This window comes from Semicossyphus pulcher, unplaced genomic scaffold, assembly GCF_022749685.1.
Source record: "Semicossyphus pulcher isolate SPU_LCO1_2020_fin unplaced genomic scaffold, fSemPul1.0.p SCAF_16, whole genome shotgun sequence".
NCBI lineage: Eukaryota > Metazoa > Chordata > Actinopteri > Labriformes > Labridae > Semicossyphus > Semicossyphus pulcher.
Window position 1 is genome coordinate 15,057,729 of NW_027211670.1, and position 120,872 is coordinate 15,178,600.

The window sequence follows — 120,872 nt, forward strand, 5'->3', positions numbered from 1 at the left end:
TAAGCTAAAAACTTGATCTAAGAAAATGGAACATTACTTTACAATGTCATCCAATATCAGTGCGAACTAACGTCCACTAAGCTGCTACTTTTGCAGCAGTCAGTGCTGAGAGTATCGTCATCTATGGAGTTGGAGTTCTGCTGGACAAAGTACGTATTGACACCATTTCTTAGACATCTTAAACTGATAATCTGGAAGTTTTCAGTTTCATTCTCTTTGGCGGCACCTTATGGCGATAAAAGGAAATTGCGGGTGCATACGTCCCAGATAACCAGACGTCAAAGGTTGGCTCCCTTTGTTACGGTTGTAACTCTTGATTTTCCTCGCTGATGGTCTCTTTCCTTTTTAGACGGTTTGCCTTCATCTGAGCGTCAAGTTTGTTTCTTTTTCTTTGGATTTGCACTTATTTTTGAAGTTGTATCTGTAGTCATCGATCTTTTCTTTGTTTGTTCAGCCATAGTAGATTACTGTTTACTCGCAACACTTGCAGAGACCAGAAAAGCAGCCGCTTAACACCCAGTCTGTAATACTGCAATACTGCAAATGCAAAGGCTTTCATCAGTGGGCCATAGGCTCAATCACCATTGTGTTACCTTATTCAACACGTATCCAAAAACATAAACAACGATACTGATATATCTGTGATAGATCCATATCGGCAAATAATATCTACCCCATCAATATATCGGCGAAATTACAGTAGACGTATAATGCGGTCATTATAACTTTATGCATTATTTCAAAGGTTATGGATTATTCATTGTTAGAAACTTCAATTAAAATCTTCTAAAAACTCTACATGATAAATAAAACACAAGTGTGCTGCTTCTGTTACTTTCTGGTTCATCTTTACACATGAGGAAGTCAACAGCGGTGCTGCTCGGGGGCAGCAGAGTGGCCTAAGGTGAACTAAAGAGATTTAGAGGATAATAAATAAATGAAAGGTGTGTTTTGCACTGCAAGGGCTAAGGTCTGTAAATTTCAGCCGAGAATGACATGGTCGTATCATCTAGTTTATAATGGGTGGGGCAAAAAAAACTTTGCTTTTCTTGCTTTTGTTGGATGTTTTATTTCTTTAGACGATAGCGAAAGGTGGATTTTCTACAGGAGTGGCTGCCAAATTCCACTATTTCACTGTGTGAAACCAAGCAGAGGTGCGTTCAAGCATGGCATTACTTATTTCAGCTGTCCTGCATGCTGTATATCAGTGTTCAAAAGGTATATGGCATCTGTAACAAGCGACATTTGGTCCAGTACAGATGGAATCGAACAGAATCTAGCAGAAGTAGAGAAAGAAAAGTATAAATTGGTGATGTGTTGCAGTAATGCCTTTTTATTGTTTCTATCTTACTGTTAGCGGACAAAATACTGATGTATTGCAAGTCTTTACTTAAAGGTTTAAGGGGCACGAGTGGAGGTGTTCCAACACCGGTACACACCAGAATCAAAAACGCCTCTGATACCGTCAAAAGTGCGGCGTCAGAAATACAGCAAGTACACCAGTTTATGCACCAACACTGCAAATAAACAGGAGCCACACAGCAAGTTGCCATAGTTGCCATCCGAGTAAACAATGCAACATTCGTCAGAGTTAGCAAAAAGGATAGTAGCGCAACGTCACAGCTGTTAAATTATATATATATATATTTTTTTTTTTACTTGTACTGGAATTGTATTGGTACTTGTATTGGGTGATACAAACAGTGGAAACAAAGAACAATCTCCCAAAGTGAGCCATTTAACCTATATATAAGCTTACATATCAAAACAGAACATTTGTACTGTCTTATGTAGCAATCCAATCCAATATATTCTTTGAAGTGAATGGGAGATTGTTTATATTGGAGCCAGTTGTGCAGAATCTCTGCACAGCAAAGCTCAAGGTCCCAGAATGTACACACCTTAATGGATTGAGTGCTGCTGTCTCATTTCTGCCTCATTCTCTAAATCACATTGCAGGAAAACAAACTTTGATGGAAAAAGTTCTGTCAACAGTTATCACCATTTATATGCAATTTCAGATAACGAAGCAATATGATTTTTTTTTCTTTCCAATTCCACTTTTGCTATTCAATTTGAGGGATTGAATTACCTTGAAACTTCCTATAACGTTACAGGTGACCCACTCCCTCAAATTCAAGTGCTGCGAGCTAGTTTGTATACACACTGAGAGCTAAGCTGAGAGGAGGGGGACTTAAAGAGCCTTTAGTGAGCAACTGAGACACTTAAAAATTGCTGCAATTTAGCTGTTAGTTCGGAGATGGATTTAAAATGTTAGCTTCTCATGTTATACAGGGCCTGCAGGTTACATAAATATATAATGAGCTATAATAAATGTGGATTTTACACAGAGTTAATGAGTGAACTCTATCCGGCTAAAATGTCCCTACAGATGTTACCTGCCAGCCGCTGGGAATCAATTTGTCCTGTCTGTCTGGGCAGTTTGGCTGTTAATAGCTTTATTAAGGTTATTGTGCGCGCGGCCGCATGACGTCACGCCCTCGCGCGCTGCATCCCGAGCCGCTCAGTGTTTGATCAGACAGGAGAGCGGTCCGGATCAAACGGCGTTGTTTTTTGTCTTTGCACCTGCGAAACTGGATATATTTTCACAGCTTCGGGGATGACTGATTTTAAAAAAACGTTCTCAGTCTTTTCGGGGCTTTGATGGACAATTTGAGCTAAATTAATTATTGATTAAGTTGGTTTAAAGAGTTTTAATGCGCCTGTAAAGTTTGGGATCAGACACACCCGGCGCTGTCTGCGTGACGGAGCAGAGGACAGACACAGGAGTGGAAATGTGTCTCACTTGTGTTTTTTAATCGTCCAAAACTACGGCTGGAGGCTGGCACGGTGTGGTTCTTAGCTGCTGGACTCAGGTTGGACTCATTGTTGGATCTACAATATGCCTCATCACTTGAACACACATTGGAAAGCGGATCTGTCTGAGAAGTTCGCTTGACATTTTCTTTTAAACGCAACGTTAAATCTTACGCACGGAATCTCCTTAAAGCGCAATGATTTTAGCAACTTTTGTTATTATATTGTCCTTTCTGGGTAAGTGACGCCTTCATCTGTTGAATTTCTGTGTTAAAGCTTTAATGTTTGTTTATAAAAGTGCACCTGTTTCTGCACCAGACAGCGGCAGGATGAAAAAAGGCGCATTCCTTTACAAACAGACCTTAATTTAAAAACACGTTTTTTTGATGATTTGTTCTGATAGTTGAGTCGAGACTGCGAACAAGAGGGTTCAGAAAGTTTGTCTAATGCTCAATGAATCCCTATGCATTAATTTACAACAGTACAATTAATCGTTCTCCAATCAAATTATGCTAATCGGCTCATCGGTTAGCCTGTTGTGTGCAAACAATGTCGACAAATTAGTTTCCATCGTGAACACAAATGTCTCTGACTTCCTCCTTGTACCTCCCAGACTCCGTGTTCACCTTGAGGGGTGACAGCACCTCTCCCTCCCGCTCGTCCCGCATGGACTGCGTGAAGGCCAGTGAACAATGTCTGAAGGAGTACAGCTGCAGCACCAAGTACCGGACCATGAGGCAGTGCGTGGCCGGGAGGGAGAGCAACTTCAGCGCGGTGACCGGTCCCGAGGCGCAGGGCGAGTGCCGCAGCGCGATAGACGCCATGAAGCAGAGCCCGCTGTACGACTGCAGGTGTAGGAGAGGCATGAAGAAGGAGAAGAACTGCCTCAGGATCTTTTGGAGCATATTTCAGAGTTTACAGGGTATGCACTGAGTCACTTTGATTTACTAACACGCAAAAGTATGTATTCATGGTAGTATATGAAGTATCAAAAGCCCTTTACTCTGTAAAAAGAACCCCTCACAGGTGCTTCAGGCAAATGTATACAATCTCAAAGTGTGCCAAACGTTCAGTGTTACATGTTATAATGCAACCTGTTAGGTTATGTGTGAGACAAATTAAACCCAAGGTTCCCCTTTCTTTACAAGTTTTAATGTAATTACGGATGCACGATATTATCGGCACGTTATCGGTATCTGCCGATTATGGCTTGAAAAAGACATAAATGTCATTTTTGTGCCGATATTTTCTGCCGATAAAACGCTTTAATTCTGCCTAAATGCTCGATGAATCTCATATTGCCCAGTGAATGTGTACATTTTAAAAAGCAATGTATTATGTTATTTCTGCATCTGCTAGTGAGACTTGATGTTCTCTACAATTAGGTAGAAAAAAGGGTGCCATATATATCGGTATTGAAATCGGCAAAAAGAGTTGGAAAATATCGGCAAATATTGGCAAAAAATCCAATATCGTGCATCCCTAAATGTAATTACATGAAAAATATTAATATTGACAAAACAGGAACTCATATGCATCAATATAAGCAATTCACAGTGATACCTATCCTTAATACCCTTAATGTAATGTAAAGGCAACTTCCAATACCGATATCAGTCAGTATCGGCCTCAGTACTGCCATAATGCATTATCGGTTATCAGTAATTTGCCACTGCACTGATATGACACCATGACAAATTAGTCCCAAAAACGTAACTGGTTTCAGGTAAGTTATTGTGTGACAATATCAAGTATCAACAGTGCAGTGCTAGCAGAGTGTATAATGTTAGACAAAGCTGCCAAAATGTCAGCAATCAGTGGTTTTTCGTCAGTAATATGCTAATCGCACTAGTTTCAGAGGTGTACTCTGTATCGGCCAAGTCTAGGTATATGAATCTGTATCAGGAAGAAAGAAACATCATAACATCCACCCATCCCATATAGATATGTTTACACTGTCCTGTCTCCCCATGCAGCTAATGATCTGCTGGAATACTCTCCGTATGAACCTGTCAATAGCCGCCTCTCAGATATCTTCCGTCTGGCCCCCATCATAGCCGGTAAGTTTCTCCTTTGTCATCCCTCAGTTGAAGTTTGGCCATTGTGCAAAGTTCAGTCGGTGTATTCACAGAGCCATTATTTCTCTGTTTGAGCCCTAAACCTAGCTTAAGTCACCACATCGCTGCTGCATATCTGTCACTATTTGACAACCGCTCTTTTTCTATCGCTGTCTGGTTTCAGGCTGCAGCTTTCAACGCCCATTATCCATCACAAAAGCTTTTATCTGCCACTGTGACCCAAGCGTACACAAAGCAGAGTCATTTAGTGCGTTTCACTTTCAGCTCTCGGAGCAGTGATGAGAGGTCTGCATGTTTTTTTGCACACAGTCACATGTTGCAGGTAGTATTTACGTGCTAGATTTGAATGCATCGTCCTTTTTAAAGTAGAGTGTGTGTTGTTTGAGCTTGACGCCCTAAATACCTGGATTTAAACTGTAGAAAAGTAGAACAGAAACGTTGCTTGCTGCTTGTTTTTCATGTCCTCAAATGTCAATGGAGTGCAGGTGGACTTCTTCACCTATCTGCTGGGATCAAACACACACACACACACACACGTGCACAGAGGGGCAATTAACCATCTGTCTACATTCAATAGCACTGATAGAACAAGAGCTGTGTGTGTGTGTGACAAGTGCAGCTCTCTCTGGCACTCAATGTTGGGCTTTCTGGGCGTCTGCCGCACCGGTGCCCAGCGACCATTTCAGTGGAAAAACGGTCATTTGATTCCCTCTCTCCTTCTCTCTCTCCCTCCCTCTCTCCTTGGCTCTCGCTGTGATTGAATCCACTTAGCGTATCACAGTGGCTCCGCTCCACATACGATGACATAATGCTTAGTTGTATTTCAAATGGAGAGTACAGAAGAATTTATTGAGATTGGGATGTCTCCCCTGAGCGGGAATTGTGGAAATGTAGTGCAGAGGTAGGTGTAGCAATGCAAGACTAAGAAGAATTGGAGGATTTAAATTCAAATTTGAAAAGTGGTGACGGATTAATGTGGATTTCAAATAATTGAACAACCAGTAAAACAAAAGAGGAATTACTTAAACTGTCATTTTTTAACTCTAAACTCTTCTGCTTGGTGTAGCTGAATGAATGTGAAATATTTCAACCTTGATACAGATATATTTAAGTTGTATCTGCTGCTAATGCGCTCTTTTATCAAAGTCAGTGACCTACTATACTGAAGACACGCCACATCATTATTACATGATGCTATATTACAAGAAATCCTCCAATGTGTATGTGATCATTTGGATGCAGAGATGGAGCTAGCGCTAAGTGTCCAGTTAAATGTATAGCAGTGTGTAAACAGCCAAAGGGGCTCTAAGAGAAGTAAATCCCTTAATGGGTTAGATATCAAGAATCCATTTGCCATAAGTGACCTCATTCCTGTCTGCAACTAAACCAGGCCTGAGGCCATCCGCAGTGTAAAGTAACGTACATGTGAGCCAGTATAGCGTCATCCATACTGTATCCCATGGGTTGACTTCTAAGACATGATGCCACAGATCGGAACGGCTAAAAATCAATGTTTCCTTTTTTATACATTTTCATATCCAATTAGTGTCATCAAATTACATTTTATGATAGATGAAATGAGCAGTGCACTTACAAACGGGCTTATTTTAACCCTTCCTCCCATATCGTTTTTGATTAGATTGATTAGATTTTGTGTAAGAGCTTATTATGTCCAAAGCTCGTTGTCTTATCTCAAACGACATGACCGAACATAGATGTCTAGCTACAAGACAACACTAAAACACTAAATGTCTAACAGCTAAATTCCACAGGATCCGTGTCCGACGCGTTCAGTGTGCGCCGCGACCTCCGGAGTTGATCGCTCCCACTCTAGTCAATGCTCGTGTTTCCACAGCAAGCGCCCGTGTTCTGTCTCTGACGCGTCCCAGAAGCATCTCCCCGCTCTGCTCCGCTAAAAATACGCACCGCTTCAAGCACGCGCCAAGAGCAGATCGTTCCAAACAGGAAGTCAGACATGAAAACAGCTTAGAGCATCCAGTCATTCCAAAATCAAACACCATGTACAGACTCCCGTTTTTATATCGTATCAGCATATCAACATTATGTCATAACCGGTGGCTCGAGGCTAGGAGTCAATCAATCGGTCAGAGGGTCCCAGAGGTTATTTTACGCCATGGACGACGAGAAGTTTATCTCGTTACTGTTATTGCGTAATTTTGCAACCCCCGCGTGATAATGTAGTTCTCCCGTAATCTTGTGATCTCACGAATCCAGCTCCAGAAACACCTCCTGTAGGGTTTGGGGCACGCCGTCTGACGGACCAAACGCACACTGAACGCGGCGGACACAGATCCTGTGGAATTTAGGTGTAAGGCCATGGCTGCTTGTTGATCTGTGAGGCACAGCTGTGTCTTGAGTATTAAGCTAACAGAAGCATGCTAACATGCTTACAATAACGATGCTAAAGTATGAGGCAACTATATTCACCTTCTTCCCAATCTGATATTTAACAGGCTAACTTACCATTTAGTACCATTTACAACTGAGGCTGAAGAGTGTCATGTCTGCCAAAGAACTGGCCATACCCAAATTTTTGAAGACAACACTGCTTTAAAAACTCAGGGGCTCATCAAAGTGATAACAGTTCATCCTCAGGGGGGAATGAATGGCTGTACCAAATTTCACAGTAATCCATCCAACAGTTGTTGAGACATTTGACTCAAAAACCACACTACAACCTCATGAAAGCACTTCAGTCCGGTATCACATCTCTGAACCAAAATGTGTGCCAATCTAAGTAAACGTTGAGACATTTGACGAGGTAGTAATTTGAATTCATCGCCCCAAGACGATGCATATCTCTACCAAATTCCATGTCAATTCATCACATAGCTGTCAAATCATGTTACTCGAAGCCAAAAGTATCAACCTCTTAGTAGTACTAGAAATACATTCAGGAGAATGCCAAACTTAGTAGGATTTATCCTCTGGGAGGGACATGAATTTCTTCGCAAAAATGAATGTCCATCAATCCAGTGGCTGTTGAGATTCTCCGTTTTCAGACAAACTGAAAATGCCATCAAAACAGAGTCACAATGATTTGCCTTCCACTCTTTATGCTAGCTAATAATATTCGAATGACTCCTCTCTATTTGAGTACGACCTTCGCTAATTCATTTTCTTGATTTATGGCTTCTACAAAAAGCTTCACATAAGATGTATTTATAACACTATTAATTATAACTGAAAGGCGTGACAGCCAAGCCAATAAGTGCCAGAATATAGTCTCCAGGAACAGCTGAAATTAAATGCTGCGTCATTTATAAATCAATGAACAAGTGCCTTTCAGAGATGTAACACAATGCTGGTGTGCAGACTGAGGGACTGATGGGATTACTGAACTGCATTGAACAAAGGAAAAAGGCACCAAAGAACAGTGCTAGAACCTTAAACAGGGCCTTATACAATCCGTTTTTATTCCTCCTTGTTTTGTTTTGTGTTTTTCACACATTTTGCCGTCAGACAGAAGTTCTGGCCCTGCGGTGGATGCGTAAAATTTCAACAGTTCAATAAGAAAATATTGAAAATGTTATGAATATATATGAATTTGATGCAAGACAACATTGCACTTTTCTTTGCTCCAATAGATATAACACAAAACAATCCATCATTTTTCTCCCGACTCACAGCACTTGTTTGGATATTCCTCTGCTGAAAATGTAGCCTTAAGTGTTGAATTACAAAATTTGTCAGTGAAATGCAAAAATGGACACACTTCTAAGTTTTCAACAAGCCCTCAAGCAACTCCTTAAATTTCTATTTAAGCAGCCACTCTCACAGAGGAAATATTACTCGCACTAGCTCCGCCACTGAGCCCAGTATCATCGCTCCTTCCTCCCAGTCTGTCCCCGTAGCTCATCAGTAGTCCCGCGCAGAATCGAGTGAGTGAACATGAGATGAAGCTTGGCATGATGATTTTCCATCGCTAAAACCTCAAGAATAATTCAGTAGGTCTCGTTGCCTGAAGCAACAGATTCATCCTCTGTACTCTTTGTCCTCTGCCCCCGGCCCCACTGAGCTGTGAACTCTGCATTTATGAGCAAACTGCTCCAGACGAACATCAGAGCCGCCGTCAGTAGAAGAAACACGTTTAATCTGCTGATCCTTTTTACACTAGACTGCTTTCAGCCCTATCAGCGAATCATCTGAGGGCCTTTTCTTTCACACACTTCCTTTGTTTTTCCTCCTGCCCCTCTGTAACCGCAGAATAACGCAATTTATTCCAACTGAGTTAACCGGAGGGAGCCCCAAACCTAATAACACACACAAGTTGTGGATTAGAAGTTTGAGATTCACTTAGCTGCTGAGTAATCATATAAAGAAACTAAAAAGTGAAACAAACAAAGCTTTATCCTATTTATTAGCAGGCATATTGTTTTTTCTTCTTCATAAGAGTAACAATAATAGGTTTGTTTTATATAGGCTAACAAGATAACTGAACATAGCAGGAAGCACTTGTAAATGTGTGCAGAGGAAAAACTACAGTGGGTGGCACAACAATACCAATATCTGTAAGGCATACAGCATTTACCTCTTGAAGAGGTATTGCATTATAATGTATGCATGTGCAAATATCATGGCTACCCCTTTAAATGCAAAAAGCCTTTAAATGACTGTAGAGATTAAATGAGTTGTAGAATTGCAGGGTCAAGGCAAGAGAGTGTTTAAAGCTCCTGTGAGGAGTTTTTCGCTGGTTATGAAACAGACTGAAATTAATTCTGATGCCTCTTTATGAGCTACAAAAGCAAACCAGACCATCAGCGACAACATTGATTATTTCTATATAGGTATTTTTAATGCCTAAAACTGCTGGTGGGGGGGTAGGTGTCAGATGAAGTGATTAACTGCACACTGCCTTTGTTTACATTTTCCAGGGAAACATTTTAAAGTGAGCGGTACATATGATTGTTAAAGAAAGCAGGATAAGATTTTTTGTTAAAAAAACACCACTTAAGCATGTACAGGACAAAATCAGCAAAGAGATGAGAGGTACGGCTTTGTCCACAGGGGGCGCCAAAATCAACACAAACCGAATGTTCCTCACAGGAGCTTTAAAGGAGGCATATTGGAAACCGCTTCCGATAAAAGACCTACATAAATGCAACGCAACTTAATAGTATGTCAAAACATTTTTTTTTAAATCCTGGTTTTATTAAAGCAGTAGTTGGTTAACAAGTCCAGCCCCATTTTCAGCATGTACTAAGAGCTAACTGTGAAAAGAACGCTCACAAACTCTAGCGTCAGTTTGGCACACGCAGGGCTCAGGTTAGCATACTGTCGCAAAATGGTCGTGTTCAGGCGCAAAAACTACTACTTTTCTGGGTTTAGGAAACACATCACGGTTCGTGTTTAAATAAGTACGTTGGTCCTACGTTACTAACGTGTGTTACATTGAAGTCCACTTTCTCAAAGAAGCCAAAAATGGCTTTTTGTTCCACGTGGGAATCGAACCCCAAGTCTCCTGGAAAAAAGTCCCATGTTTGTTTGACCCATGCATCCTACCACCACCCCAAATTGTGCTCTTCAATCATCACCTGATGTCAAGGTCAAATCAAAACAACAAGCAAGAGTACAGCGTCCAGAAAAAAAAATCTAAAGGGCTACCTAGAGATAATTATTTTGACGCGTTGGGCTACTGACCAAGTTGCCATATTTAAAGAATAGGGAGTGAGAACAGGCTGGAGAAGACATAACATGGTGAATTTGTGTTGTGCTTTTCAGGTAGTCTATTGGATATGCGACCATGAGTGTATGTCACCGAGCCCATAGTATCAGGTTATTAGTCCAGTCACTCACATGTTGACTAACCCACTCCCAGCACTCTCCCTGACACATATGAATCTTAGCGGAAAATGGAGGCGCAGTAAAGCGGCTTGGAGAGCAGAAATTCCTCATAAAGATGAGTGTACCTGACATCTGAGCCATGACAAGCCGTGTGCAGGGAGCCCAGTGGATATGCGACCATGAGTGACGGAGGCAACGGCTAATCATGGCTTTGAGATACGAAAATAAAACACTGCAGGCTGCAGGTGACACGGGATAATGTTGTCAGTCAGGCGTGGAAATATTTCATGTGAGCGCATCCTGCACGCACACATACAGGTATGCAGACGCACACATAATCATTCATACTGTGTGCGTAGCTGCTGCATAGATCCACTGACAAAACTGCATCCCATGCTTTGACAGTGACAGAAGCAGCCTTAAAATTAAAACATTTGTCAGTGCATTAGACTTTTAATACATCTCTCAGATTGATGTACAGGTTGATGAATAAATAGTTTTATAGTTTAACGACAAATGCTTAAAAGTAGGATACTGGAGGGGGAAGAAATAAAGCCCCCTGTTTAGTAGTTATAAGCATATTGCTTATGGAAATGTAGACAATACATAAGTTAAATTTTTATAATCTCAAAGATTTTCATTTAAATAAATGTCTGTTAAGTGATCACAGAATCTATCACGGAATGAGGTAACACAATGGTGATAAAAGTCTTTGCATTTGCAGTAGTATAGACTGGGTGTCTGGTTCGACTTTTGCAGGAAAAAAATCACAAGCGGCGCCCAGTTAGTGACGCGTTTTCTGCCAGAGAGGATAGGCCGAGCTAAGCGGCTGCTTTTCCGCAAGTGTTGCGAGTTAACAGTAATCTACTATGTCTGAACAAACAAAGAAAAGATCGACGACTACAGATACAACCTCAAAAAGAAGTGAAAATCCACTAAGATGAAGGCAGTTTAAAAAGGAAAGCATGGACAAAGTGTGATCCCGCAATTACCATTTCCTGCCATAGGTGTTAAAATCTTTTGCCTTTAATGAATGTCTACTGAAGCCTAAGCGGACATGCGTCTATACATTTTATATAATCGGTTTTCCTGTGATAATGAGTTGTTTCCAGTTGTTTTCTCGAGATCTCGACTTATTTAACTCTCAAAATAACAACGCTGGGGCCAGATTCACAAACATATTCCTAAGATAAAACTTTGGAAGATTCATAAGAAAAAAATGAAGGAAGTTCTTGAGAATGTTTTTAAGTGCAATTCACTATTATTTTCTTATTGTCTTATTTCGTACAAACGTCTTTATTTTCTTACTTACAAACTTCTTAGATGACATAACCTATGTATGTGAATTAGGCCTGCCATTATTGACTTTAAAGGACCGAAATGTTATTTCAGTTTATTAAAATAAACATGGGAGCTATGATCGTCTGACGTTACGGAGTGCAGCGTTGGTATCACGAGATAATGAGATAAACAAGATGAGATCTCGGGCAACAGGAAATGACTCGTTAGCACAGCAAAACAGACTAATTAAAATGTATGGATGCATGTCCACTTGGGGCTTCCGTACAATTCTACAGATTCATGGACTTCTTCTACACGTGCAACCAAAGTGATTTCCTCCCTCCCTTTCATAACCCTCAATGACGGTGGGTGCCATATGTTAGCAGACTAAACCGGTTTCTTTATAACAAGTGATTTAAATCTGAAGGTGACGTAATCTCATAACATGGTGTGACGAACATTAAAGTGTAGTTTCAGTTTCAATGGAAGCTGTTTGCTTGTCACTTTCTGGATAATGGGTTAAACCATGAACACTTGAGCAACTTCCTAAGGCGGCCATCACTCAATATTGTAATTGTTGACTGGTCTGAAGGGATTTTCAAAATCACACTGAGTATGGCAGACGTCAGCAATGCAGAGAATTCTGTTCTAATGAATACAGGATGAATGGCTGACTGGAGGATTAAATAAAGGGAAGGAATCGCTGGTGCGTTTGGAACTAAGTGAGATTTTGCTAATTACATGGGTGCACTTAATAAATGGGTCCTGGGTCTGGTCATAAATACCGAGACGCGGGCGTGGATTTAGTGAGGCTGGCACGAAGCCCGATAGAAGGCCCAGTGCCAGAAAAGGAGCGGGCAGTGACCACGGCTGTTTTCTTTCCATTATGAGATGACAAAGAGGGCACTCAGTGGAAGGATGACTGAGGAGGGATTAAGTAAAGCAGTGATACGATGTGAAGGAGCATTTTGGACAATCATCTGCGGTATACAGAGACTGTACAATGTAGGGTTTTTGTGGTTTTACGCATTTTGGGATTGTGAATTTAGCTGGAAATGAAAACTAGACTGCTTAATAAGGATAAACTCACAACACGGTTTGCCACATAAAATTGAACATCATCTGCATAAGGGGATAGCTGATTGATAACTGGATCCAATGTTACAAAATGGTAAAATACCAATTCGGAACTCTGTTTCTAGCTTCACTCGACTTTCTTACGACAGTTACCATCACAAAAAATATGTCTTTATTAAACAAACCCAAGTTTGCACTTTTCATATGTATTTTGTTGAACTAATTAAGATCAAATTGTCTGAAACTCCGATAACCCATTAGTGTCTACTAAGCTAACACACAGTCTTTCCATGTGGCTTTGTTCTCACTGGCATGGTGCAAAAATATAGATCTAGATATTTTCATTGAGTTTTATGTTGCCTCGAGATCTTCATGCACACAGCTGGCTCTTGAGGTTTTCTTATGCATGTTTCTCCTTGGATATAGGAGGGTTTTTATGCAAGACACATATAATAATAGGGCAATGTCATGACTACATGTTCCGCTCCGTACATCGGCTTACGTTTAGTGAAAAAGGAAAAAGTAGGCTTGAACAAAAGCTCTGCAGAACATCATTGTGACCACCTGCTACCCTGGAATTATAACACCCAATAGCTCCACTGCTTCTGAACTCACTACCTTGATGTTTAATGGTGCCAGCAGTCCAGGAAAGTGCTCTTCATTTAAGTGATTACGGCAGATTGCCTGCTTTTGGTCTCCTCATGGACAGTTTTTCTGTCATACGCTGCAGCCTGCTGATACGTGATTGGTCGGTAATACTCGGACTACAAGCGTACTACAAACGGAAAACAGAACACTTGCCTTCCCTACAATCCACGTCCCTCCTTACAGATTCTACATTTCTACTATGTAGAATCTGTAGAGATTAATACACTACGAAACCCTCACTGGCCTTTTATAAGTGACATTTTAACACATTTTAATCTGTGCTTTTTAGTTATGGCGTTACAAATACTTAAACTATTGGTAGGTATACATTAGAGAAAATCTCAGAATCACTGTAATAGTGAAGAGAGCCCCAAGGACGCAATAATTAACACCTTTTTTGACAGTCATATTTAACCCTTACCTGGCTGGCGGGCTTTCTAAAGGTCTTTTGTATCAACCTATTGGAGGTCAAAGGGTCAGATTCCAGTGTTTCCTAGACTGTCTACATCAATGGCATCACGGTGGCCTTGCTCAGGGCTTGCAACGTAAGAAGGCTTAGTAAAGATTCTTAAGCCTGAAGGTCTTTTAACACAATGCGTTATATTATAAGTGGACATATAGGATTGCAGTTCTTGTTAGGCACCAATGCGTCAAAAGACTAATGCCATATAAGGATGTTTAGTTCGATTAGAGAACATATAATATATCTGAGGAGTATTAGAGATTATTAGAGACACAGAAAATGGTTGGGACTTAAAATAACTCCTGAAACAGAGAAAATTTGACCCTTAAATGAGCTTATTAAATACAGAAAAGGTTACTTCCTGCCGTTGGGTGTTGGGTCTATAAAAAGTCACGCTTTGACCTACAGCTTCAACTTTCTTACTCACACTTGGCTCTTGAAGTCTGCTGCGTGCACACACAACTAAAGTATACCACTGTGTTTTAGATCAAGTCTTCAAAGTAAGAACTTTATAGATGTTGTAAGAAAAAAAATGAAGATAAGCATCCTCCTTTGGGTAACAGTAATTGAGGTAAAACTGTCCCACCTTCAGCCCGAGAAGCTCTGAAGGATCACAGCCCACATCTCCAGGCACTTGTCAGATGTAAGTAATGGGTTTTGTAATATGTGATTAACCCGAGGTTCAAGAATGTATTCAGATTTAATCACGGCTCATTCTGCGGTGCATGAAAAGAGAGCAGCGAGCTTCAATTCCACCTCAAAAGGCAGAATTACCGAATTCAGTCGTCCGTGCCGAGGCTGAGGATACAGTTTGTGTTACCGTGCAGGAGTCAGTCGAGCAGGAAGGACTTTGAGTACAACAAATGAGAAAACGGAGATGTGAGAGGCATTGTGTTGGCCGTACAGCGCCTTTAGCTGTGATGGAAGGAGGAAGGCCTAATGTGGAGAGAGAAGCAAAGATGGGTGAGGTTGTTTACGTAACACCAAGCAGGAAAAAAGCACTGATTCTGATTGCTTCTTAAGCTGTACATTTCTGTGCTTTGTGTGAAGGCTGAAGAAATCACCTTCGAATTAAAAGTATTAAAAAGTGAAATGAGAAGTAGGGCTGTACGATAAATTGCAATTTCATTGTCACCGCGCGAACATTTGGGAGCCCTGGATACATGGACCATGCATTCACACCATTGTAGCACCAGCACATAGCTTCACATTGGTGTCAACTATGAGGTTAGCTAGCACAAAGGCAAAACAAAATCACTAAAGCTATTTGGAAAACATTTAGGTTCAAAAGGGACATCTTGTTAGACATGCTGAACAGCAGAAAGAGATTTACTTTTTCACAACTGTCTGTTTTATTTCGCTACCAAATGACTGTGCATAGTTGTTGTGCCTTTGGCACATTTAAATCTTTTTAAATCGTTTAAAAATCACAGTTATCAGCTAAAGTAACCTTGCTGTCTGAGCACTGCTGTTTCACCCCTCTGCGCATCTACTCTGTCTCGCAACATGCTAGTTTAGGCGCTACAACAACTAGCCTGTCAGATGTCTTTTCAATGAATAAGGATACGAACTTAGAAATGATAATAAACTTTCGTTTCCACCACAAACATACTTTGGCAGCGGGCTGAGGCGGCGGTTGAAAAACCGAAAGGGGGCGTTAGTGTTTCACCACGGTTAGAAAAATTCACTACCATCACAGCCCTAGTGGTAACAGACATAGGAACTGTAAGGTATAGCTAAAGTGCTAATTGTATTAGTCGCATGTTGTGTGTGTGTCGAAATATTGATCAATGTTATTGTACATTGCAGATTTTCCTCATATCTTCCAGGCGTAATGACAAAAAGGCGCATGCTCTACTTATTGGTAATGCTCTGAATATTTACACCACATCATATAAGTATTCAGGTTTGATCATTTATCACAACTTATCATTTGAAACCTTGTTTAGGAGCGTAAACGTGAAACTTTTGCGACTTTTGTACCGTTATTGGACTATATTGATCTTCTCTTTGTGAACGCACCTGACCAGTGCCTAAAGAAGCACTTGTGTACCACTGTATGCTGCTGCTGCAGTCCCGCAGACTTTCACATTAGCTGACTCTTATATTTTAACCTCTCCTTGGGCTGTATGTGTGTTAATAAATGTGTACAAACCAAAACTAGTATGGCGTGCGCTCTCACGATGTTCTACAGATGTTTGTATCTGGAGTTAGAAGAGAACTGTGGAGAAAAGCGTGTAAATATGCCGCCTGTTATTCCTTGATTTATGGTGGAATTCAAGTCAAGTTAACAGGTAGATGGGTTCACCAAGATGCAGCATGTGATACTTATAATTGTCTCTTTTATTGTGTTTTTGCTGTGACAAGAAAAAGATCTAAATGAGGCATTAACCTGGTCGAAAAAAGGATTTATATTTTAAGGGTTGAGATTGTGTCTAATTGGGACAGAGGTCAGTGCCGTGTATTTGTGTCTTTCTGTCGGAGGTTTAATGATAAATGCGAGAGCTAATGAGGTCTAAGAGGAGGATCTGAGTATAACCTGAAGTGCACTCTTCAGCCAGAGAATAAAAGAGTTCACACGTGCCACAAAGCAACTGCAACTAATGGAGCAACTGGAGCAACTAATTGGTGAAATACTAATAAACCTCCCTGCGAAAGAAAAGTCTATATCCACATGGTTTATATAATGTTTTGTTTGCAAATAAAAGCAAGTTCAGCAGGGTTCAGTGCTCTCGTACAGCGGCTCCTTTTTTAGGTTAATGATGCAATTCTAGTTTGAACTGAAGAACTGGGTTTATTACATGAAAAAGGTATCTAATAGCTTTATTTTATCTTGCTCAATTACATTACATAACAGAGAGATACTGAGGACTGTGGATAGATATGGAGACGTGCAATTTCTGTAACTGACAGACAAAGATGCTAAATAATCCAATGATGTGTCCCTCCTGTCTTTTAGCCGAGCCTGCATCCACAAAGGAGAACAACTGTCTGAACGCTGCCAAGGCGTGTAACCTGAACGACACATGTAAGAAGTACCGCTCGGCGTACATCAACCCCTGCACCAGCAGGGTGTCTGCTTCTGAGGTCTGCAACAAGCGCAAGTGCCACAAAGCCCTGCGACAGTTCTTTGACAAGGTAATAGTTTATTTAGAGCTGCTATTTGCAGCTTTTATTTTGAAGCTGCTGCTTGAACCAGAATTAAAACCAGGTGTCAAATGTCAAAGTAAATATTTTATCCTGTCTCTCCATGAAAGTCTCGGTTACTTATTATAACACTTATATCCACTCAAAGCTACCATTTATATTGGGAGGCAGCCAAAACCATTAAATGGACAGCTAGTGAGAAAACGGATGGTTTTGACTGCTAACAACCTGCATCTGTGTGTTTGTCTCTCTATCCAAATAAAGGTTCCAAGTAAATACAGCTATGGGATGCTGTTTTGCTCCTGTCCAACGGGGGATCAGACGGCGTGTGCAGAACGCCGACGACAAACAATCGTTCCCATCTGCTCCTATGAGGATAAAGACAAACCTAACTGTCTGTCACTTCAGAACACCTGCAAGACCAACTACATCTGCAGGTAAAGAGGCACTTCAGGATCTCATTTACTAGTGTTTGGTTTTTATTGCCACAGAAATAATTACACATTTTAGATTTTTGTTTTTCTAGTCCAGTGGTTCTCAGCTGGTGTCACCTCAGGACCCAGCACCACCTCCTTAATGACAACACAAATTTCAGATTTTTTCAACCACTCAAATATATTTGATAACAAATGGTGCAGTTTGGACCTGAGATGGAACGAAACATCACAGTATGTCAGCATCACAAAAAGACAACAGTATACTAGTCAACCAACATGGTGGCAGTGCATAAGAGGAAAATATTCCCTTTTGAGAAGTATGCTAAAAACTGCTAAATAAATGCAACCACTGTAGGGCTCAACAAGTTTCAACAATGTAAATGTAACTGGGACTGGGTGTGACTAAACTACACTACTACTGCACGCACATCAAAAGATACCCATGTCCTTCAAAATAAAAGCGCAGCATCAATTTTTTGCCATAACTGTGTTTTTTTCCAAGCACACATCTGCGACCCACTGAAAACAGCTCCACGGGCCACTTTTGGATCCCGACCCACCAGTTGAGAACCACTGTTCTGGTCTTTAGTTGCTCAAAGTGCAACGCGACAATACCTTCTCTTCCTCTTATGTCTATGCAATGAGAAACACAGTCTAAAAGGCACTTGTCACCTGCAGAGAGCTTCAGCAGTAATTCACATGGTGTATTTAAAGAGACAGTAACCGTTCAAACTCAACAGTCATTATCTTAAGTGAGAGAAAATTACAGGTCTGACTTTAAGTGAGTCCATGATCATTTCGGAGTTACTAACAATAACATGAAGACATAGTGTTTACAGTAGGTTATTGTAGTATAATAGTCTGTTTCCTGCGATTTTGACTCACCCCGTCACGCTTAATGACTCCTCACGGTGGCGCTCATGACATGACGTGAACGAAATTAATTGGCCAAAGAAGAAGTGAATTGCATATTGTGATGTATCATTATGTCAATGATTCTACCTTCAAACCTCAGAATTGAACACATATTTTCTAAAAGAGAGAGCAGAAACTACAACAAATGATAAACTGATCTTTTTATGCTGGCCTAGCATAAACTTTAATCCAAACAGATCAGGAGATTAGCATCTTTCATTTGTATCTCTGTTGTTTTTAGGTCAAGACTAGCAGACTTCATCAGCACCTGCCAGCCTGAAGCTCGCTCCATATCGGGCTGTCTGAGGGAGAACTACGCCGACTGTCTGCTGTCTTATTCAGGTCTAATTGGTAAGTTATTAAAATTGGCTCCAGAACTTGCCAAATGGAAAATTTAACTAGCCTAGTAACTGGATCCAAAGCTGGATTTCTAATTGCATCTGGTTTAATTTGCTGTGTGCCTGTTGCGCAACAATCTATGAAATCTAATCAAATGAACTTGCATCAGAAAATGTCTGACTGTGACAGAAGAAGCTCACAAGGAATGAGTAGAATATTATTCGTGGCAGTTTTTTAAATCAGAAAAATTCAGTCAGTCAGTCGCTCTTTAAACCATCACATTAGTTTTTCTAATCTTGATGTTTCATCCTCTTCATCAGAGGTGTGAAGCTTTTGTTGGATTGATTAGAAGTGTTAGAAAGCTTTAATCAGGTTTCTGTTTTACCAAACCAAAAGATAACAGAAACTAATTTAAAAAGTGTGGAAAGGTGATTCTTTTTCCCACACAGCTGCAAAATAGGAGCCTGTTGTTTTTTTTAACACAAAGCAGTCACTCTACAGCCATGGTGCTCCTGAGTAACACAGATAGGGTTTAAAACATAAAGAAGTGAAACACAAATCTACAAGTCATGGCAGTTTTTTGTCAAGTAGTGCCTAAAATATATGAGAAAAGTATGTAAATATTGCGAAAATAGTACTTAAACCATAAACACACAATGGTCAAATGAACACATGGTTAAACAGGCGATGCTTGCACACATGTATGCTAGCTGTATAACCAAACCTACGTTTTTAAATCAACAACTGTTTCCATTCTGATTTCTGAAGTACTCTTACGGATTATTTTGTGTTACCCCAACACTGCTTATGACGTTGTGGTGACAATGTCTTTGCTGTCTCGATTATGTTCTGAGACAACATTAAGAGTAAAAAATCGGGATGCACGATATTGGATTTTTTGCCGATATCCGATATGCCAATATTTTACAACTCATTTAGCCGATTACCGATACCGATATTTTTTTCCCGCACTCCTAATTGCAGAGATCATCAACTCTCTTCTGTATTGGAATCAGCGTACAGTATAATGGTGATACTCTTATCACATTTGTTACAACGGTCGGGGTGACGGGTCTTGAGATGGTTAATCAAGTTTGTAGTGTTGAAAGACTTTGCCTTGGCTCCTCTTCGCATCACCGAATCAAGTATGCAGCAGCCCATTATTTTATCGCTTAATTATATCGGCAGATATCGGCGTGTTGGCCGATATCCGATAGTTCATTTTTAAGCCAATATCGGCCGATACCGATAACGTGCCGATAATATCGTGCATCCCTAGTAAAAAAACTGTGCTAGAGTCATAAGGAGGCCCAGGATACATGTCAACACTTAAGTTTGTGGTTGGGTTTTAGGCAACAAAAGCAACCTTTTTTTAAGGTAAAGGCAATTATGATTTTGGTTGGATGATGATACAAATCTTAGTTAATTGATTGCAGAAACAAACTAATTACATCATCATCCACCATTTTATTTGGATGTATGTAGACGTATTTGCTGTTACAAATAAGTTGTATATAAATGTAATTTTTAAAGAGACAGACTTGCATTCGTTAATGTACAGATGTACACTAGCAAGCCAAGTACCTTGATCTCTCCGCAGCAGAGATTAAAGCCCCGGATCCACTAGACAGCTACACAGATGGGTACGCAGTCAACATATTGTTATTCTGTCAGGTGTACATGACATCACAGTTAATACATCATAGCTCTGTGCTCTAGTGCTCGTTTCCTTTTGTTCACTGTCTCTTCCATTAGCAGGTTTCATTATGTAGAGAGAAAAATGATGTCCCGCTGAGTTTTAGTAACGAGCTTTGCATGCAGGGCAACAGTGACCGATCGCAAACTCAACAGGCAGACGTTTTAATCTGCAGCGGCACGCAGGTTACAACCTCTAATGGGCCCCCTCTGGTTTAAACACTCACCTCTGTCTGCAAGCACAGACGAAGTTTCACAGCTTATAAGTAGAAGCCGACTCAACCACATGCAGCCAAAGGAAAGGGAACCGTTATATCAAGATGAGAAGTGACGCACAAAAGAGTCCCGTTAATTGGTTTCTACTGTGATAATGGGACCACAGTTGCAATGACTAAAAATAGTGTTCTTGTCTTCTGTTGCAGGTACTGTGATGACACCGAACTATGCGCGATCACAGGGTATCAGTCTGTCACCGTGGTGCGACTGCAGCAGCAGCGGAAACAGCAAGCCAGACTGTGAAAGATTCTCAGAGTTTTTCACCAGCAATCGATGCCTACGTGAGTGATCGCACTTACAGACATGCAGTGGATAAGGGCAGTAGAGTTGTGTTGAAACCAATACCTGTATCAGATATGATCATCATTGCACTGATCTGACACCATCATTTATCAGCTCCCCAAATATTGACTTCTTCTCCAGAACAGTAGCCACTACAGCAAAGATATATTATTAGCTACCACTAGTCCCTTCCGTTTGGGGTTGGGCAATATGACAATATGTATATTTAAAACAATATGAAAATGTCTATCGTAAGTGTTTTTCTATGTCGTCTCTATCGTGATGTCACAAAACCAGCGGTTTAACTGCTTTACGGGAATTTGACAACGCTTTAGGTTCTGATCCTTTCATGTGTGAGTGAACCTGGAGCGAACCACAGAGGGAGGCGCTGTTTATTTAAGTGTAACTGCACCCACAGGTCTGACCATAACTCCACCCACTGCACACTTTTGAAAAGTGCTCAAAGTGGGCAAGGGGCTGAGAGTGACGTCCCCTCCCCTGGCCAGTGAAAAATGGAGAGCGACAGAGAGTCACAAGGCACATATGGCACAGAGGGCTCTTTTAAGGTGGAGGACTTTTCCCCTCCAGAGTCCCCTGAAGAGCACTTTAGTGTGGTGGAGGCCAGTGGTGGTCCCGAGCCCTGTCAGTTTGAGCCGTTGGCTCCAGCCTCACTAATGCCTGAAGCCGGAGTTTCAGAGCCGAGGCAATGCAAGTGCGCATGCGCCGACCGTGCATGCAGCCTGTTACAGATATTGAATATATATCTGAATGGTAACACAACGTTAGCTAGAAGGCTAATGTACAATGTGCTAGCAAAAATAGTGTAAAATCTAGTGAACGATGTGTCTGGATCAGGATATATTTGAAAATGAGCGCGGTTTCACAGACTCCCTCTCAAAGACGGGGCCGGGGGGGTGTGCCGCCTACTTCTGATTGACAGCCGTTAACATTCTTTTTTCTATACATTTAATCACGTAGTTTTGTCCCAAACGGTGAACTCTACGTCACCATCGGCTGGCAAGGTTCAGGGCTGATTTGAAAAAGTAGACGGCATGTTGAGCCATTTCCAACCCATGAAATGAATGAATTTATAAATTCGGTGAGAATTGTTAACATTAACACCAGCATTGATGTGTTTCATCACAGTGCAGCACTATAATTTGGACTACAGCTCAAAAAACATGTTTAAGTGTGCAGTTACTCTTTAAGATGGACATTAACGTGCAAAAAAGGACTCAAGTGCGCAAGTGAAAACAAAAACTCAGTACTTTTTATTTGTCAAGTGTTTAATTCACACAGGATTCTCCGAAAAATAGACCACTTTAACATGTGCTTATTTCATATAGACTAACTATTTGTTTAACTACCAGAAAATAACTGGTTGGCCAGCTCTCCGAAGCCTGCTGAGGCTGCACTTTGTGACGTCACAAAGTGCTGCGTGTAGAAAAAACTGCGTAAAACCTGGCGTTCACAGCAGCCTGCAGACTGAGCTGAGAAGCCTGGGGATTACTCCAACATACTTTTACCTACAGATTTGAAACTTCACCCATGTTTAGTCTGGACATCCAACATTTGAACATTATATATATGTGTGTTAAAATCTGAAACAGCATAATACCCCCTCTTTTCGTGGACACCGGAAGTCAGGATCTGGATCAATCCAAAAATGAGTTCCAGCCCACGTTCTATTATGTTCATGAAAATATGTCTTGGATTAAATGTCAAATAAAAAATGAGAAAATTACATGACAGGAAGTATTTTTCAAGTTTTCCTCAGTCAGGTAGTTCATTTCTGTACGGCTTTGTGAATCATAGTGATTATCAGCAGACACTGCTTTTAAACAGCTCTTCAGAAAGGTCAAGTAATTTCTTTTCCCGGCCAATTATCTAAAGTATCAATTAGAAGCAGCTTTTAGTCGGACTCTAACAAATGTTTTGGGACATGCCTCTTGCACTTATTTCTAAAAGGAAAGGACAGGAGACATCTGCTACCTTGTTAAATGTGAAGCCGATATTTTTAAAAACAGGACTTCAAGGGCATTCTGCTGGATAATGCTCATCACATGAAAGCATAGCATTCTAAAACTGAAAAACAACTCTGCAGCCATATTTTCTCATATAACTGCACAGTTTTCTCCTCTCTGCTTTCTTTCTTTCATATTGTACAAGAGAACTTTTTTCTTCTCGGCTTTCTGAATGCACGCTAATACACTTTATTGCTGCAGGTAACGCCATCCAGGCATTTGGCAATGGTACCGATGTTGGAGTGTGGCAACCCCAACCCCCGATTCAGCCGACTGTACTGGAGCCCAGCATCACTCGCAGGGGTAAAGACCGAACCAGTAACGCACTGGATTCTCTGACAGACGTGACCAAACTGGACCTTCATGGAGACTCTTTATACCAAGTCTGTGGGACCTTACAGGTGAAGTTTCAAAATACTTCAAAGTAATAATCTTGAAGAATTTCATGTAAATAAATGTCTGTTAAGTCACTTTCTATCGCTGAATGAGGTAAGACAATGGTGATTGAGCCTATGGCCCACTGATGAAAGCCTTTGCATTTGCAGTATTACAGACGGGGTGTTTGTGGCGACTTTCGCAGAAAAAAAATCACAAGCGGTGCCAAGTTAGAGAAGCGTTTTCCATCACCCAGCAGTGGTTGGTCTGCCAGAGAGGGTAGGCGGAGCTAAGCGGCTGCTTTTCTGGTCTCTGCAAGCGTCGCGAGTAAACAGTAATCTACTATGGCTGAACAAACAAAGAAAAGATCGATGACTACAGATACAACTTCAAAAATAAGTGAAAATCCAAAGAAAAAGAAACAAATTCGACACTCAGATGAAGCAAACAGTCTAAAAAGGAAAGCGACCGTCAGCGAGGAAAATCGAGAGTTACAACCGGAGCCAACCGTAGACGACACATGCAACACTGTCTGGATATCTGGGAAGTGTGCTCCCACAATTACTGTTTATCGCCATAGGTGCCGCCAAAGAGAACGAAACTGAGATCTTCAAGATTACAACTTACTAAATATATTTTGTTACTCACACAGATTCATATTTCAAAATAAAATTGCGTGCACTCACAAAAAATAAGTGAAAGTAAAGAGATGTTTTTGGTCATATAAAAAAGATCAGCAATTAAATGTGTCTCTGAGATCTGAGAGTGAGGTGTTAAAAAATAAACTTATTTTAATTGATTGATTTTTCATTTTACTCTATAATGGCTTAAAACAGTAACTAATCTTAATAAATAAGCGACAGAAACATGCCGCAATCTACTCCCCACAGTACATTTTGACCAATTGACTGCAAAGTGAGAAATGGTTACAACTTCTTCAGTGCATTAGTTCTCCAAATAATGGCGCTATGTTCGTTATCTCAACCAACTTATACTTCCAGTGATCACATAAACATAAACAGAGAGTGGAGACTTTATTGGTCTTATAATGAATTCATTGTTAATGTAAAAGGACTTGACTGAGATTTAATTTTCACAATAAGTACTCATCTCAAAGCAGCAGTTTGTGTTTAGCTTTGGCTCTTGACACACTAAAAAACATTTCTACCAATCTTTCCACACGATAACATATCTTTCGTTAAAATGAAAAGCTTTTTGTCCAAAGTTTTACAGCCATCAAAACGAGCGGAAAACAGTACAAAGTTCAAAGTGCTAAAAAAAACAGGTAGAGATCTTTTCCGAGGTTCTGTCTGAGTGTCACAAGTCTGCCTCTGTCACCTTGAGGGATCAGGGATGGTTTTATGACGGCATGCACAGAATCCCCCCTCCTGGGCAGAAAGATGAGACGTCAGTGTGGAGTCAGAGGCTCCAAAGCTGTCATGTCAAAGCTAATTGGTTGCCACAGTGACATCAGAAATGGCCCACAGGGGTAGAGTGTCTGAGTCTGTGTGTGTGTGTGTGTGTGTGTGTTTCTGTGTGTGTGCAGGGACACAGTATCTTTGTAAGGAGGTAACACATATTTGGTCCAACAGATTGAGGTTTAGCTTCTTGCCACGGTTAAAAAATAAAGATGTCGATGCTGTTTACTGGAATTAGACTCAAACTTCATGCGACTGAAGATGTCCGATGTGACGGGGCTTCTTTTAAACCACCTCTTAAATAGAATTTTAAGCCAATTTACGCTGGAGTGCTTAGAAATATTCAAATTTTAAACAGTGTCTGCTCAGGAAGTCTGATGAAAGCTTCAAAATAAAAGTACTAAGTTGACCTTGCGGCGACCTTGTTACGTCAGTGGCCGTAGGCCGACATTTCTCTTCGATCTGACTCACTAAATCCAACTTGTGTCCACGTCAGAGAAATCTGGAAGACTTAATTTGCAAAAATCTCCAACACGACTTGAAAGTGTGCCACCCGAAAAGTTCAGAGCAGTCGCAGATAATGACATGCGAATAAATATCAGTTATGAAATATCAAATATAAAAAAATAAATTGTGCTGATTTTGACATTTAAATCATAAACGGCTTGTTTTTCTTAAACAGATATTTGAGGTATCATGAAACTTTTAGCTTCACTAACACACCTCAGACCTCTATTACTCTCCTCAGATAAATAATATAGGGCTGTACTGTATTTTTAAATGAGATAATATCACATAGACTAAGCGAGACAATCTATCATATTGCCTTTAAATAGCGATAATATGATATATCACCGGAATAAACATCCTCCAGGAGAAAAGACCTCCTATAGAGCAATTAATCATTCTTCTCCACAATCCTGCTTCATACGATTCTTTCTCCTTACGAAGCAACGCGTGGAGTGTTTATTATGTTCCCAAACCACCGTAGAGTCACTTTATCATTCTCCCTGCTCCATCTCTGCATCTGCGCGTGTGTATTTGTTTGTGTGTGTGCGTGTGTGTGGCTGAAAGGGTTCAGAGCGGTCTGAGAAAAAAGTTTTAATGTATTAAAAGTGTCATAACCTTGAGCTGGATCTCGCACGGACAAACTTTTACACTCGAACCGAGCACATCTCGCTCGAGGAGAACGATTATACAAAGAGGTCCGTGCAGGTCTAATCTTTGGGAATTGGAGAGCACTGAAAGTATTACCATAAATCTTACTGTATTTGTATTTTGCGGCACTACCGGGGCAGAGAGTAGTTTGGTTTGATGCAGTAATGATTTAGCTCGACCTTGTTTTACTTGGAAGACTTTGCCCTTCCTTTAGCCGCAATTTTACTCCCAGACCAAGACGATTTCTTTAAACCACTATACTGAGACGGGCGAAGTGAATGATGATGTCGATGTAGCAGTCTGTGTGTATTTCATGGCAGGTTTGCACTAGCATCAGCCAGTTAATATGTGCGGATTTATTTCTCATTTTCTCCCTTCCAGGCTCAAAAACTGGTGTCAAATGTAACAGTGGACACTTCTCTATGTGTGGTAAGAACTGTGTTATTCTGTTCATTTCAATCAAGGTTCCTATTTTATATTACTCCAAACATTCAGCATCTTATAGCCTTTCTGTACAGCTGGCAGGTACAGCAACTACAAGAGTTTCCATCCAAATATTATTATTATATTTAAACATTTAAAGCTGCTGTGAGGAACTTTCAGTTTGTGTTGATTTTGGCGCCCCCTGTGGACAAAGCAGTACCTCTCATCTCTTTGCTGATTTTGTCCTGTGCATGCTTAAGTAGATCTCATCCTGCTTTCTTTAACAGTCATATGTATCACTCTCTTTAAATGTTTGCGCTGGAAAATGTAAACAAATGCGGCATGCAGTTAATCGATACATCTGACACCTACCCCCCCGCCAGCGGTTTCAGGCATTAAAAATAACGATATAGAAATAATCAATCTTGTCGCTGATGGTCTGGTTTGCTTTTATAGCTCAAACAGAGTCATCAGAATTAATTTCAGTCTGTTTCATAACCAGCGAAAAATTCCTCGCAGGAGCTTTAAATTTTAACCAAGTTAACAGAAAAGAGTCAAAATAGAAGGCAAGTCAGTGGGTATTTCCATCCACTACTGCCTGTTGACAACACGTTGTCACTCCCAGCTAGTCCATTATGGCAGCTTGGTGACCCTACACTTTCAAATATGATGATATAGGTACTAGGGGTGGGAATCGCAGGGTAACTCATGATAGGATACACGATACGTGGCCCGCGATAACATTTATATCACGATACAGCGATTTTGCGATAATTGATATATTGCAAGACAATCATTCAGTATACTGATACATCACGATAACGGATTAACTGAAGAATACAAAATGCCCCTAAAAAGGTAAAAAGCAGCATTAATGTGTTTATTCACTGCAATTTGGTGTCAGTTTCAACAAAAACTGAGATGGAACAATGTTTGTGTTTTCAGTCTAAATTAAATGTACAGAACTGTAAAAACAAATTAGGACTTTGGATTTGTAAGCGGTAGGAGCATCTCTTAACTTCTTTTCACAGCTGTCCGACGTCAACCTGCTGTGTTTTTTTTCTTCTTCGGCCAATTAATGTCCGTTCACGTTACCCTCATTGAAGTCATAAGTGCCACCACAAGAGTAATGACGTAGTGACAGGATGAGTCAAAATCGCAGGGAGATCTGTTAGGACTGCCATATATTTGTATTCAAATATTGATATTTGGCCGCAGCATGTTGATAGTTGTGTCGCACGAGTCAGGACGACAATATATTGCCATATTGATATTTTGGTTCTCTTGGTTGTACATAGGGGTCAAACCCTGGTTTCCCCAATAAAAGTCCTGTGTTAGTTTAACCCCTCCATTGCCACCTACTTTCACCCCAATTTAAGGCATGTTCCTTTAAATCCAAGTGTAACGCAAATTAAATGTGGCCGCAATGCGAAGAAGAATATTTGTCTGTCTTTAGTTTACCCTCAATGTAACACTAACAATCTGGTATTTTCCTTTAGAACCATCAACTGGATGAGTCCATAGACTCAAACGCCATCGCTCGGAGCTCAGCAGCCGACTTCACCTGCTTTCACCCCACCCCAAGCATCCTCGCCCTGGCCTTTGCCTTAACACCAATACTATCACAGCTCGAAGGTTTCCAGCTCTTGTAGGATCTGAGGACTACGGATCAACACTCTAATCTCCAGAAGTGATTAAACTCATTTTAATTTCCATATTTGCCAAAGTGTGACATTCTTCTTGAAATGGAAATGAGAATCGGAGCACGATGAGAGAGCCCTGAAATCATAGACAACAGTGGATTTTATCTGTGGAGTCCATGTTGACTGAAAAACAGACCTGCTGAAGCTGCTCCTGAGATATCAGCTCATTTGCCTTCCATGCCTCGTGGGGGCAATTTGGTGACTTAACGAAACAGATTCACACTCGGGAACAATCTTGGAGTTAAACCCTGCGATCTGATAACCATCCGCATAAATTCACTTCTTTGGAATGAGTGCGAGGAGTGCTTATGTCAATGAATGGACTGCCAACGTGCTGAACAGTGTTTGGAAGATAAAGTAGATCATCGTCTGCATAACTGTGCTGCCAAAAAACCTGCTTTAGTCCAACAAACGGAAAACTAAGTGTTGATATAAAAGTGTTGCTCTACAATATGTCACAACTTTCACACTGTATGATGTAGGATTCATTTAGCATCATTTAAAAGCTGCTGAGGACAAAGAGACGTCAGTCACAACAAAGTAACAGTAAAAATGTTCGGTACTAGGTATAGATCGGTTTTGTAGATTTGATTGTTACGGTGGTTTGTGGTTTTATCACATCGCCTCTAAGAGAACATTTTGTACATATGATACATAAAGTGACACTACAGTGTGCTGCTGCTAGCTTGTAACATATTGTCTGTAATGTTTTTGAGAGTCTATGTTAGTATCCGGCGACTGAGGCCTCTCGGTTTTACTCGGCGTAGCTTTGATTTGTAAAATGTGACGGGGTATGGTTCTTTACTCCTGTGGTTAAAGGTATGACTTTATTGTGTGGTTATATTTTAATTGCAAAGTGGATAAAGCTAACTTAAAGCAGTATTTTTCTTGAGGAGCTATCTGTAACAGCAACAAGAACATAAAGAATTTAGAGACGTGTATTTCATGGCTAAAATAAAGCTATGCTAGTCTTCTGTTCTACTGAAAGTTGACATGTTTTGATGGTTTAATGCAGACTGCCCAACTTGATTTCATTTTATCACTCCTTTTTGTCTCGATAGAAAGCAAAATGACATGTTTAATAATTAAAGAATGTGTACATACCCACAAGGAGAGCAAAAGACAAAAGCCAGTAGACGTTAATTGCTAGCAATTACTGCTGATGCAAATGGGGGGAAAGATGAAAACACTTATTATAAAATGAATAACGCCATTATTGTCAAAGAGCTTAAAAGAATGTTCATCATAATGACAATGGACACTGAAAACTTGTTTTGAAACATCAATGCCATTTTTCTAAAGAAGTGTGGCGTGTCTGTTGAAGTCAGTCCGTGTACGATCCCTGTAGACGTCTAAACTAAAGCCTGTTATGACGCTCTTCTTTGTGTATTTTTGAAAGGGGCAAAAAAGTTTTGGGCGGAAAAATACTACACAACTGTTAATTGAAACATAACTGGCATAAACTTGAAGACATCTCAAACAGGAAACAACATTTACATGACATGAAAAACACATTTAAATTGGGTTATTTGTTCAGTGTTTGCCAAACAGCTCAAATAAAAACAATGAACAGTGACTGGTGCTGGTTTCTACAATCAACAGCTAACGCTACATCCCGTATTTATCCACTATCATTCCTGTTCCCCAATGCTACATCATCTGTTGTTTTAGCAAATAGCAGGGATTAGAAAATAGCACCTGGCAGACAGAATGCATTGTCAGTCAGATCACATCAGTCCCCGTGCGGAGTGACACAGGAGGACAAGGACGCAGCTTATAAAAAGGACAGACTGCTCAGTGGACAGGAGGGGGGGGGACACGTCTCACACAAGAATATGGCCCACCTGTTTTGGCACAGTGATGGAATGCTTGACCTAGCGCGAGAGGCGGAGATTTATTAGATGTGTCACAGGACCCAAAGAGCCAAAATATCCTCCTCATGCTATGCATGAGATGTAAATGACAAGTGTCCGTTCTAACTGATAAAAAAGGATTTGAAAATTGTAACTCACTTTACCTCCAATAAACCCTTAAAAATGTGCGTTAAAATGTGCCCTTGAAATAGAAACTGATTAACATTTTGGGATCTTTTTTGCAGAGATTAAGGCAAAGGATTGACACAACCCTCCTCTCTGTCTGTTATATATTAGAGCTTTGACAGAACCTCATTTGTTAGACCAATACCAATCCATTTGAAATTAGCCGATTACCGATATCACAACCGATATAGTGAATTTTTGAGCTGTCGTTGAAACCTTTCTTCGTAGATTCTGCGCTGATATGATATGTGATTTACTCAAAACTGATTTCTAAATAATTAAATCAAAGAATGTTGATTCTGGTGCTAAAACAGATATATCTGTTATAGTACAACATCGGCCGATAATTTTGGCACACCAATATATCGGTCAAACTCAATTAAATAGTGAAGATTCTGCTAACAGCTTGTTAGCTAGGCTTAGCAGAAAGTCTGCAAATGGGGGAAAACGTTTTATTGGTTGTGTAATAGACAACTTCCTTGGTAGGACCACTTGCCAGGTAAACAGCAAAGACTCCACAAAGCTACTTTCTTTGTGTTTGTGAGCTGGCTTTTCACCTTTGCTGTAAGTCTTTGTGCTAAGCTAAGCTCACACCTTTCCTGGAAATAAGTTAAAAATAGCAGAAAAATGCTGGAAAAACTATGTGATGACACCATTTCTACCACAAGCATTGTTTTTTTGGCATTATATGTTCTTTGGGTGCATATTGGGAAACAGATACCAATACATCTGTTATAGGCCAATATCGGCCAAACGGTATATCGGTCGACCTCAGATCCTGCTAATAACTACTAGTTTGTTTTTTGGGGGAGGGTTTGTGTGACCACTTGCCATGTAAACAGCAATGACTGCACAAAGCTACTGGTCCCTTTAGTTATCTTGTGAGCTGTTTTGTCTTTGTGCTAAGCTAAGCTCACACCTTCCCTGGATGCAAGTTAAAATCAGCAGACTGACACGAGTATGGAAAAGTTCTTCTTATCTACCTCTCCACCAGAAAGCTTATAAGCCCAAAAAGTCCTCATTAGTGTTCATCTTGTTCCACTTTAGAAATATTGATATTTTGTAAAGACAGACTTTCTCAACCTCAGCACTGTTTACTCAAATGTCCGATCTCTTGTGCCTTTTCATTTTATCGTGGCAGTTAAACATTCAGAGGTAACCAACATAACAATTTAAGTGTTTGGGTATTAAAAATGCATCTCACATAATAGTCGGCTGAAACCTCCAGACAAAATAGTCATCATTAAACCTATGATAAATATTATTGCTCTCCAGGTTTACTGTTCCCCTGCCATAAAGCCCAGAGGACGGGGAGATAATGTGTTGAGACTCCCCCTCCCACGACTATAAAACCACTGCAGGTCTACTCAATCCAAATGTTCACCCTCGGCATAGATTAAAGAGCACACTGATAAAACAGTTCAATCATTGCCGCACTGCCTGGTAGGAATCACATCTAATTACATCAGCAACTCTGACCTCTCCAGCAACATTGTTTCAGCACCTCGATACTACTCCGTGGATTTCACCTTTTCCATTAACCAGGATAGCGGCTGCAATTTCACTTTATTACTTTTCCTTTTTTTGTGGAGCCCAGATGTCAGGGTGTGCCTGACTTTTCACAGTAAACACTCGACGGCATCTGTTATTTTGAGATGCTCCCCCTCGCATCTTTTCCAGGGGCGGCGTGGGGGCAAAGATAAGAGATAATAAAGCTATTTGTTGATTGCTATAAGCTCTACTTGACTGGAAAGATAGAAGCAGCTGAAAAAACTTTTAAAACTCTTGGATGGATTGAAAAATAGAGCAGAGTAAATAAGCTTTAGAAGATGACCTTTTAATGTAGAGGCTGTCCAGAGAAACATTAACTTGTGTTGACCTTTGGTCAGTCCATCTTATTGTTTATGAAATGTATAAAATAATTTTTTGTGCGATGTGACATTATAAGCCCTAAATATGGCCAATAAACTGTAGACTATGCAGCAGAGCTTATACTAAAATTAACATTATTTCCATTACTGATTCTTCTGTGAAAATCAAAGGTCAAATGATTTAAAACAATTAGATGATATCATAACTATAGCTGATTAGTCATTCAGCTCTACTATACAATAAGCCTGTATAAATTAGAGTGAAAAGGATTTAGGCTAAAAGTATTAATTATTCATGGTATTTTGTACGGTAAATGTCCTGAAAATAAAGTAATATAATCAACTGTTTTTACTGTAATTTAAGTTATCATAGTTATTAAAGGAGCCCTACTTATTTCCAGTCAATATTATAAGCTAAGCTAACCGGTGTATGGCTCGCGGGGGTTAAAATCAGCAGAATGGTATCAATATTCTTATCAAACTCTTGGCCAGAAAATCAATAAACGTAATCCCCCAAATGTCAAACTCAAAAAGAAAAGTCAACCTTAAAAACAACGTGTGCTTGAAATGTTGAAGGATGGTTTATCACCAATTGCTTCTTACCAACAAGATAAAGGTTTAGTTCAAGATGCTTAGAAATGCCCCCCCAAAAAAAGCCCTATAATCAAGAGTTACATAATAATCCATACTGTTGATGAAAATAAATACAAACGTCACAAAATTAAAGCCCTTATTGTAGAAACCTGGGATATTCTTAAGAGTAATACTGAGCACAACACTGAGGACTGTCATGTCTCTTAGCCTGTAGTTCAGCACCATGGAGAGCACCATTTCCACAAAGGGCACCATGGTGAATCTGACACCAGCTGTTCTCAATCAAAGTAATTACTCTCCACATGAGAATTCACTGCAGCTTCCTTTTAAATAGCTGATGGCCGTTTGTTTTCTAACCTTCTATCTGTGCAGCGGCGTTCTTAACTTGTCACAAACGGCTGCTTTTGAGCGTTCAACCACTTAAACACTTATCAGCTTTCTTGCTGCATAACGTCACATTTCTGTTCTGTTCTGTCCAGCGCTGGTTTAATTCTGAAGGGCAGTATTGCTTATAGAAGCTACAACTGAGACCTTGACACAGTGGCTATGTCCTTCATGGAGGGGTGTACACGCAGCTGGTGGCTAATCGTTACACACACGATACCTTAAGTGATTCTGGAGTGGATCTTCCGTTTTAAGGCTATTTGATACCAGCAAGCAGACAACTTATATTAAACAGATTTATGTGTCTAAACAAAATAGGTACAGAGTTTATGTTTAGAAACTTCACACCAAACCTGTAAGTTAAAGTCCTAGTAAATAAGGCACGAAGCAGAGTATAGGCCACTGTTTAGTAATCTTTCCAGCAATGTATTAAAGGGGGCATATTTAGGTTATTTTGTTTTATTTTGTTTGGAGTGACCGCATAGGCCGTCCCCCACGTGGGGGAGCGGCCACACTGCACTGTCACTCCAAAGTTGTAGAATACATTGCTGCTCGAGGATCGGTTATTCGGCCTTATTTCTACGAGCCAAAATCGCCAGGAGGTATGGGAATGGTAAGTTAAAATCCTGACAATGACTTCACTACAAGCGAGTGCAAAAAGGCCACCTGAGGTGAATGACGGTGAAAGACGATTGGTCAATTTCAGCGAAAGCAAGCTGTTCTGAATGGCCCATTTCAGAGGCTACCTTTTAAAAAACGTAATTCTGGAAAAACACGGAATTTTTGCAGTTTTCACTTTTTCACTTTGAACAATAAACACCCAAAAGTGAAACCCATGCAAACAATGAGAATATCCATTCAAAATATATGGCACCTTTAATGCAGCTGAGAATACAAAAATGTAAAATATACAGTTGATAATAATAATTATGGGTAAAATATTCAACAACAAATCAGTGTTGTTTAGGTAGCCTGTGTGAAAGATCAATTGCTTTGCATCCTGAAGCTAATATACAATAATACCAAAAGAAACCACAACACGACAAGACAAGCAGAGGGGAGTAATATTCTGCAATTCAGCCACCAACACATCATAATACTTACATATGAGTACCTACTCATATTTCACTATTAAATACATCAATATACCACATTGCACCTGCCAAACAACCAAAGATGAATGAGCCCAGCCTTAAAAATGTATCAAGCAAAAGTTGCAAACGTTGTAGGTAGGCAGCAGAGTCAAAGAACAAATTAGAAACCAGCAGATGTAGAAGTGTCTGAGAGACATGAAGAACAGCTACATGCTATGGTCCACGCACGCAAACACAAGCTGAACAGGAACAAACATCAACAAACTTTAGGCAAACACATGCGCAGTAAAGTCTTACCTTGCTGAAGAGAGGCAGCTCTTCCCAAAACCACAGCAGAGTAGTCCCACGGTTTATTCCAACACAAAGCTGTCCAAAAGCGACAGTAGAGTATAACTGACAAGTAAAGTTAGCTTAAAATGCTGCATGCACGCGGCAGACTGGCAGAAGAGCTTGTAAACAAACGCCGCAACAGCTCGTGTGGTGTTCACGTAACATTATAACGTTATGTAAAGATAAACCGTCATTATGACAGCAGTTCGGGAAGAAATATCCACTTTAAACCGACAGGATATGGAAAGTTTCTGACGGAAGAGATGCCACTGACTTGGCGAATAGTAGTACACAGGTGTCTACTACCTGGCGCCAAAAAGGCTGCAGCCATTTTGCGGAAGTTAGGTAGCCTACGATTTTACAGTCAACGTAGCAGCTTTTTAAAATTTGGACATATGGCCACCGTAGTTTGTTTACATCTTATTTATCAAACGTATACTCTTTAAATGTAGCCCTATTTAAAAAATATTTAGGTTAATGTATTGGTGTAGTTACGGGAAACGTGATGTATCCTGTTCTACCCATTCTGTGAACATAAAGTGAATGCAGCATGAATACAATAGATTGATTTGACATTTTGAGCTGTATAGCAGAATATGATAGAAAAGCAGCTGAAGACTTAGGCAAGAGCACATGTAGATCCTGAAATATAGGAGCTTCCATGGTTAGACAAGGTGTGAGTGGCAGTCATGATCCACAACAAAGATATAGAGTACCTCACAGATATTCTTGACTTTATTAGTTTTACCATCTCCATTATACATAAAGCACACTGACGTTAATATCTCCTGAAGTTAAGGCCCGGACAGTTTGATTTACGATGTGCTCTGGCATCCAAATTCTTCCAGCAGGGGAAAGAAATTCCCACTGGATTATATTGAAAGGTTTGGCAGAGTTGTCTTCTGACACACACACCCATGAATTACACTTCTGAAAGAGACAGATTAATCACCGGCTCTTGGTAATACTGGAGACAAACCAAGACAAACAGAAAATCCATACTTTCCCATCAGAAGTGAAACTGCAATCTCGGGGGCCTTCACTTCTGCACTGACCAACGGACTCTGCCCATTTCTAAGCCATTTTTGAATTTGTATTGTGTTTTATTTCTCATATGACATTTTCCAAGTGCATAGAAAACTTGTAAAAACAAGGTCAAGGTGTCCTAGACTACATCCGAGTAAGCTCTGAGACATTTTAAAATCTGGACAACAAAAAATGAAACAGGACAGAACACACACTGACAAGGACACAGTGATTTGACTTTGGCACCGAAAAGAAAAAAACATCTGGATCAAGCAGCACCTTTTCGGGAAGAAGCTGTATCATACGATACGAAATGGTATGATACAACACAAAACAATACGATTAGTATGATATGATACAATACAGCACGATACTTTGCGATACAGTAAGGTATGGTGTGGTACAATATGATACCACATTCTGTATGGTACATTACTTTGCGATACGATACAGTACAATTAGATACGATACGATGCAATACACTTTAATGTAAAGAGAAGAATTTACAGTTCAGCTTTGCGTTACAAGTTCATGTTAATTCAGGACCTTTTGGCTAGGAGAGTGAATCAGTCCATGAGCCAGACCTCCAGAATTTGGCCATCGTGCCAGTTTGGAGGGACCATGTCTCATAGTGATTTTTATAAAGGTTTATGTCCCGAGTGTTGGAAAATGTATGATAAACAAATTGCACAAAGTTCAGTTTATTCGGATAAGAAATGTTGTAATTGTTATTCATGCAACATATCATTTTAAAGCTCTTTTTATGATGGAGCTATCCATGCGCACATTACATCAATATGAAGGTAGTTATAAGGGCATTTACGGAGCCATGCAGAATTTGCCCTATTACAGCGTTAGAGGTCAAAGGTCAAATTCTGTTGTCCTCAGTGTCATGAAAATGTGACTGGTTGATAGAATATAATCTAAGCTTTAAAAATGATAAATGACTTCATGATATTCTATGTAGGTTAACCTCTTTTATATTGGCTCTGTGTCAAAAATGGCAAAAAAAACATGAAAAAATTGCGATAACATTTAGAAAGCTACCATTGCTGCAATGCTCTCATACATTTTACAACACTAGGGACATAGACCTTTATAAAAATCACAATGAGACATGGTCCCTCCAAGTTAGCACGACCAACCCCCTGGCTCACGGACTAAATATGATAAATTGGCAAATAATGAAACTATTCCAACAAAAATAATGGGCACTTTGAAGACATTGCTGTAACTGAGGTTGTGTTTTCTTCCTTTTGTTTTCCAGCAGGATGACAGAATGACAACTGTTTAGATTCCCATGAAAATTTGTGATAGAATGAAGAACCCATTAACTGTGGACCAGATCCAAATCTGACTCAAGAACAACTAAAAATGTCTTCCTTGTGAACAGGTTTTTTTTGGTCATGATGCTATTTAAGTCAGACATTGGATATTTGTGATCATGGAGGGAGACCATCAAATAGCACGGCGAGTTGAAGAGAAATATGGTTTGCAAAAAAGCCACACCATACGATAATCAGGGTTGGACCAGACTAGGCGTCAGTTTGCCAACAGTGATCGAGGTTCAGCACAGTCACTGAATATTTTCAGCACATCCCTCTGCAGTACTTAGCAGTGACCTCTGTTGACTTTACTGTCAATTTGAAATATAACAGCCAGACACACCTTAGAGCAGACACAGATGTTTGGTCAAAAACCTTCAAACTTTCTAAGACTAAATGGAACTTTTTCAGCTTCATATTATAAGTTTACTTTATATCGACTTTGATCTGCTCAGTAATGTGTGAATATGAAATTAAATGCTAACAAGAAATGTCTATATTATACAAATGTATGCGTATAATGGGGTGTTGAGGTCTTTACACCTCGTGGAGAAACATCTGCTGAGTTACTGTAGCATGTGAAATGACACACCTATACCCTACAGTAAGTGATAAGGGACAAATATAGCCACATTTGTCGTGTGGAAAACTTCTCAACAACTCAATCAGTCTTTGCTTGCATAAACGAATAAATAACTGTAACTTTCTAACTGTTGATTTTTAGAGTTTAAGGTCGTCTGTTCTGCATCCTTTCCAATTTTGGATCATTCTCAAGAATCAAAATAAACCTCCATTATCAAACTAATTCAATTTTGCTGGATGATGAATGGACGCCAAAAATCGAACACCATAACAGCAAAAAAGCACTAATGCACACTTTTTTTGAAGGCAGTTTTATCATGTATATTGTCACCATTACTAAAAACTGCAGGGGTGGACTTCTCAGAGTCAAAGCGCACTTGACATGTATGACTAGCAGTTACCTGCGGTGCAAAATTGCGAGGCACGATGAAGCCTTAAGACCACCCGTCACCTCCATTCAAAGTGCACACAGATTGCCTTTTTAACACACAAACAGTCCATGTGTCAGACACTCTATTCAGATCTGTGATACATGTTCCCGTCATCTTTATAGTGGAAATAAAAAGGTTTATTGTCACAGTTTTCTCTTGCCATTAGCAGCATTATAATAAACCCACGTGGTGAGCACTCCTTTATGCTTCTGTAGTGGCTTTTTTCCAAGAGTGCAGCGTGTAAGTGTACTTGATTATAAATGAGGATTATCCAGAGTAGCTCTTTGGCACACTGCATCCCTTTTCTTTACGTCCTCGTTCAAATGCTGACGATGGAGAGGAGCACTCTGTAAGGTGTCGGCACACTGAAGGGAAAACCTCTTCATATCAGGTTCAGCTTTAAAAGGGGATAATGCTGCAGATTTTTTTTGCGATGTTGCATGTGAAGATATCAGTAAGTGTAAGTTATATGTGTAAGTTATCAGTGTTTGTTTTGAAGGTTGTATCAATCAGATAAACATTTTAGTCATGCATTTTGTCCATAATTCAACCAGTTTCGCTCTATTGCTGCTCGAGCAGTCAGCTGCCTTTGACAGAGTGAACCACCAAATCCTCATCTCCACACTCTCCGAGTTCAGCATCAGGATCTGCCCTCCACTTGTTTGCATCCTACCTGTCAGGGAGATCTTTAAGAGTAGTCCAAACTGCATGGTTTATCCACAGGGGTGCCTCAGGGCTCAGTGCTCGGTCCCCTTCTCTTCTCAATATACACCACCTCACTTGGTGCAATCATTTCTCATTCCATTGCTATGCGGATGATGCCCAACTCTTCCTGTCATTCTCACCAAATGACACTACAGTCTCGGCACGGATCTTGTCCACTGCACTGCCCGTTAGCAGTTTTGACTGACCGCACTTGAAGCTGTTTGTTGGCACGTGCTGACGTTGTTCCCTCCTGTCCCAGTCTTTGTACATTTGTTTGGTTGTTCTGCTTTTAAAGAGGGTTCATTGATAAGTCTATGTCTCAGCGGTATAGATAATGGATGGATGGATTCCAAATGTTCAGGGGACTGTTATACTCTTAACCACATTATTCCTTCTCCCTGTCAATCGCTGGCGTCTATCTGTGTTCAAGCACAAAACACACTTACCTTCAGGCATGCATTTGTGTTCTTTCTCCGTCACACTTGCAGATGGAATAATTATCTTTAGCTGAGGCAATCAGGCAGCGTTCAACATCAGGCACCAGATTACAATCACAAGTTGTCAGTTTTTCTCAGAGAGACACTTAACTGTACAATTTAAGACCTGTATAATAAGCAGTGCATGTGAAAAGAGTCCCGTTCGCAGATGATTTCCAGGTCTGTTTTTTATTTTCTGGCATGTTGTCCATCTTTAAAATACACTGAAGATTACTGATATGCAGTTTATCATCTTTTTTTCACGGTACAGTGAGACCCTGATTCCTGTGTAATGACACTGTTATAGGATTACTCTACAAACACAAAATAAAAACACATTAGCTGGCATACTTACTTATGAAATGCATCATATATTGAACACTTTGCAACAAAAGAGACAATGCCCATACAGTCCTTAAAGATGCACGACTTCAAAAAAAGAGAGCCGACGTTTAAATCTGATTCACGTCCACGATAAAATCAAGTTAAATGCGCTATTACACAGGAATCTGTTAAATATCAAAACAAAATATTAACAGAAATGCTCTTTTCACAAGTGTAGCAAAAGACTTACAATTCATAGATATAATAGGAACAGGTGACAAGGCCGAAAATAAAAAGAGAATCTCTTGCCATTCTGTCGTAAAAACCTGACAAACACGTGAAATCTCAAGAGATAAACAGTGACAAAGAATCACATTTTGTTCCAACAAGACACTGTACAGCTCAGGGGGCGGGGGCGGGGCTAAAAATGGTCGACAGCTTTTCAAAAATTCTGCACATCAACATGCCCCCCCCTTCCCCCCCCCCCCCTCCCTCTTAGGAGTTCATGGAAAGCCAAGGCGTTGTAAAAAAAGGTAACGGAACTCCTTGTACTCAAAGGATGGAAATAAAGTCGTAGCTTTAGAGGACGCTTACAAAAAAAACGTACAAAACAAACGAGTAAACAGCCAGAGGAGCAACATGTCCATGATGTCTTTCTCTTCACCACTCCAATGCGAGGGTGAGCTTAATGTCCACAGCAAAACTACATCAAAGAAGTCACCAGAACATCAGTGTCTCTCCGCGTCGTGTAACTTCTTTCTTCTTCTTTAATAGCGAGCAAAACAAACGTAACAAAGGAAACTTCCAGTTTGTTAATAAAATGCTTCAATTTTTCCTTAACTTGTGGAGTTCTCCATGCTTGTGTTCGATGATTTGTTCAAGGCTCCTCCTCTCTGCAGTCCTCTCCCTCTGTAGTGATCGCAGCCTCGCGTCCGTGCGGCGTTCGCGTCACCACAGAAAATACAGACTTTAGCTTCAGCTGGGTGGATGATACATATGTACAGTAAATGCTAAAAACCGATCGCTAAATGCTAAGTGGCAGAAGTGGTGCGACTTTAATACTCTGTAAGTTTTCAAAACACTATCAGGGGGTGTTAAATAAAAAAGTCCCGGCCTGGCGTAGCTTTCCCACAAAAAGGCAGAATGAATTTAGGCCGTACAGCGAAGGCTTGTCTGAAAAATTAAATGCTTTAGCACCGTAGAATACCACGTCATGGCAAGCAAAAAACAAGAACAAAAACCTATAGGCAGCATGTTTTCTTAAATCTGTTATACTTCCAAAACAACCTTACTTTTCCCTCCAATAGGTGCAAAATACAGACAACTGAAGCGAATCAGTCTGTCTCTGATGTCACCGATCAGGCACACTCCCTCCTTGCACAAGCAGAAGGGAAGTGATCTGAGCCCAGAAGGTGGAAGGAAAAGTAGTTCCAGGAGCAGGAGATGGATGTCCGATCAGACCAGAGCAAACGGGCAGAAAAGGTTACACATGTTGTGCTCTTGGGACAAGTTTCTGTGTGTGTGTTAGCAGCTGAATGAAAGCCATGTGTGTCTCTCCAAGAAGGCCTCCAACTGGGACCGTCAGCAATGTTGGAACAAATTGACCTCAGGCGGTGTTTAAAAAAAAAAAAAATAGGGATCGGATTGACTCAGACGCAGGTGCCTTGGTGTGCAGGCGGAAGGGCCTTTCGGTTCTTTAAAGCCTGCGACTTGTCCTTGAAGTCTGTCGGCTTCTGCTGGGAAATGTCGATCAGCGCACTGGCCACGATGATTCCTGAGGAGGGAGGAAAGAAAAAGTGTAAGAGGTGAAGGGAAAAGGCACTTTCAACAAATTGCTTTACTCGGTTAGAAAAACAAATTGTTATTACCGGCGTGTGTGTAACATTTTAAACGGAAAAACATCCAATTTTATGTTGAATATTTTGCAGTTTCCAAGAGCTGAAATTTGATTTTGTCCTGAGGGGAATTGGAGCCGCATTTTTCAGCGGTAACATCAGTAATAAAAGAAGATTTATTCAATTTGGACAAATATTTGGTTTGATTCGGCGTGGGCTGCTGAGATATTCTGTGTTTATTGGTGTTCTTTTTAACCACGGACCAAACATGCTCTAACTAGGCTCAACAAAAGGTTTACAAAGTTGTTTTTTCCATAAAGGTGAGGGGGCAGAAGTTGAAATTCCTCATAATTATATTTGCTGAAGTAATTAATTATGATGCAGCTGTCAACTGAATCCAATCCTCTAAAAAGAAATCCCTTAAATATGAATAAGTCAAATAAAAATCTAAAATTCTTTGGGCTAATTTGCTGGATTTTAAGTTGATAATGCAACATGCGTAAAAGATGCTAAATGTGGTCCGATTGGCAATCGCAGCATGTTGCAAAGTTGATACATTTACATATTAAAAATGACTGACAATTACTGTGCTCTGTGTGTGTGTGTTACCTGACTGTCCAGGTGGAGGTAAGCCTGAGGGCCCAGAAGGCAGATGCATGAGGACGGTCAACACGGCGGCTTTCCCTCCTGAACACGGCTCCATGGCAACGGGTTTGGGTGCACCCTGAGAAAAGAAACACAGTTTGAGGATAATGCAAATTTTTTTGGGGCCGTTTTTGCCTTTAATGATCGGACAGCGGGCGTGTGCACGGTGGTGCAGTGGTTAGCTGTCGCCTCACAGCTAGAAGGTTTCTAGTTTGAATCCCCGTTTGGACAAAGTGGGCCTTTCTGTGAGGAGTTTGCATGTTCTCCCCGTGCATGAGTGGGTTCTCTCCGGGTACTCCGGCTTCCTCCCACAGCACAAAGACATGCTCGTTAGGATCATTGGTGAAAGGTTGTCTCTATAGCCGCTTTCCCACTGGTCAAATAACCCACGAACACCTGGCTTTTTTGCTAAGTGGGAAAGTCTACAATCGGCATTCAGACCCGGGTCATAGACTCTGCAGTAGACCCGGGTAATTATCTCCTCGGCTCCGATCAACGTTGATGGGAACACAAAACCCGGGTTCGACACGCTGATCTCTGCTCCGTCTGTAACTTCTGCGGCTCCTCGTCATCTCAGCTACAAATTCTGGCCGTCTCGGTCCGAGCAGCACTCGAACATCGCTGCAAATTTGTCTGTCTGAGTTTGATAAACAGACTGAATGAGTAATACCTAACCACTGTAACATCTTCACTGTTTACTAACCCTGTCTCCGGCGTGTTGGTGACGTCAGACGGTGACGCAGCAAAGAGTATACTTCACTGGCAATGGGAAAAGAGACAACACAGGGGGACCTAGTGAATGACCTGCAGAGAGCTGGGACCAAAGTAACAAAGGCTACCATCAGTAACACACTACGCCGCCAGGGACTCAAATCCTGCAGTGCCAGACGTGTCCCCCTGCTTAAGCCAGTACATGTCCAGGCCCGTCTGAAGTTTGCTAGAGAGCATTTGGATGATCCAGAAGAGGATTGGGAGAATGTCATATGGTCAGATGAAACCAAAATAGAACTTTTTGGTAAAAACTCAACTCGTCGTGTTTGGAGGAGAAAGAATGCCGAGTTGCATCCAAAGAACACCATACCTACTGTGAAGCATGGGGGTGGAAACATCATGCAAGGGGACCTAACGACTGATCCGTGTAAAGGAAAGAATGAATGGGGCCATGTATCGTGAGATTTTGAGTGAAAACCTCCTTCCATCAGCAAGGGCATTGAAGATGAAACGTGGCTGGGTCTTTCAGCATAACAATGATCCCAAACACACCGCCCGGGCAACGAAGGAGTGGCTTCGTAAGAAGCATTTCAAGGTCCTGGAGTGGCCTAGCCAGTCTCCAGATCTCAACCCCATAGAATATCTGTGGAGGGAGTTGAAAGTCCATGTTGCCCAGCGACAGGCCCAAAACATCACTGCTCTAGAGGAGATCTGCATGGAGGAATGGGCCAAAATACCAGCAACAGTGTGTGAAAACCTTGTGAAGACTTACAGAAAACGTTTGACCTCTGTCATTGCCAACAAAGGGTATATAACAAAGTATTGAGATGAACTTTTGTTATTGACCAAATACTTATTTTCCACCATAATTTGCAAATAAATTCTTTAAAAATCAGACAATGTGATTTTCTGGATTTTTTTTTCTCGTTTTGTCTCTCATAGTTGAGGTGTACCTATGATGAAAATTACAGGCCTCTCTCATCTTTTTAAGTGGGAGAACTTGCACAATTGGTGGCTGACTAAATACTTTTTTGCCCCACTGTATGTGTCAGCCCTGTGATTGACTGGCGGTCAGTCCAGGGTGTATGCCGCCTCTCGCCCAATGACAGCTGGGATAAGCTCCAGCCGCCCCTGAACAGGATAAGTGGTATAGATGATGGATGGATGGATGGATAGAACAGCTTGAGACAACACCACCAAGCTCAAACCAAAGTGATGCGACAGTCACACTCGAGTTGTTTTCTCCGATGGCACATGTGTTGAATGTTTCTTTCTTTTGGGGACCAGCAGAGCAACAGTCACTGATGTTAACTCCTGGAGCTGCAACATTTAAGACGCCCTCCTCCTGAGACGTCCGCTTTGATTGGTCCAAAAACAAAACCACTTGTGTGTGCGTGTCCCTGTCAGGCGGCCGGTGTGTCGAGGCAGTGACCTGCCCTCTGAGTTAATGGCCAAAACTGCTTGTCTGAAGCGTGAAAAACATGTCATCCTGATAATGAATGTCAAGGGTTTCACAGCATGTTTTGGATGAGGGGATAGAAATTGGGGAATAATAACATGTCTGAATAGAATTGTTTTTTGTTTTTCTTTGTGTCTGGCTGGATTTAAAATGGAGATGAGAGTGACAGCAGAGGGAAAATGCTAGAAAAACAGGGATGCAGGAACAAATGCATTAAAATTTGAGGCACTCAGCTCTGCGGTGAACTAATTTCTACTCGAATTTGTTTGTTTGAATGAGCGTTGACTCCAACAGCTTTGATATATAGAATATCCACACATTTAAATGTTAAGTGTAAACGAAACAGTGATTTGTTTAAGCTGTTAAGAAGCACGATTCTCTTTAACTTAATGTGAAAGCACTGTTTCACGCTCTCCTCGCACTGCGGAGTCTTTTAATCAGAATAAGTGCCATCTTGTTCCCTGTGAGGCATAAAGTGTAATTTCCAATTCAACTGCCAATTAAATTTGCCATTTCAAATGCCACCGGTCAAAACTACAGTGTGTGTGTCTTACTATGTGACTGGAAGGGGCGTTAAAAAGCCATTTAACACGAGGAACTTCATCAAACACAGAGGACAGCGGAAAAGAAAAGAACAATTAAGGAAATGTCAAATATCTGGAGAATTTTTAATAAAAGATCACGTGAAGGCAACAAATATGGCCGGCAACGCAATAGTGTAACATTTAGGGGGGTTAGCATTAGCAGAGATGCTAATGGTAGCTTGCTAGCACAGCAGTGTTTGGCGAAATCCTTTGCAAATACATGTAGCAAATGTTTGGGGTTTTTTGTATTTAAACAAAGCATGCATTAGCTAAAGTATTAGCATGTCTTGCTAGCATGAACGTCTTGCTAGCAGAACCTGTTTGGGATCTTTAGCTCACTGGGATTTTAGTTTTTACTTGGGAATTGGGAAAATCTGTAAAAGGACAAAAAGTATGAATGGAATTTTTTGGGGGGGGTTATTCAGCTTATGATTACTTAGCTTAAGATTCAACCTGCTCTGCAGTTAAATAGGTAAATGGTTTAACCCAATATGTAAAGCCTTTAAGTGTTCAACCTAGCTCAAATATACTCCTGGATGTTAATTACATTTGCCTTCTTCCTTTTTGCAGAATTCCAATAATTTGCAGAGGTTTTGAATGGCGTCTACATCGGCCTGGGTTGTTGCCGTACCATAAATCAGCTGGAACTAACTCGGAGGGACAGAAAGATGATGAGAACGGAGAGCAGGACAAAGGTGAAGAAATAAATTGTGGACCACACGACAATTACAAAGTATATTAAATGTGACAGAGTTAAACCCTAATTGCTAATCAATTGTTAGACTGTTCCAGCACTTGTACAGTTTTTATTCTGGATACTTCACTTAAAAGGTGCACACATTACAAGGCCTGGTTTTAGCTTGCTTTTTATTATAAGTTAAATATTGTGTGTCTGTAGCTTTAAAACCAATTTACATGCATTACCCTGGCCTACGCAATCCAAGCATAATGCATTCATGCATCTTTTCAGGTACAGTCGTGATAGACAGGCGCATCTACCGCTGACATACAATGGCAATTAAATTGCAAGCCATTTCATGCTAATGAGTAGCTGTATAAGCCACATTCATGCAAGGGACAGAATGGAACCCATTCTGATTTAAAGCAGATTCCCATGTAAGCTATGCTGCATGCACCATCATTACAGCAGTTCAAAACACATCCGTAACACTGAGAAGGTTGTTTTTTTTTTGCCATGTTAGCTCCAGGTGGTTCTGACCACAGCAGAGGGACAGCTGTTCCACCTCCCATCTGTAAGCAGATTCGTCGCCGTCCCCGGATGAGGCCGATGACAGTTGTGTCGCCTGCAAACTTTAACAGAGGGGTCCAACTTTAACTTGTCCACAACTAATGGCATACCCATTTGTTTAACTGTAGTATGTTGTATGGGGCGGCTGTGGTTCGATCCCCAGCTCCTCCTGTCTACATGTCGAAGTACACTAATGACTGCACCTCAGGGGACCCCTCTGTTAAACTTCTGAAGTTTACAGGCGACACAACTGTCATCGGCCTCATCCGGGAACAGAGACGAGTCTGCTTACAGATGGGTGGTGGAACAGCTGTCCCTCTGGTGGTCAGAACCACCTGGAGCTCAACCCGCTCCAGACTGTGGAGATGACCAAGGCTTCAGGAGTTTTTTCATATTATTTCAGCATCCTTTGCAGTCTTCATCATTGCACTATTGCCTCTCGTAGCTTGTACATAGTTTAATATCTAATGTCTAATGTAAGCTTGTAGTTTTTAGTTTAATATTTAATGCTTGAACATAGAGAGCGAAGTTTGCTTTGCTAATAAGGCTGATTCTGAAGTAGTCTAGTGCAAGATACTAAACCCCAACGTGAGTGAAAGGGTGGATGGGACATGTAATTGCTTGGTCGGACGAAGGCGCAGTATAAATGCAGTCCATTTTTTACCAATCATGTTGGAATTGTTTGCATGCTAACATGCTAAACTGAATTAGCATATAGCTCAGCACTGCTATGCCCAAGGAAAACGTCACTGTAGACTCTAATATCTGGTTAACCAACAAACATACTTAATAAGGACGGTTTTTCGTTATGCTCAGATTTAATCAGAACTTTCGGTTTATTATTTCTTTTTGCAATCTTGTCTTTTAATTACATTACTCATGTTTTTGGGACATGTATTGCAATATGACTGTCGCACCAAATGCCGGGATTTCTGCCATTAGCCCGCAAAACAATTTGGTTTATGTGAAAGGCGGCAATAATAACAGCAAAGTTAAACGTCCTCCTTCCTTCTCACTCTCTCTCATTTTCTCTGTGAAATCAAACTTTTATATTAATCTGGGATAACGGAAGGATTCCTTCAGTGCAGAGGAAATGAAAACATTAATAAATCATTTCATTCCATTTCAATCATCGCGTTGCCTTTTCTATCAAAGCTTTTAAAATTGCGGTGTCCATTTTAATATCATCCAAATAAAAAGTCGACACAGCCTCCGTTTGCAACGTGCATTAATCAAGCGTGTGTTGTGGTCATTCGTGGCCATCCGTGCACACAAACAAGCACACACACACACAAAATGTATCTGCTTTCCTTCCCCCTGCTGACAGGTGTCATCCATCACACTAGCTGTCCGTTATTGGTTCCATATGTTGAATGTCGGCCATATTGAATAGAGACATCTGTGGCATCGAGGCCCGGGCCCGCAGTGTTTCGACCCCGACTGGCTCTCTGTCAAACAGCTGCTGACATCTCGGTCACTAAAAGCAAAAGTCCATCTCTTGGGAGGTTTAAACTGACCAGAAATGGAGGAAATGGGCACAAAGGCTGTTTTCATTTTGCTCTCAGACCAGCTGGAGGGTCTGTTAAAGACTCAGTGACACAGCACTGATCTCGCTGCATTAGTTAGTACCAGCTCTGACAATCACAGAATAAGGTCTTAAATGGGTTCGTGTGTCGGAAGGGGTGTGAGGGGTCATAGCGACAACAGACACCAAGACAGTGAAGGTCTGCACTATGAAAATTAGTGTGGTGAATAATCAAGATTTTAGTGACAACTTTCCAAACTGCCCTGCACTGCATGAAATTGTTGGATTATTTGTCTCTATATGTGCTTAAATTATCTACACAATATAAAATGAGTGGGTTCGATGTTAAAGTACAAACAGAGCCGGTGAAACAAATATGAAACCAATGGTGCTAGAGTGGCATCAGTGTCCTCTTTGACATCAACAAATATTTCCACAGGCTAAGTGGTGCCAGATGCCGACCAATTAACCTTTATAAAAGAGAATTAGGCTGCTTTCATATGGTTCACCTTCAGCTGCTGCCGGGCCATGTGATGGAGCTGTATGTGGTCCAAAACATGCATTTGAAACCCAATAGGTTACATTTGAGTCCAAAATACACAAACATATCTAAAAGGCTGGCAAGGAATACTTGACGGAGGTTCTATTTAAAGATACAAATATAAAATATAGATACACCTTCTCAAGCCAGATCATTTTAAATCATTGGAAGCGTACGCTAGATTCAGAAATTCTTAGGGCCTGTGTCCACTAGCAGCGTTTTTTGCTCTGGCAGCGCCGACAACCTCAATATCAGAGCACTTCTCACTAGCGCTTACTGTTGCTAAGTTACAAAAGTTGTTTCGCGGCACTTCCGCTTCCTTTGGTCGTGACTTGTCTGTTTTAAATCGCTCTGTTTGCAGGGCACTTTTTAGCTCAGTCGGTAGAGCAGGTGCCCGATGTACAGAGGCTACAGTCCTCGTCGCACTGATCGCTGGCTCGACTCCAGGTCTGCCGATCATTTGGTGCATGTCATCCCCCACTCTCTACTTCCAACCTTTCCTGTCTATCTTCAGCTGTCCTATAAATAAAGTGAAAGGCCAAAAAAATAATCTTAAAAAAGATAAAAATAAAATTGCTCTGTTTGATTAATATTTGCTTTTAATCCAGTACATTTTCACAAAGAAAGAAGGAATAGAATAGAAAGGAATCGTGTCCCAGCATTAGCAGCAGCTCTACATCTGTAGATTTCCCCCTCCAAAAAATGAAAGGATTAGCTTCCCCTCCGCCATTGCTGTTGACAAAGTTGATATCAGAATTCCCGCCCCTTCTTGATTTTGATTGGTCGGTGAGGAAGAAGTGACATTGATGAGTGTGGCGATTCCAAAAGTTTAACTATTATCCACTTAGAGCGCTGTGAGGGCAGCAACAAAAATCGTAGAGGGCGTTTTTGCGCCGAGAACGCTAACAGCTGAAAATGCTGAACTGCACTGGTTTTGTACAGAAAATAGGCGCTGCCAGTGCAAAAAACGCTGTTAGTGGACACAGGCCCTTAATGAATTGTCATAAGAAACACCTAAGAAGTTGCATGGTATAAAATGTCAAAGTCAAAGAATAAATGGAACACGAGCTACATTAACTTAGCAAGGTCGGTTTTATGACTTTTAGCATAATATATAAATGTATACAGGCGTTTGTGTGTATCATCTGGAATGTACGTGTAATCAGACACTAAGGCTTTGCTACCTTCCCATATTTGTTGTACTAAAAAATCTGTTAATTATTAACATCAAAGCACTTGAGCAGAGTTTACAATGTATTTTTGTTTGCATATATTAAGCCATTAAGATGGTAATCTGAATTTTTGTAGATTTAATGAGGACATAGAAATGTAAGTTAAGTATTTCAAAGAGAACGAAGTGTTTCCTGCAACAACACTTCCTTTAAAGCTGTTCAGACATGAGCATTAAATTGATAGTCAAGCACTCATAAGTTCATCCTGCAGCTTGGAAGGGTCGAGAAACAGAAGACTTATCGCTTCCAAAACAGCTTTGTTGTTAAACGAGACACTCTCCTGTGGATGCACAGTGTCTACCTTAATGCGCGCAGAACAAAGTCTTTGTGTTTTTGCAGAGGGAAAGGGAGGGCTGGGGTAAATTATTAAATAACAGACGGACACACGCCTACCGCTGACAAGTATGCAATTAACATTTTACTTAAACTCTGGCAAAGCGGCGGTTTTCAGATTCATGCTGAACCTCAGCGCTTGAAGAGTGCAACAATAAAGTGCACTCAGGGAGCTAAGAAGCAGTGTTTTGTTCTTTACATTGCCCTTCACGATACCATAATGCACAGTGAGTAGCACTCAGCGCTGCACTAATAGCTAATGTAGTGCCTCTTTGCTGGTTGCCACAGTGATTTTATTTCTCTCAGCGGCAGGTGACACAGAGGCGGCCCTAGCTGAGGAAACACTGCTGCTCCTCTGATGTCAATTTAAGGATGTAGCTCCCCATATTGCGTTAAGTTACGCTTTTATCCCAAGTGGCATTGAGACCTAGACTGCGCTCAATGCCACACTTCTCCTCTGTTTGTGTGGGAGGTTTTCACATTAAAGGAATAAAGAGGTGAAGTAGGAGAAAGCATGTGAGGATACAGGGTGTAACGGTGGATTCATCAGGATTTGAATCTTTTAAAAACTCTGGTCTCGTCATCATCACATCGCTGTCCAAACAGACTTTACTTTAACATACAATTGAAAGATGTCAGCACGTCTGTCGCCCCGATTGCAGAGGACAATTCATATATAGAAGGGGGACATGTGGAGAGAGGACCATCTCTGTAAGATTGCTTATTGATGTTGGGAGTGGATAAAGGAGCTGACATACAATTGCAAGTAGAGGGCATGAGCCGGCTGAGGAGAGCACAATAAGGTCCAATTATGTGGCACTGCAAAACTATGTGATGTTCTTTATGTCAGAAGAAGCACTTGCTCGTATCAAACGCCTGTGCAAAGATGACATAAAGGGGGGTTACATGGTAGTTTGTTTTGGCTGGAAATACATGACGTTTAAAAAGTACACTCAGTGTCAGCCATGAGCATGGAAACAATTGCAAGATTGCCCAGGAATTCATATGAATTCTGAATATGAATAATAATTAGTGTGTGTGTGTGTGTTTGTAAGCAAGCAAAAGAGGACTCACATCAACCATGGGCTGCAGCAGCTCTGTTTGGTCTCCCCTGGCATCCAGTGCAACAGCAACAGAAGCGAATGGACGGCTGGCCATCTGCTGACGCTCCCTCATCAGTTGCTGTAACATCAAACACATGGGCAAGTTAGAAAAACGTAAAGCACAGCCCAATCAAACAATCAGTAAATAAAGAGAGGAAGTGAAATGATGCTCTGGGATGATAAATGCATGCAAACATTATTCACGCTATGAAATGGTGGGACAAAATATCGATACGGCAATATATCGTCGTACTGACTCGGACAGAATACTTCTTCATGACTGGCGCGCTTATGACATGTACGAGGTTGATGTGAACGGAAATTAATTGTCCGTCGATATCGTGATGTACTGTCATATGATTGTCTTGCAATATATCAGTTATCGCAGAATCGCTGTATCGTGATATTATCGTTATCGCGCCACGTATTGTATCGTGAGTTACCCTGAAATTCCCACCCCTAATAAAATGTAAATAAGGTATCTATATATGTCACGATAATGTTGCAAATATATTGCAAATCTGGTGGTGATGGAATGATTTTCAATTTCAGCCCTCAAAATAAAAAAAATGTTTTGGTTTTGTATTTTCAAACCCCCGTATTTTTTTCCCTTTCTTTTTTTTAATTAGTTTTATTACTTATTTATTTATTTCTAGCTTATTATTAATGCTCATGCTCCCCTTCCTTGGCTAATGCAAAAAATACAATTCTCAGCTCTTCCTAAAAACTCAGTTTCAGATAACAAAGACAAATATCACAATCTCCAACTAACACCCATTAATTGTAATTTACTTCTCATTCAGTTTATTTCATCTCATTACTTATTTGTTAGTTTTTTTCCCTCTCTCTCTCTTTTCCTCTTCCCAGACTTCCAGACATCTCTTACATGATCCATACGTTTCTGTAACTGTCTATTATGCGTATAATATATATTTTTTTGTTGTCATATTATCTCACAAATAAGAAAATGTATTGTTGATAAAAAGTAATAAAATTAAATAATGTCAAATGTAATCCAATTCAATAAAATCCCTACAAGTAAATACATTCTCTTAACACTAGAAAAATGGCTTTTATCTTACAAAATGTACTCAATGTAGTCATTTATCCAACACTATTATAATCATGACGCTGTATTCAAATGATGACGGAACTGACTATAATCTTTCGAGGATATGTAGTAAACTGAACCCTCGCTCAAGCCTCCAGAGATGGGCACAAACTGATGCCAGTCATCCCTCTAACTCTGTCTTAATCACTCCCAGTATCAGAGTCCAGTTCAGCATCACTGTAAATATCCTGACTACTTTCATGTTAACGTAACTCCCGATGCAAGACAGCTGGTAAAACCCTCTGCTCCTCCTCATCCTCCCACATTTTAAAATGATTCACCATGAGAACCGGTATTTTAAGGAGGACTTTACACCTACTAAAAGCAAGGTGTAAGATTTAGGTTGTAACTTTTGCCTATAATGGACCTATCTAAGCTGGTGCAACCCCGGAAATGTTAGTAGTGTTAAAACTCCGTCCTAAATTAGAAATTATGTTCAAACTAGGCTACGTTTGAACTTATGCATAGCTGGTGCAACCTAGTACAGAAACGTAGTAAGAAATGTAGTTTTAATTGATAGATCAAAGAGGAAACACAAGGATGATTATTTCTCCATATTTATTACACCACCGCACAGGAATGCTGTGCTGCTGCCCACGAGTGACACCATTTTTGTTTCTCAGACTGAACAGAAAATTGCTTCTCTCGTTTCCCCACTAATCAATGTTGTAAAACAACCAGCGCCACACTTTCATCAGAAACGCAGTGTCAGATCAATATCGAAAGAGGCCACCATTTCAGTGCCAAGGACATCACTGATTGGTATTGGATTTGTGATGAGCTTAAGTGTGCAGCATTAAGATCTAATTGTACTTCAGATTACGAAGCACATCAGGCGCTTGTGATCATCCTCTTAACCTGCCCTTCCCTTGCACCTCTGTGAATGTCAATAAATATGTTTCTACGTGCGCACAAACATCCATACAATTACATACAAGTAGTAATAAGACATTTTATATAGTACGCATAAAGAGAAAAAAATGCTGTTATTTTGTTGGATATGTTCTCGGTTCTGTTACTTCGATCACTTAATGTCTGTTTTTAAAACTAATGTAAAAGCTGCAAAGAGCTAGACTACTGTCCAACCATGTGTTAGCATAGCATTACTGTGGTGTTTTTTTTCTTTCCAGAAACAAAAAAAAAACATGCAAAAAAAATCTCTAAGTAAATGATTTAACAACATTTATCTCCGCAAACGTTAGCATGGCTGGCTAACTAGCTTACTATGTATTTACATTAGTAACTTCGCATTACTTCCACTGGTAAGGAGCACGTCATTACTTAACTACATTTTTTGGTTGAAGGTTACATCAAAAACACAGCCTTGTTCAAATTACTGCATCAACACTGTAGTGCATACTGTATGAAAGCCTGTTGTTGATGCTACTGTGTTTAAGCTAACATTTGTTAAATTTAACCTGTGCGTTGCTTTTCCAATACTGGTGAGGAAGCTGGCTTTTTATCCTTGTAAAATGTTAGGTAATCTAACGATAGCTTAAACAGCTAGCGAGGTACAGCTGAAGCTAGCTTACTTCCAAGAGTACATTAGTAGCTTCAGCAGCTAGCAAGAGCTCAAGCTAGTTAGCTAAAATTTGCTGGCAACCGTTGTCTTTCTACCTAACGAAGCCATGGTCATGAGCGAGATATAAAGTGGTACATCTGCCGCCATTTTCTATGCAAACTATATATTTGCCATCCAAGTAGGAAAAGATGTACACCAACTAAGGAGGAAGTTTATTTTTAAAAAAGGTTCAAAATGACAAAAAATATAGCTAAAAAAAATCAAAGCAAAATGATACAACTTTTAAGCTCATCCTATGAAATAAAAAGTAATTCTATGATGTTTTAAAGCACACTAGACTGTTTAAGCACTTTCCAAATGCCTCACATTGTCCTATTGTTCTCATCGTGCTCATGTGTGGGTCAACTGTACGACTGTGTCAGGTCCTATTGTGGTCTCATTCCTGAAGGAGAGTTTGTCCTTGAAGTAGTAAAGAGCCTCAAGATTCATATGTCCAGACTCCCAGCTTCATTCACGAGGAATATAATTAGGTATTCATTTGTCAGGCTATGGACTGACCAAATTCAGATCTGGAGATGTTGATGTCATTGTAAAGAACACATGGAAACACATTGTGGAGATCAAGGACTTAATTAATATGACGGGTTCTAAAATACATACCCTGCATACCCTACTGTAAACATGCCTGGGTGGTATAACATACAGTATATTAATGCTTCTTTACCCTTTCTAATGTATCTATCAAATAAAAGCAACACACACAAAAAGGTCAAGATGTGAACTTGTGCATGTCTTGTGCATCATAATAACGCATTATGAACACTCCACCACTGCTTTAGGGACTTTTCTTTACTATTGTAAAGACTCACTGATGGGGAGTGAACACGAAGAAAGTTCAGCTGAGTGAAATGTGACAACTTCTCTGTTGAGTCACTCTGAAAACATTCCCCAGGGGAGGTGAAGCTGAGAGAAAAACAACAACCATATGAAATTGAGATTGATCACCTGATTGATTTTTCCTTTTTCGTTGTTTTGATTTCTAAACTTTAAATCTGAGGGCCCGTGTTAGATTGTTGTTACATCTCTACTATTAAACATCAAACCAGCAACACCAAACCATCAGATTTAAGCTGCTGGGCCACCGCAGGTCACAATGAAAGATTTTGCCCTTTTGGAGAAGATAAAAAGCGCGATGGAGGGGCCCGGAGGGGCTGTTGCAAAACAAGGAAACAGCTTAGGGCTTGTGATGGTTTCCAACACAAGAGCTTCGAATCAAACAACATTCATCCTAAATGTCAGACAGCAGTAATGTTATTTATCATGTTGCAGGATTTCATTTAAAGCAAAATAAGTGAGCGGAGGCAAAGTCAGGCAATGTTAGCGCTTCGCTCTGTCCGGCACAGGCATCTAATATGTGCTGGGAATGCAATATTTAAAGGGCCAGTACAATAAGAGAGCGCTTCTAGAAGTGAATATTAAGTTGATGACAAAAGGCTGGAGTGAATTCAACGTTCCTGCAATGACAGACTGATTTTGTCCGCAATAAAAGCTGGAGCCATTCACGGTTCTGATAAGGACGGACATGCGGCGCACTGCTATGCAACTTGATTAATTTGGCAAGTGAGTGCCTGAATTATCTGTCTTATGAATACAGCGTTTTGTTCCCTTCATTGGATTTCATAAAAGGGTAAGTGTCAACCCGCCTCTGAGCATATCCTACACCCAAGCAGGTGACTTTGTCCTTTTCACAGATCACTGGCTGTACCCATGGGCACCTACCTGCACCGTCAAAAACACTCAGATAAAAACAAAACAGGAAGTATTTTATAAATCAACATATTGGGTTGTGAAAATGTGCTTTTCTGGTAGCGTTTCCCGCTTTTTTTTGACTACTTAACAGCATGTTGATGCTTTTACAATCTAAACACACACACTGTGATTAATGGACTGAAGATCAGCAAAAGAAGATATCAAGCAAGTGGACAGCCTCTGAATACTCTGATATGATGCTGATGCGTCTCAGTGGTTCTGTGTAGGCTGAAGTACCAGGAAGTCATTAGAAATATGAATAAAAACATATTATTAGGGTTGTGCAAAATAATAAAAAGGTTCAACTCTTACACTACATATAAAAAATGCTCTAAAATACTCATTAAATGGTTCCCTGCTGGGTTTCTATGAAGCCTAATTGCTCTCTAATAATTTCCTCTAAAGTTACAGATAATGTAGCGCAAACTTTAAACTGAACGAGGGACAATCAAGGTGACCAAGGGCTTAAGAGTGAGATAATCTTATTATAGCGATCGATGAGTGCTGATTGAGCTCTTCAAGGGAAGAGCAGAGCGTGAGATTATGCCAAGTCCGCAGAGGGACATGTGAGAATTAAGTGGTCGGTAATGGTACTTTAGGTTTTGGCAATGCAAGCATAAATGGAAATTAGACAAATGAGCATTTGTCAGAATGGTTTTGATCATTTTTATCCACAAATTCTAGGGCATTTGGGCATATAAAAAAGTGCATTCATTCCTCTAAAATGGGTTTCTAAAACGCTGTCCTGGAAAATTGTCAACAGCTCTGCAGTTTTTTAATCTAATGCTGGACTTTTATTTTGCAATTCATGTCTTTACCCCCACCAACAAAGCCTCCTGGGTTGTTTCAACGCAGGTTTCTGGTACCAATCCCTGCTAAGAGTCTACAAACAAGCTAGCAGCTCTTTGCATTAAGCAAACATGGGGGTGTACCCCAAGGTTCAGTTCTTGGACCAGTGTTATTCACCATTTATATAATGGTGAATAACACTGGTCCACTGTCCTTTGGACACTGTCCTTAATTCCTTCCCCAATTCCATTCACGATGCCACTCTTAATCTTCAGCTATCATTTCACCTACAAAAACCTACAACCTACAAAAACACCTACATGACTTGAAACTGGTCCTGAATTGCACAAAGACAAAATGGATGTTGTTTTCAAAAGCAAGGCATATTGACTGTGTTAAAATCAAGAGGATCTGCTGCTTTCTGTTTCTATGCCCCAAATAATTGGAATTTGATGCAGAACAAAATTAAGCTGGCCACATTAATAGTTTTGATTGTTCCTGCTTTTAATATTTTAATTGTTCTCACGGTTTTTATTGTTTTCTTGATTATTTTAATTATTTTATTTCTCTCGCCTGTTTTATCTGTTATCATTATATATTTTCATACACACTACAAGATAATGAAGCAATTCCGACAAAAGTAAGCAATGTCACGTTTTTTGATGGTTCTACAGATTATCTTCTCAAATTTAACTGTACTGTGTGGTATGTAAAGATGGATTTAGTGCCCCCAATCTGCTCGGAAGAACGTCATGGCCACACCGATTTCAAACGATCCGATATCCTGTTGTGTGTGTGAAACCCCGAGGACAGCCGAGTACGCAGTCTGTGGATTGTCACATAGAACGAAACGATAGCCAAAAGCAAACGCAAAGCATAAAGTAACATGTACGGCGAAGGTTCACGCTCAAGTTTTTTCTTCTTCTTTAATTTTCAGTAAAAAGTCCAAAAACTATCATCGCTTCTTCTTCCTGCCAGTCGTCCGCCATGTTTGTTTAGTTGCGTTTGACCGCGAGAGATTTTGTGAGATTTCCAGTTTTGAGATTCTCGGGTTGTTGGTGAATGGAATCTGTTAGTGTGTGGTGTGCTGTTATGGTCATAACCCTTACCCTAACCCTCTCCACACACTACAGGAACTACACTGTGAAATCTATCATTATTTGTTGTCATGTGTGGGGTGAAGCCATGACTGCCTTTAGAGAATTTCTTTGCAATCATTCTAGTGGAAGTTTGCAGGTAAAGTTGATTTTTGAGGAAATGTCCGGAGGTCACAAAGGTCACGAGCATTTTTCCTCTGGGCACCATGCCAAAGTTATTCCGGAAATTTAGTTCCTTAGAGCCATGTAGCTAATAAGAAATAACACAAATTAAACATAATTGGACAACAAAACCGAGCCCTCGTTTTCAGCCCTTAAATAAATCACTATCTTGTTCCAAGCTGACTCAACGGGGAGGTTAAAGCTGCCAGTTACAAACCGGCCACAGCCATTACAAACACCACAGCAAGGACAATTTCAATGGTCTGATGATAAACAGATGCGTATTAGTTACTGCTGGGTTGAGTAGAAAACAGAACGTCCCTATTTGTGGTGCTAAATGCAGTTTAGAGTGCCAGAAAAACCCGACCACTCCACACAATGGTCAGCGCATATGTCTCCAGTGTGTACGAGGTGTGTCTCTGCGTGTGTTCTTGTGTGTGAGAGATAAAGAGAGCAGAGCTACATTAGATACATCCCCGTGTTTGTGTGTGAAACATCTCCGTGTTGCCGTCTCGTGAAATGTCAGCGCCCCCTCCCATCTGTTCCCCCCACAGGTAGCTACAAAGAGGTCAGCCCCCGTCCTCCGCCGTGGCATTTACAGCTGTTGTCTTTTTGTTCCTTCGCCTCCCCCCCCCCCCCACACTCAGGACCCAAGTCTCCTCACCTATACTCGACTCAAATTATTAAAATACAACAGCTACACCTTTGCTAAGTCCTTTATCCAATTAAAGTATTAGTGAGGTAAAAGATCAGCTTTGTAGGAGACCAGAAATTACACGTTTATCACCTTGTGGCTCTGAGTGTCTGAGAGGCTAATGGTGCTTAGTATTCCATCACACATCCACAGCTGATATCCAATGTTAAATACAGATTAAGTTATGTGGACATACCTAAATCAAGTTTGTTTCTAGTAAAAATCTCACATTATCTGTAAAAGTTGAAGGAAAAAGGAAGTAAAAACCAATAAAAAAAGATTAAAAAGTCCAATTAGAACGACAAATCTGTATGTCCCTTGGCTGGATCAGTGTCTCATTATTGTCTGTTTCTCCAGACGCCTCATTAAGTCTCACTTATTCCATGTCCTTATGTCAGTTTGGGGTTTGTGATCATTACATGGCGTCCAGCCCAAGTCCTTCCGTTCCACATATGGACAAGTCTCGTAAGTACATGTGCCGTTCACAAGCCATTTCAATTAACTGGACACAAGAGCCAGTCAGTTCATCGATGGATGCAAGTTACAGAAGCATATCAGTCTCTGTGAGAGAGGAACCCGAGGCTGCCGCATCTCTGTACATGGGCTGCCAAATCAACCGCTGAGCTAAACCGGCGCCCCGTGTCAAATAATTTATCATGAATGCCATCACTAACTTGTCCATAAATATCATTTTTAATATGGTTATCTGATATGTAGCTAAATGTGCTAAATGTGATGTTAAAGCTATGGGAAAAAAGTCATATAAGTACTTACATAAGCGATGCATGGGAAGCCCCATTTCATACATAAAACCTATTATTTCCCCTAACTCTCCCCCGCACATGCAATATATTAACTCCTCACACAAACCTGTCCAGGTCACACGACACAGATACATATAACTGCCTCCTACACAATCAACCAAACCAAATCCATGTGCACACACACATAATCGCACACATTTGCCCTGCGTCCTTTAAATTATTTTTTTATATATAAAAATATTAGAAATGTATCTCCACTCCCAGACGTGTCTTAAATCAACAATATATTACTGTAACTGTTGTTTTTATTCATTGTAGTTATTTATTTATCTTATTGTCTAGCTCGTTTTTTTTCTCTTTGTCACTTTTGAGTTATCTCACCAATAAAGAAAAAAATACCAATTCTCCTCAAATATAAGGCTACGTTTTAAAGAGGTAATCTTTGGATTTTCACTTATTGTTGAAGTTGTATCTGTAGTCATCGATCTTTTCTTTGTTTGTTCAGCCGTAGTAGATTACTGTTTACTCACAACACTTGCAGAGAGCGGAAAAGCAGCCGCTTAGCTCCGCCTACCCTCTCTGGCAGACCAACCACTGCTGGCTGATGGAAAGCGCGTCACTAATTGGGCGCCGCTTGGGACACCCAGTCTGTAATAATACTTTCATCAGTGGCAGTTCATCAGTTACCTCATTCGGCGATAGATGGTGACTTAACAGACATTTATCTACATGAAAATCTTCGAGATTATCACTTTAAAATTAATAAAAATGTCGATACAACCTTTAACTTTTTAAGTAAAATATGTTCTGATCTCATGTTTTCATTAATTATTCCATCCATCCAACCGTCAATGTTGTAGTAATTTCCTCTTTGCAGCCAACAGAAGGTCCTTACAAATCCCAACAGACTACCAGTCAACTTAATGGATTAGATCGCATCCTAGTCCCGTCCTGCTACTAAAAAAGCTAAAAATGAGCTACTAAAAATATAGGTCAACCACTTTGGGTGAAGATTACACTGGACAGGACAGACTGCAGGGAATGCAGAGCAGTAAAATAACAGTTAATGATATGTTAATCCGTACACTAAGAGATGTGTCATCTGCAAAGAAATAAACCCAGAAATACAACAAATACTTTCTTCTTGCACACTTAAACCAAAAGCAAGTGTTTCGTTCCTCCTGTGACAAAACTTTAAAATCACCTGGAATTAAGAGACGGAGGATTTTATTTATCTATTTTCATGTGGCAGCTGAAGGGCAGCGACAAACAGATGATGGGAATGCCAAGAGCAGACAGTAAAAGTGAGCAGAATTTCAATGACGTGAGCCCATCTGCCTGCATTAATTTTTATTGACTTTAATTCTTTGGATCGGCAGGATTCGCCGGCACGGCAGCTATCATTCTTGTTTATTCTCATATATCAATTAGAGGGTATAAAATTCAGATCCTATGATTATCAATGTCATGCCCAAAGGGGAAATAAATTGTGGGAGCTTTATTAGTCGTCTGCAGGTTATAAGGCTGGATGGGCACCAAATTAAACGTCCTGCTTTTGAGTAACAAACAGCTTCCAGGAGCATATAGGATTCACCCTGAAGAGATGGAAATGATGCAGTTTGGGTTCAGGGCAGGGAGGTGAATTTACATACATTTTCTCTCTTCCCTCGATTTCCTGCACAGTAACTCTCTCACCCTCTTTTTTAATTCCTACTGCCAATCATCTCATCTTTCACCCTTTTTCATCCGCATCTTTTCCTGACCCCATCTTCCATACCAACACTGAATATTAATGCTTCACTCTATTCTCTTCCTGTCATTCACCGTAACTCTAACCGCTTCTTTCATACTTTTTTCCACTTGTACACTAAACTTTACCCCGCAATTTATTAGACCCATTATTTGTATTTTTGAAAGTTGGTCTTAAATTATATTAAATAACTGAAGTTGTTATTAAAGCTGTGAACACAGAGTGTTGATATGTAATGATTTTTCTTTCACTTTGTCACATGTCAAATCTAAATGATGTAACTGAGCAATCAGCTGGTATAACAGGTGTTTATGAACTTATCAGACAACTCTACCTCACCTTAGTTTCTGCAATACAATACAGTACAATACAACAATAACAGAAAACACAGTTTTATGACTCCATAAAGAAGCATAGGACCATGGGACTTGTAGTCTTTATCAACCTTTCACCAACGAGGTAATATGTCACAGTTTTATTCACATTATATTTTGTCACCTTTATTTATGTTACGTCATTTTATTCTAATGACAAAGCCTGAAGAACTGTTGCTAGGGCAACCAAATGTAAGGCACTAGCTGTGACCCTATCCAGGGGCTGCAGCCTTCAAAGGAGGCGGTCCACGGAGGACGCTCCATTCATAGCCTGCGTAGACCGTTAAAGCCGAACTGAAATGAGACGGTCTGGTCTACCCTTGTGTCACCAAACGCCGCTCCTGTTGCCTAGCAACAGGTAGCAAGTGGGCTAACTAGTTAGCATAGCTAATGTCGAGTAAGTTATCCAATTATTTTAAAGATAATTTGTTTCAAGGACCCTTTCATTTTCTTAATCATGTGTATCTCTAGCTGTTCGATTGAGTTGAAACCAAAAACGTATACATTTTAAAGTGTATTTATCAGCCGCATAAAAGTCCGTCATTTCGTTTGAATTGGCACGCAATGCATCTCAGGATACGTTAGGCCGTGAAGGATGCACCCAATGGATCCTTCATGGCCGGGGAAATGGAGGACGCGTTTGTGGACCGCATCTGAAGGAGCCTTCAAATTGGGGCAGCCTTCATCGCGCTTCTGTGGCGCAATCGGCCTTCAAATACGTCCTCGGAAGGCTGCGGCATTGGGACACGGCTACTGTTAGCTAAAGTCCTTTTGCATTTTAATTGGGGAAAGGTAAATATTAAACCTTTCAAATACAAAGTCTGTAAAAGCACGCCATTTTTTGTGTTACTCTATTTTCATACGTATTCACCGTTTTTTAAATTCACTTATATAGAATTGTTTCCCGTTTGGTAATTATTTTTGTTCCTCCTATTACAACAGAGCTTGGCTTATTGTGCTCTTATTGTCTGGATGATAATGGGGACTTCTCTACAGAGGTAAGTAACATTTTATGTCACATGTCAACAGAGTCTGTTGGACTTACTTCTCTCCGTCGTGAAGCCCAGCAGGTCTGTTTGATCTTCCACACGACTGCTGCCACCAGGAGGAGTGAGAGGAAGCAACTGGAACCAAAGAGAGGAAACAATATCAAGCATGATGATATAAAGTTTGTAAGCATTAATAATACAAACTGAGTATAAAAATGCAGCTCACCCGGGCGAGATTCACGTTAACGCTTTATTTCTACATACTTTTCCTACTGACTAAAAGTTCACAGAGTCAAATGGAGCACATGGAAAATGCGGATAATATGAGGAGGAGGTATCACATTCATTTCTTACTCGACTGAATATTTTGGCCGATTACTTCAATTAATAACCCAACAGAGAAATCATTAAAGGGAAATTCAGCATGGTGAAAGGGCTGCTGGGATAGAAAAATATGACTGATTGAGAGCTTCCACTTCATTATCCTGGCGACAGATGAGAATGTGAAGATGATCATGTGCCGAAGGAGACGTGCTGCTCTCGCTGCGAGAGCCTGTTTGAGGTGTGCTAAGCTAGCTCGCTTTGCTTTTTTGGTTTAGAAAAGTATGCTATCATTTCATTATATCATTCTCTACTCATTGAAATAGAAGGAAACACGACTCTGTTTTTAATTACCAAGAACAAAGGGGCTGATTTGGAGCATATGCTGTGATATGATCAATGAGCCCGTGTCTTCAGGGACACATTTCTAAAACGGGCCGTCTGCTCCAATGAGCACATCTCAGCTGAGACACACAACTAGCTCTGATTTCAAGAGCCCATTTTTGTTAGACATTTCAACTTTCTTTCAAGTTTCCTTCCACACCTGCGAGATCAATTGTAAGGCCCTCTTTTAAAGGGAGGGGTGATAACGCTTCTGAAGAAAGTGATAACTTTGAAAATACAGTTGAAGAAAAGAGGAGGAGAGCCCCAAGAGAAGAAGAAAAAAAAAAGGAAGTGGGATCTAAGAGTCGAGTGATGGGAAAACTTTGTGTTCAAACAGCTGGGCATGCTGGGAAACCTTTCAGTAGTTTCAGAACTTTGAAGATTAAATGGTGGAAGTGTTGTTTGTGCTTTAGTGAAATTTTTTGTATTTTTGTGGGAGAAATCTTTAGACAGATGCTTTAATCGTCGACATTAAAGACGCTTGAATTCCCTTTTTTCTGTTAATAAAAGAAGTCGTGCACTCTTTCATGTTTTAATACTTTAAGTTAGTGGAGGACAAACGTACAATTCAAACGCAAAAAGATGATCTCATGTTTTGTTCCAGTACATATGGATGTTGGATAGGTTGTAGATCAAGTAGAGGGGGGCTGTAGACTGTATAAAAAGATGGACGACATGACAGCTCCCTAAAAGTGAAGCCAAAACATCTCTATCGCCCCCTGCTGACTGGCTGCAGTATAGGTCATAAAGCCCGCCTCCTCCATGTTAACAGATGGGACATGAGTCAAACTATAAAATCAAAATACACGTTAAAAAAGTTGTCATTATAGTTAGTTATTATCATGCTGATTGACGTCCAAGTGTTCATTTTTCTGACACGTTTATTTTTAATTAGTTATTTGATGCTGTAAAAAGGATGATTGACAGCTTTGTTGACAAATACGGCTCCTGCAGCCAATCTGTTCTGCATTAGCAGAGCGGAGGAGGAACGACGAGATGAGACGTAACTAAAACAATCACTACAGTCTTTGAAGTTTCCTTATCTGTGAACGTCTGCTTCAGACCAACACAAAGAAGCTATTCTGCTGTTAAACACGCTGACGTGCGGGATCTTTGCTGGTTTTTCTCTTCTCTAAGTTAAGTGTGTGTTTTGGTTAGCAAAAGTGGCTACTGCACAGCTCTGGCTCCAAAAACCTGTCACTAGCGTCAGTTGGCAGCGCCTGCCTCAGGGGGTGTTTCGGCTTCAATTTTGTACAATGAGAGCAGATGGAGACACGTCGTCCATCTTTATATACAGTCATTGGTGTAAACCTTCACTCTTTCTTTAATACATAGGGGACATAAAAAAGGCAGGAGGCTTCTGTATGGAAAAAACATCAGGAAACATTTTCTTACATTATTATTATAAGTATTATAAAGAGTTTAAAAGCAGGCGACCAAATCTATTTTTCACGATGCCACACAGATTTTAACATAATGAAATATGAAATTGGCCTTTTACAAAAGGAAAGTGCTTTCTTTGAAACGCTCTTTTCCATAACCACGGTGGTTGATAGTACAAGTTCTGAAAGGTTTCCTAGCATGACCAGATGTTTGAACACAGCTTTCCCATCACTCGACTCTTAGAGCCCACTTCCTTTTTTCCCCCCCTTTTCATTTTTTCTCTTGGTGCTCTCCTCCTCTTTTCTTGACCTCAAGCGAAAATCAATAAGATATATACCTGCTTTCTTTGGACTTTCAGGGCTGCTGAGAAGAACAAGTCATGACGAAGAAATGAAGAAACAAGGAGACATCGTAGCCTCTTAAGAACACTTTGAAAGACGTGCGTCTTTTGCTTTCAAATATATATGTTTGGAAGACATATAGGAAACATATACTAGACATATAAACACATACAGATGTGACTGGAAGCTAAGATGTAAGTGAGTATGAATGACAGTCAGGGGTTCCAATGCAAGTACAGCGCTGCATCCTTTTAGGAGAGTTTTAGAAGCATCTATTCAAACCTCTACAATGATCAGACTGTAATTACATTAACTTGAGCAGCAGTGTGAAAGAGAAGACGATATCCGATATGCCGATATTTTACAACTCGTTTAGCCGATTACCGATACCGATATTTTTTCCCCGCACACCTAATTGCAGAGATCATCAACTCTCTTCTGTATTGGAATTAGCGTACAGTATAATGGTGATACTCTTATCACATTTGTTACAACGGTCGGGGTGACGGGTCTTGAGATGGTTAATCAAGTTTGTAGTGTTGACAGACTTTGCCTTGGCTCCTCCTCGCATCACCGAAGCTGAGCAGTCATTGCAAATAGCAGTTTCGCTTTCTATTTTGGACACTTTGAAAAACTTCCACACCACGGACATTTTGGCTTCTGACTCTCTCATGCTGCAGGTAGACACACGTGACGTCATCACGCTGCGCCGCGCAGGTCTTCTTCGCGCCGGGGACATTGCGCCGAGATCGGGAATTTAATCAAGTATGCAGCAGCCCATTATTTTATCGGTTAATTATATCGGCGAATATCAGCGTGGTGGCCGATATCCGATAGTTCATTTTTAAGCCAATATCGCCCGATACCGATAACGTGCCGATAATATCGTGCATCCCTAGTTAAAATGGGGATAAAGTCATTCTTTTAAGGCCTGTAGTGAAAAACAAGAGATGGTATTGGAACTAAATCGCAAGAGGAAACAACAGTAAGAGAAAACCGAGCTTGTTCACAGCCATGCCGTCACTTCTTCACCTTCTATCTCGCACAAAAAAAAAAAGAGGTCTAGAAACCCTGTGGGGTGATTTGACATTTTGTCATCAGGCTGATTACGTTTCCCGCAGGTTCATGCCCTCCAAAACTCACACACACACACACACACACACACACATACACGCGCTCATGTGGCTTGTGACTGCATCAGGGTCTTTAACTTTCTCCTGAGTTTACGGGTCAGTGAGAAATGGACAACAAGGATGCAGAAAAGACTCGAGAGGATGAGTACAGCCTGCACGACAATAGGAAAAAAAAGAACAGAAAATATGATACCAGTAAGAGAACATAACAAACAAACAGTTTAAAAGAGATCATGTACATAGCTAAGACTAACATGCTCCCTCAATGGTCAAATTTAAGACCAAAACTGTTGCTGCTTTTCCCCCTCTGTCCCCGTGTTGTGACCTTATTCTAAACGGTTCCTGATGCAACCAGCTGTCAGACACATTCTAGATAAAATAAATAAATAAGCCTCGTCCTTCTCAGCTTTCCTCGCAAGAATTCCTGAATTTGTCTATTCAACTGTAATGTGATCGCATGGAGCCAGGAGATAAACTGATCGTGTGACAGCCTCTGCAGGTAAACGTTATTGTGGACCGTGGCGATGATGGGCAGGTGCCTCGGGCTCAGGCTGTCTTCCATTCCCACCTTGACAGCTACACAGATAATGTGTTAGTCCATCAGCTAGACTGGGTCGCACAGCTTGAAGTAAAATGAACACGGGTGTACACAGAAGCTGCACCATGGCTTAAATCAGTGACTTTAAGTGTATGAAAACAACTGCCCCCACACATGATTAAATAAGCTTCAGTTATTGACTTCTAAGTCTAACTGTATTGAGGATGTGTTTCCTACTGACCTGTGAATATTTTGTTTACTTCCTTTATTTTGCCGTCTTTGCAGAATGTTATGTCTAATTTAAATTTAATTTGATCTTTTATTGTCTGTTGTCCAATCTCTGAACCCATTGGCGATCGTCTGACGACCAGCCAAGACTTCCTTTGCCATTTGCTGGCTTGTTTACAGTCCAATTAGCAACTTCAGGGGGAGTATTATGCTAATTTTCAAGCTTCATATCCCACTCTGTGATACCTGTGGAGTAGCTTAGCATAATTTACAGCTAAAAAAACTCCTCATTTTTCTCACACTGGTGCTCTGTGCAGGCCCTCATACAGACCTCTGCCTGAAACGACTCAGTCAGGCTCTGTCCCTTTAAGAAACTCCGCCCCTACAAGCCCACTTTCTCCTGATTGGCCATGTGTGAGTTAAAAAAACAGTGTGAAACCTGGCGTTCACAGCAGCCTGCAGACTGAGCTGAGAAACCCGGGGATTACTCCAACATATTTTTACCTACAGATTTGAAACTTCACCCACGTTTAGTCTGGACATCCAACATTGGAATTCGCCTCTCCAAGTATGTAATTTCTTGCTTGGTTCATTACAGCGGTATGAACCCGAAAAAATAAACTGCCTTTCTTGTGATTTACTTTAATCAACGGGTCTTAAATTTGCTGTAATAACATCATAATGCAGATTCATAAAAAGTTAAACTGCAGGCTTTGCAAGAGGAGAAGAAAACAACTTTTAAAACGCTCGTTTGTTGAACGGAGGTCGGATTGATCATTTCTGATGCATTCGAGGAAGACAGGGAAATCTAAACGCTGAATGGCTTTCTGGACAGGGATGAAAAAGGTGGAGCAGGGATGACGGATACGGATTGCTGTCCGCCTACTTTGCTCTCTATTCGTACTGTGTTTTTTTCTTCATATACCAAAGCCTGCTGAAACGTGATTAGTCAGTCTTACTCGGACTACAAACGTACTACAAATGGAAACCAGAACACTTCCTTTACTAAAATCCGGTTGTAGCACTTTACGGTGATGGCACTCAAGATATTATGATGCTAAATCTTTTCTGACTAATTTTTTTGACAATTAATTTGTAAGCTATCACTAAGATTGGTCCTTTTTTCAAACATCATTTAAATGCCACACATCACAAGCTCAAGCTGTAGCCCATAAATTAAAGGTGCTTAGAACAGTAACCAAAGCTTTGTGAGGGGCCTCCGCTGAGAGATCTTTTCAAGCTCTATCTAAGTTAAAGCATAAATTTTCCAATTATACTCCCATCCTCCTAATATATTCAGCATTTTCAGTGCTTTTGAGAGAACTCAATCAGCTCATTTTAAACATTTCAATGAGAATAGATTTCCATCGGAGCGCTCAGCGTGAAAAAATCATTAAGAGCCCTCATATCTTGATCGCCCATGCCTCCTCTTCAGATGGCGCTCAAAGAGCAATATGCACCTATTTAAAGTGTTACTGGCAGTTCATCTGCTACTTTAAAAAAAAATTAAAAACGGAAAATTGGGGCCTTGAAGACACAAGAAGTATTAACAAGACGTCTGTTAACAGGGCAGGTCCGACAAGTAACTCGATAAGCCCCGAGAGGCAAGAGGGGAAGATGAAGAGGCGGAGGTCAGTCTGGAGAATGCTTCTTAAACTGCTTAAAGACTGAGTGTTTAAGGAGGTTAAAAATGTGACTCGCTTACCTGAAAAACGTCACAAAGAACTGGACAAGGTCCATGATACTGTTGTGCTGGGAGAAGGCGATCTAGAAGAGAGAAAAAGGACACAAACATGATGAAAAATCAGACCAATAACCGGACAGTAATGTGACAAACTAACATCAATTTTTTAATTCCAAGGAGAAATCTCTCAGCCGAGTATACACTTCATTCTGATTGAGCTTCACCAGTTAATCTGTGAGGCTCTGAAAGGGTTAAACTGATATTGTGTCCAGTGTTGAAGCCTGCATTAAACGCAGAATGTACTTGCTTAAAGGTCACTGACAAGATTGTATTGAGGCTCATCTGTAAGAGCTTTTACTCTTAGGAAAAAATATGATTTATAAAGTGGAACAAGTTAAAGAAGGGCAAAGAGCTTTTTGTGTGCAGGCAATCTACAACTTCTGTAGATCGTAAGTCAACTTTTCAAAACGGTTTTTATATATATTTTTCTCCTATGTATTAGTTATTGATCTTTACAACGCCGTACTAGGGCCGTAAAAACAAACCAGGAACAACTGAACAAGTTTTTTCTCAGAATATTACTCTTCTCCTTCGGCTCTGTCTTTTCCATGACGGCCCTAAAGCGGCGTCATAGGTTTTGGAAGTTTATCAGCATGACAAGTTGGGAGGGTTAACCACACCTGCTATCACAGGACGAGCTCGTTAGCCTATTGGTTTAACGTGGCCGACACGGGTTTTGAGTTACAGAGCCGAAGCGATACTGCAGAGTCATTTGACCCGGGTCTGAATACCGATTGAAGCCTTTCCCTCTAAGCAAAAAAGCTGAGTGTCAGCGGGTGTTAGTGGGCTTTTTGACCAGTGGGAAAAGAGCTATAAAGGACTCTGAGCTGGAAACAGGCTCTTCTTTAACGCCATGCTGCCTGAGATGAAAAATAACACCTATTTTATTCTTTTAATAAATTTGTTTCTACATCACTAGTTGCCAAAATACAAATCAGAATCCGATAATTAACTACATTTCACAACAAAATGATTCACTGTCCTTTAATAATGTCAACAAGTCATCTGCTGTTGAGGAGAATAACAGCTGATTCATGTATCTCTGTCAGCAACATGAACGGTGACTAATGGTCCCGAAATACTTTCTACCTTCATTAAAGAGGGATTACACACAGTCCCTGCAGCTCAGTCACATCTGATACGCCGCATCGCAGTGACGCGTCATTATCTACTGTAGATGCTCTGACGGCGTTTTGCCCTGAGACGCAGCAGCATGAAACCCCTCGGGTTGGATAATAGGGGATAAACTGAGCTTTTATAGAGGCGGATTTATTTGTGTCATGTTTGATGCTTTAAATGATGAGGCTTCTTTAGTGGTTTAGTCTATCACTGATAAATGATACTTTCGCCTTATGTTTGTTCAAACAGAAAGAGGCTTTTATTACATTACTGTACAATGTTCATGGGCTTGTTTGTGTGTGAATGGATGCATTTAGGTGCGTGAAGTTATTCAGGAATACATGTATTTATTATCTTTATTATCTTTAAAGGGGGGGTATTGTGCTGTTTCACATTGAGACGTATACATAATGTTACGATGTTAGATGTCCAGACTAAACTTCGGAAAGCTGGCCAATCAGAAGAAAGCGGGCTTGTAGGGGCGGGGTTTTTCTTAAAGGGACAGAGCTGACTGAGTCGTTTCAGGCTGTATGAGGGACAGAGCACCAGTGTGAGAAAAATGAGTTTTTATTAGAGATAGACCGATATGGTTTTTTCAGGGCCGATACCGATACCGATTATTAGTAGTCAAAGAGGCCGATAACCGATATTTGGAGCCGATATTCACTTGCAGTAAAAGTTAAAATATTGGCGTCAAAATTTTGAATATTACAAACTCCAACACTTAACTTTGTTTAAATGCCTTTAAGCATATGTTAATTAAACAAACAAACAAAAAGCGCAGGGAGTTCCCAGGGTCAGCAGCATCTCTAATAAAGTTAACTGAAAATTTAAATAAATAACTTCCTGAAGTTTTATGAAGTAAATAAAACAAAGTTAAATAAAATTTGCAAAGAAATGAACTCTTATCGGCCGTCAGATTAAAAAAAATTTAAATTTAAAAAAATGCTGATGCCAATATGCGTCAAAATGCCGATAATCGGCCCGGCTGATAATCAGTCTATCCCTAGTTTTTATAACTGTAAATTATGCCAAGCTACTCCACAGGTATCAGAGTGAAACATGAAGCTTGAAATTAGCATAATACCCCCCCTTTAATGTGTATGTATGTACATAATCTGCAGCGTCTGTTGGTTTAGGGTGCCATTTTTTACTTTTGTAACTTTTTTAACAGTTTTTTGTCTTTTTCTGTTGCTTTTGTTGAATGAAGTCATTGGGAAATAAAAAAATCTATCAAACAATAATAAAAAATTGAATTAAAAGTTACAGTAAAAACAGGTATGATCCACGATGGAGCTTATACAAGAGAAAAAGAAAAGCATCCTTTTTTCGCCATTCTTCAATTGTCTTTGATTGACAGTTTCTGCATGTCTACGGTTGTGTAGCAGTAAAAAGACGTTCGTTATTGACAACTTCTCACCCTCCCAAACTTCTCCCATCTTTGCCTTTTCAACCTTTTTAAGTAGACTCAGTGATCTGAGACGAGATGCTCGCTGACATGGCTAACAGGCCTCAAAAGCACGTATTTCACAGGTGTTTTGTCGGCTTTTTAGAGAGCGGGATGGTGCTTTTAAGTGTTCGCAAAAACCTGCTTTCCACATAATGCCAGGTCAAAGCAATACGTTAGGGTTAATTTAATTTCACTTCATCAATCTCCGCCGATCGATGGCATCATTTGAGAATGTTCTTTTATTACAGGCGGACTTTTGTTACATTGAAGAGTCTCTTATGTTACAATGATACGTGCACATAATGACGTCTTTGAAGATCTTTGCTCAAGGCCTCCGCTGACTATCTCTATGCCTATTTTATGAGCTAACACCCTAAAAACAAAGGCTCTCCCTCTCCGCTTTATCTCGTCCAGGTCTGAGCTCATACTGCTGCATCATAAAGGCAAGGGTGGAAAGAGGAACCTGATCCTGTTACAGAGGCTATTTGCTTTAACAGCTCGGGCCAGCCCGTAATAAATAAGTGACTGTCGGCCAGGAAATCTAATAGAAAACTATTACTGGGACGCCTCCACAGATGGACCGACCCCGAGATATTATAACCCCACCGTGGTCCAAACATCTGCCTGGTGAGAGGGAGGGACAGAACAAATAGAAAAATCAATACCTGGAAGTGGGCTGATTAGCAGGAAGGGGATTGTGTGCTATTGTTAGGGATGAGAGTTGGATCTATCACATTTCTGTGCAGAGGAATTTTCTTCCTGCTTAAAGGCAAAATTTTGGCAGTAGATTTATTGTAGACAATCTTTAAGGGCCTGTGTCCACTAACGGCAGCTGGGAGCGCTTCTCACCGGCCCTTACTGTTGCTAGGTAACGAAAGTTGTCTGGTTGCCTACTTTCAGCTGAGAGCGCAGCGAGAAAAATAGGTGACACCAAGGGCGTTTTTTGCATTGTTTTGAGGTGTTTCGGTCATGAATGATTCGTTCAAAAAGAACTAATCTGATTGGTTCAATTCCATGCATTGATTCGTTCCTGACATTCATTGAATTGTCCCTGGCTTGATGTTAACGTCTGACAGAGCTGCGTCGGACTGCGCTCGCGGCTTCCTTCTTCCCCGACAAAGATCAGGGTGATTGATGTTAGCACGCGCCAATAGCCTTTTGGAGGAGGGCTGTATTCCCTCTAATTGGTAGTGGGCGGGGCTTATCAATTCACCCAGTTCGTCACGTGTACTAAGTTTGCTGGGTAACAGCGTCCAGTGAGAAGTGTGCCGCATGTCTCTGCCTGTATACGAGGCAGCCGCTGGGACATGTCGCTCGTGTTTCTGCCCTTTCGAGCAAAAGTATTGTCGCTCTTGTGGCAGCAACTTTGTCGGCATCGACTCCGGTGAAGTGTGACCCGATTTTGAACGTTTAATCTCTCCGCCAGCATAACAAGTCGCATCTCTTGTGCGCGTGCTGTGTGAGAGAGAGCTGCCCCCGCCCCCTCGCACACTCTCATCTTGATTGGGAATACGCATCACAGACGAATGTCTTATTACAAATTAGAAACGGTTGCTGAGATTAAATGTGCAAGACGTAAACGTTTTTGTAACAATATTAAACAGGAAATTGTTTTTCTTTACTGATAGCGTCGGAAGTTTATCAATACTGCGGTATTTCATGATTCAGGGTTTCGGTACCCATCCCTAGTGCTTAATGTGTTCACAAACTAGCTGCTGTTTGGTACTGGGAGAGCAGAGTACAGTGTGTGATTAAAGCCAAAAACAACAACATGAGAGTGGTGTATTTAAACCAAAACATAAACAGCACATAACAGTTAAAATACACATGAAACTTAGCGTAACGATATTTTTAGATTTGATCTAGCGGACATTTGTAGACATAGGATCCGGCTGTATCCGGCTGTATTTTTGAGGTTTTTGAAGTGAAAGTGCTGCAATTTACATTACAAAAGTTTTAATTTCACTTTACAACGGGTGTAAAATTAAGCGCTGTTTACTCATTTGTACCCAGTTAGTCATCTGTCATCTTGTCTGAGCAGAGACCATATTTGTTTGTCATAATCACAGCTCGAATGGCACTGCCTCCGTCTGAAAGAGTAACAGCCTGCTGTTCTCTCTTAATTTCGCTGTGTGTTTTTCTCTCCTGGAAATCACGGCTCGGCTCTCTCTCACGTCTTTCATTCCCATTAGTGCCTTTAGCTCATTTAACCTCATTGCCTGAAATTAAAACTAAACCGCGGATGTTTGTGACAAAAGCTTAATCATTGTTTTCCGGCAAAAACCCAAAATAACTGACAACAAAATGTGCTGCGGTTTCGCCTCTTTCGCCGCATCAAAGCCTCAATCTCCTGCGTTCGGAAGGAGGGGTGGAGGAGGGCTAAACGGTGCTTCGCTTTTGCCCGCTAAAAAAAACAGCTGTGCACCTATGCGCACTAACCACTGCTCATTAAATCTGTAATTAGAATAAAGTGCACTTGAAATCACCCTGAGCGGAGCCACAACACAGCTCTGCATCTGCAAAAGATGGCTGCTGCTGCTGCTCCCTGCGTGTCCATCAGTGAGAGGGCTGTATTTCTACCTCGGAGACGTGTGCTTTCAAGGTCAGTCCTCACCTGGATCTTGATGGGCCATGAGAAGTTACTGACGTAGACGTAGAAGGTGATGTTGGGGTTGCTTCTGAAGGTGAACTTCTCGCAGGAGAAGCTGTCTCTGTACTCCTTGATGTTGGTTTTGGACACGATGGGCACCTCCTCTCCGGAGATGGTTCCAGCTGTAGGGGGGAAAAAGAGGAGTTATGTTGGCTGCCATTAGGGCTCACCTGGAAAGAGCTGCGACGTATTATTACGAATCCATTAATGGGTTTATTGAGCCATTTGGGACCACAGGAATTATTGTTATTATTATGTCTTAAGTGCGTTTAACGTGTTTTGGTTGACCTTTAAACGGAGCAGACCTTTATTGTGAAATTACACACACTAAATTGTGGACGTGGGAGAGAGGCACAGCTTGGAAGAGGGATGGAAACGCTGCTGTCCACAGGTCATGACTGAGTCACATTAGCAAATATTCCTCTTGAATCCATACCACCACTATTAGCTAATGTACTTCTGAGGACCTGGGATTTAGCACCTAACATCCCTTTGGGGAGACGAGGGCGACAGAAATCTGCATAGATCAACTACTATGTGTTATAAGTGCTTGTTTAAAGTGCTTTTCCATTTGTGGGGAAATATTTAACAAAATAAAAGCGGTTAAAAAAGTACGATATCGTCTGGAGAGTCTTAATACCCCTTTCAAAATAAAAGCCCCGACTCTGAAACGAGTCTATTTTCCATCTATCTTAATGCTTAAAGTCATTTCTAATCCCTCCTCATGTCACTGGTCCTCAGCATTGACATTCCAGCCCACAGCCCTGAAACAAAAGAAGTGAAAATGACAGCTCGAGCGCGGCTACGTGAGCACGTTTATCTTAATTGAAATCACCCTCCTCCTCCCACCCGAAGGCGCCTCGCGCTCTCCTCGATTGTGAAGAGGCTCCCCCGCTCCTTCTCAGACACAATATCTTTTGCGGTTAAAAAGCAGGTGGTGGTGGTGGTGGTGGGGGGGGCAGAACTTCAAATATTAATGACGCTGCTCCGAAAAGGTTAAGGTGGCGACGGGGAGCGCGCGGGGGTTAACGTGGTTTAGTGGCTGGAAAATGTCAGTCAGGGACGGAGAGAGAGTGGTCGATGACTTGAGAGGAGGAGAGGAGGGGCGGGGATAAACGATGGCACTGGACGACTGCAGTGTCCTTGGGTGTCTTTCCTCAGGCGACCTATGATGTCCAGTCAACAGTGACAGTACACACTAACAAGAGAGGGGCATTAATGTCTCTACTGTTATATCTGTCAAAACAACTGACTGAATTATTTCAATTACAAAAAACACTGAATAATTCTAAACCATCAGACGTCTAAAGAGGCTGTTAAATTACTTTAATGGCAACCAAACTGTTTGATGTTAACAGCTTTACATTAAAACTTATAAACTATTAAACATGCTGCAAACAGACATGTGAATACATAGCTATATATTGTAATGCGGTACTACCGCCAGACGGTGGCTGTAGCGCATCTGAAAGCTGTTTGCTAACCACCATTAAATAACAAGAGAAGAAGAAATGCCAGGCGCCAATAAAATGGGTGTGGCGATTTGAGATTTGGAACCGGATGAAAATGCAGAGAAACGAGGCCATGTGCAAACTCTGAAAGGTCAAACCAGCATATCATATCAAGTCTACAACAACTTTAGCAACTAGCAAAATAAAACCAACAGAGGAAGTAAATCATACTCTCTTTATCCTTATTGCGTGCACGGGGGGTGGTGTGGGGGGTTGTCATGCCAACGAAAAATGGTCATTTAGTTCCCAGTGAATATAATACCGACTATTTTTGTCATAGAAAAGAGAACAGACAGAGCCTGGGTCTGTGTTTGACAAATTAAGCAGGGCCGGTTTAAAGAAAGTGACATAAACATAAAAAATTATTTTGTATAAACATCGACTAACGTTTGAAGCGATATCTCCACTTTTACAACTTTTACACCTTTAGAACAAATCTGTTGAAGCATTTGTGATCTCTACTGTGGTTAAACTTGTATTTGTTTTTAAAAGACTGTTTTACTAAATGTTTACCCCTCCAAGCAGTTGCAAGCAGCACAAGCACTTAACTATTTATTTAATGTTTCTTTTAAATTTTTTTTAGACAGGTCATCTCAACGAGAAACATGGTTTCATTCTCAAGAGAGACCTGCTTACGTTATACAAGGAAACATACTGTTCTTTTATAATGACTGTTTGTTTTGTGTTAATATTGCTGTTTCGTCTGTGCTGCCAAAGAGCTGCTACCTGCCTTACATTGTTTTTATAACAATGAAAAAGTTCTATCTATTTATCTGTCTGTCTATCTGTCTGTCTATCCATCCGTCTGTCTGTCTGTCTGTCTGTCTATCCATCTGTCTGTTTGTCTGTCTGTCTATCTGTCTATCCATCTGTCTGTCTGTCTGTCTGTCTGTCTGTCTATACATCTGTCTGCCCATCTGTCTGTCTGTCTGTCTATACATCTGTCTGCCCATCTGTCTGTCTGTCTGTCTGTCTGTCTGTCTATCTATCTATCCGTCTGCCCGTCTGTCTGTCTGTCTATCCATCTGCCTGTCTGTCTGCCCATCTGTCTGTCTGTCTGTCTGCCCGTCTGTCTATCTGCCCGTCCGTCCGTCCGTCTGCCTGCCTGCCTGCCTGTCCGTCTGTCCGTCTGTCCATCTGTCCGTCTATCAGTCTGTCTGTCTGTCCATCTGTCTGTCTATCGATCTGTCTGTCCATCTGTCTGTCTGTCCATCTGTCTATCTATCTGTCTGTCTGCCTGTCTGTCTGTCTATCTAGCTGTCTGTCCGTCTGTCTGTCTGTCTGTCTGTCCGTCTGTCTATCTATCTATCTATCTGTCTATCTGTCTCTATGCAAACTAATGGATGAATTTACAAATCAACTGTTCAATAAAATGTCATCATATTTAAGTAAACTTAAACGTAGTAAATGGGATGATTATTCAATCCGCATTCATAAAGCTGAAATACATAATATAATAAAGCGAGTGGGACCTGGTGAAGGTCACAGGCCTTTATAACTACATATGAATTAAACTGCAGCATTGCGTAGAAGTACCTGTTGATCCCACCGACCAGGTGATGTTGAGGTTGAAGTTGTTGGATGCGTTGATGGACATGTCCAAGTTCTTGTTCGCCTTCAGACGGAAAAGATAAAAACACAACATTAACGTTATTAAATCTGAGATGCACTGACAATATCAGCCAGAAAAAACAACAACAATAAAAGCATGTTGTTTTGAAAGTCAAGAAGGACGTTTCAGACTCGTATCGCAACTTTGCTGCCTGATCTTAAACGGTTACCTGCTCAGGTGAGGCCATGAAGTTGATGGCAGTGTAGTGATTATCATCTTCTTGGATGAGGCTGAAGGTGAACTGGTAGTCGATCAGCAGGTTGTCTGTTTAGAGAGAATAAACTAAAGATTAGAACTCTGTGAGGAATACACACAATGTGACACTGCTAGAGACATGACAGCATAAATACACAGAGATGTACTCAGTGTGATGTGATCAAAAGAAACTTACGAGCTTCTGAAGGAGACGAGTGAAACAAAATGTGTGTAATCAAATCCACAGAGTGCAATCAGGGGGTTCAATTTTCTCATCAAGCAGACACAAGTGGGACTACCTGACCCCGACAGCAGGCTCCACAGAGCCCCTGCTGCCAGTAATTATCAGATCATTCATTAATAGTGGTCACGTATGAAATCATGACACAGAAGCATTTTTTTGTTGTTGTGTATTCCTCTTAACAGAGCACCTCAAACCAACTCATTCTGGGTCAAGGAAGTGCTACTGTCCTTACATTTCTGCCAAATATGGGCATTGGGGAGGACCGATGAAAGGGGAACCACACAAGTACATGGGTTACATAGTTGTAAAATAGTTGAAGTTAAATGTGGTCAGGTTTAGGCACAGAAGTGCTTTGTTAGGTTGAGGAAAATATTTAAGTAAGTACATCTGGTAAGCAACTTAAAGGGATAGTTTCGGAGGTTGTATGAGGTACTTATCAATAGTAAGTGTGCTACGTGCAGTAGATAACAGTCAGCCCAGTTAGCAGAAGCTGGCCGGAGTTCCTACACGGAAGCTATAAGGTAGTACCTTGTACTTTATCCACTTAAAAGAGTCCTAACAAACATTTCAGTTTGAGAGTACGCTGTATTTTAGTGTTTTGTCACTACTTCAAACTAACGTCAGACAGCCACTTCCCTCTGCACTCTGGGCCTTATCAAACAGAGCACGTTTTGCAGGCTGCGTCACACTGCCTTTTTTGTTGAAGCCTACTGTTGTTAAGGCAACCACCGAATCATTAACTGTCATTAACCTAACCATTATATTGTAAACTGAGAGAAGGCCCGGCTCTCCTTTCATCCGAATGGACAATGAGGAAAAAAACAGCCATGACGTCGAGCACTTTTCAGAGCGTTTCTTCAAAAACGCGAGGCGCACAGAGCGGAAAAACGCAAAAGCAGCGCGCAAAAAGCGCCCCTCTCATTGACGAAAAAGGCGCCCCCAGATACTAAAACGCGCTCTGTCTGACTGCAAAACGACCCTGTATACCTAGGCATGTAGTGCACGGTATCACAACAACTGTTCGTGTCAGCAGTTTGTAGAAGAGACAACAAACAAAAGAAAATACAATATTGTGGAAATGAAGAAGGACATTTTTTCACATCTGTCCACTCCGATTCTTACTTCCCGACTTTCTCACTTCTTAAACTACGTCACCTGACTTCCTCCTTTGCGCCCGTTTAGTACAGCCACAAGAGGTCGCTACCTACATCCATCCATCCATCCATCCATGTATCCATTATCTATACCATGCAACATATCCTGTTCCAGGTCAGGGGGGGGTGGAGCCTATCCCATCATTGGGCAAGAGGTGGGGTTACACCCTGGACTGATCGGCAGTCAATCACAGGACTGACAACCTGTCACACCTACGGGCAACTTATAGTCACCTAACGAGCATGTCTTTGGACTGTGGGAGGAAGCCGGAGTACCTGGAGGGAACCCACGCATGCAACATGCAAACTCCATATATATGCCATGTTTGTAACATCCACAAACAAAAGTGATTTTTTTCCTGATGTGTTCCACGAGTACTTTTATATGCATGTGATTGTCAAACACTCTCACTTGCACAGCTTTAGAGACGGGGTTAGAGTGAGAAGTGAGCGTACACACACACACAGCGAAGTAGCCGATAACGTCACTGTGAGTGCAGCGTGTTAATCCGTGCTCAATGGCCTTTCAGATAGTCAGAGGTGTCATGTTTACAAGAGTGCATAACCGAGCTCAGGAAGAAGGCTGGGTAGTGTGCAGAGGTTAAAGCAAGCTGCGGGCTCTCGGTCCTCGTCTTCCACTCAGTGAGCCGGCTGTCGGGCTGTGGCATTTCAAAACAGGGACAAAACCTTGGCTGAGGCTGTGTTGTCAGAAGAGCGATGTGCTGCAGGAGCGTGAAGGACAGCGCATCATGCAAACAAACACACAAATATGTCATGCGCTACCACTCAACTTTTTTTCCCCCCTATAATGCAGCTTTTTGCATCCCTCACCTTGATGTATTCCCCCCGCTCTTCACGCCCAAACTAACATTTAGCCAACTCTCTAAATGAATGAATGAGTGGGTGGGTGATTGAGTAGACGAGCGGAGAGTTTTTACTCCTCCGTCTCCTTGATTAGCTCAATCACTCACTCCTTCTGATGCACTTGACATTTTCACGACAAGTCATTCTGTCACCGAACAAGCGCCCCTGGTGCCAAAGTGCTAAAATGCTCCATCTGCCCAGAGCGGAAGAGTGGAAGCGGAGACGGAGAGAGAATAGCCAAGAATAATCAAAGAGGTGTGTGTGTGTGTGTGTGTGTGTGTCCATGTGTGTGAGCTTTCTCTCCGTCCAGTGAAGAATTACTCACAGTAACAGGTTCCGCGGAGTGGATTGCCAAGGTAACGGTTCTCTGAGTCACATCTGCAGAGAAGAAAAACATGAGAGGAGTGAACAAGATGAAGAAGAGCGCTAACAGATTGAGAGCAAGAAAACCTCTTATCGGGGAGCGCTGGATGCCAAGTGCCAGCGCATTAGCTCCCGCTGTTGGCGCCGAATCAAGAAACCAACTTCTGACAAGGAAGAAATAATCTGATAGTTTGCAAAAGTTAATTAGATTTTTCTGTGAACTTTTGTTTATCAAAGCGACACAGTGGGACGTGACGAACTTTACGCACGACTTGATCACAGAGCTATACCAACTTTAATCCCTTAAAAATGCTTGTAGCAATAAATGCTAATTAATTCATACTTGATTATTTGAGATATATGACCCTAAACAATCAAGAATAACCAGCAATCAAGGCGGATCGTTTCAGACTGAATAAATCAGATGAGACTCAAATAATATAGCGAGTAAGTGCAAAGTTCAAAACAGGCGAGCAGAAGCCGACGGCGAGTTTATCTTTGTTTCACACCCATGTTTATTAAATCATAGCTGCAGGATTCAGACTTAATCAGAGCGCAGGGGAACGTCTCCACAACGCTCGCAGCGCATCACATGTTTACCTTTGATTGCAAAATGACGATCCAGTTGCCTGTTAATACTACTTGTATGAAAATAATCCAACAAGATCTTGGATAACTGTCGTGGGGTTTAGTATCCACAGGACTAAAACATAGTGCCTTAACAAGTGTTAGAGTTGGCGCTACTTCCAGCAGAAAAACAGAAGTTAAAACTTTAAAAGCTTGATAAATAAAAAGAAAAGAAATTAAACCAGAACATAATTTGAACTGATTCAAAGTGTTAAAACAAGAGGAGCTGGTTTAGCTCAGTTGGTAAAGAAGGCGGCGCAAGCCCCCATACTTGCTGTCTCTCTTCAGCTGGCCTATAATAAAGACAAAAATGGCTGCACCCCCTCCCCAAAAAAAATCTCTTCTTAATCTCAATACAAACAAAACTGGAGGTGAAAATTGCAGTTATTATCCTATTTATTATCTCCTGTGAGGAACTTTTGGTATGTGCTGATTTTGGCGCCCCCTGTGGACAAAGCCGCACCTCTTTTCTCTTTGCTGATTTTGTCCTGAACACGCTTAAGAGGTGGTTTAATAAAAAATCTCATCCTGCTTTCTTTAAAGATTTAATCTCGAAGATTTCAATTTCGTTCTCTTTGGCGATAGAGGGTAACTGCGGGAGGACACTTCCCAATTGAACCAGACGTCTACAGTTGGCTCCCTTTGTCACAGTCGCTTTCCTTTCTAGACTGTTTGCCTTCATCTGAGTGTCGAGTTTGTTTCTTCTTCTTTGGATTTTCACTTATTTTTGAAGTTGTATCTGTAGTCATCCATCTTTTCTTTGTTTGTTCAGCCATAGTAGATTACTGTTTACTCGCAACACTCGCAGAGAGCGGAAAAGCAGCCGCTTAGCTCCGCCTACCCTCTCTGGCAGACCAACCACTGCTGGGTGATGGAAAACGCGTCACTAACTGGGCGCCGCTTGTGATTTTTTTCCGCAAATGTCGCCAAAGACACCCAGTCTGTAATACTGCAAATGCAAAGGCTTTCATCAGTGGGGCATAGGCTCAATCACATCATGTGTTACCTCATTCGGCGATAGACAGTGACTTAATATTTATTTACATGAAAATCTTAGAGATTATATTTAACAGTCATATGTATCATGTATCACTCACTTTAAATTTTTGCCCTGGAAAATGTAAACAAACAAGTCTGACACCTTGCTTGCTTCTTGCTTTTGTTGTCATGAGGAAGTTCACTCTGTAGTACACCGACTACGACTGTGTGCTGCTGCTTTCACACATGAAGAACAGTGTAATAAATGGTACCTACATTACTGCATTCATTTATTGTGTATATAATGCACATATTTGACATATTTCTTATTTATATTTCCTGTATTTCTGTGCCATATATTTCATCACACTTCTCTCTGAATCAGAGCAACTGTAACGCCCGGATTTGGCTCGGGGGATAAATAAAGTATTTCTGATTCTGATTCGTGTGGGAATAAATAAATGTTTTTCAGTTTTTCTCCCAGTGATAATTAAAAAAAAGCTTCCAGTTCTGATAACAAAATAACTATAAAAGGTTTATTATTAAGTTTGTGTGTTTTATACATGAATATACATTTATAATTACCCTGTGCTTAACCCTCAGTTTGTGTTTGCCGCGGGTGTGAAATGACTGTAAACCAGAGGCCAATGAAACTATAACTCCAGCTAATGAGGTTCCTGACCTCGGGCTAAACGTGGTGGGAAAATTGGACAATTACTGGCTTCTATTTGCCTCCAATTTATTGTTGTTAGCAGACAAACACCCTCCAACGTCGACACTGTACACAAACATAGAAAACTGATTCTTGACAATGGAAAGATGAACTCACTGCTGCACGTGCTGTATGAACTTGAGTGGTAGATTATGTAACCACTGTAGATGAAGCCTCTGTAAAGTACTGCAGAGTAAGATCAAACTATTTCCTAAGTGGACAGTTGTTTTATCTTACATACAAGTTGTTCAAATGAGCGTATCAGAGGAGGAGTCAGCGAGGACACGGAGCAAAGGAGGGGCGCGAACCCACTGTGAGACACGAGCGCTGCCGAGGAGGAGGAGGTGTCTGTTAGTGATGTTAGAGTGAACCGGGGATGACTCTGCCTCTAAAAATAGTGCGACATCGGTTGTTTTGTGGCATTTTGGATTCACGAGACAGACGTGGAAGGTGCTGCACAGAAACATGTCATTCATATGAGGGTGGAGGGAACACATCTGACGCGTCTTGGCACTTTTAAGGAACACAATGGAGAGTAAAAAACGGTTGTAAAAATTGTCTCATGCATGCAAGACGGGTTCTGACTCTTTATCTAACGTACGAATCCTGAAGGACGAGCATCGGCGCTCCGACTGATCTAATGAGGGCAGGACACCGAGCTGGGGCCGCGCCAACCTCTCGCACTGTTAGACAGGAGAGGACGGGGCCAGAGCGGCTCCTTCACCGCCGTACAAAAGGACGGAGGACAAATGCCGCCACAGGACTTGAACCTTACGGAGCATCGCTCCTGCGGCGCTTCAGCTGCCTGGCCTTTGCGCACACACGTGCTCGTGTTGGACGCATACGATGCAACTCCTCTCCGCTGTATCTTAATTTAATCTACACCTGCATGCATGCGTGCACTCACGCTTCTTCAGGCGATCCCCCCCACTCCCTCCGCTGTATCTTAATTTGATCTACACATGAACCTTTGTCTGCGACACACACACACACACACACGCGCAGAGGAAGTGTGCTACGAGCCAACACGCTGCCCTTCAGGCTGGAGCACACATGTCGGAGCTGCGACCTCCAGCACGAGAAGAATCCTGCGTAACATGCGCCTCCAAATGAAGCGCTATAATAAGAAATGTTTTGACTCATCGCGGACCTCATCAATTGTTTTCAAAAACAAATCTATTCTGCACCGATGCACCCTTCACTTCATTACAGCGGCTATTATCCTGAGGTCCTAATGGCGGCGGCGGCTGCGATGCATGTGAGGGGGAAAAAGCATGCATGCGTGTACTTTTGAGCACCCTCGCGTGGGGGTCTTTGTTTAAGGGTGGGAGGGGGAGGACAGCAGACACACCACCCTAACTGTTAGTCAACACACTCTCATTAGAATACACTTGAAAAAAGGTTGCTAGAAGGCGCTTTAATGTGAGAGTGCGTCCTGATTTTCAGATTAGAAGTCACCACTGGAAGAGCAGTCGCTGATGATGACATCACTGATCTAATTAGAGGCTGTAAACGAGCCTGAATTAACAACATATTCTGGCGGTGTATGTCGCTGGCTGCTCATAATCAGTGTTGGGCTGCAGAAGCTGGCTCCAGATCTGTTGGGCGCATCCTCTCCCTCTCTCTCTCTCTCTCTCTAAACGGCTGATGATGATCAGCCTGCTGCTGCTGCTCGGCCTCGTTCGGATTTGTGGCAAAGAATGCGATCGCCTGTTAGCCACCTGCTATCGGATTGTAGCGCCGCGTTGTACTGCGACGCTTTCCATCTGGCAGCGGCAAATTAATGTGATGTTTTGTCATTTCGGCAAAGTGTCATCTGTTTACAGTCAAAGTCAACAGGAAGCATTAGAGAGGTCTCACTTTCCCTACAGCCTCCTCACTCTCTCATGCTCTCATCACCTTTATGTGTTCCGCCGCTCCACTGTGTCTCCGACGTCATTTCCCTTGTAGTGTTAAACTTTCTTGTTATGCTCCAACGTGATGATCGTCGGTGCTCAGGAGAACTACTTTGTCCTATTGCCTCCAACTGCTCTAACTGCTGCTATCACTGGAGGTGTTTGGATTCGTGTGCACTCGATGATTTATCAGAGAGAAGAAAATTGCCAAACACTGACGTGTCTCGAAGCGTCAGCTGGCCGGCTTACTACAGTTTGTAACAACAATCGTTTGGAGTATTAAACGTGCATGTAATTATGAGGAAATGTCATCATTTTAATTTCAATCTTACGATATTTTCATGGTTTTCTTCTACACAGCAGCTAATGGAAACATGTGGTTTACACACAGAGGATTAGGGGAGGGAATCGCAGGGTAACTCACGATACGATGCGCGATACTTGGCCCACGATAACGATAATATCACGATACAGTGATTCTGCGATAATTGATATATTGCTTATAAACTTCTTCTTCAGCCGATTAATTTGCAAAACTTCCCTTCTCCAGAGTATAATGTGTATTTGAGTGCATACACTGTAGACTTAAATTGTTACTTTACTTAAATTGCATGCACCTTACATAGTAACTAGTTATTTTGGCCTATTCCTTATTAAAATAGATTTTACTTTAAAGTAAGGGATTTTCAAAACACTGAAGTTTTTGACCACTAGTTGTGCTGTGGAGTAATGTTTTTGAAAGTGGGTCCCTGTTTTGTTTTGGACAAGCACACATAAAAAACTTGAAAATATACTAAGCTCCTGTGGGGAGTTTTTCTCTGGTTATGAAACAGACTGAAATTAATTCTGATGACTCTATATGACCTACAAAAGCAAACAGACCGTCAGCAACAAGATTGATTATTTCTATATAGTTATTTTTAATGCCTGAAACAAGTGTCTTGCCAAAGGACACTTCGACATGTGACTGTAGCAGTCAGGGATCTTACCCCCAACCTCCCGATTGAGAGACGACGACTGAGCCACAGCCACAGCTTTAACCTGACTGTTAAAAAAAGCATGATGAGATTTTTTGTTAAAAACCACCACTTAAGCATGTACAGGACAAAATCAGCAAAGAGATAAGAGGTACGGCTTTGTCCACAGGGGGCGCCAAAATCAACACAAACCGAAAGTTCCTCAAAGGAGCTTTCAAGCTAGGTATTTTATACAACACATTATTCATAGACTCCTTTGTTTGAGATTTAAACCCAAAAGTTTTAAAGCTACCCTGTGAAGTTTTTGACCACTAGTTGTGCTGTGGAGTAATGTTTTTGCTAGTAGGTCCCTGTTTTATTTTTAAAATACATGGAGGTTAAGGAAAAGCATTCACAAAAATGTGTCAGAACCATAGACTGTATAAAAAAAAAATGGACGACATGACAGCTCCCTAAAAGTGAAGCCAAAACATCTCTATCGCCCCCTGCTGACTGGCTGCAGTATAGGTCATAAAGCCTGTCTCCTCCATGTTAACAGATGGGACATGAGTCAAACTATAAAATCAAAATACACGTCAAATACATTTTTCTCAAACATGGTTTCTGTCATTATAGTTAGTTCTTATCCTGCTGATTTACATCCAAGTGTTCATTTTTCTGATAAGTTTAGTTTAAAATTAGTTGTTTGATGCTGTCAAAAGGATGATTGACAGCTCTGTTGACAAATACGGCTCCTGCAGCCGGTCTGTTCCTGAGTAGCAGAGTAGAGGAGGAACGGCGAGAAGAGACGTAACTAAAACAATCACTACAGTCATTGAAGTTTACATATAAGTCGAATGTGTGCGTAAGATGGCAGCGCCCACTTTTTGGCATTTCAGCAAGAGGAGGTGGACATGTCCTCCAACGTTATAAACAGTCACTGGTTTGAACTTCGTTGATAAACAGAAGATGTTAGCAAAACTTTTGTTTGTAAAAACTCCACAGGGTTCCTTTAAAGGGTGTCATGACTGCTGTATGTGACTCAAATGTAGTCACTGTATTCAGGGAGAAGATGTCTCAAGATGTCTGAATCAGTGCGACGTGACTGAAATGTGACTAAATTTAAACTGATATTTTAATCAGAGGCTTCGCATGCATTTAAATATGGTGTGAACCGTGTGACAGAACAAGTGCAGATGAGTGTGGATATGTGATTCTGATCATAGCACACAGTCATTTTGAGAATGTGTGATTTTAGCAACAAAGTGTGATGGCATGGTGTGTGTGTGGGAGGGTATGCGCTCTCATGTTTGCCTGTGACCCCCTCCATAACTCTCGCTGCATTAAGGGTATTAAAAACATCAGCGTCCATTCTGCTTACCACCGGGAAACAGACTAAGTGGAGAGGGTCCTCCTACACGGCTGGAATCCGCCGTGTCAGCAGAAATGGTGCTGGAGGAGGAGTTCCTGACCAGTATAACACCAACTGATGCTTCTCTGTTTTTACACCCACGAATTATTACAACACTGAAGCCTCCACGTGAGATTCAGAAATCAATGCTCATAATGCTTCAAGGAAATAATCAATCACGTTAGAGGTAATTTAAATCAGATTGTAAGTCGATCCTTTTTAATGCTGTTGTGTTTTCTACACAAACATTGACCTCACAGTCTTTGGATGCTGTTATGTTAATGAAAAGGATATTTCAAAGTCAGACGATGTCAGGGTCAATGTTTGGGGCGTGTCCGACTTATTCATGACAGTACGAAAGAAATTCATTTCTCTAAAATGACAGAATTAGATTGACAGATGCACTCGTCCACTAATCTGATATTTGTATAATAGTAACAATTTGTTTTGTTAAAGTGGTAATCTCGCACATTTCAGTTTCCTCGTCTTTGGCGACACCTATGGCGATAAACGGTAATTGCAGGAGCACACTTCCCAGATATCCAGACGATGTCGCATGTGTGACGTCCACGGTTGGCTCCGGTTGTAACTCTTGATTTTCCTCGCTGACGGTCTCTTTCCTTTTCAGACTGTTTGCCTTCATCTGAGCGTCGAGTTTGTTTCTTTTTCTTTGGATTTTCACTTATTGTTGAAGTTGTATCTGTAGTCCTCCATCTTTTCTTTGTTTGTTCAGCCATAGTAGATTACTGTTTACTCGCAACACTTGCAGAGACCAGAAAAGCAGCCGCTTAGCTCCGCCTACCCTCTCTGGCAGACCAACCACTGCTGGGTGATGGAAAACGCGTCACTAACTGGGCGACGCTTAATATTTTTAGTGAAAGTCGCCACAGACGGCCAGTCTGTAATACTGCACATGCAAAGGCTTTCATCAGTGGGCCATAGGCTCAATCACCATTGTGTTTAGCCATTCCCCTGTGTTAGACAGGACAGCTGAAGAGAGACAGGGAATATAGGGAGAAGATAGTGAGGGATGACGTGCAGCAAAGGAGGGCGGGAGTCGATCCTGTAGCCGCTGCGTCAATTAAATATCTTAAACATAACCCAACAACAACCCATACACCTATCTCACTTGTTCAAATGGGTTTCTATTAAAGTAGTCCCGAGCCTTTTATCATTTCTTCCTCTCAGGTGATTACCGACCCGATGTCAGGCAGCCTAGGTACTCACTTTTGATTGACATTACCATAAATCTGAGAATTTTTGTGGCCAGCTAATCTATCATTTAACTTTTCCGTTTTTGATCCTCACTTTTGGAACTGTTCTAAAAATACTGAACTGACCATAAGCTAATGAGGAACTCCAGAGCTACACCATAGAATGTGGGAAAACGCAACACAACAAGGCTGCAAGGTACCACTGTTTTTCAATGCTTGTATGTGCCAGAGTAAGTGTGTGTGTGTGTGTGTGTAAACACATGGTTGGAGTACTTACAGCTGGCACTGGTCCCCTTTGATCCCCTTGGTGGTGCAGAAGCACTTGCCGGTTAACACCTGGCACACGTTCGCATGGCCGTTACACTTACAAGCTGTAAGAGATACAGGAAGGAGAGAAAGTGAGTGTTACAGAGAGGGAGCAGTGGGGGCGGAGGCAAAATTGATTAGCAATAAACAAGCTGAAAATATGGATAAAGTGTTGGTTAGGTTTGCTGTGTGCACATGTTCAGTTTAAAACCACAGTTTTTGCCACAATAGTGTCGTTTTCTTTTCCTTAGCACTAGGCTAGCAGTTTACCACTGCTTGCTATATTTGTGCTAAGCTAGGCTACCAACATCTCTTCTGCTGAACTGAACAGGCAGAGATGAAATCAACATCGATCTGAGTAAGATGCTAAACAAGTATATTTCCCAAAAGACTGTCTGAACGTCAAAGATCTTGCACTTTAAGGAGGAAAATACGCCTCATGTCCTAGAACGGAAATGATACCCGCAAGGAATTTGTGCCTATGTGTGCGTGGAATACAAATATTAGCAGGAGTAGATGTGTGAAAGATGAGTGAACTGGCTCTATAAGTGCTTCCAGCGTGGAGTCTTTTAGGTTTACATTTGCAGGGCAAGAAAGAGTGACCTACTCCGTTGAGTTCAGAACGCCTTAAAACACTGAGAAGGGGGATTACGGAGGGGTCAGCGGACACAGTTTCCCCTCCCGATGTTATACTTCCTTCTTCGCACATTTCCCCAAGGAAGTACACATGAATATTTCAAGTGACAGGACTACTTTTAACCCAGTGTTTCAGCACTTTCTCTGACACATGACAGCTTATGATTCAGGGATTTAATTGCACTGTGTGCAAGTCATGAAGGACAGGAGGGTTCGCTGCCTGCCAGCTGTATGTAAACTCTGAATATAGAGACCCTGTCTTCACACGAAAGCATAACCGTATCTGCTTGGGATGTTCTGTAGTGATTTATATTCCTGCTGTTAAAGCTGAATGTTTTCTTATTTGTGAACCTGTCAACAGGTGAATATTTAAAGGGGGGGTATTATGTTAATTTCAAGCTTCATATTTCCCTCTGTGATACCTGTGGAGTAGCTTAGCATAGTTTACAGTTCAGCCTCTGCCTGAAACAACTCCGTCAGCTCTGTCCCTTTAAGAAACCCCGCCCCCTACAAGCCCGCGTTCTTCTGTTTGGCCAGCTCTTTGTGACGTCACAAAGTGCAGCGTGTAGAAAAAAACTGTGTGAGACCTGAGAAGCCTGGGAATTACTCCAACATACTTTTACCTACACATTTAAAACTTCACCCACGTTTAGTCTGGACATCCAACACTGTAACAATATATATATATATATATACGTCTTAAGATGTGAAACCAGAGCCAAAGTAGACCATATTTTAGTATCTGTTCTATAAGGTTTAATATTGTCCTCAAACCTTCCACATTTATTCTAAGAGCTATTTTAAACTTTCAAGCACATTCTTCAATCTACAAACTCTTATTTTGGAACGATACATTAACATAATAGAAACCTGGAATGTAAGCTTCACCTGAAAGGAAAAAAAAATGTAGTCAATGTATTCAAATGTATTTATTACATTTTTTAATTTTTATTTTTCTATATATTTTTATTGTCATTAATTTATTTTATTTTATTTTATTTATTTATTTTTTAAATATCGAATTATTTTTGGCTGACCGCCGGGGTCAGCCCTACACAGAGGTCTGTATGTGACTGATTGACTGAGTGAGTGACGGTACTTTCAGAGCCGTAGAGAGAGAGAGTTGCGACATCGCAAAGGCGGATCATGAAGCAAATTGGACCTCCACTGATGCAACTCTCTCTCTATACGGCTCTAGATATTTCGTTCGGGGGAATTTGGCTGCTCCTCCACAGCTCCTCTGCTGTCCTCACCTACGTCCACAGCGGGCACCTGCTTTCAAACACGTCGTCATCGGCCTCATAAGGACAGTCCTTGTAGCATATTGCGCTCAAAAGCGCACATTGACCTGATGCAGTCAGCCACATACTAGGTTTTGACCTACTCTTGTTTTTACTCTATTTGATACCTGTGCAAGCGTGTGCGGGTCTATTTGTAGGTGCGAGCAATGTTGGCATTTTTGGCCTTTAACTGTTGAATTGAACATTTCTTTGAGGTGATGTTAAAATAAGAAAATGGCAACATTTTAGTCTTTTTAGTCGACCCCACCAAAAAAACGAATAGTTAGGAAGTTAAGAAATAATGGGAAGAGGGAGTGGGGATGTCGTGCACCAAAGGGCCGTGAGTCGTAGTCGAAACAGCGGCCGATGTGAGGAGACTTTGCCTCTGCACATTAGGCACCTGCCCTGCCGAGTGAGCTAACCCCCACCCCCTTCTTTATTTTTTTGGCCTGCCATTATTGAAGAGGACGGGGAATAAAGTTGGAAATGAGGGAAGTGGGGAGAGAGCCGAGGGTCGCTTTTCGTTGAGGGCTGCGCCTCTGTACATGGGGTGTGTGCTAAGCTAAACCAGAGCAGCGGAATGTTTTAATTTGTTTTATTCAAAGTCTTCATAAAACACGGCATTTTCTTCGTTGAATGCAATCGCATGTGGAAAAAAGGAAGCAATAACAAATAGCAGACAATCAAATAACAGCCAAACAAAGCTGGTTCTACAAGATGTCATCTTTGTGCCTCTCTCTGTACTGCTGGTTTAATTTCCGGGCCTCTGCGCGGGGCTCCCCCCGGTGCTGCGTCCCTGATAACATCTTGAAAACAATTGCGTGTGCTTTATTGTGCAAGTTAATTAAATATAATAATGAGTTTAACCAACTAGTTTTTCCTGTGCAGGCGAGAGCAGGGGTCGGTGTGTAATTGGCGTCTTACCCTGCACATGCCTGGTATCAGCGTGTCATTATTGCACATTATGATTTAAAGGCGTTCGCTCCTCGGGCTCTGGGAGACTAAGAAGACAATTCCCTTTACAGATGCTCACCTGTGTCGTTTCACTTTACAGGTTGCACTAACAGCCTAAGCATTAACAGATGGTATCTGAGACCGTAAAGCTCCCAGGTGTGTACGTAAGTGTGTGTGGCTCCCGAGTCAAACAATAGCCTCCGTGTAATTTCTCAGGAATGCTATTCATGCCTCATCAGGGGCGCGTTTGGCTAAACGCACTCTTGACAGGGAAAGCTCTGCTCACCAGCCTCCAGTCAATTTATTGAACAAAAAAGACACCCTGAAAGTGTCGTCAAACACACGCAGAGTTAGTTTGCCAATTTCTAAGATAACGACCCTAATGTTTACACCCATTCTCCGCGTTAAATTCTGCAGACGTTATGCGCTTTTGCTTTGAAAAAAACAAGAATGCTGGGTAAATTACGGGGCGGCTGTCGCTCGTGGAAATTTATTCTGCAGAGAGCAGGAGACGCAGATAATAAATCTCTGCATCATGCGCTATTCAGAAAACTCAATCAAGAGAGAAAACTGGATACAAGCAGCCTGCGAACTGTCAAAAATAAATCTTAGCGGGTTAGAGCTGTTGGAATTCATGTCGTGTCTTCGTGATGTTTCACAGCGTGTTTATACGCCTTCGTTTACAATCAAGACACATGAAGCAGGAACACAGTGATTCTGTGTTTGACCTTCAGCTTTACCTTTAGTTCCCACTTGCCGTGCACTCACTCTAATGTCAGGAAAACACTGTTAAACACTGAGAGGGAAAAATAAACCAACAGAAAGCAGGCGCCTGTTTTGTGTTTAGCTGTTTTCCTCCTCACAGTTAATGAAACCAACATATGGAGCCACTTTCTCATTAATCAAACAAGACAAACAAATGTCACTGAGTCTAATCAGAACACAACAGTGCCCTCTGCTGGTCATTATGGTGTATTACTGTATGTTTATCATGAAATAACACTGATTAAAATTCAATAAGAAGATGGTATCCCCTCTAAAAGTTTAATTATCATGTACACACAGCAGGTCGAGAGCAAATAAGAGTTTAATTTGTGTTGTATTTGTTTGGAGATGAAATGTGTGCAGACGATGGAGCTCAGATTAAAGGGGTTAAAACACAAAGTGATAACAAGTAAATCCGTCGATTTGCGCGCGCAGAATGTTAATTTGTTCATAACTCACCCTGGCATTTGCCGCCGTTGGTGGGGTCTCCGTGGAAACCGGGCATGCAGGTCTGGCAGTGCGGGCCGGTGGTGAGGTTGCGGCACTGCTCACACACGCTGCCGTTCACGCACGTGCTGTGGCCGTTGCACTGGCACGCTGCAGGAGAAACAGAGAGAGGTTATAGATCACCAGAGCGGCTTAATAATAAGGAAGACATGACGAGGGGGGGATTTTTTTGCCGGCGGCCGTGATCCCATCTGTCTGCAAAACACTGTTTCTAAAGAGAAAGTTTTTAATAGTGCGTGTTAAAGTCACACGTTGGTTTTGATGATCCTCCCCGTAAGCAAACAAACAGCTCCGATCTGACACCAGCACAGCAACGCTGACACCCAGGGTTGTTTGTTTGTAAGCAACAGAAGCGTTAGAGCCGTCAGGAGCTGCTGTCTGCCATGTCTTATTAATTACGCTTTAATCAGACTCGCCTTTTTAATGGCTGCAACTTTTAATGAACCGAAATTAACACTATTGTTCTATTGGGGAAACAAATTAGAAAAAATAATTTAAATATAAGAATTAATTATTTATTAGGTAAGAGAGATTCAAAGGTTAACCTGGTGTATTAAAGGGACACACTCACGTACAACCAGATACTTACTATAAATAAGCAGTAATAAAGGGTTTATTGTTGCTAAAGACTTTTATTAATGTACTTGTAGTTGTAGATTATTGTCATGCAGAATAGTTAAAGAGCCAACAGCTTTGTCCCGAAGGCTGTCCCACATCGAAGGCTCCATCTAACGCGTCCTCCTTTTCCCGGGCCACGAACGATCCACCATGTGCATCCTTCAAGGCCCATCGTATCCCGAGATTCCTTGCGCGGCAAATCAAACGAGATGGCGGACTTTCAAGCGGACGGGGAAGATACGTGACATCAGTTATGATAGCTAGTCACCTGTTGCTAGACGACAGGAGCCGCGTTTGGTGATGCAAGGTTAAGGGCGGGAACAGGTCCCGAAGTCCTTCTTAGACCAGACAGTTCGGCCTTAGCGGTCCACACGGGCTAGAAATGACTCATCCTCCGTAAACCGCCTCCTTCGCAGGATGCAGCCCCCGAATTCAGACACAGCTCATATGTTATGTTACTAATATACATGCTAATGAGCAACTAGCTTGTTGTTACCAAGATGTTAATCTTAACTTGATTTGAGCAGATTTTCAAGTTTTTTCTCTTTAATTCATGTGATGTTAAGAAGAAGAAATTTTTTTTATGACACATAAATGATGCCTCCCATCCTCCTATAGCCTATCCATCATCTAATCCATCATAGTCTATGATCGTGTTACATGACGCGGCTGTATGGGCTGGCCTTGATGAGAGCATTAAACGCCTCACTAGCATAAGGTTGCATAAAGCCATCAGGGAGGGATTAGTTGCATAGGGAGGCTGAAACAGGAATCCTTAATCAGAACATCTTTTTAAACATGACACATGATCTGTAACTTCAGTAACACAGACAGGAAGTGATTCCTTACCGGGGCAGTGGATGAAGGCCCACTCGTAGCCTTTGTCTTTGGGGCAGCTGCCCGGCTCCAGGCTCATGTCCTGGGACTGGCCCTGCTGCTTCGCCGGCCTCTTCATGGGGCCTCGGTAGGAGCCCTCCATGCACAGACCCTTCCCCGTGCTGCTGGGGTCGCCGCACCAGCCGCACTCGGGCTGCTCTAAGCACTGGGAGCACGTCCGCAGGCCCGAACAGTTCTGGGCTGAAAGAGAAGAAGAAGAGTGAGACTCACTTGCACCCGCATTTTGAAAGTTTTATCATCAAGCTGCAGGGATCAAAACGCTGAGGGATGTTTCTTTCAGGCTTTTATTTTAGCAGGACTTTAAGGGGCATTAATGTGCTTTGCCCTGAAACACAAACTGGTTATCTAGTGAGCTGTCACAGCGACAGACTCAAGCGGTTAAGAGGCAGGTGTTTGAGCAGGTGATTGAGAGGGAAAGGCCAAAGAATGAGACAGAAATCGTGTCAGCAAACCGGGGTTAGAGAAAACTTTGTGATTGTAGCAAAGTTCAATAAGAGGTTTAAATGTGAAGAGCGAAGTGGCAGCTCGCTCAGAACACAGAAACCAGAGGGGAGCGGTGCTGTTTTCTCAGTCGGGGGACGAACTTTCAGGCCACCCTAAATTGCTTGACAAGTTTTCAGCGCCACCGCTCGCCTGCCACAGAGACACTCGGAGAAGAATGCCACTACTATTTTAAGGAGACAAACGTTGAGTGCTTTTACCTCACTTTATGTCAAACAAATCTCCAGCTATTCCGCTAATGGATGTGAAACCATGACAACGGCGGGGGCAATCAGCGCAAAGTAAGGCCATTTAAGTTTGTTGTGACGACAGGCCGTAAGTGGCAGATTTCTCGGGAACATTACATTCTGAGAGGAGAAGCAGCTGGATGAGGACTTTTGTCTCGTCGTAACACAAAGCGAGCCGAAATAAAAAACCTGCCACCAAAACTAAATCATCTTTCTCTGGGAATCTGACAGCAAATCAATGCGTGTGAAAATGAACAACTAAATGTGACGCCTGGAGCTGTTGTTAGACGGCAAAACAGGCCTTTACATCTTTCTGTTATAACAGCAGTGGAGCAAATGTAACCTGTTTTCCTGGCCCAGATTCTCCACACGGCACTGGATTTATTTATGGATGCGTTCAAGTGCAGTTTAAAATATACACGCAGCTAACATCAATATTCAGTCGCAGATGACATCAGTGAAATGTGACGTTCGAGGTCAAACTCTTAAAGATCTGATATAATAAGATTCAGTAGGCTGTTTCTCTGTTTACAAAATGTTCTCGCAGGATTCCTCAGAAGCTACACAGATTATTGATCAAAGTGACAAGTGAACTGTTGCGATGTCTGAGAGCAACATGAGCGAGAGCTGTGTCTTGACATGTCTTTAAATGCAACCTGTAATCTACAGATGTCAGAATGTCACTTTAATCAACAAGTATCCCAGCGACTATGATGACTAACTTGTTTTCTTTAATGCTTTCTGACCAAACCATACTTGTAAATATGATGATGGCACAGATAAGAATGCATCAACTACTAACACCGAGCTGCTGATTTTCGCAGCTTTATCAAGCTAAAGCTGCAGCTGCGGACTATTTCCCATCCATCCGTTAACTATACCGCTTATCCTGTTCAGGGTCGCGATGGGGGCTGGAGACAATCCCAGCTGTCTCTGGGTGAGAGGCGGGGGTACACCCTGGACTGGTTGCCGGTCAATAACACACACAAGCGGAGTCCCAAACCAGGACGTCACAGAACCGCGTCGAAGGCTCCCCCAATTCGAAGGCTCCTTCAGATACGGGCTGTGTCCGAAACCGCATACTAACGTACTGCCTACTAACCTGACTATTACGATGCCGTTCGCATCATACTCAGAGCCGTCTTCTCCGTATCACGTGACTTAATCGTTTACGTATGTCCAGTCTGATCTCCGGTCCATCTCCGCCATAGTAGAAGCTGAATAGCCGCAATGCATTTTGGGGCGGTTGAGTACGACCAGTAAGCTCCAGTATCATACTCAAGTATCTGGGGCCGATCTAGGAAACATCCGGGCATTTCTCGCATACACAAAATTACATAATATGAGATGGGAACGCATGACATACTCAGTTTTACATCACGGTTAGTATTGATTAGTACGATACTCAGCCTTTATCATTACTCTGCTTCTCTCGCTAATTTATTTATTTATTTATTTTGCTAATCTTCACCCTAGTCTACCACTATTATTGGCATTGTAACCATGTTACCAAGTATGTGTCTGTTGTTGTTCATGTAACAAGGACATATGTTGTTGTGGTAACAAGAACATATGTTGTTGTTGCTCTCTTTGCCTGTCTCTATCCTGCATCTCCTTCTATCCCATTTTCGGCCCATCCAGTCGAGGCAGATGGCTGTTCAACATGAGTCTGGTTCTGCTCGAGGTTTCTGCCTGTTAAAAGGAAGTTTTTCTGCCAATGTGCCGAATATTGCTAAGTGCTGCTCATGGTGATTCATTTTGGGCCTCTGTTTAAATAACATAACAAAGAGTCGGTCTAGACCTGCTCTTTCTGTAAAGTGTCTCGAGATAACTCTGGTTATGATTTGGCGCTATACAAATAAAATTTGATTGATTGACTGATTGATAGTACGCGGTTTCGGACACACCGACGGTCGGGTGCATCCTTCGCAGCCCACCGTATCCTGAGATGCATTGCGCGCCACTTCAGACAAAATGACGGACTTTTACGCGGCTGAGGAATACACTTTAAAATGTAAACGTTTTTGGTTTCAACTCATTTGAAAAGCTGGAGATACACATGTTTAAGATAACGAAAGGACCCTTGAAACACATCTTTACAAGTACCTGTTGCTAGGCAACAGGAGCGGCGTTAGGTGACGCAAGCGCGGCTGAGATGAGAAAGAAAAGCAACTGAGAGCGCTAGAGCAGCGACAAAAAACACAGCTGATGCCGAGGGCGGTTTTGCGTTTCGGACGCTGAAACGCTGAACTGAATTGGTTTTGTAGAGAAACTAGGCGCTGCTAGTGCAAAAAAAAAACGCCTTAGTGGACTTAGTCTGCACATTTTAAAACCAGGAGCCTGCCGATGTTTAAAGTTTTTCACTTGATTTTCAAGCAAAAATGGCAAATCAGTTATCAGAAAAGTTACCTATTAACCCTTGTTATGTAAGATTTTAAGCTCCGCTCACACCAACAGCTTTAACTGCAGGAACAGTGCTGATGCTGGGAGCTTTCAGGCCAGTCCTCATATAAAAGATCAAATCAAGGACGGAGTAAAACGCTGTGAGGAGAAAGGGAAAGTCAGCCTGACCTTGAGTGTTTTAAATCCTGTCTGAAGTAAATGCAGCTCTTACTTTTCCCCACCCATAAATTGACACACAGTGTGTTCATATTGCACAGATGTGATGCTGATGGCTTTGCTGTGGTAAGATGTGCCTACAGAGAAGCTGTTTTGGATACATGACGGGGTAGAAATCCCTTTTAAAAGCCGTAAATAGGAAGTTGCCACCTACAAACACTTCTCACTTCTCATCCAGACTTTGATCCGCAACAGTCGACTGCCTTCTACTGAGAGCCACAAACACAGCACAGCCTGCCCTCTCAAAGTCTCCCCGCAGGCGACGATACTTGAAAGTATTCTATCCTTGGTCTACTTCACTGCTTTAAGTGCATTTATGCCGTATACTCAGCATAAGTCATGCCTCTGTGTGCACTGAGAACGAGGAGGAAAGAAGTTAAAAAGGTGACATAATTCAATACTTGAGTGGTGACTGAAACTTTAGAGCGAATGTGAAAGAGCAGAGTCAGGCAGAACAAACAGAAATAGAAGAATAGAGAGAGAAGTTACAGGACAGGATACCCTTCTCTGTCCTTCACGCTGAAAGAGACAAAATTCCTCAAGACAAATACCTGCGTCTCTGGGTAACCCAACACCAGCTGACACAAATGAATTTGAGCCTGTACCCGTCAGCTACCTGAATTTTGTTACTCGCTAAACTGATCTGTGTTTTTTACGATGTGACACGACTATGGGAAAAATACATACATCACAAGGCATCTACCTGAACAACTACACTGACCTTCAGGTGAAGGAGCTCCCTGATCAATGTTTTCACTACTTATTTAACTGATCATTTACATTTGTTTGGAATCTCTTACCCTGTCTATCCAACCCTGATGGTTAATTCCTCTTTTTGTTTCTGTTTCAGTCTTTGTTTGTTGCCTAGTAACACGAGTGTAAAACACCTGGTAATCTGTGTTTTATGAATAATCCCCATTTATCCCCAAAAGCCCTTTTAACATTGCAATTCCGCAACAGCTTCGCAAAGAAGCACCGCCGTTACTCCGCCTTTCACATTTTACATTAAACCCTGCAACACTGGTGGGAAGCCACACTGCTCTTTCGCCTCTGTTACACCTATATTACTACCTCCAGTGCCGGCTCAGTGCCACCTCTGTGGGTTTTACATTAAAGGGGGGGTATGCTAATTTAAAGCTTCACATTTCACTGTGATACCTGTGGAGTAGCTTAGCATCATTTACAGTTAAAAAAACCTCTGCCTGAAACGAATCAGTCAGGCTCTGTTCCTTTAAGAAACCCCGCCCCTACAAGCCCACTTTCTTCTGATTGGCCAGCTCTCTGAAACCTACTTAGGCGGCACTTTGTGACGTCACAAAGTGCAGCATGTAGAAAAAACTGTGTGAAACCTGCAGACTGAGCTGAGAAGCCCGGGGATTACTCCGACATACTTTTACCTACAGATTTGAAACTTCACCCACGTTTAGTCTGAACATGCAACATTGTAACATTATATATATGTATTAAAATGTGAAACAGCATGATACCCCCTCTTTAAAGATGAGGCGTAACAGGTGTAATAATCCTGCTTTGAACTGGCAGTGTAAAAGAGGCTTATGACACACCTGTATAACAGACATCTTTGGAGTGGTAAGCACTTTACGTTATTGTAAGTTGTTGGAAACGTTTAATAGTATCTTTGGTATTGATTGCTTACCAACTATTCATGTTATGGAGTATTAGTTAATGCAATAGAAGCCAAGTTTACAGAACATGATAAGAAAGCACTTCCTGTTTGTTCCTGATGTACTTTAGTTGTTCAAAGTTTCAACATTTGTCTAAAACTCTTCCTTGATATCTTCAAACCTCTTAAAGCTAATGCTAAAGAGTCCATCTGCAGCCCGGTCAGCAGGGAAATCTACCCGTTTGGTCGACTATACGCGAGACTAATTGGCCGTAACAAACCAAAAACACCTTCCAAAGCCAATCACAAGAAACTAATACCATTTTCTCTCTGACACAAACACCTCCCCCTCCGCTCTCTCGCTGATGAATATTGACCTCTTATAGGAGCCAATCTGTGAGAGCTTAATGTCAGACTATAAACAAAGCAGCCTTACTTGGATTAACTTCAGTAAGAGACACTTACCCAAACACTCTCCGGTCTGCCACTCCAGACACTGGCCATAAGGGAAAGAGATGACGTAGGCGGTGGAGTCGACGCAGCGCTGAGCGCTGCCGCACCACATGCACTCTGTTGCCTGGCTGGTGCAGTTGGCACAGTTTGTGTGCAGCGCGCACGGCTTCTTACAGGAGGGACGGGAGCTCTGGTTGGGGTTTCCTGGACCAGAGAGGAAAAAAAGGATGATTTTTTTTTTCTCAAATAAGAAACAAGTAGAATATTCCTGCGTGTGTGTTTCTTACCAGTGGCTTTCTCACAGATGAGCCCGTGGGCGGTGGCAGTGCACGGATTGGCTCTGAGGCCGGACACCTGAGGCTCCTCCAGGTACGCACAGAAGCCTGAGTCGCTGGGCTCGCCGGGCAGCCATCGCAGGCTGCTGTTCGTGAAGGGTGACATGTCCTCCCAGCCCCAGTACGACACGTTGATTTTCCTCAGGCCAACCCAGGGAGAGAGCCGCTGCAGAGACACGGTAAAAGGTTTAAAAATCCACTGGGCACTGAAATGGAAGATACTGTCTGTGCCTCCGTTTCTGCGCCATGAGGGTACTTAAGAAATAAATGACTGCAATATTTACATCTGGGAAGCAAGAACGCCATTAAAAAAGCGTGCTACAAATAATTTCACAGGTGTGATGAGTTATTTGCCTGCAGGAAAATGATGGGAAATGGCAAGTCAAGGCGAGATTCATGCATGAGGACTGAAAACAAATGAGATGCTCATGAATACAACAGGCGGAAAATCATCAGTAGGCTGCACTGTTCTGTCAGTGCAAAGAGGACGTGTAGCTGAGGCATGATGAGAAGGTTTGTGTCAGCCTGAAATATCCATTAAAGATGAAGAGGCTTCAATTAAGACGCCGTTAACATCATTAAAAACATATAATTAATGAGTGACAATTTTTACGAGTCATGTTGCTGAAACTGGAGATTTCCAGTGTCAAGGACCCGAGTGCACCAGCTGGGCGTACGCCTGGGTGTAACGCTGCGTCCGGCTTAGAGCTGAAAGTTATGACAGACTTTAAATTACGCCCTGTGCAGCAGTTAGACTTAAGCCCTGTTTTTGTTGCACTGGGGTCTATCTTTTACGCCTAGGATGGAGCAGGCGTAGGTTCAAAAAGTCAGACTGAAATCCATGGTAAAACAAAGTAAAGGTCACCAACACAAGGCAGTGCGTCTTGTTGTTTTACAGGATGATAAATAAAGAGAGTCATCCGTGATCGGACCAACCCACTCGGACTGTGAGCTTATAGATACGTTTCGTTTTGGCAGGTAAGTCCTGTTTGAATAAATTGAAGCGCTCTCCCCTCAGCTACGGCATGAGTCTGACAGAAACGCGGCGCTGTCCCCGCCCTGCAGGTGCTGATTAAGATCAGGTTTTACTCCAACGGGGCCTTTGAAAACACCGTGGATAAATGTGCATCAGGCAATGGCATGCTTTCATTATTGATCGCAGCGGTGATCATTTTCCTTGACAATAGCTTTTGTTTATTTGTGTGAACAGTTTTATGTTCTGCAAACAACTCTGAGTTTCCTCATTTCACTAAAAAATATGTTTATTTTCTTTCAGGTTATCCATAACTTCGATCGAGAGAGGAGAAGTGTGTTGCTTGGCAACATGCACCGCTTTCTGAGTGTTCACGTGGACGTGCATCATAAGACCAGGCGCAGCTACGACCAGTGTCCGTTTGGCTTGGTGAATCAAGAAGTCGGTCGTAGCAAAGTCGGACGTACTCAGCTCCAGCATTTGTGAGGAAAATTTGAACTCAAGAAGGAAGTTTGAATGCCACTAACAGACACAAGCATTTTGACTTTGAATAAAACAAAGATACTTGTGCTCTAATGATAAGTGCTCAGTGACGAAACCCCTCCCCTTGTGCCCTCATCCCGATACTTATAATTAACCCACCGCAACCCAAGCAGCGTTGCCGACTTCAACAGACCCAGACTCTGTCATGCGAGCGGCAGGTAATGACAACGCCGATACTACCTACCCTATCACATGGCTCCAAACGGCCCCAACAACTCAAACTTGTAGTTCGATGAGCAGCGAGAGGCAGCATCAAGTGGGCACCTCCCCTCACGACACCTCAGGGGAGGAATCCCAGAAGCACCCACCTCCATGCTAGCTCTCACCGGCCATCAGAACTTTGCGCTTTCAAATCCTGATATACGAGTAATGCTTTTTGAAACTGATCAGACAACTTAAAGTTTGCACTGTATAAAAGCAAACTAAAAGGGAAAAGCAGACACAGCAGCAGTCATTGTCTTAGAGTCTGTAAGTGCTTCTGATTGTTCCCACAGACAGCGAGTCGCGTGGCCCTGGCTCGAGAGACAGAAGAATCTGTGAGTGCGTTACAAGGGATCAAACAATTCAAACGAAGCAAAACAAAGCTAAGTGAAGCGTGATTATCACAGTCTGACTCATCAGGCGCGCCGTCTCAGAAACGGACTCCTCGCATTGTTTTCTACTCGGAGTCGGAGTCAGAAACAAACCGTGCTGCCAAGGGGGGAAGAGACTTGATGGGAAACAGTTGGAAGACATAAATTACACAAAAGAGCGCCGCAATCAGACAGAAGACAGAGCAGAGCACAACACTGATCAGGCGGCATAATGACAGGCTCGACTAACAGATAACACATCTCGTCTGTAATCCGTCAACCATGTCACTCATGTTTTACGGCTAATAGCAGCTGTCTCATTTATTTACTCGCTTGCGTTTACCTTGTCGTGCTGCTGGAGCTTCTTCAGCTCCTCGAGCACAAAGTCCACCTGTTTGGAGGTGGTGAGGGAGGCGATGTTCCCGTTCAGGTTCTTGCAGTAGTGCTGGGCGTTGTCGTAACTCTCCCGGCTGGAGTTGATGCGCAGGCAGGCCTCGCCCACCTGGCTCCATCCCTCGCTGCACTGCTGGGCTGGAGGGTGAAGGGAAGAGGTGTGAGTACAAACCATAGACTGTATAAAAAGATGGACGACATGACAGCGGCATAAAAGTGAAGCCAAAACATCTCTATCGGCCCCTGCTGGCTGGCTGCAGTATAGGTCATAAAGCCGCCTCCTCCATGTTAACAGATGGGACATGAGCCAAACTATAAAATCAACATACACGTCAAATAAATGTTTCTCAAACATGCTGTCTGTGATTATAGTTAGTTCTTATCATGCTGGTTTACATCCAAGTGTTCATTTTTCTGACAAGTTTATTTTTAATGAGTTATTTGATGCTGTAAAAGGGATGATTGACAGCTCTGACAAATACGGCTCCTGCAGCTGATATGTTCCGGATTAGGAGAGCAGATGAGGAACAGTGAGAGGGGACGTAACTAAAACAATCACTACAGTCACTGAAGTTAATATACCTGTGAACACAAGAAGCTGTTCTGCTGTTAAACACACTGATGCGCTGGATCACTGCTGTTTTTTTCAGTAATTTAAGTGTGTGTTTCGGTTAGCGGAAGTGGCTACGGCGGCTCCAACTGCCGATCTCTTCTGTGCAAGTCTGGCTCCAAATGACGTCACCATCGCAAGACAGCAGCTCCCGCCATGGGGCTATTTTAGCGTCAATTTTGTATAATAAGACCAGATAAAGATGTGACGTTCACAGAAATATAAAAATGTTTTCTTTGGCCACTATAAAAATGTTTTCTTTGGCTGAAATGTTCAACGTGTAAGGAAACAGTGGCCTGACGCAACATAACGTATTTGGAGTCGTGCTTCTGCCTGCCTGGTTGATCTAAACTCTAAAATCTTTTATCAAATTTCAGCAAAGAGTTTTTGCTTTTCTACCCCAAAGGGAAATCTCTGCCACTTCACCAGCTAGACTCGAGACTTGTTCCCTTGATCGCAGCCTTCTGCAGCCGACAGCTCCGCTATGAGAGAGGTAGCAGTAGTAGTTAGCCGGACAGCTAATGGGCTGAGGGGTGCTGCAGGTTCCAGTTATATTTCACCACCAAAGATCCTTTTCACATGGTCATATTCACCTCAAATTATCTTATAATACATTTTTAAATATCAAAATATCAGTCAAAGCTACTTTAAATCAGAACATTAGTTAATTACAGGCCAACAGGGGGCGCCACAGTCCAAGAAAAACACAGCGAGTAGAGAACTGAGCCAGGAAAGCAGATTGCAAGAAGTCTGCTTTCCTCCAAACCACAGGGGACTACAGATTTAGGACTGTGTGTGTGTGTGTGTGTGTGTGTGTGTGTTCTGTCACAGATTTAGTGGGTGTGTGATCTGCAGTTATTTGCCTCAAAGAGATGTAATGAATTTTGACACCAAATTGCCCGTTAATAGCTGTTCTCATGAAATATCACGGGTGCTCTTTAAGATGTATGTGTGCGAGTGTACGCGGACACGTACTCCATCATCACATATGTGTGTGTGTGTGTGTGTGTGTGTGTCATGCTGTGCCTCACTTTCAGGCACACACATATGATTTGCAGCTCCCACTGCCGCTCCGAGCCTTTAGGTGACAAGACTTCATGAAGTGAAATTTATGGATAAAGTGACAGCACCGATTCTTCAGATTCAGCCCGAGTTGAGGGAGTGGGTGGAGGGAGAGGCAGGAGTAAATATTCTGTCAGAGCTGATGAACAACATCAGGGCGGCATGTTGAAAGCGCATCTCGAGGAACATACCAGATGCTGTGTTTAAATCAGACGTACAGTACATCCTACAAACCCCGGTGGAAGAATGAATGAACCCTTAAATCAGACGGAGTGTGCGAGGAAGTGTTTTTGTGACGTCTCTCTCTCACCGGGCAAAGCGTGGCACTCCGACTGATTCTGGTCCCAGTGACAGTTGAGATTCAGCGAGCAGCTCTTGCAGTTCGCCAGCTTGCTGCAGACCTGCTCGTTCCTCACTGGACACTCGGTGAAGTTCTTCACGTTCTGTAATGAGAGCGGAGAGAATAAAAAAAGGTAAATGCACGTTTAAATAAATCAGGAAGTGTTTAACTGAAGAGGAAACATATGACATTTGAAGGGAAAAAGGTGTGTGAGTGTTTCAGGGAGCCGAACACAAGACTTGTAGTGCTCTGGTGCCCCCTGTTGGGCCACTCACAGAGGTGCAGTTGCTGGAGGCAGAGATGCACTTCTTGTCGTCACACCACTGGCACCCGTTGGTGTTGGCTGTGCAGCTGGCGCAGTCTGAGAACCGGTAGCAGCGCTCGTCCACTGTGACTAAAATGACATACACAGAGGGACAACACAGGCCAGGGATTAGTGGTGTTTGTGTGTGAAAACATCAAACTTTTTCTGGAATATATCAGAAGTTTTCATATAAAAGTAGACAGTTAGGGGGGAAATGAAACACAAGAAGGGTTTTGGATGTTTGGATGTCCGTCTCACCAGCTTTAGGGGGGCAGAAAGCAGCAGGAGTGATGCTCCCATTAGCCATGCTGGGCTCCCAGGGGAGACAGCGGCCAGCGCTCCACATGCAGCGGACCCCGGGCCCAGCTTTCACGCAGCCCTCCTCTGCCAGGAAGGCCTGGCAGCTGGGGGGTCGGTAGACGAGCACGTCGTTGAGCAGCATGCCGGAGAAGCCGCCGAACACATACATGGAGCTGGCAAAGAGGAGAAGATGTTAATTGGGTGATCTTCTTCTTGTTTTTAATTTTTCCTGCACACAGAAAAAGTCAGTGAACACATACCAGCTCATTTGAGAGACTGTTTACAGTAATTATAGCTTAATGAGCAGAGTTTTGAAGGTCGGGACTGAATGAAACCGTAGAGACCGGGTGACGGCGCTGTCTCTCTGCTCTGCTTTCTGTCTGTCTGCAACAGACCAGTAATATCGTTAACGAAAATAATGACGAAAAATGTTCATCAACGATCTCTTTTCCATGACGAGGACGCGACATTAACAACACGCATGTTTTGTTTTCATAACAAGACGAGACGAAAATGTTAGCGATTGCCTGTCAGACATTTCAAATGCATAATGTCCCCTCACTGTGCGTCTAATCTGTCCGTCAAAATACAAGCAATGCATTCCTGTAACTGGGTAACAGGTATCACCAAGGTGGCTGTGAACTTCATGTGTCACCCAGGTTTTCTGCTTCAGGCTCTGTGCGCGCTCACAGGAAAATAGGCATTTTACACGTCACTTGACGCTTCTTCCGCAAGTGATCATCGGCTGTCTGCTTCTGTCAGACTGTTTAAATGAGAAGCGGTGATGAAAAGTTATCTTTAGATGCTGTGTCCTCATCGTTCATTTACTGTTTGGATGATCTGCTGAAATTTAAAGTCTTTCTTACCTGAAGCAAACAGGTAAAAACGAGAAGAGGGAGACGGGGGGGACAGCGACCTTTTGACTAAAACGCACGTTGAGTAAAACGTGATGACATTTTATTGACTAAAACTACAAAGGCAAAAAATCACTAAAATAAACATTTTCATCTTCAGACTAAATCTAAAGTAGCTTCCAAAAGTTACTTTTGCATCTTTATTAGAAGCCAAAATGACTTTACAAAACGTCGGTATTTGCCGGCCTATGAGTGTGAGCAGTATAAGAGCTGTAGGTGACAGAGGGCGGAGAAGACAGACGCACACAGTTGGCAGGAAGCAGCGCGACTTCAGCAGCAGACAAACTAAATCCTGTACATCCTGCGTGCTCGTGCTGACGTGTGAGCCGTCTATGTCACTCGACCACAGCTCCCTCTCTCTCTCTCGTTTGCGGCAGATTTGAGTGAAAACTGACCTGAAATGTGTTTTTCTCAAAGCTTCGGTACCTTTCAGTACTGTTGAAAGTAGAAATAATGGAGATTGTAGCGATTTGGAACCTTTTTAATAACTTTTACAGGCTATTAATTCCTTTATCAGTGTTTTGATAGTCACAAAAAATACCTTCCTAACTTCTACTTCAGCATCTCAGCAGTTATCTCCTTGGAAACCAAAAAGCCTGAACAGATTAAAGACGACACTTTGTCTGTAGCTGGGTTAGTTTTGTGTGTGGTTACTGAAAAATAAACATGAAAACAAGGCACGAAAGTCTTGGCTAAGGCTGTTATGTGACTTTACATTGTTCTACAAGGGACAAAAATGAATCATACACATGTGTTTATAAACATATGATTGAGAAACTCAAACCGCGTGAGAGACTCACCCGTTGCTGACCACAGCAGAGTGCCCGAAGCGGTTGACGTCCCTGTGCAGGTCGGGTTTGGGCAGCAGCGTCCACTCGTCACAAGCTGAGGAAAACATGAGAGCATGTGTAACGGTGCGTTTGGTTTCCCTGCGCCTGAATGGTCTGCACTTATACTCAAATATTAGGAGTCCTACCGATGTCATATGCGAGGAAGTCAGCAGAGAAACACTTGGCCCCGTTGCTGAGTGACGTGTCGTTGTGCGTGTTCCCGCCGAAGAAGAGGAGGGTGCCGCTGAGCAGAACAGCCGAGTGCAAGTAGCGCGGATAGCCGCTCTCCCTCAGAATGAACCTGAAACATACACGAGTGAGTCAAGGGCAAATCGTTTCACACAGAGTCATATACACAGACATGAATAAAGAAAGCAGAAGTGTTCATTTACCACGTCCGGATGTTAACGTCATAGCGGTAGAGGTCGTCCACAAGGCCGTACTTGTTGGCAGGCAGCGCCTTGTAGCCTCCGTGAACGTACACGCTGCCACTGACAGCGTCGTACGTGCTGCTGTGTCCGTAGCCTCCCTGGGGGACGGCTCCTTTGGTCTCAGGCACCAACCACGTGTTGGACTCTGACAAGGACACAGACGCAGCAAGCTTTTAATACAGAGGAGGAGACGTCCTTCAAATCATAACGGCGTTTTTTATTCTATCCTCCTCACTACCCCTGATATGTATCATCTCAGATATCGTGGGCTCTTTCAGCTGTGACTCACTCAGGTTGTACTCCTGAACGTTGCTGACGTAGCTGTAGATGGGGGAGTAGCCGAAGATGACCAGCATCACGGCCTCGCCCGCTTCCAGCAGGACGCAGTGGGCCGAGTGGCCCTCCACGGCGTAAATCTGCGCCTGGGCCGGCGGGCCGACCACAGGGTTTCTCCTCTGCCACGTCCGACTGGGTACGTTGAACGCCCACAGCTCGTCCGTCACGTTCGCCCAGCCGGCCTCCAGTTTCCCACCGAACATGTAGATATCATCCTGGAAGGAGGAGGAGAGATTTCTTTAACGTGTTGAAACAAGCATGAGGAGAAGCAGACTGATGCTGTAATAAAAGTGTCTCAAACTGCTTACTTAACCACTCATTGTTTTTAGAGTCTTAAAAGTGATGATATTTACTGCTTTTATTTCCCTGTACTTCCTCTTGTGTTAACAGTTGTGGGTTTCTAACTTCTCCTTTACCCAGAAGAAGCTAAATCTGGCCCATCTGTGTGTTTACCTGGTAGGCAGCCAGTGAGTGGCCGTATCTTGGCACAGGGCCACTGTTGATGGGAACTGTATTCCAGATGCCGCTCTCCAGGTTGTAGCTGCAGAGCAAAGAAACGGAACATTACTCACACATGAAACGTGTGCAAAACACAAAACACATCCATTAGACAGCTGACATTTCATCTGTCCCTCCTGATTTAATCGAGCATGCGCACAGAAAGAAGCAGCTCCCTTCATGCCGAAGGTACACGGGTACTTTATGTTTAGCTGGAGATTTTGCACACTCGTGAACACATGAAACTGAATGTATGTTGGAGGCAGCTTTTCAGGAAGGCGCTGGTGTCGTCACCGCCACCAACCAATCAGATGGGGCGCCACTCGTCACCCTGGTTACCACCAAACATGGAGGAGCAGCTTGTTTTGGCTGTTTGTCTACCCAAAGCTAGATAGGGACCGAAACGCCCGTTTGTTGGACGGGACACTACATGTTGCCGGTAAGTGTTGTGCTTTTATCGCCCAACGCGTGTTGTTAGCTCTGTAGTGAGTTAAACTTACTGTTGTCATAGAAACAAAACCAGCACAAACGCTTCATCCCAGCTCTCCCCAGCACCCCGCCAGAAAAAGGCGCTATGTGGACACGTCGGAGGTACTCTGTGACTTTCACTTAAGCTCAGATAAGAGGCAAATTTGAATTTTGATACTTTTGATTCGCTTGTTTTAGAAAAATTTCCATGTGTAGTGGTGTGTAGAAAACACATTGGCATCCTGTTCGTAATCCTTTAAATATTTGTAAATAAATAAAACTCAAGAGCCAGAATGTGACACAGAAATGTGGCAAAAAACATGTGACATAAAAAAAATGTCAATTAAGCTAAATGAATGCGCAACCTATAAATTCACAACACTCATGAAGCACACAACAGGAACCTTGAATCCCACACTGGTCAGTTTTAAAGAGAAACTGGAATAGGTTTTCCATGCTTCCTCCTTTATTAATGAATGTTTAGATGTGTATGTGAGCATTTAAAGTAAAGTTAATAGTTAAAGAAACTCAAACTGTCAGCACGTTTTGCTTGGTCCAGGCTGCATGAGCTTTGTTGCGGCACTGAGGCCGAAGCGCAGCATAAAAAAGGGCTTGTGACTTACTTGAGAATCATCTGGAAGGAGCTGTAGTTGAAGGTGTATCCGCCCACCACCCACATGACCTTCTCCTGCACCACGGCCTTATGGGAAGCTCTGGCGAGGGACGTGCCGAAGGGCTTGACGCTCGGTAGGACCCAGAAGGACTCGGTTGAAGGAACAGTTAGAGCGCAGTCTGGGCCTACGAGACGACACGAGAGAGAAAAGTCAGAGGGCTTTAACTTTAAACATCTAAACAAAAACATGGCCGCTCCTAAAAAGGACTTGACAGGCAGGGGGTTATTTGAGGGTTGTGGTGAAAAAGCACACGCCTCCGCTAATGATTCTGTCAAGCTTCATCACGTGGGGAGCTTTTGTTTCCCTCCAGCTGGAGGCTCATAATAACGCACTGTCACAGGTCTCATCGTCGTGTTAGCAATCAGCATTGTGACACGACACAACACAGCTGTTCACACTTGTCCGCTAACACATTCTGCATTACGTCCTCCTGCATGATCGCCACAGGAGGAGTAGCAGCGTTTAACAACCTGTGGCAAAAGTCTGTTTTCATTAGTCAGTGTTTAAAATGTTTTTAAAGGAGCCAGAAATTCTTTACTTTTTTTATTTGTTGTGGCTACATGGCCGTCTAACAAATAAAAAACAGGTTCATTGACAGTTTGAGAAACAGGAACAGAAGCATGTAGTGGCACAGAGAACACCTGTTGGGTTCAGGCGGAGCTCACCTTGCCAGCTGTCGTTGCACACGCACAGCTTCTCCCCGGTGAGGTCGCAGTACCCGTGGTCGGGGCTGCCGCAGTTGTTCCTGCAGTACGGGATGTCGCACGCCTCGCCTTTCCAGTACTTGTCGCATTCGCAGTACACTCTGCTGGCGGCCGAGTTACCCGGCGTGCACTTCCCGTGGCCGGAGCAGTTGTTGGGACACGAGTTGATCCTGGACAGAAAGATGTTCTCGTTTAGCCAACGCTGTACTCAGTATTTAGGCCACATAGAGGGCTGTACTCTGAGGGAGATTAATGAGCATCATCTAGGGTTTGGCAAAGGCGACGAGGGGATAAAGAGAGGTAATGGATGAAAAACTATCGAGCAGGTCGCTGGTCATTAACGGTGATTGTTTCTGTAGGTTTTAGTCCAGCAGAGACGCCATGTGCCAGTCCTTTGCTGCTGAAATATTGGGTGTAGAAACGTGTTACATCCATCATTAGCTGGGGGAAATAAATGGATCTTAAAACCAATCTATAATAAATTACACACATCAATAAATACTGCTCTTACACATGTGAAGTGAAGGCCTAAAACACAACACAATGGGAGTTTGTGTGAGGAGCTCAGCACGAACAATGCAAACAATTAAAAAGGGATTAATCAGGTTTTACTACACGTATAGATTTATATTAGAGCAGCGATACTTACGAGTAAAATATTTCAAATCCTGTCAAGTTATAGGCAGCGTCGCTGAAAAAGTGTAGTAGTGCGTAGCCTGAAGTCGTCTCCACCTCAGGAACCGTCTCGTTTCCTCGTATCTCCAGCACGATGAGACCGCTGCAAAAGAAAGCAGGGAATTCACATACCGTAATATTCGGTGTATAAGAGGCACTTTTAATACTTTTTTTTTTTTCTTCTAAAAAGTGGGCTGCGTCCTACGAGTGCGCTTCGAAGGCACCTTCAGATGCAGCCGACAAATGTGTGCTCCTTTTCCAGGGTCGCGAAGGATGCACCCAACGTATCCCAAGACTCATTGCGGGCCAGTACAAACAAGATGGCGGACTCTTACACGGCCGAGGAATACACTTTTAAATGTATACGTTTTGGTTCAACTCAGTCAAATAGCATGCGTTACACAAAAGTTAAAAAAACGGAAGGGCCCTTGAGACAAATTATCTTTAAAATAGATGCAACATTAGTTACGCAAGCTAGTTAGCACACTAGCAACCTGTTGCTAGGTGACAGGAGCAAATGAATTGTGCATCCTCCGTAGACCGCCTCCTTAGGGCCCGATCAGACAGGACGCGTTTTAGCAGCTGGGGGCGGCTTTTTTGTCATTGTTTTCAATGAGAGGCTTTTTGTGCGCTGCTTTTGCTTTGCAGAGCGCCTCGCTTTTTCCGCTCTGTGCCCCTCGCGTTTTTGAGGAAACGCTCCGAGCGCCTCCAGTTGAAAAAACGTAAACTCAAAGCAGCAAAGCGCCCGACGTCATGGGCATTTTTTCTCATTGTCCAATCGGATGAAAGGAGAGGCGAGCCTTCTGTCAGTTTACAATGTAACGGTTAGATTAATGACAGCTAATGATTCGGTGGTTGCCTTAACAACAGTAGGAAAAAAAAGCCGCCCCCAGCTGCTAAAACGCTGATCGGGAGTTTACTTTCACAAAAAAGGCAGTGCGGTGCGCCTCGCGTTTTACAGCCTGCAAAGTGCGTCCTGTCTGATCGGGCCCTTAGAAGGCTGCAGCCCCTGAATTGAAACACAGCTCACAGTCATCGTTTCCGCCGGCTGAGCTCAACTGCCGCACCGGTAGCACGCAGGATTACAAACTCGAAATGGCGAAAACAGATGGTTGACTATAATTTGTGTGTGTTTTGAATGTGTTTCCAATGAAAATACATATTATTTTATTAATAAAAAGCTACAGAAAACTATTTTTCCCTCTGGGTTACCATCAAAAATAGACTGCGTCTCATATTCCAAATTTTACGGTACCAACAACCCACATCAAAGGTACTGTACCTCTCTGCTAAATGAGAATAACTAGCCCCATGCTACATTTAATAAAGAATTAATAACACAGACTTAAAACCAAAATCTGACAATGCTTCCATGATATTAACTTACTTCCTTTCAAAATGTCTCATAATAATAGATACTTTGTAACCACAATTACAAGTACACACTTGCGGCTGATTGGACTAGAACATATCTCTTTTTTAGACTCTTTCTTACCTGAAAACAGCAACCAGAGGAGCGTATATCGAGTCTCCATCGTACACGTACATGTGGTCCCAACTACATTCTGTGGCAAAGTGGTTAAATCTCAGCCGGAGAACTGCATTTGGACTGAAGAGGAGAATAAAAATGAACATTAGAACTACAAATTTTCCCCGCGCTGTCCATCCATCATGATGTCATTTGAGTATAAGTCAACAAATAAAACGACTTATTCATAAACAAAATATGTGAAGAGAAATCCATCCACTTTGAAGTGTTCTGCTCTGCGTATGAGAAAAGAGGATCTTGCTTCGAGGCTACCCTCTCTTTCCGTCCTGGTTTCCACACGGCTCTGTCCTCACGGTGACCGTAGTTGCCATGACAATTAATAGCATAAACAAGTGCGAGTAGTTTTCCCCTGCTATGATTCAATCATAGCAAAGCACAGCTCGGCAGCCAAACATTGTAAAACCCTCACTGGATCCTGCACCAGACTTTACATTACACTGTGTAAGCAACACTTTACTTTTTGCTTACACGGACGCTGATTGGCGTGATTGTTTTAATCAGTTTACACTGTGTCATTAAATGTGGCCCTACGTTCTCAGCTTGAGCAGAACATAGTCATTCACAGAAGTACTTACTAGCCCTCAATGAGCCAGGTGCACTTTGTTTTGTACTTGTAGTTGATGGGACCATCTGTGAGGTATCCCGAGGGCTCCGTCAACCTGCAACACAGAATCAGCACATGATGTGTTACCTTTACAGCATGTGAACGATCCAGTGGAAGAAATACATTTTTAATTGAAGCACAGAATTGTTTTGTGTTTGTGGATTTTACGTGTAAACAGGGCGGTTAGTTCTGACAGAGACATCTGATTGGACAAGAGGCATTCCATGAGTGCTGATATAGAGTATAACAGCACTGGGACTTTTCGCTCTGTGTATCCCTCCGCCTCAGCCAGGTGTTCTAGTACTTGAATTAACATTACAGCAGACCGTGTATGTCAACATTGATCAAGCTGGTACCTCTGAATCACACAGCAGACTTCACTGGTTGATAATAACTTTAAACATACAGATAAATGTACATGATAAAAAACCTGTAGACACAGAGTGCAGGAGAATGTTTGGGTTGCTTGGCAACAACAGTTCAGTTTCAGTTAAGTTGAGGAACTAGTGAAGTTGGTGGAGCTAAAAATAATTTGTTGTTGATTGTTACTTTTTACTTCTACTTGCCGCTTGTGTAACTCTTGTATAAGAGCAATATCACACTGGAGGTCCTGATGTTGTACTGAATATCAGCACGGCTGTGATTGTTGTGATGATAGTCAGTACATCACAACAAAGTGTGATATTGCTTAATTACACACCAACTATTTCTTTGATCATGTCTTCTTAATATTAACTTGTCTACCTCTGCTCATAGCGTGGTCATGTTCCTGCTGAATATCACAAACTCTTAATATTGCTGAGAATCTTATTATTGTTTTTATGTTCCATGAAACAGCTGTACAGTAGCATGACACACAATTAAAATGCTGCTTCCAGGATCTTAACCACAAAACCTCACTGATAATATGACTACCTGTTTCTTACAGAATAGATTTTTGAAGCTCCTGCGAGAAACTTTCGGTTTGTGTCTATTTTGGGAACCCCTGCTTATCTCGTCCTGCACATGCTTAACTTGTGTTTGCTGGTCGGGTTGGATCCTCTTTTGAGTCTTTTAACAAACAAATACCTCACTGTGAATCTTTGCGGTGGAAAATGTAAACACAGGCTGTTTCTTCAGCATGCCTCGTCCGACAGTTTCAGGCATCAAATATTACAATATAGAAATAATCAATCTTGTCGCTGATGGTCTGGTAAGTCATGAAGAGGCATCAGCGTTAAATTCAGTCTGTTTCCGAACCATCTAAAAAGTCCTCACAGGAGCTTTAAGTTCTTTGACTTTTACTTATTTATAAAGCTTTACAGCCGAATTTGTCAACAGAGCTGTCAATCATCCTTTTGACAGCATAAAAAAAAAATAAACTTGTCAGAAAAATGAACACTTTAATCACGTTGCCATGATAATACTTAACTATAATGACAGAAATCATGTTTGAGAAAAATGTATCAAGCGTGTATTTTGATTTTATAGTTTGACTCATGTCCCATCTGTTAACATGGAGGAGGCGGGCTTTATGACCTATACTGCAGCCAGTCAGCAGGGGGCGATAGAGATGTTTGGCTTCACTTTTAGGGAACTGTCATGTCGTCCATCTTTTTATACAGTCTACGGTTTACACATATATGTACAGTTACTCGTCTATTTTACCGAGGAACAAAGGCATCGGATATATTTTTTCCACACTTTTGACTGGCCGCGATTGTTCTTCGTCTTTGCATGACCGGGTTATATCGCCGCCTGTTGGTGTGGCATCCTCATGACAGCCTTTCTGTTGTGCGCACCGGCGAGAGAGCTTTGTGTCTTTATGCCCCCAAACTGTGGAACTCACTGCATCTGAAAATTAAAGACCTATCTACTTAAGCTGATTCATTTTTATTCGTTTTTACAACTGTATCTATGCTATTTATTTACTCATATTTTACTTTTAGTTTCGTTATTTTATCCATTGTTGTAACTTTCTGTTCCTTCATTTCTGTCTGTTTGTTAATGTGTGAAGCACTATGAGCTTTTTATTTGTATGAAATGTGCTATCCCAATCAATCAAGTCGAGTTGAGTTAAAAGTCATCTAATGTAACAGAAAATGCAACAAGGGAACCACTGTGTTACAACCCTCGGGTATTACATTTTTAAGAGATGGCAAGTAAAAGATCTCATTCATGATTTTTTATAAGTGTAATAAAGTAAAAACACAACTTAGGGCTACCAAGTCTGTGAATCATATTTTTTTTATTTCTAGCACAGAGGTGTCTCTTTAATAAAACGTCTAAAGACTGAGCTGTCCAGCTGCAGTGTCACACACCGCTCTCATGAGGTCAGATCCTGAAACCAAAAGCTTCACCCAGCTGTTCCTCTGCCTACTCAAGTCCGAGCCTGTCCTCTCACACAAAGACCACATGAGTATCACAATGATAGACGACTTTTAAATTTACTTTCGTTTGTGTCCCACATCACAAGACGAGAGAGTCACTCGCATCCCACCCACCAAAGTGTGCGATTAGAGTCAATATGATGACAACAAATGACCTAAAAACATTTTGTAGACAAGTTACGACAAATATTTAATGAATAAATAAAGTAAGAATCTGTCATTCCAGTGTTTCGGCCTTACTTTCATTTTCATTACATCAAAAAAGAGGCTGCAGCAACACAGCAGCAGCACGCAGCCAGCGATGAGTTACCACTGTGCTGACATCAGAACAAAATTAATTTTTCATGCTTTACTGTGTCCCAACTCGGGGAAATATTAACTACCCCAACACAATATAACGCATCATAAACAAGAGATTCATCTGTGATACTGGTTTAGATTTTCACACTTGTCATGAGGGAAGCCGCAACTTGTTTATAGAGCTGCGCGGCAACCTGTAATTAATCCTGCCTCCAATCCAAATTCTCACATTTCAGTAGTTTGTCTCCAGGTGATGGATGGTTATCCCCTGACAACGCGCTTGATGACGGCCGATACAAAACCTCACACACATCACGAGCGATGGTAATTACTGTGATCAAAGCTCCTCTGTACCGCCGAGTGCACCTCAGGTGCTCTGAAAGGCTATTAGAGGGTCCTGTCAAGATGAAAAAGATAATTATGAAGCAGTTTGACGATCATACTTTCTCGCTAGTTTCCCCGCCGTCTCCTTTTACAATGGCTGCCACATTGGGGACAATCGGGAACAACAAAATCAATCAGTGGCAGATGTTTCCGCACGGCCACTGTATCCTACTTTCTCTGGTGATAGCAGAAAGAGCGTATTTGTTTAAGGATTTTATTCTGAATCAATAACACGAGTGTTAGAGTCAAAGTCGTCTCAGTGGTCAATCCTGGATTGTAAAAGATAATAGCACTCATTCATTCCCTCGTCTCACTGACACGCGTACCGAAGCAATCACATTCCTTTATAGAAGAGGGAAGCCATAAAGGAATAAAACCAAATCATGTGGAGAGAATAAAACTCTGCCGCGTGGGAAATACATGCTGATATCTCCAGTGAACACAGATAACTAAATAAGGGAGTGACAGGGGGCCTACAAGCAAAGTCAGAGATTTATTATTTCAAACTATTATCTAAATAATCAACCAAAGTTTTATCTGTAATTGTTTATGTCAACTTTTAAACAACAGTACAAACTTAGTTTCAGTACTTTAACTGTGTAGATTTGATGCTTTTCTTTGCCTTTTTTAAAGTTATAATCTCGAACATTTCAGTTTCGTTCTCTTTGGTGATAAACAGTAATTGCTGGGGCACACTCCCCAGATATTTGGACATGTGCAGTTTCATGTGTGACGTCCACGGTTGGCGCAGGTTGTAACTCCTCGCTGACGGTCACTTTCCTTTTTAGACTGTTTGCCTTCATCTGAGCGCCGTGGATTTTCACTTATTTTTGAAGTTGTATCTGTAGTCATCGATCTTTTCTTTGTTTGTTCAGCCATAGTAGATTACTGTTTACTCGCAACACTTGCAGAGAGCGGAAAAGCAGCCGCTTAGCCCCGCCTACCCTCTCTGGCAGACCAACCACTGCTGGGTGGAAAACGCGTCACTAACTATTATTATTTTCATGATTAATAAAATTACTTTTAATTTTGGACTTTTTAGTAAAAAGCAGTTTGCCATATTGAAATCGTTGCCTTTGGCTTTAGGGGACCTTGATTGGCCTGTTTCAGACGTTTTATAAAACAAATATCAATCAAGGAAATAACCACTAGATTTATCAATAATTTAAGAAACTTAGTACTAAAGCCCGAACAATACAGGTGAGAATGATTAGGATACCTACATTGGATTCTATTTAAGAATATTTAACTGTCAAAAACATTGTAACAATTCACAGACTACCGTCTGCTCAGCTGCTATTCTCTGCCTCATGCTCAGCAGATGGGGCTTAAAAGTATTGTAAACTATTGACAGGGATTGCATATAATTGGACAAAAATGTGGACATTGTTTTCTTAAATACGTGTTCTGTAGAAAGAAAAGTTTTCATATTGGTGCAAATGTACACCGATACCAATATATCTGTGATAGGCTGATATCGGCCCTCTATCAGCTGACTGATATATCAGTCAGGCTGTAAATATTACACACAAAATTCAGGTTTCCTATTAAAAGCTGTGCTTTATGCTGGATTTCAATCTAAGCCATTTCTATGCAGAATGTGGGTCACATATTATTATTACATGTCTGTGGAAATAAGACCGGTATTTCCTTGAGCTCAACAGGTCTCTCCAGGCTGCTTACTTATTTAAAATGTACTGTTTACTGAGCGTATCCTCAATCAAACCTCTACTGACGCTGACGTAAAAGAGCAAATATTGAAATGAGTCTGCTGTTGATCCCAGATGAAATATTAAAGATGTGTTCTATGCCCACTTACTTGAACCTCCCCTGGCAGTGCTGGCACTGGTCTCCCACCCATCCTCGGTCACAGACGCAGGATCCGTTGACACATTTTCCCGAGAGACAGTTCTTGTCGCACGGTTTGGCCGGGGTAGCGTGAGTGAACAGTACAAAGTAGAACAAAACATAGACCACCAAGTATCTGTTGATTCCCCGCAGATCGCTGTGGGTGGCAGGTCTGGGTCCAAAAAGGAAGAGTTTCGTTTTACATTTCCCCCCAGGATCCATTTTTCTTCTCCAGGTCGACCCAGCCGAGTGAGACACCGGGGCCTTTAGGTCTGCTTCAGGAGAAAGCCTCGACTACTCAGGCTGTTTGTGTTATAACAAAAAAGTCCTGCATATTCGTTGAGTGTAATGCATACTCAAATTAAGGCTCAGCTGCGCCTGCTTGCAAAGCTTTGGACAAAAAGGCTCAGAAAATGTTAGCTGTGTGGGGTTTTTCTAAGCTGCATGCATAGATGTGTAGAGTGGGAGGACTTCCCTTCACCTCTTGTTGGAATTAACTAACAAAAAAGCTAAACATTAAAGCTATATAAGCAGCTACCTCGTTTAATACTGTTACAAGCTAACACATAATTTGCTAGCCCATGTAGCTCATGTGCAGTTTGGCCTCTGCTGGGTAATGTAACGTTACTGCATTGATTCACTCTCTTCCTAAAGCAGCCATCTTAACGCGTAAACAATCCTTCACACACAAACAGGGATGCATCATTGTAACATGCAACTGTACTTCCACAAGCTGCTACAGTGTAGCCGGATCTTGCCCGCGGAAGAACAAAGGGGTTGAGGTGTTTGTAGCCCTGGACCCAGTACGAGGGCTGCCGCAGTCAACATGGATGTGGGGTGATGTGGGAACTGGAGGGCTATTCTCGCCGACTGGGGGGCATTGAGCGAATACTTTTGATGATCCTACTGGTCTTTTCCTTCACAAATTCGGGCTCCTTCAAACGTGGACTTCGTTGACAGCACTGCGAGACGGTGTCCCCTCGTATTCCGGTGAGAAAAGGGTCCTCAGCGGCTCTCAAAACATGACAAGAACTGGCAGCGATGGATTTGCTAGCGCAGCGACACTAGACAGTTCCTCAGGTTGGAGAAAACTAAACACTAGCTGCGCATGCGTACTAAAGGCAGATTCGATTTAAAGGCACAGTGTCCCCCCCCTCAAAAAAAAGCCAACAAACGATGTAATGCGGCATTTAAAAGCCAGAGGTGTCCTCAATCTTTCAGGTCAAATATGAATACATAAGACCACTGAGCCACAGTTAGCGACATTTTGTCCTTGTTGTCCTTTATTTCAGACTAAAAATAAACACCAGTTATGTTATTAAAGCTCCTATTAGGAGCTATTCGCAGGTTATGAAACAGACTGAAATTAATTCTGATGACTCTATATGAGCTACAAAAGCAAACCAGACCATCAGCAACAAGATTGATTATTTCTATATAGTTATTTTTAATGCCTGAAGCCGCTGGTGGGGGGTACATGTGGCTGTTTAAAGAAAGCAGGATAAGATTTTTTAAATTAAAAATCACCACTTTAGCATGTACAGGACAAAATCAGCGTAGAGATAAGAGGTACGGCTTTGTCCACAGGGGGCGCCAAAGTCAAGTACTTGTGTTAGTTGTGTATAATAAGTTGAGGTTGAGTTGATGTGCTAATTCAAATAAGAATAGTGTACACTGTAACCAGGAAGGTGACAGTGAGGGTGGTAAAAGTTGTCAGCAGAAATATCACAAAAAAATACTCTTTGCAGGGCAGTTTTTGTTTGCGATCCTTAGAGGTCATTTGTTGCCATGTTGCATTTGTCGTAGCTACATGTGCAGGTGGTTCCATTTTTCATAGAACATGATGTTCTCGATAACAGACACTAATGGTTGGGAAATAATCAGAGACAAGCTCAAGGTGTGACCAGCACTTTTTTAACAAAGACTCTTTATGTGTTTGAGGATGCTCAATGTGGCTGCACCCTAACATCAAATGCTGTACGTCTCTCTCAGAGAGCAATTATGAGGCTTTTCAGGGTGGTCCAGACTGTCACTGTGAGGAGCCTGACAGATCAGGGCTTTGGTAAAGTACGCAGCTGGACGATGCAGCTCGGCTAAGAGAGATCTGGGATGTGCTTCTGTTTGTGACCATCACAGAGATGGTGATTCAATGGCAGCATTGCAACTATTTAGGGCACATTGTGTAAAAACTTTATGAATTACAGAATTAATATAGTAAGATTTCTGTCCCAATCCTTTTATACTGTACTCGCAAGTGAGGAAGCTCAGGAGGACAGCTTAATTCTTCTTCTGCATTTTAATACCCCCAAATAATGTGTTAACTTGAATATAAAAGATACATACTTATTAACTTTCAAATAAGCAAGAATTTGGCTTTAAGTTCTTTTTTCTTATTTTTTGGTTGGTACAAGTTTAAAGACACATCTGCATCTACACCAGCAGGTGGCATTGTTGCACAGTGACATAAAGATATGGCTCTACATGTGTATGACGGTGGGATCCGGACTTCACCACGGACAGATAAGAACAATAGGCTCATGGTTCAGGGCTTTGGTAACTGACCAGAACATTTACTTGTCATAGAAGGAAGAATACAGGTGATTTTAACAGCTTCTACAGCGGCTTAGTCAAGTGTCTGAATAGGCCATGACAAGGCGGAGAGGTAGGTTTGAATTTGTGGGAATGCCGGAAGAGGCGCGCTTGAGGTGTGATCCTGCACCTGAAACTTTGCTATATAGCATCAATTGTGTATGTGCCTCACGTCCAGCTCAAGTCTTCTGCTTGAATTGCCTTCCTGTTTGTTTGTTTGTTTGTCTGCCTGTCTTGACTTACACCTGTTCTCTCTGTCTCCAGGATCTAATGTTTGCTAGCCTGCCTTGCCACTTCACCCCGGGTTACTCCTCCACTCCCCAGCCCAGAACTCCCACCAGCCTCCTCCTGCATACTTCTCCACTCACTCCACTGTTCATCTCTCATATAAGACTTTCAAATTTTTTCCTGCACCTTCGTATATGTTGTAAATCTATCTCTCTAAACACCTGTCGTCGGCTGTTTAAGACCTGACAGTAAGGAGCTAAAATCCCTCTCAGTGTTCCCCAAACTAAACCTACCTGGCAGGCGAGATTTAAGCTGTCACAAAAAGTCTCCGTCAACATTTTCTCAGCTCTGCACGTGAGTCATCATCTGCACACGCTGTTTACTTTCCACAGAGGTTACCGTGAACCTGATCACACACGGACTAAGAACAATATTATCGCACCACGACTTAACACTCTGCTGCGTAATCCACGGGAGGGCCTTTCAGCGTTTAGTCAGGTGCACACACCTCAGCGAGCATCATCTCTACAAGGTGTAGGGTGTCTGAAGCCTGTGCCCTCTGCATTCTTGGTCTGAATGTTCTTACAACAACAGGGAGGTGCAGCCGAGTCTGTGGATTCAACTTTCTTTGGAAATTCCCAGACGTAACGGTAAGAGGGGGGCACGCGGTTTAGGCTAGATTAGATGGAAATACCTCAAAAAATGGGGGGTCTCTTTTCAGTGTCTGTATATGTGTGTGCAAACATAGGAGAGGCCCCTGATTAAGAAAGGGTCCAGTGCTAATTTGGAGTTGAGTCGGCGACCTTTGACCTCTGATTCACAGCTGAGGAATGCTTTTTGTGCTCGAGAAGCAGAAAACCTCAGTCCACGGTCGCACCTTTGACCCGAAAATGCAATCTTTTCAAGTTCAAGTGTCTCTCTGACCCACCTTGAATCTTTCAGCGCCCCTTGTCGCACACCTACACACAAATATGACCGTTAATCAACCAAATCTTGAGTTTTCAAGACCTGAAACCACCCGTACAGTCCGGGGCTTCCAAAGGTCTGCTGCACAATAGGAATTCCCCTGCTGGATTAACAGGACGTTTCTTTTCGCCGTGGACACACACACACACACACCGACACAAAGGAAGAACGGAGGAAGAGAAGAGCCAGACCACCCTTGTTTTTGATTCATGCTGAGCCATCATGCCTGACTCACATTCACACTTTCCCCATTCGCTCGAGGCTGTACGAGAGAGTGAAGGAAAAAGGTGACGTCACCTGTTGACTCCTAATGGACCTGTTTAAATGGGGAAGTCTGCACAGACTCAGGCTTACAAACACAAGTTCAAGAATACAGACTGAATAATTACAGTACATTGAATTTGCCGACATCAGCAAATAACAAAAACAAAGTAGTGAGAGAAGTTTTTTTCAGTTACACGATGGCGGCCGAGCTTCCGCAGCCCCATCTGCTTATGAAGAACAGGAAAAGTGGTAGAAAGTTCTGGAAAAGGCTAAAGTGGACTCTCGCTTAAGATTGACAAAAACTTAATACACATTTCCAGCTTTGATTTTTTTTAACCCGATACAACAGCTGCCAGGGAGTTGTTAGCGCTGTTGCTTCACATCTAGAAGGTTCCTTGTTAGTATCCTGGTTTGGACGAAGTGGGCCTCTCTGTGTAGAGTTTGCATGTTCTCCCCGTGCGTGCGTGGGTTCCCTCCAAGTACTCCGGCTTCCTCCCACAGTCCAAAGACAGGTTAGGTAATCTGTGACTCTAAATTGCCCGTGAGTTTGAGCGTGAAAGGTTGTCTGTCTGTGT

General features: G+C 41.9%; 2 protein-coding genes across 2 annotated transcripts; one reads left to right on the forward strand and one right to left on the reverse strand.

The window, feature by feature from the left end:
* The first annotated feature begins 2,984 nt into the window (after positions 1-2,984).
* On the forward strand, positions 2,985-29,880 carry gfra1b (gdnf family receptor alpha 1b). The gene is made up of 10 exons (XM_069664523.1): positions 2,985-3,054; positions 3,431-3,739; positions 4,794-4,877; positions 17,129-17,307; positions 17,581-17,753; positions 18,910-19,019; positions 21,125-21,259; positions 23,486-23,685; positions 26,617-26,664; positions 28,158-29,880. Exons 1-10 carry the CDS (start codon positions 3,015-3,017, stop codon positions 28,308-28,310), a joined length of 1,431 nt encoding a protein of 476 aa, XP_069520624.1. The 5' UTR covers positions 2,985-3,014; the 3' UTR covers positions 28,311-29,880.
* A 9,508-nt stretch (positions 29,881-39,388) lies between these two features.
* atrnl1b (attractin-like 1b) lies at positions 39,389-117,316 on the reverse strand. Its single transcript, XM_069664409.1, has 29 exons — positions 116,222-117,316; positions 111,321-111,404; positions 110,692-110,805; positions 109,171-109,299; positions 108,483-108,691; positions 107,767-107,941; positions 106,631-106,718; positions 106,131-106,392; positions 105,803-105,986; positions 105,557-105,711; positions 105,381-105,465; positions 103,625-103,839; positions 103,338-103,456; positions 103,033-103,165; positions 101,001-101,188; positions 98,522-98,735; positions 98,247-98,438; positions 92,763-92,990; positions 91,248-91,385; positions 87,125-87,218; positions 79,017-79,069; positions 76,404-76,498; positions 76,159-76,237; positions 73,076-73,233; positions 67,854-67,915; positions 61,877-61,955; positions 50,731-50,838; positions 41,987-42,101; positions 39,389-41,316 (listed from the first exon to the last, which is right to left on the reverse strand). The coding sequence occupies exons 1-29, from the start codon at positions 116,470-116,472 to the stop codon at positions 41,192-41,194; spliced, it is 4,131 nt and encodes a 1,376-aa protein (XP_069520510.1). The 5' UTR covers positions 116,473-117,316; the 3' UTR covers positions 39,389-41,191.
* Between the last annotated feature and the right edge of the window lie 3,556 nt (positions 117,317-120,872).

Excerpts from the sequence above, each read along its gene's own strand:
- atrnl1b (XM_069664409.1), bottom strand. The coding sequence starts at position 116,472 with ATGGATCCTGGGGGGAAATGTAAAACGAAACTCTTCCTTTTTGGACCC. Across the intron at positions 98,736-101,000 it reads AGCTCCAGCAGCACGACAAG|CGGCTCTCTCCCTGGGTTGG; the intron begins GTAAACGCAAGC and ends GTGTCTCTGCAG. Across the intron at positions 67,916-73,075 it reads CATGGCCCATCAAGATCCAG|ATCGCCTTCTCCCAGCACAA; the intron begins GTGAGGACTGAC and ends TCTCTCTTCTAG.
- gfra1b (XM_069664523.1), top strand. The coding sequence starts at position 3,015 with ATGATTTTAGCAACTTTTGTTATTATATTGTCCTTTCTGG. Across the intron at positions 3,740-4,793 it reads CATATTTCAGAGTTTACAGG|CTAATGATCTGCTGGAATAC; the intron begins GTATGCACTGAG and ends CTCCCCATGCAG. Across the intron at positions 21,260-23,485 it reads CACCAGCAATCGATGCCTAC|GTAACGCCATCCAGGCATTT; the intron begins GTGAGTGATCGC and ends TTATTGCTGCAG.